General features: G+C 44.8%; 7 protein-coding genes and 3 pseudogenes across 11 annotated transcripts; 5 read left to right on the top strand and 5 right to left on the bottom strand.

The window, feature by feature from the left end:
- The first annotated feature begins 31,319 nt into the window (after window positions 1-31,319).
- Window positions 31,320-40,700, top strand: dll4 (delta-like 4 (Drosophila)). Its single transcript, XM_030110314.1, has 11 exons — window positions 31,320-31,776; window positions 31,943-32,203; window positions 32,598-32,655; window positions 33,323-33,586; window positions 35,785-35,845; window positions 36,932-37,062; window positions 37,318-37,487; window positions 37,581-37,800; window positions 38,273-39,002; window positions 39,201-39,309; window positions 39,785-40,700. The coding sequence occupies exons 1-11, from the start codon at window positions 31,723-31,725 to the stop codon at window positions 39,788-39,790; spliced, it is 2,064 nt and encodes a 687-aa protein (XP_029966174.1). The 5' UTR covers window positions 31,320-31,722; the 3' UTR covers window positions 39,791-40,700.
- Window positions 40,701-44,665: 3,965 nt separating this feature from the next.
- Window positions 44,666-46,079, top strand: chac1 (ChaC, cation transport regulator homolog 1 (E. coli)). The gene is made up of 3 exons (XM_030109860.1): window positions 44,666-45,293; window positions 45,420-45,455; window positions 45,565-46,079. Exons 1-3 carry the CDS (start codon window positions 45,123-45,125, stop codon window positions 45,946-45,948), a joined length of 591 nt encoding a protein of 196 aa, XP_029965720.1. The 5' UTR covers window positions 44,666-45,122; the 3' UTR covers window positions 45,949-46,079.
- Window positions 46,080-48,968: 2,889 nt separating this feature from the next.
- Window positions 48,969-76,846, bottom strand: ino80 (INO80 complex ATPase subunit). 4 transcript variants are annotated; one of them, XM_030109856.1, is made up of 37 exons: window positions 76,700-76,846; window positions 75,609-75,672; window positions 75,192-75,383; window positions 74,761-74,921; window positions 74,561-74,628; window positions 74,218-74,364; window positions 73,996-74,116; window positions 73,696-73,901; window positions 73,524-73,577; window positions 73,222-73,425; window positions 72,907-73,111; window positions 72,742-72,809; window positions 72,440-72,667; window positions 72,194-72,274; window positions 71,576-71,671; window positions 70,800-70,859; window positions 70,569-70,711; window positions 69,887-69,971; window positions 69,656-69,773; window positions 69,326-69,411; window positions 68,337-68,504; window positions 68,015-68,148; window positions 67,604-67,671; window positions 67,367-67,460; window positions 66,958-67,186; window positions 64,464-64,604; window positions 63,755-63,980; window positions 57,243-57,370; window positions 53,355-53,449; window positions 52,871-52,943; window positions 52,590-52,748; window positions 52,344-52,446; window positions 52,156-52,244; window positions 51,679-51,834; window positions 51,233-51,404; window positions 49,969-50,184; window positions 48,969-49,895 (listed from the first exon to the last, which is right to left on the bottom strand). In XM_030109856.1, exons 3-37 carry the CDS (start codon window positions 75,341-75,343, stop codon window positions 49,684-49,686), a joined length of 4,746 nt encoding a protein of 1,581 aa, XP_029965716.1. In that variant the 5' UTR covers window positions 75,344-75,383; window positions 75,609-75,672; window positions 76,700-76,846; the 3' UTR covers window positions 48,969-49,683. The 4 variants fall into 4 exon arrangements, with proteins under 4 accessions (XP_029965716.1, XP_029965718.1, XP_029965719.1 ...); XM_030109858.1 differs by having other exon boundaries at window positions 51,679-51,831; XM_030109859.1 differs by having other exon boundaries at window positions 74,767-74,921.
- A 1,017-nt stretch (window positions 76,847-77,863) lies between these two features.
- LOC115401985 (vacuolar protein sorting-associated protein 18 homolog) lies at window positions 77,864-82,949 on the bottom strand. The gene is given in 12 exon segments (XM_030110390.1): window positions 77,864-78,655; window positions 78,748-78,984; window positions 79,236-79,400; window positions 79,402-79,442; window positions 79,550-79,962; window positions 79,964-80,003; window positions 80,006-80,813; window positions 80,916-81,269; window positions 81,369-81,619; window positions 82,151-82,242; window positions 82,365-82,506; window positions 82,583-82,949. Coding segments are annotated over 12 exon segments (2,943 nt in total). The 5' UTR covers window positions 82,686-82,949; the 3' UTR covers window positions 77,864-78,358.
- Window positions 82,950-83,465: 516 nt separating this feature from the next.
- On the top strand, window positions 83,466-84,727 carry rhov (ras homolog family member V). Its single transcript, XM_030110075.1, has 3 exons — window positions 83,466-83,760; window positions 83,922-83,980; window positions 84,276-84,727. The coding sequence occupies exons 1-3, from the start codon at window positions 83,556-83,558 to the stop codon at window positions 84,720-84,722; spliced, it is 711 nt and encodes a 236-aa protein (XP_029965935.1). The 5' UTR covers window positions 83,466-83,555; the 3' UTR covers window positions 84,723-84,727.
- Window positions 84,728-96,265: 11,538 nt separating this feature from the next.
- On the bottom strand, window positions 96,266-99,356 carry LOC115401884 (phosphatidylinositol N-acetylglucosaminyltransferase subunit H-like). Its single transcript, XM_030110254.1, is given in 5 exon segments — window positions 96,266-97,104; window positions 97,107-97,140; window positions 97,283-97,366; window positions 97,461-97,670; window positions 98,932-99,356. Coding segments are annotated over 5 exon segments (543 nt in total). The 5' UTR covers window positions 99,109-99,356; the 3' UTR covers window positions 96,266-97,066.
- Window positions 99,357-100,383: 1,027 nt separating this feature from the next.
- LOC115401752 (zinc finger FYVE domain-containing protein 1-like) lies at window positions 100,384-104,374 on the top strand (annotated as a pseudogene).
- Window positions 104,375-106,096: 1,722 nt separating this feature from the next.
- On the bottom strand, window positions 106,097-109,846 carry LOC115402334 (DDB1- and CUL4-associated factor 4-like; annotated as a pseudogene).
- Window positions 109,847-110,657: 811 nt separating this feature from the next.
- On the top strand, window positions 110,658-129,818 carry dpf3 (double PHD fingers 3). 2 transcript variants are annotated; one of them, XM_030109784.1, is made up of 12 exons: window positions 110,658-110,773; window positions 118,324-118,484; window positions 120,394-120,501; window positions 123,425-123,558; window positions 123,902-123,997; window positions 124,119-124,191; window positions 124,592-124,633; window positions 125,363-125,500; window positions 125,605-125,733; window positions 128,727-128,839; window positions 129,215-129,296; window positions 129,452-129,818. In XM_030109784.1, exons 1-12 carry the CDS (start codon window positions 110,742-110,744, stop codon window positions 129,517-129,519), a joined length of 1,176 nt encoding a protein of 391 aa, XP_029965644.1. In that variant the 5' UTR covers window positions 110,658-110,741; the 3' UTR covers window positions 129,520-129,818. The 2 variants fall into 2 exon arrangements, with proteins under 2 accessions (XP_029965644.1, XP_029965645.1); XM_030109785.1 differs by lacking the exon at window positions 124,592-124,633.
- Window positions 129,819-133,892: 4,074 nt separating this feature from the next.
- Window positions 133,893-136,211, bottom strand: LOC115401538 (protein LEG1 homolog; annotated as a pseudogene).
- Window positions 136,212-142,297: the final 6,086 nt, after the last annotated feature.

Raw genomic sequence — 142,297 nt, 5'->3', positions numbered from 1 at the left:
TAAAAATACAGTGAAGTTGGTGGAACAGTGTTATGGTGCTTGGCACCTCACAGTAAGAAAAACCCAGGTTCAAGTCCATGTCTGGGTCTGTCAGTGTATATATCTCACAATATCTTACTTGTCTATTGAAAAAAACATCAAGGCAATCACTTTATTCAAGAGAAAAAGACGGGACCCCACCAAAATCAGTTTTCCATCGTTCGCTGCTCTCAAAGGACAAAATATTGTGAAGCAAACAGCATTAAAATGAAATCTAAAACTGAGGGAAAGTAAAACCATGACAGCCGCTTGAAGATGGATCAGAAGCAGCATCAAGTGTTTTCTGTCACTGCAGTAGAGATGAGGAATTTTAAAAGTGCTTTCCATGTTCAACATGTTGAATGAAGACAAACACGATGACTGGTCCTTCTCCAAACTCTGTGACTGCTTGATCTCCGAAGACTTTGGAAACGCAGCTCGTTTAGTTTTTTTTCCCCCTGCTGAGCTTGTTATTTAAGACAGCTTCTGATGCCTGGGTCTCTGCGTCTCTTTTCTGGCCAGGTTGCTCAACAAGCGATGAGAGCTGAACGGCGTGCCGGTGCTTCAAGTTACAGCTCGGCGGGTCAGCCGGGTCGTGCACAGGTAACACTTTCAGGCGCCGAGCGTGCAGTGCGCAGGTCCACGATTCAAGAAGCAGAAATCTGACAGAAAACATATAGGATACCTACAACATTCTAATTAATACAGAAAGAAATCAAACAACAGGATCAAACGTTGTACGTCTCACTCTATAAGCCACCTGAACTGCCCCACGCTGTTCGAATTCCCTCTTTTTTTTCTACAGTGCAAAGAGCTTGCAGGCGCTGGGAAAGCTCTGCATCAATACGCTCCATTATTGTCTGCATATGTCGGCATGGGCAGACAATAATGGAGTCCCCCTGCACTCATTGTGCTCCTGCAGGTTTTAAGACTAATGGTTTAAACAGGCAGAGAGTCACCTGAGCGAGAAGGGAAGGTGTTTCAAACATGCTAAAATGTGAAACAGAGCTCAGTGTTGCACAAAAAAAAAAAAAAAAAAAAATGTCCGCGACAAGCTTATAAAAGTGGGACTTTTATGATGTGCCTACACTGAGAGGATTAATGCACGTCTCAGAGCTACAGCGAATGCCCAATTAGGCAGAAATTTAATCAGCGGTGTCACAGCGTTTGCCAAAGAAAACTAAAGTTTGAACTGAGCTGCCAGCTCAGCTTTGACACAGCAGAACGTCGGCTCGCTTCGCCCCACGCCCCGCTTCCAGATGCTCACCTGTGTCTCCACTGTCTGAGCGTACTGTGCGATCGCCGCCACGCTCAGCTGTATTTACAATAAAGTATTGGAAAAATAAACCCCACTTTGACCTGTCATGCTGTCATCGCCATCAACAAGCCAAGCTTTTCTATCATGTAGAGTGGACACACACACACACACACACACACAAAGATTTCAAGGGCACCCAAAGATCACATTTTATTTCCACTCACTCAGTTTTTTTTTTTTAATTCTCATTGTGCCATGGTGTGTTTGTTCCAGGGGCATGGTGTCAGTAAGATAAGGCCAACAATTCATGAGGGAATGCAAGCGGCCGGGAACAGTTTACGAGAGCGTTTGTAAAATGCGCATGCCATATTTCGATAAGGGACAATGTAAACTATTTGGACTGTTCTCAATAAACACGCATCCATACCACGATTACAACTGGTGGCAGCAATGCTCGCCCCGCGAAAGCAGCACGCACACACTGCATCTTTGAAGGCCTGCGCGGCGTGCCAAAAAGCTTTTCCCTTCTTTCTCCTCAGCCACTGGAAGGCCAGCCGCCAGCGGGAGGAAACGGCGGGCCGAGCGCAAGACTGCGTTTCTGGTCCACGGTGCTGTTCTGTGGTTTGGATGAGAGGTTCGTTAACGTGAAGGCTCACAGCTTCTGCCTCGTCATTAACAAGGCAGGCCGCAGAATGAATATTAAAGCAGACCACACAAGGCAGCCCGGGGCGGCCGCGCTAAAAGGAAATGCCTTATAGTTTTCTCAGAGAATGTGGAATATTTTTGAACAGGGGGGATAATTAGATTCAGTTTTTAAAATTAATGAGTTCATTGTTCTGAGGCACTCAGCGCAGAGTGGCAGTTTGTGTACTCGGCTGTAACACCACTTACTGTCACAGAAGGAAAAGGACATTTGTGATAAGTGCTCTTTTTCCTAGAGGCCATTCATTACCTTATCTTGAAGGAAGAATGCTTCGGCTTTAAGTCACCTAAATGTATCTCATGTGTTTATATTCGACGTTCATTTTTCCAGCAAGGTTTTCACTGTGGTCGTGGAATAAGAAATATACATTTTGAGGGTTCCCCCCCCTTGTTGCTCTTTGGCCTGCTGTGTTTTTCTCTCTCTCTATTCCACTCAAAGCTCAGACCCAGACAATCACCAGGCGAGCTGTCATTCTTCCAGCCTCTGGAATGTCTAAAAACCTCCTCCTGATTTCACGCGTTGAGAAAAAGTGGAGGAAAAAACCGAGGAGAAAGAAGTAGAAACAGCGGAGGCTTGTTTATTACAGCTTTGCCTCGAATCAAACTGAAATGATTTGAAGAAAACAATACCAGACTGCAGTGTGGAATGCTCTGCTTACAAAACAATTAAAAGACAGGTAGATAACTCTGACTTCAGTACTGCAGATCTCAGGAGGTTCTGCTGCTGTGCACTATAGCTACAAACACAAAAAGCCATACACACAATTTAGAATCAACAATGATGGATGGTATTAATTTCATGCTTTCTTTAAGAAGTCTCAAAGGGCACAAGTCTAATAAAACAGAAATCAAATCCGTGCGTGGATTTTATTTATGTTTACAAAGCCACTGGGTTACTCTTTAAATGTAGACTTGAATAAACGACGTAAGAATCGCTCGAGTCAAACCCCGACTTTGCGGATCATGTACTTTATTAAATTCTTCTTTGGAGAAATACCCTCGACTTGACAAAAAATCCCTGCAGCTGTGTTCAGAAAGCGCCTGCTCCAGAGGGCCAGATAAGAATCCTCACAAAACAAGATCGCACACGCATGACAAGAGATAAGGAAAGTGTCCGCACTTCACCGTCAGTGTAGGGCTGTAATGAAGCAAGGGAAAAGGAAAGCACGCTGACATTGATCTATGATCAATTAGATATGAAACACACTGACGTGATCCTCGTTTGAGACGCAGCGCAAGTCAGAGCAGAGCAGCTTCACTGTCAGAGAAGAAAGAACAACAGTGGGGCAGAAGCCAGGATGTCAGGAGACATGGAGCCTTGAATTTCATAGCCGCAAACTGTACAATACTGTCAGTCAAAAGATAAATCACCCCGTCAAATCCAGAGAGCTGAAGTAAAAGGAAAATTTTATGTGCAAATTAAACTTGTAAGACAATCGTTAAATTCAGGTTTTGTGTTTTAGTTTTATAAAGAAGTTAGGGTTAGGGCTAACCCTAAGCCTAACCTCCAAATAAATGCTGTGTTGTGCTGGATCATGTATTTTTATAAAGTTTAGCTCAGTTCAAACAACTTTAGCAAAAGAGAAAATTGGCGAGAGTAGAGGACACAATCAAAGCAGTGATTACCTGCTGGTGGCTAACTCTGCTACATCCTCTCCAGCTGTGTCACATGTGTTTTTAGCCCGGTTAGCTTGCATTGCTAGCTTTAACAGATGTGAGACTGGCGCTTTAACATTCAACCTGAGCCAACAAACTGGCACACTATGGCCTAAAACGTGGTACTATAAGTACTTTTTGGTAGCAGTGAAAGTAGTTACAGTAGAAGGAAAACAGATGTGTCGGGATTTTACAGTTCACAGGTGTCTGTTCGCAGGAACTTACCACACAAATGGTGATCATACTCAATCATGTGCCATTAAGCCGGTCAGCGGTGCGCTGGGGTTCAGAGGCTGGATCAACTGCTGGTCCTAATTAATGAAATACAAACAAAGCTTCCAGCCACAATTTGGTTCAATCCACAGTGGAACTACTGAGCCAAGGCGTTTTATGAAGCACAGGCTATTAGTGAAGCTTTTAGGTGTTAAAGAGATATGTGAAAGACAAGCCAATATACAAAAAGAAACTTTTGTTCTTCAAAAATTAATCAGTAGCCCTCATTTTAATTAAAATGTTCGTTTCACTAATGCAAGCATCCTGTACTCTCTAAATTGCCAAATGATCATGTACAATTTTCATTCAATAGTTTCATTAGCAAACTTAAGCAAACTGTCATCACTAAAAAAAAAACCTTGAACACTGAGACTAGACTTACACTAATTTTGATCTATTGAGAAGAGAAACATGAGTATTATTTAAGAAATACAGCATAAGTTATAACACAGCTTAAGGAGTAAGTAAAGATAAATACTCCAATTGATGCATTGTTAAATTCAAGCCTGTGGACTTCAGATGAGATCACTTTTCTGTTAGAAGCAGCCCAGGCCATTCATGAGGGAAACTGCTCCTCGGTGGCATTACCGCCTCAGACTCTCACAATACGCAGGTTTATTTGATCTCTGCTGACAAGGGTCAGAACCGTGTACAGTATTTGGGCAAACTGCCCACCAGTAATGACAGCGTTAGGTCTCGACAACTCCAAAAGGCTTACCTCCTCCGAACGAACATTTCCCAGAACGCTCAATGGAACCTCAGCATACATAATACTGACATCATGAAAGTTGTGAAATATTTTCTTCTCGCAGCTGGATTGTTTCAAGATAATTGAGCCAATACATCAGCAAATACAGGGTTTCTACTGAAGAACGCCGAGGGCCAACGCTGACGTGCCGTTCGTCTAAGCGAGCTAAATGTCATTGCATTTTCATGTTTCTTTTATTGGTGTTAGAGGAGGTATCCTTTATCCTTTGCAGGTAAGCTGAGAAAGAATTTATTGCCCATTTGCCTGTAATACAGTAACCGTCACAGTTTTAATGATGCCGCAATATGACTTCAATTCCTGAGTGACGTGAGGCGAATTGGGTGTAATTGACGTTTGAATTGCCCAGATGGCCGTGCGTGCATGTGTGGCAAGCGTGTGCATGTGCAGAAAAGGCCATGTGTTCCACTATATGATGTAGTGACTGTGTTTCTCCCACCAAATCCCACTCTGGCCAATGTCACCCTATTGCCTCCGGGTGTAAATATCCCTGGGAACCAAGTCCTCCCCTGATGGAAAAAAAAAAAAAAAAAAAACCCTTCAAAAGCAAATCCACACATGTAAACAAATCCAAAAACCCCTGGGCTGAATGTCCCAGAAAACAATAACACAAAAGCCTGTCCAAAAAAATTGAACAACAAAGACCAGGCACAGACATAACAAAGCATCAGATGCAGAGGTGACCACTGGCAGCAGTAATCAGCTCGCTTTTAAACACACACACACATTCACACACTTTGTTGTCGACCCATGCTGTAAACTGTGTTTTCAGCTCCGGCACACTCAGGATGTAGCGATCACATGGCACTTGGGAGAAACTCGGAGGGTTCATTCACAGAGAGACCATTAGGGGTGCATTCCATTTACAAAACAAATGGCATCAAACCGTCGCCATCCCCAAGGAAATTGCACAAAAATGACCCCCAAGTTAATTAGGCTCATTATTTTTTTTTTTCCCCTTCAGCGTGGGGGTGGGTGGGGCTCCGTGAGAGAAAAGACCGCCTCTAACTGTTAGCCGTGTGAGGCGAGGTCGGAAGAGGAGAAGCTGAAGCACCTGCCTGGTAGCAGCGTGGCTGAATGCTGTCCGAGGTGCCAGACAGCATCTGTGTGCTGTGTTAATGAAGCTGCTCACAATTTGTTTGGATATTTAGTGAGTCTTTGTCTCAAACCAGACAGCACTGAAAACTTCAGCGTCGCCTGAGATATGACAAGGCTCCACTCAGGCTGACCTGAGCGTAGTACCAAATAAACAATATTACAAATAAATTAAATATTATTTCCAACTTTATTTTATTTGTATATAACCTGCAGAACCATATACTCACTGCAGAAAATGCATCCTAGCAGTCTAAACATAGAGCAGCCTCACTAGAAAATGGACCAACTGACCACGAGCAGAAAGCTCTGCCTGCCGTCCTGCTTTTAGAGAACTGAGGAACCTCCAGCCGGCCAGCGCTCTGAGAACCAAGTGTTCCGCTGGGTTCATATGAGACTGACTGCTCTTTAATAGAGCAGTGGAGCCTGGTTGTTTTGTAAGTTAAAAGAAGAATTTTTCATTCTCTTTACAGGAAGCCAATGAATCCAGGTTAATATTAGAGAGAAGTGATCATTTTCCACAAACAATAACAGCATCTATTGATTTTCACTGATAGAGTGAGGTGCAATTTTGAAGGAATGTATTTGTGAGGATTTATATGGGAAAATATTAGTATCTGAAGGGCAGCATTAAATTCAGGGCAACACTGTGTTAGAGTAGTTAGCAAATGGATGTGGGTTTGAATCGAGGCTTTCTGGGTAGAGTTTACATGTTCTTCTTCTTCATTTATTAATTTTCACCAGTGATCCAGCATTCTCCCACTGGTTACCATTAATTTATGCATTTTGCTTGATAAACTTGAGACCAGTGACATAGATACAACACAAGACATAGTTCTCATTGATTGTTGCCACAGCTCTGTATTGAATGGGGCGGTTTTGATTTAGTTAAAAGACCTAATTGAAGCTTGACACACCCAGACGTCTAATTGATTGGAGTTTGAATATATTAAAGTGAAATGAACATTTTTCCTGGTCTCCATTCTCCTGCTTTTAGGCCCCAAATATTCAAATATTAAACACATATGTCTGAATATTTACTTAATTGTTCAGAAAAAAACAGAACTTTTCATTTGTTTTAGTTAATAGGTTCTCTTTATCAGTGGTTGACATCTGTTTCCCTTACAGATCAATAGTTATAAGGGGGCAATACAAACACCAGGAATGTGTCAATATGCTGTAACAATCGTGCACAAGGAATTAGCCTTTACTGACTTTTAAAAGAAGAGACCAGATTGACGGCACTTTAGAGTATTAAAAAAGCACACTGCCGTTCCCACATATAGATCCCACCGCCTAATGACAGGCGCCAGGCCGTCTTTACAGGCGCCGCACCACTGCACCGAGAGCCGGGAGAAAGAGAGGGCACGCAGTGTCACACACAAAAGTAATTGAATCACTTCCTTTAAGCCATATTCAATTACTGCCACTCATAAATGCACTTAGGTTATCTGTCCTGAGGGGCCACTTATCAAGTCAGGATACTTTTAAGGAATAGCTGCAGGTATAATTTAGCAATGGAGGATTGTCAGTGAACAGTTATTGTCCAAAAAAACAACGTCACAGGGGGATTGTATGCACTGAAAGGTGGTAAGGAGGAGGCTTTGTCCTTGTGTGGACAAGGACAAAGGAGAAAAACAGTTATTTCAACCAAATTATTATTACTGCTGATTCCCTCACATGTGCTCCGCCCTCTCTCCTTGTCTGACCTTGACACCGACTCAAGGACAGCCTGTGCGCATAAAAGGAGGATGTGTTTGAAATAACTGACCAGTTGCAAACCCTGCAGAGCAGCTTTATGTCACGACAGTCATTCTCCCAAAGTATGAACAAATCCAAACTCATCATCCGGGCCAAGAGCAACACTGCTGCAGCAGCAAAGGCCGGGAAGGAATGTTAATACATAACTTTGAGAAATTCTAAAATATTAATTCATTGGACAATATAAACAGACTGCATTGTGATCGCTCAATTTCACTTTATTATGGCGCAGATGTCTGGCTTCCTCACTGCCCTTCCTTTAATTCCCTGCAGTGACGGCATGAGGAGTTGTGTCTTTCATTAATTCTTGTTTCTTACGTTGAAACATCTTCGAAAAACTGACATGTCTCATTGCAGTGGGTTCTGTCCTTCTGTTCCTGGTGGCATTGCCTGCACACAAGCACCTGATTGTGGAGGTTGGATAGAGAAGAAGGCGAACAGAAGGAGGTCTGCACAGTGTGTTTGTTGTGTCTGTGCTCCCTCCGTCATCTAATTCCCCAAGTGATGTGTGCAGCGAGGGAGCCGGCCTCGTCCTGGGCTTGGATCAGAGAATACAGTAGGCCGCCTTTGAAGGGATCAAGGAAAAGACCCCCGCTGGTAAACAAACAAGGTTCAAAACCTTTGCTGGCTGGAGGTTAAAAAACAGGGTAGATTTGGTGCAAGGAGGACTAATCTAAAGAACTGCGAGTAGCTTTCATAAAGCAGTATTGATGCAGCACTGAGATGAAAAGAGGAGGAAAAGGAACGGAGAAAAACTGGAAGGCCAGCTTTCAACTACACTTATTATGATTCATATTTGTGAATGGTTCACCGAAAGTTGGACCAATGCAAACAATGTGCACAATAGATCTTCCCACATAGCGGCTATACAGGGGATGTAAATGGCTTAATATGGGAAAAGAGCCAGCAGCAAAGTACGGAGACAAGAATAGGACAAGCGTCATGTTTCCCAAGGCTTCATTTGATGGAGGCTGCAAAGATTTAGTGAAGGTAGGGGTCAGAGGAGTATCTGCTGTGTCTTAAGTGGGTTCAGGATATTAACGACGACTATAAACCTTGTTGGCTGTGTTGCTATCGTTCCATCTCAGCTCAGCTCAGGTCGCTGCAGCAGCAGGAGCCTGAACCAGGTGGTCCAGATGAACCTTTTCCTTCCCTGCCACGTTTTCCAGCCCCGGAGAGCATTCCCGATGCAGCGTGATCTCCTCTGCATGGCCACAGCCACATATCAGCAGGTCACTGCCGAAAGGTCAGATTCCCAAAAGCACCCCGACAGGGTCCTCTTCAAACAGTAGCTCTCCTCTGCTCCCTCCGGGCGCTCAACCTCCTCACCTTATCGGCCCAATCTCTTTCTTAGTGTGAACCCAGTCACCTTCCGGAGGGAAAACACTTCATTCTCATTCCATCCAGGCCTCCAGTGAGAAACGTCTGAAAGTCTCTGTGCTTACAGAACAAAATGAAAATGCGTTTCATTAACAGTCACCGGTCTTTTGGGATAAGAGGCTTGTTTCCTGCAAACAATTAGAAATAATCCAAGGTAGTTTCGAGGTTTCATGGTTTAAAAAAAACACAGAAACACCATCACAAGGTTGATAGCAACACTTTTTAGCTTGAAAATGAAATGTGAGGCATCAAAACACGTTAAATGAAATAACTGCGAAAAAGTGAAACATAAGAGTAAATCTCAAGGGCCACAAAAGTTCCTGGTATTGACTCAATGGTGCTACTGAAGACGGGAACATGTTGTCTATTTCTAATGTGTTTTCATCTCCTCATTTGGGTTTGATGAATCAGTCAAGATCCACAAAGTCTGATCCTGTCATGATAACGTTCACTTCATCTTCTTGAGCAAGTTCAGTTATGATTGCTGATCTTTTATTGACTATCATTTTTAGAAATTCGAAACTGTTTGCTCAAAATAGCCAATCTTCTTTCTGTAAACACTTTCAGATTTCATCTGTTGTTCTAAATGAGAGGCGAGCTCCAGCAGCCAGTCATATCAAACTGAAAGGGCTTCGTCACACTGGTAAATTTAATCTTGTTTTGTTTCAATTTGATTAATTCTGTTCCAAAAAATATGATCCAAAAAAAAAAAAAAAAAAAAAACATTGAAAAAAACTCATATTTGGTAACAGATCAGCCAAGTAGCCTTCAGTATTTGCTCTGGTGCTGTCACTGGATTGCCAGTCGATCACAGAGAGACACAACCACACACTCACATATAGACAATTTAGTGTCACCAGCTCTGGGAGGAAACCAGGAGAAACCCAGGCAGGGAAACACCAACTCCACACAGAGAGACCTGGCTAGTATTTGGACCTTCTTGTTCACTGCAGCACCGTGTGACAACCTTTAAATCAAGTACGTTAAGTTAGTTCATTAAATGTGTAAGTATTCTGTGATGTGGAGGATTGGCTGAATTCTTTTTGTCACCACATTGTTTCATTGACGCAGTGGTTTCCTTCCCAGAGCTTGAATGAACTTAAAGTCCGGGCAGTCCTACGTTCTGCGCTGGAAGAAGCGTGAGGGAGCTAACGGCTCTCTGAAGATCAATGAGCGGCAGCAGAGGAAGAGGAGGGGCTTGTCTCGGCCAATCAGAGCAGGCCGTGGGGAGCAGCATCTGATTCAAACCAGGAAGCCACCTGATGTGAGAGGGGTCAGATAAATGCGACAGAACTGACGGTCGCACAGGACAGGTGCTTCCTTAATGATACACATCACACTCCCAACACACACACACACACACACGCACACACACATATCCAAACACACACACTCACACAGTTGCATACTATATTCGGCCTGTTGCTCATCTCCTCTCTCAGCTGTGTCAGAGGCTTTCCCAGACATCCAGCCCACGCACACAAACACACACAAACACACACACACACACACGCATCCTCAGACAGGAGGGGCGTGGTGTGGAGTGCAAGCAGGCCAAGGAGGACGGAGGACAGGGCACGCACGCAGACGAGCCTGACAACAGGCAGGAAACTCTAGAGAGCAGCCGCTGCTGTTTTCCGTCCTCTTCCTTGCTCTCAATTTGGTCAAAAACAAAAAGCGCAGTGAAAAAGAAAAGCGCTTTGAAGAAATTATTAAAAGGAACTTGAGCACCAAACTAGGAATTCATCCTGTTTTACACACAAGAGGGATTTGCGGCTTATTCTTTCAGGAAGACATTGGACACAGAGTGTGTGACTTCTGCGTGTCAGCTCTGTGCGGTAAACTAACCACCGCACACCGGAGAAGAACCGTCACAAAACAATGGGAGCATCCCAGCTGCGGAGCCCTGAGAGGGGATATCTGGTCATGCCGGGGAGGAGGGAGGACGTCTGAATCCGAGCCTTTAGCGTCCCCCTATTAAAAATGCGCCCAAAGACTTACATAGGGAACGTATTAAACTTGTGACCTGAGCGAAGCTGTAACCAAAGACTTGCCACTGCTCATTCCAGTCTAAACTGGGCCAGACGTCTTCCTGGCTGCACTCGGAGGCTTGTGGCAGGCCCCCAAAAAAGCCCAATGTTGCAATCTTGGAAATCATAGGAAATAACTAATTATATGTGACAACATGAAGTGCATCCTTTTGTCAGTTCAACAGCTTTAATAGTAACTTTCTGGATACAGAAATAGGGACGTGTCATTTACTTTTCAGTCTAAGTAACATCCTCAAAGTTGCTATTACAGCCACTAATTAGGCTCTTTAGTAACTATATATATGGTGCCATAGGGTAAAATAGGCTTGGCAACAAGCCAAAGGGAAAGCGTGATTTAATTTATTCTCATTCACAGTGGTCCAGATATGGTGTTAGAGGTTACGAAAAAAATAAAAAGCACTGAGGCCAGAAATGACTGTTATTGACGAGACATTTAGATCGATTTTAAAACATCATGCTCGGATGCAGGCAGGCTACCAACTGGCTCCTCAGGTCTTATTAGAGTGATATAATGTCAGCTCTCCAAGTGTGAGTTGGGCACAGTGGGATCTTTTTCCCTCTTTGTTTGTTTTCAATGGCCCATAAACAGTTTGAGGGGGGGAAAAAAAAACGCTTTCCTCTTCTCTTTTAATTTCTTTTTTTTTCTTTTTTTTTTTTTTTGCATCTCTCTCACTCAAAGATCCCTCCCTTTGCTTGTTCTGTGGCCTGCATCGCCAAACTTTGTACCAACAAAGCACACTCTGGGATTGTTTTGAGCTGTCTGGAGGAGGAAGGAAAGCAGTGTGAGAAAGTGGCTGTTTTTTTGGAGCGGACAGGAATTGGCCTCACGGCGCACGGTTCCTCTCCTCGCAGCGGGAACAATGCCGTGGCGTCACACCCCTGCGCTGACCCTCGCTGTTTCACATGGAAAAATGTTCCCAGAATTCCGCTCCCAGGCTTGGAGGTATAAGGCCGACAGCGGGGAGGGAGAGAGAGAGAGAGAGAGGAGCGAGGGAAAGAGGGATATCAGAGAAGGTAAGAGGGGAGAGGAAGCCAAACCTGAGCCACCAGTAGCATTTGTACGACTCCTGACGCTAAAGGGGGAGGAGCCCTGCCTTCAAAAACATCCACTCCAGCAGCCACTCATATGATGGAGCTGCTGGAGTGGCCTGGGCCGTCAGTCGCTCAGGTAAACCCGAGTAAAACTACAAATATGCCTTCTTGCGCCGTCACAGCGACGCCCCCTCTGCTCGCTCTACTACATTGTTGTCCCTTCCTGCACTTTTGTACGACAGCGTATCAGACTTATCAGCTACAGCCGCAAGCAAAGATGTGATGTTGGCACGCAAAGTTTCACTTCCATAAGTGCCCTGAATTAGCTTTATTGGGGAAGTAAGGCTGAAAGAGCCACAGGGAAGAAACCGTTTGCTGGTGCGAATGGCTAAATATCTAGAAATTGATCATCGGGTCGCAGTGGGTCAAGAAGACAAAAACTACATCAATACAAACCAACTGGGAGTGACATGAACAGACCTCTCTCTCTCTCTCTGTCTGTTGCTCTCTCTCTCAATGCATTGTTAATGCATTTCACATGATGTCACCTCTCTTAAAACCCGTATCCAGTGAATTGCATCAAGATCTGCACAGATATATGTGTGGGGGAGGTGAAATCGAGTTGCATGCAACATCATAAATGTACAAACACAAACTTTGCGTCAGGTTTTTGGCTACTGGAGAAAAACAAGGAACAATCCATATTTAGATGAAAGCAAGCCAAGACCAGTAAGCCTCATTCTGTGCAAAACAGTGTTTGTGAAAGTTGATTTAAGGCTTGTTTGGAGTCTGGGTTAGAAGAAGCAGATTTCCATTCCTCTCTTTCAAAAACCCCTATTTTATTGAGCTTCCAAGTCAATAACTCAACTCAAGAGAGATTTATAAATCTGCAAAAATAGCGTAAGAATACTTTTGGTTCTATGTTTCAAAAAGTCACTTAAGGTCCCCATATTAATAATATACCGAACGTTAATCTCACCACGATTCAGTTTATATTAAGTCAAATCTATAGTGAAAAACATGTAAATAAAAGCATCGGCGATGGATATCATTCCAACTGTAGGCTGGAAAAAGCTTCTGACAATAATTCATTTGCTGCAGCAACAAAACTATGCATGTTGTGCTGCTTTAATAGCCCTGCCAGTAACAATATATCCCTAGTGCAACATAGGCTGCTCGCTTCACACAATAACTATTTTATATGCCCTCATGAACCTGGTGTGTTTGCATAAAACCCCATTAAAATCACTGCTGATCTTGTAGAACGATCATAAAACATGCAGGGAAAATGTGGCGCTGGGTGTTCATGGCTCTCTCAGGGATGATTTGGCATCTTATTGTGCTTTATAGACAAAGAGAAAATATGATTGGAAGAAATTCAGTGACTTGTGTAGAATAAAGTGTTGTTTTATTTATTTTTTTTACACCCTATGTTACATAATACAGAGGAAAAATGTATTTCTATTGAATATAAGAAGTGGTAGTTTATACTACAGCACTAAATTGTATAAAAATCCCAGTCTATATATGTATATATAATTTTTTTTCCATGTTGACTGTAACTTAAACAACAACTACCGTGAGTTTGGCGCCGATCCCTTCAGAGTTACACGCTTCAGAGACTGACAACGAAACATGCTGATTAGGACAAAAATATGGGCGGTGAGGGTGGCACAGCCTCGAAATGTGAGAAGGTGACTTGGTATTTTGATTTGTTGAATGTTGAATCATTAATTTCAAGGATGACTGGGACTGGAAGGGCAGTTCTGCTGATGCAATAAAACATAATTAGTTCTCAAAGACGCCCGGGTGAGAAGAGGAGGGTAATCGTGAGCAGGACAAGGTGAGAGATGGACGAGGAAACTGGCTGTGAGCAGAGCTCCTTTATCCTTTGTGATCATGCTCTGCTTCAGTAATGCAACACTGAACGGCGTTCTCTTTCTTTTATTGTCTTGCTAAAAGTTTAATGAGAAGATTGATAATGTCTGAATGCTGCTGATTTCATTTGCCTCTTGGTAATTGTAATTTCTCTGGTGTGTCTCCATTTTTTAAGTGACCAATTGAAGAAATAACACTTAAAATTGGCTCGGTCATGGATGGATGGATGGATTTGTGTACAACAGTGTTGCAGCTATCCGAGAGGAAAAAAAACTGTATGTTGTATTATAAAATTTATTCTTTAGTTTTGTATTTACATATGACATTTTATTGAGCAGTATGCTGAAAAAAATGTGTGAATGATAATAGGAGCTAATATATTTCATTGAATTCGTCTATTGATCAATAGTTATAGTGCACATTTGTAGCAGATTACTCTAAAACTCTGCTGTCACATGCTGTGCGGCCGTTTCCTCCCTTCCACAGTTTCGATATACAAAAATACGACAGTGTTTTTACGGAGTCAAAGGTTAAGAGATGGCTTCACACTCTTGATAAGTATAGCTCACCTTGGTTCCCACATCATAAACAACCTTGTGATGTCAAAGATGATCCCGGGGCCAGGATGAGGGCAATAAACAGGAAGTGGCTCAGCAGCAAGCTGCATCCCATAATAATCGCCGCAAAAACACAGACAAACAGTCCCAAAACACAGCAAGACGCAAAGTGAAAGATAACACAAGCGACCCCGAAACCCAACACAAACTTACAGCAAGCCCGAGAAGCGACACGTGAAGGGAAAGGCAAACACGCCACACTCACCCAGAGAGCACGGCAGGCAGAAACAGGGGCATCAAATGCACCATTTCACAGAATCAAAGGCTCCCAAGCCCAAACAATGCACAAAACAGAGAAACAGACACGTAGCGTGCGTGCAAAGAGGAATACAAATCGGTATAAACAGAGGATAGTGTGACAAACACTGAGACAACTGAAAGCCAGCATCCAGTCCGTGACGCTTCAATCCATCATCCTCACTTTATTAGATATATACAGCAGGGGCTGCCTTTGTTTCTCTTTCCACAGCAAAACCTTCTCTCCGGCCATCCGATCTGTGTGAGGGTCACACAAATCCACTCTGAGCGTATCAGTCTGCCTCTAAACAGATGGATCTCAGAGTTTTAAAGCCCTGCGAACACAGAGAGAAGCGACTTTCCTGGAACGATTCCCCAACTTCCTCCACCCTGCAGACGACAGCCACCTGAGTCAAGCCATCTGCACACACTGCTGTTTTTTTGGTTTTTTGGGGGGTTTTTTTTGAGCACTGATGATCACAATAAAGTATTAACATAATTATCAAGTACATAATTTGTAATCTCCACAAAAACAAATCCACACAGGGTTTGAGCTGAAGCTGTTTGGTTCTTTTGCAGGAAATTGACCAAAAACAAACATTGAAACAGTTCAGAACAAAAAGATGAGATGTTAAATCAATTTCTATTTCTAATTGAAATACTTCACAAAGAGCTGAAATATTGCAAACGTGCAACACTGAGTTTGAACAAGAAGACATTTATATCACTTGAAGACGAAATAAAATAAACTTTTCAAATGAAGAACTTACAGTGGTGCCAGGGATTCTGAGAATGAATATCAACACAGAAATGTTTCTATTGCCGTGGTTCAGCAGTGGTTTTTTCAGTGGTTCACATAGTCTGAATGTAAAAAATTTGATCTTTTGCATTGATTTCATCAAGATATTCTGAACAATGTAAATGAACATGGCCCTCTAAAACTGAACAGCTCCTACATTACATTTAAATTTTAATCCAATATAGTTTGTTTAACTTCATAAAAGTTCATCAGTGCATCCTTGAAAGGTGTGAGGTTATATGCTGCTGTGTGGAGGAAACTTTTGCTGGACGGAGATTTGCTTTTTTTCCTTCATCTGTGGCCGACAGATCCCGAAAAACTGTTAATCCAGTCGCCTCACATCTGCAGCGACGGTCCGTGGAGGGAAGGACGACTTAAAAGGTAACCTCAGCGACTGTACTTCACACCTATATCTCTGTTTAACACACAAAGACAGCAGCACACACACACACATACACACACATACAGCTGCCTGGACGCTTAAGATAAGGAGCTTGTGTGTGTACTGGGTGCTCAGACGAAGTATGTGTGTACATGGTACATGTTTGTGTCTGCTTGTGTCTCTGTGTGTTTTCCTACTCTGAAGTCTGGAAGAGAAGGAGGAGGAGGATGAAGAGGAAGGGGTTCCTCTACAGGACGTCCTGAGAACGGGGAGCTTCTCCAGCAGTGCACGGGCAGCGCACCGCGTCAGGCCAAACGCACAGCAGACAGCTCGGAGAGGATTACGGGCTCAATAACAGAACAGCAGCTGATGGGAGTTTCAGGGAAAACGTGTCCCGTCCATCAAAAAGAGTCATCAGATATCGATAAGTTGACGTCGAGGTGATTGTAACAGTAACCTCCAGCTGGCAGATATTCATGAAGGAGTTAATGAGCAGAAAATATGAAACTACAGCTGATGCTCAAACCACGGCAGCCGGTTTGAAAAAAAAAACAAAAAGCAAAACAGTCACAGGAGTTACACAATGTGGAAGAGCTTAAAGATGTCATTAGCAGCAGGAGCTCTCTGATGGAGCAGCTTCTCCGCTCGCCTAACGACTGCACCATAGGAAGACCGGCGAGGACGCCTCACTGCTGATTTCCCTCTTGGGTCTGCATGCATGTGTGTGTGTGTGTGTGTGTGTGTGTGTGTGTGTGTGTGTGTGTGTGTGTGTGCAGGTCTCAGCAGCAGCCTTCCTAATGGGATGTGTTGTATACAGCGATGGAGGGGGGGCTGGCTGGGAAACAACAGTGTAACCAAAGGGAAGAGCAGGGGAAAAACAAGGACCCCTCCCTGTCCGAGTACGGGACAAACATGGTTCAGCAAACACACACACACACACACCCACACACACATCTGGAGGAACCCAACTGTCATTTTTCCTCTCTTCACTGCAGTGTTCTCGGTTTGACTACCTGTGTTTTGACGTTTTATCCGACGCTGCAGCGAAGATCAGCTGATACCTCTGAGAGCGGGATCAAGACGTCGGCCACGTCCATCTCTGCGCACGCTCGCTTTTCATCTTGTTTATCGGGCAACATGGCCTGTGGTTTTCTGACAGCTGCCCGCCAGCGACAAACCCGAGGACGGGAGCTGGCACGGCGCCACCGCCAGAGCAGGTGCAGCCGGAGCGGGAGATAAGGGGAGACACACTGACAGGGCTGCCGATCAATTTAAAGACACTGATTGAGGGAGTTGATGCAGTGAGAGGATGCTGGTGTTTTACAAGACACCCATGTGGGTGTGGGTGGCCCTGTTTGCATGGGATTAGTGTGTGTGTGTGTGTGTGTGTTGACTGCAGTGCCAGGGCTCCTGTGCGACATCGTGGAAAATCCTCCTCAGCAGTTTCCTGTGGGTCTCCATTATCAGGCCTCGTTGATAGAACAGCTTTTCCCCCCTACTTCCTGGCTCTTTTCCTCCCCTTCCTCCCTACTTCCCCTCCCACACTCGTCTCGATCACATGAATCACCACTGCCATGCAGAGGATGGGGGGCCGGACGGCGCTTCCGACTTACGTAAAGTCAAGTGACTCAGTGTGTGTGTGTGTGTGTGTGTGTGTGTGTGTGTGTGTGTGTGTGTGTGTGTGTGTTTTCTACGTGCCGTGAGATAATTCACCCCTTTCTGATGCCATGTAAAGCCACGCCGGTCCGTCACAAGCGTCACATACAATTTTATTCCTTAAGACGAAATGTTGAGTCACTGGAGCGTGAGGTCATTCCTTCTCCTGGATGTGAAACCGAGGAAGATGCCAGTCGGGATGGAGCTCGTCCCGCCCGTACCTCGCTGGCAGCACTTTGCAGCCCAGAGAAAGAGACGTTTGCCAGGATCTTTAAGAGAAGAAAAACAGCCGATGACACAGCTTATCGTGCTTGTCTAAACCGTGCAACCTCAACTCCTGTAATCTATCAGTTTCTTCAGTTTCTCCGGCCCACTTAGGATTCTCCTGTGTTTAAACAACAAGCTTCAGTTTCTTAATTGTTTTCACCGACTGGACAAATCTTGGCATCCCGCGTTGTTACCAGGACAACGTCAAGCAAAACAGTTCTCCTGATGATGCCGAACGATCACTGCTGAGAATTATCTGAAACCGTAACAGTCTTTAAATATTTGCTTTCGCTTTACTGCAAATGAGAGAAAAGAAAGCAAAAGAGTAAGTGCATCTCTAAGTGCCTCTGTGAGTAAGACTTGGCAGTATCAGGGGGTCAGGATGACAGAATTTGCAGGTTAAAGGTTAAAAAAAGTGTGGCTAAACCTGCTGCTTTTTCAAATTTGTCGCATTTATTGCAGGTTTTCAATCAGTCCCGTCCGTGTGGAGGACTGATCTGCGGCAGGGATCATCGCACCTCTCTGTTATTCACTACAGGACGTGACACAGAGCATGTGTGGGGGGCCTGATAGAGAGGCAGAGGCCGATGAGAAAAGGAAAGAAAATAAAGAGAGGGAGGAAAGGGAAGCACTTAGGTGTGCTTGATATCCTATCAGCACCCAATACCCATCTCAGGCATGGAAAAACACCACCAGTGTCATGAATGGGACCCAGAATGCAGTGCAGATGAGAAGCGCTGCAGCAGGCCGGGCGCATTTCGGACTGTGGACGTGGGCTGAGATCAAATGTGGAAGGATAAAAGCTTGGGAACAATACCCAGTTCCCCGTGTGTCCGAGAGCCAAAATTGCAGCGGCAATATGAGTTCCTTTTTGTTCTTGAAAATACTCCTCAGATGTTTGACGCAAGACCGTGAGTGGAGGAGGAGGGGGGGAGGTGGAGGGAGACAAAACAAACAGCAATTAAGGTAGTTTGTGAATCCGTTTGAAAGGCCTTGTGATCCATCCTCTAGGAAACATCTGCCATATTGATGTACGAGTCCAGGAAAAGACAAATTCCTTCTATCCCTGTAAAACAAACCCCAGTCCTAATTATTGCCTATTTATCCATTTGGAACCTGACGGTTGGAGTCCGCGGCTCAGGCGCTCTATATGCACAACAAAAACACACACACACACACACACACACACACACGCACAAGCACAGACACACAGGGCCTGTTTTTTTCGCTACACTCCAAAATATATCCCTTAAAAACATTTATAGTCTAAACACAGATAACACCACCCCTATCACTTTGCTTTCAGCTGGAAATTCCAGACAACCGTCCGATAGGGAGCGAGGATAAGAATGTATGTTTGAAGCAGAAAGCTCTTGCCTTGCTGGAAAAAAAAAAAAAAAAAGAAACATTTTTCATAATCCCCGGCAAATGCTTCTGCATTTATCTTATCCAGATATAACTGGAATGAAATGTTTCAAACATCTCAGCTGTCCGTCCGAATATCCCTGAGAGTCCCTGAGAGGAACCAGACAGAGAAAAATATGAGATTTTGTTTTATGGGTTAGATGAAAAGAAAACACACATGTAGCACTTTCCTGTACACACACACACACACACACACATACACGTACACACACAAACACACATGAAATGACAGTAAAAGCTCAAGTTTGGGAAACACCTCTGTGCTGTTTCCCTCGCGAGTGTTTTCGGGGAAATCGTGCGCGTTGAAAGCAGTGGAACGATTCATCAATCAGTAAATCTGATAAATTACACTGAGTAAGGCCGTTTGGAGAGCAGTTTGGAACAATCGCAAGTTACATGGAAGAGCCCCTCCACCCACACCCACCCACCCACCCACCCCACACACACAACAGCTCCATGCACTGTGTGTGTTTGTGTGGCTTGTGTGCATGTCAGCATGTTTACACTCTATATTAAACAAGTTTGATGCTGAAAACTACAGACAGGGGGGAAAAAACCAATATGGCGGTGGTTGCAGTGAATTGTTGTGCAATAAACAGAGGAGCGGGTGGCAGTGTGCCTTTGTTTTCATGTCAACACGGAGCAGCTCATCCAGAGGACGCACACACGTATTGCTTTCCTCCCCTTTGACCCGCGCCAGCTGCTTCAAACCTGGTCGAACGCTGAAAGAGACGTACTCATTCTGCAGCATTTGGCTTTCTCGTTTAACGTCGTTATGCTCTTCATAAACTCTGCATTTGAAACGGGTTGGCAGATGAGCTTAAAGAAAGAGTCAAACACAAACTTTTTCTTTTCAAAAAACAGTTTGGAAAAAGAAAAGCATGACAGTTACTAAGGGAAGGGAAAAGTTGACGTAAGGAAATGTGTATATATGCATGTATATTCACAATGATTTCAATTTGTGGAGCAATAAGATGTGATGATTTACTTCTGGATCATGCAGTGAAACTAAACATTAAAACAATTAGCATATAGCTAATTTGAAAGACATGAAATTGTATTAGCTTTGTGTGTGAGGTTCGTTTCAGTAGCTGTTCGCTGTTTCTTTCACTCAAACTCAAACGCAGATTCAGCTGCTCTTTGTCCTTTGTTGCGTAGAATCCGAGTCGCCCATTACTATATTTGGGAGAAAGTCACTGCTCTGTGTTTACAGGACTGATCTGATACTGAAGGCCCTCCAGCGTTCAGCAGGCTCGCAGCTTTGGGCAAGAAATGTGTTTCTGTGTAAAACTTTCTCTTCGTCCGTGTGTTTACAGTAACAACTAGCGATCGAGATCCAAGGTCACACATAGCAATAGCTTGGCTGACGTCTCGTATTTAAAAATGTAAACATCGCCAGAAAATCACGAGATAACCCGATAAGAGTAATTTGTTCTCAGACGTCGTGGCCAAGCAGCCATTCAGACCAATTTCCCAAATTTTTTGAAAGTTGGACATTTTTTAAACTAGTAAATTAAAAGAAAAGAAGGATCTAAATGTGGACATCAGGATATGAGACGCCAGAAATCTGCTCCAAGATGTCAAATAAAATGTTTTACTGAGATTAATGTTGACTCATCATGCGAAATTGCATAGCAACACAAGGCAGCGGAGAAACTGTTTATGCGCTTGACACGCAACTCGGTGTTGCTGAAATGTGTAAACTGTGCATTTAATTGCTTTCATTTCTACCTCAGTGGGTGTTTAAAGCTCTCTGCTGGTCGGAGACAAAAGCCAGCTAATTTGCAGGGAAAGATGCAGAGTAATTTGGCCTGCAGCGGGACTGTACAGTGAGAGCAGAAGCCAGACTCCGACAACATTGGCCAAAGCAAAAGATCCATCTGTCTGTTCCTTGCTGAGCGGAGTGCGTGGGGCACAGAGTGCACGCGCACATACGCACACAAAAGCGCGCACGTGCGCACACACACACACACACACCTCCCATCGCCAGCTGGATCGGAGAAAGCAGCACTTGGGGAACAGTTGACACGCTGATCTCTTTTAATGGTTACATCCTCCACACCCAACACCCAAGACACTCAGACACACACGCTTTCATTAGTCCGAACCCACTGACAGAAAAAATACATATTGCAACAGTCCTTCCTCCAGATTTGCAGCAGACAAGCATGCGGCTGCCTCCCCGCTCGCGCACACACCGACGGACACACTATCCTGTTAACCACCCCCACCTCCATGCAATCAGAGGCTCAGAATAGGAAGGAGGGAGAGGAAGCAGCCTTGCATTCACAGGCTGGGAACAAGGAGAAGGAAAAACAGCCGGAACCTGGAATTTACGGAGGAAAAAACAGCAGCCGTCCAAAAATACCCCACAACCATCTCCGCAGATAAACAGAAATATCATTACTCTCATCCTCCAGCGCAGGAGTTTTCCTCACATGCTTCCTCCGTCTCATCCTCTGTTCCTCAACTCAGCTTTTTGGTTACTCAACCTCAATCAAGGAAGCACTCACTGCTAGTGGTAGGGTTGTTTTGTTGTTTGCCCAGTGTGATTGCGCCTCAGATCTCTCTGCCCGGCCTTCCCCGCTCGCTCGGGTCAGGAAAGGCTGGCGGCTAATCAGCATTAAGTGGAGCTGCCGAGTCCCCCTGCTGCAGACCAGACACCTGGATGACGGTTTGTCCCCGCTGGTGGCTGATGAGTCCACTTCATTGGCCCTCTTTTGTATATTTCCCTTTCGTTGGAATAACCCCCAGTGAAGCGAAGTGGTGCGGTTTGATAGCATGGGAGTCAATACACAGCCTGTGTGCCTAAACCGGCCTCCAAGCTTGTCAAAGAAGACAATGCATGTGTCTTTTTTAAAATAGTAACAGAAATAAAGCTATAGATGGATGGATGGGTGCAGACAGAACTCACATACAGACATGACTCAGCATTTCCTTACCTTTATAAATTCTCATATGTCTATAAGATTGTATAATTCCTCATTTTAGGTGATAAAAGCCAAACCATGCCAGGATGAGTGGACAGCACAGAGCCATTCCTGTGCCTGAGAGGTGGAGTTCACCGACCCTGAGGTCATTTCCTCTGACCTCTTCTTCCTGATTGATTCAATTTCCGAGCCATCGGCCCCCTATTAGGATGTTCTAATGCTTCATCTTCAACATCCTTTTCCTTTGTGTCCAAGAAAAGGACACATTTCCACGCTGCCCACACCGGAGAGAGCGCACTTGTGTTCCTAAACCTCGTCATCCTACCAACATGTGACTTCAGTTACATGCGTACTCCCAGTGATTTTGTCCTCAGAAACGCCCGTAACCTTTAAAATTGCAGCGATTAACCTTCGAGCGACAGAGTGAAGTCATCCATTGAACCCGTGCAGAGCGCGGTAGATGTGGGTCTGCAGGACAAAGGGAAACACTGTAAGGTGAGAATGAGTCACTGGTGGCTCACTTGAGTTGTCTGACGACACACGGGGACAGAAAGAACTGTCCTCAATACCTCGAGAAATCTCCACATCTGGATGTGCAACAAACCTCATGGCTCCAACAGATCAAGAATGAAAGAGTGACATCATTTTTGGCATCATGGGTTTTTAGTCAATAAATAATATTGCGGCATAGGTTTCAGTGAAACTATCTTGTGTAATCACATGACTGTTGGATGACTTACCCATCAAAGCGTGTGTCATCGGTATCAGTTCAATGACAGGACCCATGTGACCACTATTTTGCCTCCAGGTGCCTCCTCCTACACTCGGCTCCAGGACGGCTGCCCTTCGTCTGGCCGTGCCACCAAAACTATACTCTGCAGATTTATTTATGTAGCAACTCAGTGGATTTGATGAAAGTACATCACAAATCATCTAAAAAAAATTGTGTTTTTCTTTTTTTTTTTTGTCTCTCATCTCTCTGGCAATTACACTGGATAAAATACCAAAATCAAATGTTTGCTTAGAAACGCTGCACTCACAAACATTTGGATGGCTGTTGAAACAAAAGAATCTGTGATTCGAGGAGGCCACGAGGAGCTGCTGACGCAGCAGTTCCTCTGATTGCGCTGTCCCGCTCCTGCTTTCTCTAAGTGGTGTCTTCATCAGCAGCGGTTTCTGTTTATTAGTTTAAGTGTTTGACGTTTTCCCAACGCAACGTCTTACTCAAACAAGCCTCCTCGGAGCATGCTGCTTTAATCACAAACTCCTCTTTTTAAGGTAAATACGACCGTCAGCTTGTCGTGCAGGCATTTCACAAAAAACTGAGTTTGTATTTGTTAGGTATGGCATGTCATGTGCGAGCGCACGCGCACGCTCGCAAGTGTTTTAGTGTGCGTGTTAGCCCCACTGAGAGCGTTATTACAAAGAGCCAATAGGAGCGAGGGACCACACTCTAGCACATCCTGTTTGACTTGACCTCAGAGGATATTCTCCTTTCCCAAGCAAACAAACCGCCGGCTTTTTGGATCGTACCAACGTCGGAGGGAAGGGGAGGGGACGGGAGCCAGGAGATGTCTCTGGTGGGGAATCAGTGGGCAGAGCTGAGTTTTTGTAGCACTGAGAGGTAAAAAAGTTTACTGCGATGTGGCGAGAGAGCGCCGCAGGTTTGAGCTCAGATAGGCGTGTTATAGTGCACCGCAGGTCACTGACGCTGAAGCGTTTCAGTCTTCCAATCATAATAAACTGCACATCTGAGCATGAAGACAACCCCACCTGAAACAGCTTTTTAGCTTTTTCAGTTGCATCTTCTTGCATGAATCTATTCAGAGCAACAGAAAGAACTCTTAGGGTTTGTTCACACTTCTCATGTCGAAACACAGTCAGACAAGTTTTCTGTGGAAGCCGAAGAAACAAAGTCAGATTGAAAAGGTTAAATCAGCACCGACCAAAAAGCAGTAAGTGGACTGAAGTTTTATGAATCTGTTCTATTTGGTTGCAACAACTACAGATATCTTTTCTTTTGTTTTCTATCATTCTGATGCCTGTTAATAGGGAAATACAGGCCCGGTATAGATGTTTTCTAATTCTGTCTAAGCCTGTTATTTGACAGACCAATGGCCTTCTTTTACATCTTGTTTCTTTATGTACATTTTTTAAAACTGCTGACAGAATTACTAAGGATGAAATAGACCATGAATTATCTCATAACAATGGAATGTGTAAAAAAAAATACACAGAAATAGAAACACAAAGCTGAATATATGTGAAGTATATATGTGAATGAATATATGTGAAATTTTCACCAAACCATCCTCCTCCCTGCTCCATCTGACACCATTGTATCGCTGACACCCTGGCGCTTGTTTTTGCTTTTGCACATTATGCAAAACAACGTCTCCTCCTCTTGCTGTATCTGATTAATCCATTATTTGGTTAAGTCGCGGCGCGGCCCACTCCCTGCCGTCTCCTCTCTCTCTGACGGTGGGCCGGCCTGATGCCGCTGCTGGGAGACTGCTGGGATTAATGCGGCCGACTGACACTAATCTCGTTGCGGTTGCGGCTTTGGGAAGACGGCGTACACCCACTCCGCTGTTACTACCAAACACTCACGTCCGTGGCACCGGTCCGCCGGGACGTTCGTGCCGCCGAGTGTCCTGCACACGGCTGCCGGACTCACGGGTGGCTCGGTTTGATTCAAAACAGCTGATACTTGAGCTCTTTAAAGCTACAGTTAAAACAGGAAGAAACTCAAACACATGTGAATCTCATCAGAGATTATGTTGAAATATCTGAATCGTATAAAACATCCCATCGCTTTTACTTTTATTACTATTATTCCGTGGCAGGGTTTCTGGTCTGCTGTATTCTCTCTGGGTGGTTTGAGGTTTTTCCACTCATCTGAATGATTATTGAAAGCTCTCTCTTCGTTCCTGAATGATAGCCGCTGCTTTTATCAACTTCAGGAGCTGCCGTCACTATATTTAGCCTATATAGCCTGTGTTTCCATGGTTACAACAGCTAAAGAGCAGTGAAGGCAGCAAACCTATACAATCTCTATATCCTGAAAGCCTGTCCCAAATCGCAGTATATGGTTCTCCATGTGAGACCAATTTAATTAACGCAACAAAATATCCTCAACACTTTCCTGCTTGAAGTGTTCCAAAGTGTTTTGAGTCCATTTCAAACCATTTTATTGATTAAAAAAAACAGGATCTTCCATTCAAAACTCACATTTTATTCACTACAGGCACTGTGATCAATAGACTCATTTTGATGTTTTCTGTCATTCAGACGTACCGATGACCCTTGAACTGTACTCGCGACCCTTTCCAAACCTCACAGAGGCGACCTGAGTTCACTCAGAAAGGATTGTTGCGAATACAGCGAAGGCAGCGAGGTTTTCCTCGTATAGGCGCTCGGTTCATGTTGCCAGTGTACTCGTCAAAAGGCCAGGTCAGCGCTGGTACAGCTCTGTTTGCAGTAAACAGCGAAGAGTCAGACAAAGAAAAGAAAGTTCCAAAACAGAGCATGAGGGAGAACATCATCTACGTAGACAGGCAAGCTCGGAGGGGAATTACGCTCCTGGGAGAAGCACCGAGAACATTTGAATAAAATACACTAAAATAAATGAACTGATATTACTTGACTCCGACTGTTGGTTTTCATCAAAGAAAAAAAAACAAAACTTAATGGCTTTGTCTTTGCAGGTCACTTCCTTTACCTGCAGCTGGAGAAAATGAGAAATCCAGAGAGCGCGTTCTTTCATGTGGGTCACAGGCAGCTTCCTTAAAGGAGCCCTTTCAGGTGCAGCCGGGGGGCTGAACCTCCACCTCGGCGGAGCGAGCCGTAAATCTGCCGCTCTCCCCGGCTCCTGACTCCCTCCTCACCGCGGACGTCATTGTCAATCTGCTGCAACATATTGGCCTCCTTTCACTTAAAGCAAGATTTATAATACATTTACGATAAAGCCCAGCTGGACTTCAAACGCGAGCCGCGCCGAGGACGGCGTGCACGGCCGGGGCCTCCTGATCAATATAGCAGCTGGTCCATCAGCCGGCTTAGCGGGGTCAGATGAATACGACCAAACGCTACACGTGTAGCGTAGCGCCGGCTCAGTCCGAGGTCTCAATCTATTTCACCCAGTGTACCTCTGGCCCTGCCGCTTTTCGCTCAAGATGCGTAAAACTGTCACAGCTTTGACCGGCCGCATGTGTTTTCTCGTATTTCACTCTCGTGGCAACCTCAAGTTGAAGACATAAGCACGGTGTCCTTCTGTCCACATGAGAAACGCTTTTAATCTGCGTCGGAAACTTCTTCAAAAACAGGTCGATTGAAAAACGTTAATGGTTTAAGTAAATATAGGCACATTCGGTCAAACAGGATTTGACTGAATGCTTTCAGTTGGAAGAAAACAACGCAAGTGCTTTGAACTTTCGGACAGCTGCGAACGGTACTTCCAATGGAAAAGTTACGATCAGAGGTAAGACAGGCGCCAATAAGACCTGTACTTCACCAAAAAACAAAGCTGAATTAATTCTGCATGGAACCAAAAACATGCAATTTTTTTGTGTTAGTGCGAAAATATACTTTTTTTTTAAGTAATTTCTCAAATGTTGGGCATAATTCGCGTCTTTCACACAATTAGGAATTTCCATAACACTGACCTGGGAGTATTGTGCAACACATTTTTTTGATTTATGTTAGTTTATGTGGTTCCTGTAGGTTTATATGATTCATGGTAATATTTACAGATGCAATCCCGCATCTCTCAATCAGCTTTCACTTTTTTGTTTTCAAACTCACAAGCAGGCCGGAGCTTCGGGGGGGGGGCGGGGGGGCTGGTGGCGTCCGTGTCGGGAACACGGGGGTCCAGACTGGACCAGGCAGTGTCTGTTCTGAAGAAATCAAATGACCTCAAATGAGTTTCTTGAGTCACGGATGCATACAAAGCGTTACATAGAAGTGAAATGTAAATATGCAAATAAAATGCCACTATTGGCTCCAAATGCATGCTGGGTAAAATGCATATTTACCCACGCGGGGGGGGGGGGGGGGGGGCGGCAAAGGCCTCGCAAGTGCGTATTATAAAAGAGCGGCTGACATCAGAGCTGCATTCTTGCTTCATATTTAATATGGCATTCTTCACATTCCTCCGACAACAATAGATATCTCATGTCCGCTCTGACAATCAACCTGTTTACACTTCCTTGTCAGATCATGGTTTATTCATGAAAACGGGTCTGAATGGTGAGAACAGGAACTGCGGTTTATCCACACTGTCCCGTACAGTTTGCAAACAAGTCCTCTGGAAAAGGCGTCCGAGGAGCAAGGCAGCAAGACCAGAAAACCCGCGTCTCCCCTCCCGGTGAGCGGCGATTCGTCCACCCCCCCCCCCCACTGCGAGGGGGAAGCGGAGCAGACATGAGCTTATACGCTTCCCTCCACTTCCACGACACCCACGTATGTCTTCAAAGTCACAGACATGCAAACATCAAGGCTGTCGGATGAAGGCTTGAACTTGAAATTCTCTGGACAGCCCCATCCCCACCCCACCCCCCACCTCCACCGTGTTGCCAGAAAGCACGGCGCTTTGACGCGACGTCTTAATAGACGCAAGGTTCCGAGAACCGAACAGCTCCGGTATGACTGGCACCAATGCGGTTGGCTTGTTTCGGGCTCCGGTTGCTGCCCGGTTGTTGCATAAGAGTGCAGGAAGACAATGCTTTTTCGGCACCGGCGCGTTATAAATAAAGCCGCAGAAAGCATTTTGTCGACAGCGGCTTAACTCACCCTCAGCTCCTCTGCAGGAGAGGTTTGTGACGGTCGACGTGGCGTGACATGTCTCCCGGTCATCGTCCAAACAATGCAATTCCGAACAGCTTTCGACAAAGTAAACTGTTGGCCGTGAGCGGACGAGCCGTTCGGTGTTAAATTAAAAACGTGAAATGTGTGCTCAGCGCGGCCGCAGCAATAAAGCCGGAGATCGCTGACAGTATTATGATAAGGTACATCTGGTGTGTATGATTTCTGCCAGCTGTGGAAAAAAACAGCATCCAGCCCACATGGCATTTTCTTGTCTCCGCAATGACGAGAGCCGCTTGTTATCGGCCGCGCTCACCTGTCCGGTCTCATATAAACTGCAATTGTCGCACTTTTTATTGCCGTTTCATGTCGGCCTGACAGGGGGACATACGGCTATAAACGCAGATAAGCGGGGTGATGTCCGCAATTATTGATTGGACATTTGATGCCGCGATGATGAAGGCGACCCTGGAATCGCGGCTGAGATAAGCCGGCCGGGGCAAAACGCAAACATATAAAGAGCAAATGGACGTGGCACCCGCAAAACACACAGCCGGCGGAATCTGTTCTCAATCGGCTCGTCAAATCACAAAGAACGGCCAACACCGCAATGCCGACAAGTAACAGAGTTAGCAGCTGAAGGCATACAGGCAGAGGAGAGGGCTGCGTGGCGCTCGGCCGGCAGAGCCAGTGCCATTGTGTCTCTGTGGGCCCTTTAGAGACGCAACAGGTGTGTCAATATGACAAGCATTCAGCAGATCCTTTGTGTCTACTTCGTATAAACACTGAATAAATATAGATGTTCTCCGTTTTCACTCTCGGCAGTGCACAGCCACCATATGAAAACAACAGATGAAATGCAAATACTCGGGGATCATGTGGAGTTCAAAGGAGAAGCACAAAGAGAAAGGCATTGGAACTATTTACCGCCGTGGAAAAATAGGCTTCCGTGTCTTTTTTTTTTTTTTTTTGTGCATAAAATCATAGAATTACAGAACTTTTTATGTTGATACAGTATATTTTACAAGTATCTGCATGGCTACTATGAACATAAACATTTGAATAAATCAAAGTAAACTAAATTAACAGTCTTATTGTCTCAATTTAGTGATAAACAGGTGTGGGAGCTTTCATGTGTGGAGTTTGCACATTCTTGCTGTGCATGGGTTTTATCAGAGTACTCCAGTTTCCTTCTCCAGTCCCAGAAACATTAATTTGAGGTCAAGTGAATTGAATTGCCTGTCATGTGTTGTCTCTGTTTCCCATTTGGTGGACTGGGAAACTGTCCAGGGTGTAACCTGCCTTCACCCATAGTCGACTTTGGATTAAAAAAAGTAGAACCTATAGAAGTATGGAGGCTATTTCTACTTTTTTTCCCCTTTATTTGACAGTTTCAGTCAATGTTTGAGGATTCCGTTCGCCAAATTTCAGGTATTTCAGTTGCTGAAGGGTCTGAGAAACTGCTTTTTGTCTCTCATCTTCTCACGTGGCTTAATTTTAAGAAACACGTCGTACTCAATTTGCAAAATCACACATGAAAGGAAAAAGGCAGGAAACTGGAAACAGATTTGTGAATCAGGAATTCATCTGTTCTTCTCTTTCCTCCCTGATAATTGCCAGAGGAGTCCTTAAATCAACCTGAAAGTCCCTGTTTAATACATAGTTAACATGCTGGTAAACCTCAATGTTTCAAAAGTAATCATGTGATAATAAAACACTGAAAGGAAGTAAAAACTACTTATGTCAAGAAAAACTATTATTTTTCTTTTACTAAGGCATAATTTATTGTTTTTATTTTTTGAGTTGCGTTTTTTTTTTTTTTTTTTTTTTTTTTTACATTGTAAAAAAAAAATAACTGTCGGTCCCTTTTTTTTCCCACAAACTCAAAACTAATGCCAGACAGAATGTAGATGAACAGGTTGGAGAAAGTTGGCTTGTCCCCTCCGTGAACAGACGATAGAAAACGGTGCGTCGGTCTGCCAGTCTCCCACCAGATGGTAAATGAGAGAGACACGGGCGATCGAATAACAAATACAACCAGTCAGACGGTCAAAAACAGCCAGGGCATATAGGGGGAAACCGTATGGAAAAGCTCTTTATTTGCCAAGAGACATCACAGGATGCGGTTCTTCAAGCATATTGTCTGAACAGAACTTATTTTATATTGTTTTAAAGAGTAAATATAAATTGTCAGCTTAATTTAACCTTTTTTAATTGTGCGTGTTGTGACTTTATTCTTATAATGTTTATATTTTATTTCTAAAGGAGGTATTAGGGTCCTTTTATTCAGTTTTAAGCCACTAAATTGAATGAAATCTTCCACATCCAGCATGGAAACCTCGGTCGGTGTCACTGCTTTTGGCTCCTTAAGGCCAAGGGTGGAATAAAACAGCATTTACGGGTGCAGGCAGAAAGAGGGATGAGGGGGGAAGGATCATTTGCATACAGCTGAATAGTTATAGCTCCAGTCCCGCACATTACACCCGCATGAGGGCGAGAGTGGGACACGCGCCGCAACAATAGGAGGCACGCTGCCATTAACCGTAAAACGCATGGGTGGCCGTGAAGGGGCACACGCCACCAATGAGATGAGGCACACCCAAGCCAAGATGTTCGATTAAAACCCGAGCTTTGACACAACATATAGACCTCTGCACTCCCTGCAAGTGCCAATTTATCTCTTCTTTTATTCAGCTTATTTCTAAACATAGTGAAAATATATTGTGTGGATGTGTTTGTTGTTTATTATATCAACCAATTAAGAAATAAAAGGTAAATCCAGAAGAAAGTAAAAATCGGATTCATCGGAAATTTAAACAAATGGAAAGATTTCCCCTGTAATTGTATTTCTGGTTTCATTGTTTGTGAAAGGTGCATCCCGGGGGAGACGCGCACATGATCCCGCTGAGAGTGACGCGTCTGAGAGGACAGTGCGCACGGCTCCGACGCACTAGTAAGGCTAATTACGCGTGCAATTGAGTGGAACCGAGGGCAAATGAGCGCACGGAGGAAGACTGTAATTGATTTCCCTTATATTCCTAAAGTTTCGGCCCTCCTTGCATTGTCCCTTTCTCATCGCGCGTGATGTGTGACCGTGCGTCAGGCGCATTGCGCGCTAAAAATAAGTCAACAGATGTTGCGGCTTGTTAATAATCGCCCAGTATCCATGGTGGTCAGTTATCCCAGTGCCAGTGGGTATTAGATCTGGATAATTGTTGTTGGGGTGGAAGAGAAGGTTGAATATGTAAAGTGGGCGTGGCCAGCGGCGTGAGTGACAGTTTATGTAATGAGCGGCGCAGTGGAAGTCTATATATCTGGGAGAAGGCACACTACGGTTCATTCACTAGTAATAAGACGAGTGATGAACATCCGTGGCGCACTGACGCACCGAGTTCAGCATCAAAACAAGCTCTGAGCCGCTCTCACACAGCGGAGTGACCATTGTGGAGTACAGTACCCTGGAAGGAGAGGACGCCTACTGACAGAAAGACGCACGGCTGTGGATTTAGGTCTTCCCTCACCTTTGGATAACTTGGAGATTGGAAACGCTTTCCTCTGGACGCTTTTGACGCACGGGCAACGAGGAGCTACTGGGAACTCCCAGGGAGTGGAGGATTTATGTGTGTTTTCAGAGATTTGATTTTCCGTTTGTTTCTCCTCGGAGTGAATACTTCGGAATAAGAAGGTTTTACTGCCTTATTGGTTGGTGACGCGGCTGCCCTGGAGAATCGAGAAGGATGGCAGCCTGGTTCACCTTTACCATCGCCTTCAGCACCACGTTGTTATCACAGGTATGAAGGAGAATCTGCATCTCCCTGCTGGTCCTCAAACCTCGGTGAAAGCAGATGGAGAATCAGTTATTTTACAGGATTTTTTTTCTTTTTCTTTTTTTCTTTTTTGCATAATGATACATAGCCGCACCACGTCTTCTTTTAAATAATTTCTCTTCTCTTTTAGGTATTCGGATCCGGAGTTTTTGAGCTTGATCTGCACGAATTTAAAAACCACAGAGGGCTGCTCGCGAACGGAAACGCGTGCAAACCCAACTGCAGGACTTATTTCAGAATTTGCTTGAAGAACTATCAGGCCGTGGTGTCTCCAGGTGACTGCATCTTTGGGAGTACAGTGACACCGGTGCTGGGGACAAACTCTTTCAGCGCCAGGGACAGCGGCGCTTTTCCCAGACCGATCCAGATCCCCTTCAACTTTGGCTGGCCGGTAAGGGCGCGCGGCTGAAGGACGCGCACTTTTATTTTGTTTTTATTCCCGGCGGCCGCTGTTCGGTTGTTTACAGGCGGCTGCTATGCATTTTGGGAGCGCACCGGTTATTGGTCAGCGCCTCTAATCCACATCATTAGGTAATACTCAGCCGACAAACAGATCGGGCTGATGCGTTTCAAAATCCAGAAGGCCGTGCAATGATCGGAATATTCTTTGATGCACACGCGTATTTTTGGAACTGCACTTTTCAATGCGTAAAAAAAAAAACTTATTAGATATTGCAGAATAACGTGCGAAATGTTTTACCAACATCCAGAGCTCTCTGCAAAAGCAAAATGCTTTTTAAACCTGATTATTTGTATTAATTGCACGTGTCTTCTTCTCTTCTTAGGGGTCATTTTCGTTAATAATTGAAGCCTGGCATTCACCTTATGGAAATCTACCTGTAGGTAAGTGCAACATTTTTTTACCACAGGAGGGAGCTCTGTCTGTACATTTTACACAGGAGGCTCCAGGCACTTTACCACCCGTGCACTGTCTCTAAAAAAGCACAAAAAAACGGGTAAAATCAGAGATTATAAACGATTCTCAGACACACATCGCTTCCCTCTTCACCTCCCGTTAATTGTTCATACTTTCAGACAATTTTCACGCCTATTCATTCCTTTGTTATGAACTTCAGAACACCTTTTTCATTCTTATACCCAATACAATTGAACTTCCTGGAGTTTATTTTTGGCGTGGGAAAGAGCTGTGGGCTTTGGTGAGAATACGCAGTGCCTGCCAAAACCCCTGACTACATCTTCCTGTATTTTACACCTTACTCTGTTCCGCCCTTTGGAAGAGGGGACTGGGCCTGGGAATGTTTTTGCTGACGGAAAGAAAGAGGAAATTTCAACCTGAGTTTATCTTTCATCTAAACTGTATGGGATTTGATAAGGGATGCAGCTTGCTGCTGGGCAGATTAATACACCAAAAGCGGTTGACTTTTGAACCCATAAGTCATTTATGATACAGTTCTTGACACAATCATCACCGAACATAAGCACTCTAGACTTGCTGCAATAAATCTGACTTCCTCTTCCTTCTTTTTTTTTTTTTTTTTTTTCCCTCCAGACACCAACAACCCAGACTTTCTGATCAGCTCTTTTGCCATCCAACGGCAGCTGGGCGTAGGAGCCGAGTGGTCTCAGTTCACGCAAAACGAAAACCAGACGGAGCTGAAGTATTCCTACAGGTTCATCTGCAACGAAAGCTACTACGGGGAAAGTTGTTCCAAAAAGTGCACGCCGAGGGACGACCGATTTGGCCACTACACCTGCACCCGAGATGGGCAGCTGTCCTGTCTGCCCGGCTGGAAGGGGAAATACTGTGAAGAACGTAAGCGATCGGAAACCAAGCCGTTTTGGCTCATTTTGTGTGTCACACATATTTTCATTGTGAACTGGTGAAGTGGGTTTATTACAGTCCTTACCTGAAGAAAGTTCTCTGAAGTTCTCAAGTCTCTCTGCTTCATTCGTGCCTGAAGAGGGTGATTATTTTTGACAAGCAGAAGTTACAGACACTGAAGCAGCAGCCTAATGATTTCTGGCGAGTGTTCCGGGCAATTTTGGTGCGGATTGCATTTCTCACAAACGTCCGCATCATATAATCTGTACTCATATATTACTGGCTCGTAATTGGCTGTGGTCTTGCAAACATTCGCTGGATATGGGTTTTCGGGGAACAGGCGGCTTAGCATGACAACAGACGCATTATACTTGAGCAAACCCCGCTTGGCCAAACCATAGAGCAACACTTGCATGTTTTGGAAAGCCCTGAATGGGCCTATGAGGAGGCCCGATGCCATTTGGCTTCATAATACCAAGGGCCCCCTTTCACCAAAACAAATTAATCAAAGAGTAGATTGGAGAGTAATCGTTACCATGTGCTCGATATGTGACCACATGGGTGACGGCGGATCTGTCATCCATGTCACTTGGCGGTGAAAGAGAAATTGGCATGTGCTATTTTGACAGTGGCGCCAAATTCTAACCAGATGGGCTCACGTGCTGCAATTACAGACACATCCATCGCCAGTGACTACAGAAAATATACACGAGAAAGACAGATTGAGCATCTTTCAGACGCCGTGATTTCCTCCGCCTTACTCCCAGATATCAGTTTAACCCTTCATAAAACTCCCGTTAGAATACCTGATTAATCGGACGTTTATGTTCCAGCATGCCGTTTCGGTACATTTCAAGACATTCTGGAGCGGTCACACGTTTGCAGAGCTCCAACGCACTGTGGGACTGTGACACGTTCTACGACTGACACAGTTTTCAACTCTCACACATTCCAGAGCTTCTCACACGTTTAAGAACACTGACATATTCTATAACTGACACATTCCTCTCACTCTCGCACATTTTCACACAGTCTAGGACTCTCGGAAAATGCCAAAATTTGAGAATCGCCCATCTCGGTGTTCAAGCCACCTGTGTGAGTTAGGAGGAAATAAGAATGAAATAGTTATTAAATGTGGTTACTTAATTAAGACGAGCTAAATACTTTCTTTGGTGACATTTAAACTGAACAGGTGAGATTATATAGACACATATATAGACTCTTCAAAGGCAAATTGAATTCCAAAAATCAGTATTTTTGTACCTCTGAACCAGCGCGCGTGACCAGTAACTTAATCTGGGGAGGGAGGGGGAGCATTGATAGGAGGAGCTCAAGCGGCTGCACGCGCCAAGGTTAATCGTGGCATTATTATCTGCCACGCGCCATCAATGTTTAGTCCCCTCCATTGTCAGGCACGCAGTAGTGGCAGCTGCAAATATGGTTCTGGCAGACCACAAACAACAATAGTGACAGCTGTCTGCTATTGAGAGCGAGCATCTGTTCCAGACTAAACCGGCCGCTTACTGTCAGTCGGCTGATATGTTGTCCTGTGAATCAGTGTCATGGAAGAACCGGTACACTTAAAACACAGGGCAAGCAAACTCTCAGACATTCTTTTTTTTTTTTTTTTTTACCCCCGCGAGGCAGCTGGGGGTGTGGCGGACAGGTTTAGATCACATGAAGGTTTCAGTGGAAAACTGAGACAGAGTAAGGCCTCATGTACTTCAGCGTACTTGGCTATTTCAATCTGTGCAGCCTTGGTTGTTTCTATCGAGGGAGAAGCGGTTGGCCTCCCTAATGTCGTAGGGATTTACTGAAAACTATATGTGTTAATGTTTAACTTTAAGAATCCGTGTGTAGCTTTAATAGTCTGGCTATATTTCGCTGTGAGGAATTCATGTCTTTTCTGAATGGTGAGGATTCGGGCTGAAGAGCTCTGGTGTAGTTTTAAAAAGAGTCCAGGTGTGGTTTGATGAACTTAGATGCTTTCCTGATGTTTTTGGTCTGGTTTTAAGAAAGTTGAAAGTTTTCCTTAATGCGTCTGTTTCCATTTTAAAGAGTCTGACTAGGATGTTGAAAAGTTGTTTTTTTTTTATGTTAAATGTATTTATTAAATGTGGTTAATGTGTTGATGTGCAAAAGCACTAGAAGAACAACCGACTTATTGTATGTTTGTCTTTTCGCTGTAGCTATCTGTCTGGAGGGCTGCAGCGAGAGGAATGGAAACTGCTCCAAACCCGGCGAGTGTGTGTAAGTATTAATAATTAGGAGGTGTTGAAATGTGTGCTGGCTGTCGCGGAGCAGGGATACTTATGGGAACTGTGTCAGCCCCCTTCACATGGAAGGCCTCTGTTGTGTTTCAACTGCCGATGCACGTACGACTAAATCAGCTCCATCATCTGAAGATTCACATCAGCTCCGTCCGCATGATTCATTAAGAGAGGGTCCAAGATCACGGAGTCAACACGGTCTCAGCCCCTCTGCTGTTTTCCCTGAATCACTCACTGGGCTTTCTGCTTTCCGTGCTCCCTCCCTGTCACTGCCCCGTCTCGTTCACTCACTCACTCACCATTGAGGATAATGCACACATGCACTCTGCTGTGAGAAAATCCTCCCAAATTCTTATTTCGCCGTCTTTTTTAGACACAAATCCATCATTCCCACCACTTAAACAAACCCAAATTGAGGTCAGACCGTCGTGGATACCCGGCACAGTAAAGCTGCCTTCGTGTGTTTGCTCACTAAGCAAAAAAAAAAGGAGCATCTTAAGTCTCATGGTTTGTTCAGGTTGCAGCACACTGTGCGGAGGAATGGATATTCCAGATAAAGTAAAGAAAAGTACTCTGGTCTATGGCTCACAGTCAAAAACTCTTATATTGTCATCATTCATAATTACTGAGCTGCGTAGTCCTGTTTCATCATTTAGACTTAATACTGGCTTGTTCTATTCTAAAGTCACTCTGTTCATGTGATTTGTAATGTAGACGATGTTTGCATTGCTATTTTTTGAAGAACATGTGAATAATTGTATTTAACAGATGATATGTCTTCACCTGATGAGGTTAAAGAAAGCTGCATATTGCAGAAATATCTTAGATTGATTTCTACTTCATTTTTGCAACATATAACCTCCAAATGAACAGTGAACTTCTTAGTTTTTCATATTTCTTTTGATGAATGAATGAGAATTTAAGGATTGTATTCGACTGTTTGCTACGATTCACCCCCGATTTTCTTCTCACTTTTTAAGACTGTCGAATTTAACTTGCGTGCTGCTCACTAACGTTGAAATATTAATTCAGAATATCCTATAAAGGCTTTTTCCTCATCTTTCAGGTGCAGAGATGGTTGGCAGGGCACGTTCTGCGACGAGTGTAAGAAGTACCCGGCCTGCAAGCACGGCACCTGCCAGCTGCCGTGGCAGTGCAACTGCCAGGAGGGCTGGGGAGGCCTATTATGTGACCAAGGTACAGCAGACCACTTGCACCACTGCTGCTGTTCCTTTTTAAAAACGATCATCTCATATTACTTGCTCGCTGTTTTCATTTGAATTAACTTGAAAGCATGGGTGAATTGGGTTTCCTCTGAAGTGTTCTATTCATAGCTTTTTATACACATCCGGGGTAGATGCTATCTTTTTTTTTTTTTTTTTTTTGCTTTTATATTTTTTTAATCCTCCTGCAGGCACCCTGTAAACAAACACTCTCCTGTCTCCCCCACAGACTTGAACTTCTGCACCCATCACCACCCCTGTGTGAACGGCGCCACCTGCATGAACACGGGCCAGGGAAGTTACACCTGCACCTGCCTGCCAGGCTTCACCGGGGTCAACTGCGAGCTGGAGATGCAGGAGTGCGACAGCAACCCGTGCAGGAATGGAGGGATCTGCACAGTAAGTCAGAGACGCCTACATTTACAATTTACACAGGTTTTTTTTTTTGACATGCACACTCATTTTTTTCCCCTCTCTCTCCCTTTTCTCCAGAATCTGGAGAGTGGCTACAAGTGCACATGCCCCCCAAATTTTGAGGGCTCCCACTGCGAGCACAGCCTGCTGACGTGCGCCGACTACCCCTGCTTTCACAGCGGCAAGTGCTGGGAGAAGGACAATGGCCGCAGCTACATGTGCGAGTGTCCCCGCGGCTTCACCGGACTCAACTGCGAGAAGAGAGTGGACAAGTGCACGTCGCTTCCCTGCGCTAATGGTACGCTCTTCCTCTCCTCTCTGCCCCTCCACCTCCCACCTTTCTGAACTTCCCTTCGCTCTTTCTGCTCCAACTACCGCCCCCCCCCCTCCCTTCTTCAAATTCCTGCAACTGGAAGCAGTGTGGAACAACAGGAATTGGTGGGAACTTGGTGTCTATTGTCCTCCGTATAAACACTCGGCAGCTCAGAGCAGCGGCTTGTAAATGTCACCGCAGCTCGCCGCGCTTGTTGATGAAAGGGGACAAATATCCAGCGCAGTTCAATTTCTGCCCTCCTGTAAACACAGAGGGCTTCGGGATTGTTCTGCGTGGAGAGAACAATACGCGGCCGTTCTGCGGTTGTTCTTTGGGTTTGATGAAGATGTGTGAACTCAGAGGGGTTTATAGAGATCGCGCTCTCTGCGAGACGCCTTGATGTTGAAGTGTCGCTCTGTTTGCTGATGCTGACTCTCCTCCTCCTCCTCCTTTGCAGGCGGTCTGTGTCTGATCCACGGCGGCGTGCGCATGTGCAGCTGCCGCGCGGGGTTCACCGGCCAGCGCTGCGAGATCAACATCAACGAATGCGCCGGGAACCCGTGCCTCAACAGCGGCACCTGCCAGGACCGGATCAACGACTACACCTGCGTCTGTCCCGCCGGATACGGCGGCCGCAACTGCGACAAAATCCTGGACGAGTGTTCCCTCCGGCCGTGCCTCAACGGCGGCCTCTGCACCGGCGGTGGCGGGCCGGGCAAGCCCCCGGCGACCTGCGACTGCCCGTCGGGCTTCAACGGACCTCGGTGTGAATTCTTCGCCGCCGTCACGCCGAACGGAGAGAGTCAAGACGGCTTCCAGTGGGCGGCGATCTCGCTGGCGGTGGGGCTGGTGGCGCTGTTGGTGCTCCTGTGCATGGTGGGCCTGGCCTTGAGGCACATCCACAGGCACGCCCAACGGCAGAGGGGAGAAACAGAGACTATGAACAACCTGTCCAGCGTGCAGAGGGATAACCTGATCCCCGCGTCGCAGCTGAAGAACACCAACCAGAAAGTCAGCCTGGAAGTAGACTGTGACTCAGAGAAATCGAACTTTATCCACAGGAACTATCACTTGGACTCATACAGCTCAAAATCAAAAGAGTTCAAGGATGAAAAGTCGCAAGAGGATAAAAGTCTTATTTATGACAAGTGTTTAGAAGATAAAATGCCCTTGAGTAGAATGTACAGGTGAGGAAAAACATTTAACTCCCATTTTTCACAAGTACACTTTTAATTACTGACTTACTTCACAGTTTCAATCGATATGAAAAACAATAGTTTCTATGTACTTAATAATTGCTTGGCTACAAACAACTCTGTCTTCATGCCTCCCCTCCCATGTGCTTCTCGTTCAAAGTTAACAGAAAGTGTGATTTGTGTTTGCAGTGAAAAGCCAGAGTGTAGGATATCCACGATATGTTCCTCAAGAGACTCCATGTACCAGTCGGTATTTGTAATAGCAGAGGAGAGGAGAGAATGCGTCATAGCAACTGAGGTAAGCCAAAAAAAAAAAAATCATATCTTCATCAGCACTTCCTCAGATCCTGCATTTAAAAAGCATTACCTTGTCCCAAGTGCGCCATTCCTTCTGAGCAAACCAACATTTATGACAAGAGACGATGCTATTTGTAGGGAATTGTCGTCAAGGCTGGAGAAAGCCAAATCTTAGGTATTATTAGTTTCTGTGAATTATGCTTGCTGTTCTTTGTCTTGGCCATTCGGTGACGTAAAATGTGAACTTTGAGTGATTCCTCACACATGTTTGGCTGAGCTCGGTCTCAACGGTGCTATGTTTTACTGCTGTGGCATTTAGAGGAATTTTTAGGATGTTTACTTTCAAGCTTTACATATCTGCAACACTGAACCAGTTGGGGTAGAAAAACTCTGAGAGTGATTCGAACCATTTTTGGGAGATGTGATTTTTGTTTTACTTTATTGACATTGAACTAAATGCTTTCTTTCCGTTGCAGGTATAAACTGTGAGGGGTCAAGAAGGCCAGGAAGATTGAGGAAAAAAGACACAATCATGGCAGAATATAATATTCTGGAGTGTTTACAAATGCTGAGAAGAGACTTGAGATCATTTTAGATGTTCACTGCTGCTCTGGGACACTTGAGAACTGGAGAGGGCAGAAAAACCTCTGCTCTACAAAGACACAAAAAAAAAAAAAAAAAACACACGACAAAACGAGAACAGAACTGAGAAACTTTATGCGTCGACCGAGTGTTTGTATGCACAACATGTACAGTGAAGGACCTCTCTCGGCCGTGACAGTGGGACTGGCAGACGGACCGTCTCCACGAGGTGCGAGAAGCCCGCAGAGCATCGGTGGAATGAAAATTCAAAAAAATCTCAGCCATCCTGGACAGTGAACGGAGCTGAACGTGGATCGTCGCCCCTCGTCGCCCCCGACCCGGCCTTGTTGTGATAATCATGAAAACTTTGACAGCCAACCAATCAGTAACAAAAAGGTGCCTAAGATTTGACCAGCCCCCCCCCCCCCCCCCCCCCCCCCCCCCCCCCCCCCCCAACTCACTCCTGCCAGCTTCGCCTGCTATGCAAGACTCAGGGTCGAGATGAATGAACTAACTCACCGTCACAATCCAACCTCACCAACGCTGAAGAGTCTGAATGTCTGAAAAAAAAAAAAAAGATTCTTCAACTGTCAATCACATGGAAAAAGACCGGTTGGACGCGTCAATGCAAGGGTGAAGATTGTATGCAGCCCAAATTTCACTAGAAGCCTTAAAAGAGGGGGTTTGAATGCTAAATTTGTGCCCTTGTCTGTTCTTGGATCATTTGCACTACCAAAAAAAAAAAAGAGGAGAAGAAGAAAAAAAAAAAAAGAAAAACAGCAGGGAGAATACTTTTTAATCATTGGGTATTTGAAGAGAAAAACCACAGGAGCGCAATATTCTGTGCAGTGCCAGATCCAAGAGAAAAACAAAAGTGTGCATAGAAAGTTTTTTTTTTTTTTTATGCAACACAACTGAGAAAAACAAAGAGACTCAAAACAAGGAGAAGAGACTGTCACACCACTGCCTGCCTATAATAAATTTCAAAAGTACAGAACCAATAATGTAATTTTTTTAAAGTGATTATTTCCAGAGTTTAATTTAAATATGACACACTGCTCTTTATATGTTTTATAATATTATTTTGTATATAATGCATATTTATAAGGACCAAACTTCTGAAGAATAAAACTTCTTTGAAAACTGTTTGTCAGTAAATGAAAAAGAAAATTATTTTTTGTGTGTGTTTTGTGATTGTTTGTTGCATACATGTCGTTGTTGCTACTCAGTCAGATTTCATGGAATAACATGTCATGTTTGGGAAAAAAAGCCCCACTTGACTGGAGCATCACTACCTCCAGTAATTCCTGGAAATGCGGTTGGCCCCAGTCACACACACCCCTTGTTTTCTCTCTCTGGCCCTAAATTGGCTTGAAATTCAAATCCGTTTCCACGGATACCACCCCCTCAAGCTGGAAATGGTGAAACAAAGCCAGGCACGCGGGGCAAAGGGGAACGCCCCCAGCTCCCCCAACTCCCCCTTGCACCTCCCAACTCCTCATAATGCTCGCACAAGCATCCGCGCGCGCGCACACACACATACACACACACACACACACACACACACCGCCAAACCAAACAGATGCCGTGGGGGAAGCACAGAGCCAGTCTGCGAGTGCCATAAAAACAGCAGCATATGCCAGGCCTCTCGCCCCATGTACATGACCCACGGAGTGCGCAGGCCTCCTCCCATAAAAACACACTCAGGCGCTCTGCCTGCCTGCCTGCCTCCCCTTCAGGGTTAAGAGCAATATTTCAATGCCCCGGTTCTTTACCACCCACTCCGGCTAACAAAGCTTTGGAGAGGAACTGGCACCGCAGCCCTCGGTGGAGGGGAGAGTGAACCAGATGGGAGCTGCGGATCTGGCTCGAAATCCACATAAATAAAAGGGTTTCCTTTCAAAGTTCCCCTGTCAGAGCAGGCTGATCAATCTTTTTGCCCTTTGGCCTCCTTGTCTTTTGGACATGTGCTACGTTTTAGTGCATTTACACACACACACGTGCGCCGCGATGCATTGATCAGCAATTAAATCTCTTATGTGTGTTTCAAGATTCGTGAAATGTGTCGTCTGCATTATCAAAATATTTCTTGCCTCCAATTAACAGAAATCCTGCAACAGTCAACACCCCGTAATCAGCAGCAATCAACGCTCAGAGAAGAATCTGGCTGGCTTTTCCCTCACACACATCCTGTCAGCCTGTTGACCTAGGCCTCCTCATATAAAGGGCTTGTGTGTGCATGTATGAGGAAAAGAAAAGTTTGGAGCTTCCAGCCAGGCTCAGGAAAAACATACACCTTATCACAGTGATTAATCGTCTGGTTAAAGGCCCTGGTGCTTTGGTCTGTTACCTGACCCAGCCTGACGGCACTTCAGAGTTTCTTCCCACTGCTGTCGGACTCACACCTATACGCAAGACTCACACCCTCGTTCCCACTTGATCGCACATGCTAAGCACTCTGCTCTTTGGCCTCTGGGTGTCCATAACATAGCCAGGCATTTTCATTGTGTTATAATCACAGCATCCTGTTTGTGACCCAGTGACATCAGTTCCTGCTTCCTCCCTGATTAAAAAATGCAGAACATGCCGGCGCAGGCCGAGCGCTTTTCTCACGCATCAAACTCTGCGTTCTGCACTTGTTGGCATGGAGGGCTTCAGTTTTCAGGAAACAACTTCAAAACAAGTGGAGATAAACACGCCAATCAATGCTATTTATTATGATTCTAGGAAGAAGGATGCATTGTGCAAACTTTTTTTGGGGGGGTTTGTTTTTTAAATCCAAACCAAACCTTGATGTTTTTCTCTGCCAGCTGCAGCTCCTGGTCCTCTTTGCAGACAAATCATTTGGCTTGATTGTTAAATGACGGATGCCTTTATGTGCTCAGATAGATCAGACGCTGTTTGTTTCCCAGTAGCCTTTCCTCCTCCCACCCTGCCCTCCACTTGTAGTTGTCTCATTAATTAACACTAGGTGTCAGTAAGCATCTCCAGTCTGGTTGAAAGCTATCTTGCCAAACTGAAACCAATGCTTCCCACCAGTTATTTAAGAGCAGCACATTGTTTAGACATTTACAGAGTGCCCACTCATATTTATATCAAAGGGATTAAAGTCATAAATCAGCATACAGTGTATTAATAACAGCTGTCATAAACCCCGGAAGTCCGTTACATTTTTCTTGGGCTAAAATTAACTTGTTTGGCAGGTATCGCCGCATACAGTAAGCGCTTTCCCATCCTGCAGGATCCACTTTTAGATCTGAACTGTCACACTGATCTGGCCTTGAGCTCCTGACCCACAAGCAAATAGGTTGACCTCAAAAACACTTTACACCTACAGTAGTGATATACATTAAGCAGCCCTGACCCAATTTTTAAACACTTCAGTCACAGTCTGCATGGAGAAAAAGAAAATATGAGCTAAAGTAGCTGGCTATCTAGACTAATTCCACATAAGTTGGTTGGCTTGACTCCAAAAACTACAGAAATGTCATGCATTTGCAGGTCAAAACTTCAAAGACATGCACTGCATTAGTTATTTTATCAGTTACTTGTCATTGAAGGCTTTGGTTCTGTGCTGAATCAAAGCAGATATTAGAAACTACAACAGCAGGCTGGAGAAAATGATGGACATGAAAGGCAGTGATGGAAGTCTGTGCGTGATGCACTGTCGCTCAAAGGCATGGATCATGTGGTGCTTTAGACTTATGAGTAGCGGGTACAGTTGTCTGCCCTCTTATCAAGACTGATAATGCTACCTATTTATAGATAATCTATTTATTGAGCACAGATGAGCCTCTGCTACAGCATCAAACCTATCAAGAGGGATGGGCATTCATGCATTTAAAAATATTTCAGCAGTTCTTTCTGGTAATCTGACTTTGTGCATCTTTGTAGTTGTTCTTTTTCATACATTCCGTAAAACTTCAGAAGTTCTAAAACACTCGGTTGGTCCATGACCATCCCACATTTGGCAGCCCAATGTTTTGTGAGAGTAATGTAAATAAAAGAGCCCTAGTGTTTGTGTTTGCAAAACTGGAATAGCTTCACATGTTTCCTGATTACAACATGCTGACTTGCCGGATCGCTGTGGAAACACACGAAAGTTATCATTTAAAATAAATAAAACAATCCCTGCTTTTTATTTCAGTTTTCAGGCTTATTCCAGCTCCCAGCAGGTCAGCGGTGACCTCTCCCTTTACATCAGATCCCTGAGCTGTGGGATTAAAATTGATGCTTAGGTCAAATGCACCGTGATGATTATCTCGTGCCCAGCTTGATTTCCACTACTACACTGTTAAATATCCTGTCAGAGAAACAGATTTGTATTCTCACTTTCACCTAATATGAATTTATTGATTTACTTTGCTTTATGAAGGATGTGATCAAATCAAATGTATGGCTTCTGTAGGGATCATCTGATGCAACGCCTTGGTATGTTGCTTGGCTGTTGGTCCAGCTCTGAAACGTTGTTAGAAATTGCATCAGCCATCTCCATCCCCACGCACACGACGTGAGTGACAACACCAACAACCAATCAAACATTGAGGTGGACGGACTGACAGTAAAGTGTCCAATAAGGTTGAAAGATGAGAATTCCACTTCGGACCAATAATATGCGAGATTTAGCTTGTAAGTCCCGCCTAATTTGGCGCACCAAAATTTGTTTGGCTGGACTGCGAGGCGGATATTTTCTTCTGGAATCCTATTGGTCCAAAGCGCTCGCTTGGCCCCGCCTACCAGCTCCAGACTGTATAAATAGGAGAGCGTTCGTTCGCCATGTTATCGAGGAAACGCATCTCGGCGGAGGCGCGCCACAGCACGCTGCGACGCGGCTTTTGAAACGGTAACATCACTGAAACCTCGATCTTTCCTATTTATTATACTTTTAAGATATTCTCGGCTGGCGTAGCAGCTGGCCACAGCGTTTTTTAATTTTTTTCCCCCTCCCAACTCGACGGGCCGAATCGGCTGCCATGGATTTTTAAGGCATAATGCGGCACCTGTAATGCAATGGCGATGCATCGTGCAAGGCAAAACACACTGCGAAACTCCATCTTCGCAACTGCAAAGCAGTTGGGCTCAAATACCGTCCGCGGTATCCCCACGAGCCAGCCGGTACCGCTTCTCCTGGACCGGAGGAAGCTAACGCTAGCTAGCTAGTCACCAGAGCTAGTCGACATCCACTGATCCATCATCGATTCATTTGAACGTCGTTAAACACTACCGATCAAAATGAAGCCTCAAGACATCGTCAGCGGAAAGGCCAGCCTGTGGATCTTCGGGTACGGGTCACTGGTGTGGAAGCCCGACTTCAAGTACAAGAGGAGCAAGGTCGGCTACATTCAGGGCTACAAGAGACGCTTCTGGCACGGAGACAACTTCCACCGGGGGAACGACGAATTGGTGAGATTGGATGTTTCTTATTTTACTGTTTTCATGTGGTACCGAGGCCTTGTTATGGTGATGCTGAGCGTGGCTGTTTTAGGCGTTGTCCGTGACGTGACCTATTTTTATTTCCCTTGTCTGCAGCCCGGAAGAGTGGTGACGCTCATCGAGGAGGATGACGTAAGTTGAATGCTCTCTTCTGATTGGCTCTCCGACTCCCTCGGAGTTTCCACACCTGAGGACATTTGTGGTATTTCTGTGCTCACTGGTGATGTTGTCTTCTTCACAGGCGAGCACTTGGGGCGTGGCGTTTGAGGTGACGGGCTCTCAGATGGAGGAGTCTCTGAGCTACCTGAACGTGCGGGAGACGGCCTGCGGCGGCTACATCACCCGGCTGATGGATTTCTTCCCTGACGGGGAGAGCCACGCTCCGGTTCAGGCGCTGGTGTACATCGCCACGTCCGACAACCCCCGCTACCTGGGGCCGGCCAGCCCGGAGGAGATCGGCGCCCAGATCGCCGTGAGCAGGGGCAAGACGGGCCACAACCTCGAGTACCTGCTCCGCCTGGCCGAGTTCATGAGGAGCAGCTGCCCGCACGTGGAAGACCACCACCTGTTTGCCATCGAGGCGGCGGCGCTCACCGTGGTGTCCTATCTGTTAGCGGCTCAGTAGCTCGTACCCATTGTTTCACTCATAAATGAATGCACTACAAATGAGGCTTTTACCTGTCATGTTTTGTGTTCAGTATCTTAAACACTACCATCCAAGGTTTCTATTTACATTCAGTCCAGCTGGAGTGGGCAGAAATAAGAGGAAACATGTTTGTTTTTGGAAACCACCATAATTCGGTAACACGTTTTTACCAAAATGTTATCAATAGGAAAAAAATCTGTGGTATTACTTTTTTTTTTTTTTTTTTTTTTTTTCTAATGCATGACCATGTTTTATTTGCACTGTTTAGATTCCGTCCACCTCACTCAAAAAGGAACGGGAGTCTCTTGTGCTGTTAAAATGTGGTTGCCGGTCATATGGCTGCTGTGACGTGTTCTCAAAGACCAAGACCTGTTTTTGAAAAGTTGTTTGTCACAACTTCTTCATCTACTGTAAAGTGAAATGCCAATAAAAAAAAGGCTAAAGAAGCTGCTTTTGTTCTGTGGTGATTGTGTAACTATAACATGTGGCCAGTAGCTCAGTAAAGGGTTAACTTTAAATCAGATTGATGTACATTCCACACATTTCAACCATATTTGACTTGAGGCGTAAACTCAGGTTTATGCTCGGCAGTGACATCCCCAAAGCTGTTTTCATGCAGCAGGATCCTGGAGTGCACATGTACAAACACACACACACACACACACACACACACAGGACACGCCCAGACTGTGGAAGGAGCAGATTGTACCTTGGATGTTGTTCAAATCAACATCCAATCGAGGTGTGCAGGCTTATATAAGGACGTGCTGGAAGTCCTGTGTTTACAAGTGTGCTGGGGAGGTCATGTCAGACAGCAGCAATGCAAACACACTGCTGAGGCTGCTCCTCCAGCGTGCACGTTCAAGTCAAAATATAAATACATGAAGTATTTATTAAATCTACAAGGAGGGATTGGAGACAGATGTCTGTTTAGCCATTTCTGCTGAGCTAGTCAGTTAATCCAAACTGATTACAAGTGTCTGATAATGATTCACACTTCGAGTATGTCTATGTTGAATTCTAGTGAACAGATGAGGCCTAAAACAAGCACCACCAGTCAAGAAGAAGCTCGAGAAGCTCAAATAAAAACTGTCCACAGCGGCTTCTGTAAATGATCCCAAGAAACAGAGAGTTTGGTTCTGGAAGGAAAACAGTTGATTTTTTTCAAATTTAATTTCAGATGGAAACAGGGACTAGAAATGAAATTAGGAGTGAATGTGACCCGTGGGAGCAGGCAGAGGCTTTAACAAACTAGATTGTGCTTTGGGATGTTGAGAAGTCCACAGTCCGAATGGAGCAGACTGGGGTTGCAATGGGCTCCGTGTGGAGGACTGAAACTGTTCTCAGCTTAAAATATATTCATGGATTCATCAATTTACGATAGTAGAGGTGGAAAATAACATGACAAACTCCTACTTCTGTTGCCACCAGCTTCTCTCAGTACAGCTCAATATGAATGTGTTTTTCGATCGAAAACAGTCTCGCACAGCGTTTGAGGTTATTCTGATTATAGTAATTTAAATTGTAAATCTTCCAACACATCTAAGGTGGAAAACTTAATAATGAAGCCGCCGCCACCGTAATAAAAGGAAAACATTTGTGCGTGCGGGCTCCATTTCCATTTATTTTCATTTGTTTTGTAGTTCTTCACTGACCCCTCACAGGCTGCACCGACACATACAATACACACATCTGCTCTGTTTCTGCTTTATTCAAGCTGGGCTGGCAGGGAGCTGATATCAACTAACTCCGGGCAAAAAGCAGGATGCTCCGAACAGATTATTATTCCAAAAGGATTGGTTAAAATGTAGTTACATGCTCTAAATGCAATATTTAAACGGACTCATTTAGGGACATAAATAGAATGGAAATGCAAAGAGCAGATAAGAAAGGTAAATATACGTGAATATTTGTGATTATTTTTTAAAAAAAGTTAAAAGTAAGAGAAAACAGAGACATAAAAGAGCATTTTTTACAAGACTAAATCTCATAAAATCAAAGTTTATTACTGATATTCAGCTTGCTCTTAAAGTTTATGAAAACCTATTAAACCCAGTTTAATTTTTACCTTCTTTTAACTGCGGAATTATTGCATTACACTCTGTTCTCTAAAAATTTAATTTGCACGAGTGAACCACTGAAAGCTGTGGTTAAAGGAGTGTTGACAGTGGAGGGTGCATGTAAACAATCCTCTTTAACTTTATCACGTTTTGGCATCGTGGAACCTGATAATCAACAGCCTGTGGTCACAGCGACCCCTGAAACCACCTGATCGACATCTTTAATCCGGTTATTGTGCAGAAAAGAAGTTGACTCGTGAACGGCATGACAAGCTATTGAGCCGTTTGCGTGTTTTTGTTGTGGTATAACCTCCAACTCTTGATATTATCTCATGTGTGCGGTCCTCTTGAATAAACCTTTCCCTCCATAGTTTGATGAGAATTCTATTTAAGCAGTTTACTGCTGCCTGTCATTGTTATTTCTGCACTCATAACAGCGTTTTAAACATTTATTTAAACAAAATAAGGAACACATTTCACATGAAACTCGGAGTTGAAACACAAAGGAATCAAACCAAACTCTGATTTAGCACTCTTTTATTCCCAGTTGGCTCTTCCTGTTAGTAAAATGGCAAATGTATTTCTTCATATGTACAAGTGAACTATAAAAATAGACAGGCGAAATGAGGGAAAAGCCAGAGGAATCGTCGCTCTCGTCATTATGTACATCGATATAGAACATCATATTTAAATCTCACTATGAACACAGAAAGAAACCTAGAACAGACGTAGTGCTCAACTCAGGACGCCGATGCAAACCATGTGGGTTTGTTTTTTTTTTGTTTTTTTCTTCTCCTAAAACATCAACGACATCAAAGAGAACCACGGACTTCTCGTCACAGAGAAAAAAAGAACGATGGCTTCAGAAGTCAGTCACATTTTACACGCTTTCACAGGTGAATACAGTTGCAATCGTCGCAAATTGCCCAATTTTTAAAAAAAAAGAAATCAAATAACTTACATAGTAAACGACCAAATCATCCGAGTCAATTCATATTTTTTTCCTGTTTAGCAGCATTGCTGTATCAGCCAGTAACACCCTCTTTTTAAGAATGATCAATTTTCTATTAGTTTCCCCCGTTATGCAAAAAAAAAAAAAAAATATATAAGTGACTTTCATCTGGACTGGGATCGATTTCTGGACAGAATCTTTCCAAAAACATTTACATCTGTCAAGTTGGATTAGTCATTACAAAAATAGGAGCTTTAGTACAAAGACCGTAGACATTGTTTGGTAACGTTGTGGGTTCATGACCAGCTCTGGAATCGATCGCCAACATTTCAAGAACCTTTTTGAACATCGGCAAGGATCCATAACGAAATGAGGGGAAGGGGCGGTAAAGGAAGACATGGCTCAGTGCAGTGGACAGAAACCTTTTCGCGAACACAAGGATTTAAAAAGCCCTTTTCGCTACGCGCGTCCGCTCCGTGTCTCTTTTGAGATACAGCTTCTGGAAAAAAGCACTTGGAAAATTGAAACGCTAAAAGCCGAAAACGGTGGCAGGCGGGAAACGACGCGGGCTGGTCGAGGCTGTCCTCACTTCCCAGGAATACTGAACTCTCGGTGTGTGGGTGTAGGCGTGGGGCTACCACAGTGCACAGCGGCTTGTTCGTATGTGTGTGTGTGTGTGTGTGTGTGTGTGTGTGGAGAGCATCACCGCGCCCCGGGACCACCCGGGCCTTTGCCTTTCCTGGCCGCGGCGTGGCCGCCGTGGTGGTGGTGGCCGTGCGCCAGCTGTTTGTGGGGGCCGGCGGCGGAGGGGCCTCCTCTGGCCTGCGGGGAGGAGCTCCGGCTGGGGTTGAAGGAGGGGGCGGAGCCGGAGCGGCCCAGAGACGGCTGCAGGGGGGCGGACGCCGTCAGGCCGGCTGGGAAGGAGCCACAGGACGTATTTAGACCCTCACATTTACACGTGGAGGCAGTGAGTCGGCGTTCGCTCACCTTTCGAGACGCTGTAGCCGTAGGCGGCGTACGCTGCCGCCGAGGCGGCGGCCGCACCCGCCATGGCCCCCGCCATCGCCGCCGCGCTGCCCGCCGTCGACTTGCGGCCGCGGCCTTTCCCTCCGGATTTGGCGCCGCCTCCCGATCCTTTGGGCCGGCCCCGGCTCCGCCCGGACCTGCCTCTGCCCGCGCTCGTCGTGTCTGAACCCGAGACGCCTGGACATCCAGGAGAACAGAAACAGCAGACATTTCTTCCTTAAATCTGCGGCAGCAGACAGAACAGGAATAACAGCGCTGCCTGAGACCCCTCGTGTTTGTCTTGGCCCGGAATGCGGCCCTTCAAAGCCTCGGTGGTCATTTTACAGCGCCGGAGAATTATTACACATTAATCATTAGTCTTCATTCTCAGAAGTGCGGGCTCAAGCAAAAACTGAAATATTGCTCCGTTTTTCCGTGGTGTTTGCAGAATCAGAGCCAGTGTTTGGCTCAGCGGGAATGTGCCGTGACCCTCGGGTAGCCCCGCCCCCTCCCCCCCCTCATTCGCTTTACATGCCGCACTGTAACCGCTGTGGTATGCAATTCTTTCTTTCTTAAAACACAGATAAGCCTGTTCTGTCACTAACACCAAGACACACAAGTAAAACCCCAAACTTTTACCCCCCATTTCAGATTTGAGCTCAGTTCCTCTCCATCTACCAAGTTGAGCGATCGGTCGTTGATTCAAAGCCTCCGGTTCGTCCTGAAAACCTTTCATTAAAATGTCGTCTGCCTCTAAGAAAGGCACCGGCATCTCCCGGGTTTACAGGGCCCGGTTGTCGGGGGCCCATTAATAATCCCGCTGGCAGCAGCCTCTTAGCAAGGCAGCCAAAATCTCAAATGGGTTTCAGTGGAGCGCGGCGTATTTAGGGGGGATTACCTTATAGCGGCAAATCCAGAGTACAGCCATATAAGCGGAAACAGCGTACATTTTGCCATCTCTATGGATTCCAGAGAGCAGGACGAATTTAAACCCCTCATAAATCTCAGAGCGCGAGATAACGGGGCTACTTGTCACGATGGACGTGCGCCTACGAAAACACGAAGTCATGATAGCGAAGAGCGAACAAAACAAGTCCGGCTTGTCGAAGCGGCCGTGACCTCCGTGTATGTCGCGCCGATTTGTTTTTCTAATCACCCCTGGACGCGATGAGCGCCGTCACACGGACAGATAAAGCGGCGCGGTGTGTGGCGGAGCCTTCGGAGGGGAGGGGGGGGCGGTTCTCACCGTTCATGTTGTCGGAGACCGACCCCGACACGGACGCCGGCGAGTTGGTGGCGCGGGACTGCGGCGCGGAGGAGACGGGGTCGTCCACGATGACCAGCATGTCGCTGCTGCTCTCGTCGGCGTCGGCGTCCGGTGGCAGCGAGCCGGGCTGCAGCTCGCTGCTCAGGGAGATCTGGGCACGGGCGGGGGCACACACAGACACACACACAGGCTGGGGGTCAGGAATACCAGGCCGGCGCGGTGAGGCGGAAGACGGAACTCACGGGGGAAAGAGAAATCAATGATGGACGACAGGAAAAAAGAAGAATAAGAAGGAAGGAGAGGTGAGGAGGGAGTAACCAAAATATTCAGAGAGAATAAATGAAGAGTAAAAGTGGGAGACGGGGTTTGAAATGATCCAAACGATTCTCTGTCTCCTCCGACCGCGCTGGCACAAGCAGCCTCACCTCGCTGAAGGGGCTGGGCATGGCCGAGTCCATCTCCACGCTGATGAACGAGTCGTCTCCGTCCGCCGACAGGTTGGAGTTGTCGGCGGAGGGGGCGTGCGAGATGACCAGGTTCACCTCCTTCTTCCTCTTGTTCTCCGACTCCTCGATCTTCTTCTGGAGGTCGCACACACAGGACAGAGTGCGGAGACGTGAACGACGAGACGCGAGAGCTCAGATCGCTTTAGCCCCCCAACACCTTAAACTGGACACCCTGCAGTAGATGACGAATGGAGCTTTCTCGCCGAGCATTAATCTTTGCAGCTACGGTGACAACTGGACACGGTGTCCAGGAAATCTAGATATTCTTGGCACAGCTCCGGCTGAGGTGCTTCCTCGTGTATTATTTTTGCCTGGCTTCAGGTTTGTTATTCTGTACGTGTCCTTCGAATCCCTCCATTTACACTTCTTTCTCTGGCACAGACGGTCGTATTGTACCTTCTCGGCGTACTTCTCCCTCTTCCTCTTGCGCTCCTTCACTTTGCTGCTCTCCTCCTGTTGCCTCTTCTCCTCCTGTCGCTGACGCACTACAAGAAGAGACGGCACGCTGTTGTCGAAGCCCCGTTCCTCATTTCCCATGACAGGAGTTCATCAGAGTGCAACGGTCTGCACGTGTTCGCACTCACGCTTCTTCTCCAGCTCGTCGTCGTCCAGCAGCAGGCTGACCACCTCTTTGGGCTTCAGAGTGTCCGGTTTGAAGTTGCCTCCCGAGATCACCACCCTTTGAATCTTTGGAGAGAATCACCAAGCGTTAGCCGAATCCTGAACGATGATTCAAATTCTGTTAATGCGATTAAACAACAGAGGTGCAGCTGTTTTCTTTCTTTCATTTTATTTAAAAGACGTGGCACAGCTGGAACGTTGGGACTGACCTCGCTCTTCTCCTTGGCCCGCTGCAGAATCCTCTCCTCGATGGTGCCCTGGCAGATGAGGCGGTAGACGGTGACCTGCTTCGTCTGACCCAGCCTGTGAGCCCTGTCCATGGCCTGCTGGTCCACGGTGGGGTTCCAGTCACTGTCGTAGAAGATCACCTAGAGGAAAATGTGTTTTTTTTTTAATTCACCTGTTCAGACTCTGACTATAAAATGTTACTTCTGGGTAGTTTCTTAAATTTCGCATCCACACAGGTGTTTCCAGCGCGTCTGTGACTCACGGTGTCGGCGGCGGTCAGGTTAATGCCGAGCCCTCCGGCCCTCGTGCTCAGCAGGAACACAAAGATATCCGTCCTGCGAAGAGGCAGAGAGAGGCGCTTACACTCCAGAGTGTACCATCAAATTTCTGAAATGAAGTTAGTTCACATTAGCCTAAACCTGGCATGACAGCACAGTAAAACTTTTTGAGGGATTGCATAAGGAAATGAAATCCCAGTGGAGAAGTCCCACACAATAAAGCCGCTTCCATAAACGTCAAACCCTCTCTTCCTACAGCAAGTCAGTGGAATACCTCTGGCGCCTGAAAGCTATGCGCTAACGCAAACCAGAGCAAATGAACTCACCAGAAAACACACCAACTTGGATATATATCATACATACACACACGATTCACTGATTAGTACAACATACAAAAACACTGATTTTATGTACGTAGACACTGGTATAAAGGTGCATTTTCTACAGTGTGTTGATGTGTTTACTGACCGGCTCTGGAAGTCAGCGACCATGTCTCTGCGCTCAGAAATCTTGGAGGATCCGTCCAGGCGCATGTAGGTGTGTTTGCGATAGACCATGTACTCCTGAAACAGTATGAAAAACCAATGAATGTCCAAACTCAGGAATAATTCAAGGACAAATAATCAGGAAAGTTGTCAGTGGAAGAGTTTTTTTCAACGCATTGAGCCTGAGACCACTTTTTTTTTTTTAACATCTTTAATAGATTTATTCAATTAAATTATCAATATATGAAAATAAAGTAATTTAAAAAAATCTGAAAATTGCCCTACTGAACCCTCCTGGCTTCAGCAACAATACACTGAATTTAATAAGTTCTCAAATATGCAGTTGTTTCTCCAAGGAGCAGAAGAAAGAAAACACTGCAGGGCTACTAACTAAGCCCCAAAGGGTTTAGAAATATTCATCTTTAAAGTAGAATTTCATCTTGACAGCAACTTTGAGTCCAAAATATCAAACTCCCACACTACTAACGTGCATCTGCTGGAGCTAAAACCTCAATCCCGGCGCAGCGGGACGTTGAGAAATACGGAAATTGATATTCTATTACCCCCAAAGTCTGCTAAGCTCCTCTGTGTGCGTGTGTGTGCGTGTGTGTGTTTGTGTGTGTCTCAGAGGTCAGAGCGGCGGCGGTGGCGATGAGGAGATTCGCTGATCTCCATTAAAGCTCTTCCCTGAACCCTCGACCTCTCTAAATGAACGGTGTCAGAACCCCGAAGCGATGAGGCGTCGGCGCACATCACACCGCCTCGCTCGTCATTACCGACGATATCAATGATCTGACACCATGTTTTCAGTGACCCTTCCTGAACCTGAACCCCCCCCCCCCCCTCCAGTCGTGACACCGGGGCCTCGGTCCCAGCAGGGTCTGGGCCTGGCTCCGTTCCCAACCGCCCCATCTGCTCGGAGTGAGCACTGCATTAGCGGCCATTAGCCCCGCTCCTGCCAAAACGCTGCGAAACCTCGAATTAGGGTTTAATATCTCGCCGGCGTGACGCTGCAGATGTTGCTGCTCTGATCGAAGACGGCGTTCGTCCTCGCAGGACTGCGTCTGATTAGAGAAAGGTCACGCCGGGGGTGGTGGGGGGGGGGGTCGCTGTCTGTGTGACCTTCCGTGTTGCTTGTCCAAACCGGCAGGGATCAGCAGCGCGCCGGTGGTTTTCCAACGCGGTGACAGCCGCACTGTAACCTAAACCTGAACAGCTGGCCGTGCGCCCTCGTGTCCAGTTTCAGTCCGGGGTAACCAGAGGTGACAGGCTGATACTTCTGCACGTTTTACACTCGTTTTTTTTTTTTTTTTTTTTTTTTTTTGTCGAGTGTGATAAATCAGAGAGGTATCCATTCAGGTCAACCTGACTGTTTACACTATCGACCGGCCCGGACTGTCAGCAGCTCGTTATAAAGCATATTTACCAAAGGGAGGGGAAGAAAAATAAAAAGCCCCAGTTAGCTGGTCACAGCCACTGAGTCACGTATGGGAGGAGAAACATGGGAAAAAACACACATATGCTTAAAAGAAGGATCAAATTTCCTATTTGCTGCCCAATACTTCAGTCTCTACTTGATTTTGGAATTGCGATCTGCCTGCCAGGTTGGTCTCAAAATGACAAACAGTGGGGAGTCTCTGATTTGAGAGGGCAGGCTGACAAATGCACAGATTTGCAGTTTGGTTGCTGATGAGGGAAACGCGGTGAGTGATCAAAGTCCGTCTGAAATACAATAACTACAATAAATGGTTTTTTTATTTTATTTTTTTAGGTTGTGAACAGTGGATATTGTCAACACTGACTTTCACTTTAAATCCACAAATGTCTTTAATGCTGTTATAAATAAAAAAGGAACGAGATCTGGAAAAGCTAAAGCCAAGAAAAAGGAGCACTTCACGAATTTTAAAAGTCAAATTGTTTACAGAATTTGTGGGAAAAGTACTATGTGACTTTTTTTTTTTTTCCTAAATCCTTCTGGGGCTTCTGAGGAAGCTTAACAAAGGTTGATGAATTACCTGAAGTCACTCAAACATGGAGGTGTGGGATCGGGAGATCAGCTTACCAACCCTCTGATGGAGCTTTCATTACGTCTGCTTGAAGCAGGAGCCTCAAAACCACAACATTCCCAGAGCTTAATCATTAACCAAGGTACTCACTGAGTATGTGTCTTATCACTGTTGATCAGAAGCTAAAGGTTATCGAGTATTTGCACTCATACTGAGGCAGAAAAATAACAAAATACCATCCCGGTGTTGCAAAGCTGCCTGCTTTGTACTGAATGATTGCTTTATCTACTTCCATGCTGGCTCTCAGAGAACAGGAGGAGCTGACAGGAACATTTAATCCCTTAATTCCTCCGTTTAAGAAAACATATGATTTCCTTCAGTTCTGCAATCTGAGCCGCATACTTGCAGTGCGGTAAAGCGCCGTCTAAGCAGCCGCAGACGCGCAACTCGAAGGAGGAGGGCCGCGATTTGGCGGTCCCGTCCCACAGTCCACCGCTGCCAGCCAAAGCAGAGCGTGTTATTTTTCCTCCAGGCCACCCGGACCTCGGCGATCCATCACCCGGCAGCGCGGTGTCACTGGAAGAACCGGCAGCCGACCGGCGACGAAAACAATGCGGCTAATGACGGAGATTAGCATCAGCCTCCGCTTCGCTCGCTCTCTCCCTTACTCAGAGCTGCGTTTGCTGGAAATCAATTCCATCTGCGGGATCTTTCCCTTTATTTTAATCCCCCCCCCCCCACCTCAAATGAGAAAGATAATGCAGTGGAGAAAAACTGAAGCCAGACTGGGAGAACGTATGATTTCACTGTCTTCAGCGCTTCAGCCAGAAATGCTGACACACACACACCCATCCTTCATTAGGTTATGAGGTCACCTACAAACAATGCCTTCTGTAATACACACGGCGAAACGCCGCATTACCTCAACGGAGCAGGAAAACTCTGCGAGGAGGCACAACTAGTTAGAGAGGGTTAGAAGGACACGGAGTCTGTCCGTGGCCTTGAACGCCACTCATTGTCATTGTTGCCCAGACACGCAGGAAGCCGGTCATCAAGCACCTGGGCCAGGTCCATCTGCCGTCAAAGAATCTGGCCGTGGAAACGCCTTTCGCGGCGTGTGAATGGGGAAGGAATTCCCAATGACTTGGTGCCAGAGGCTCTTGGCTCCACGGTGATGTTTGCAACAAATACGGAGGGAACAATAGAGCGCCGCGCTCAAGGGCTGTCGACGCACGTCAGGGCTGCAGCAAAATGTTTCACTCAGAGCCCGACAGCTCCAGACCTCCAGTCAACACGAAGCAAACCGAAGAGGCTTGGAAACAAAGAATCCTCCTATACGCCACAGATATGAATCGATTTCAAGTAAGAAGAATTTCACTGCTGCTTCATGTAAATGTTGCATTTAAACATCTCTGACCAGTCTTTGTCTTTACTTTAATGCATTGGTTCTTCCTCCTTGCCACTCCCATCTCCCTGGTTTTCCCTCGACCTTCCCCCCCCCCTCTTTTCTCCTCACTACTTGTAGTCCTCTCTCCCATCTGGCTGCTTCCCCTGCAGATGAGTCCCCTCTAATTAGTCGTGACCTGTTAATTAGCCGTCTAATGAGAGCGCTAACAAGGGACAGGCAGGCTGATTAGAGGCACAGGAGCTCGATACCTCGCCTGTGGAAGGCGGCCAGATAAACTAGTGGAACAGCACGACTGAGGCGGATCCATACAGATGCAGCTCGATTTCAAGTTATGTGTCATCGTGATGTTTTAGCGGGGTTTAAAGGCATAAATCATTCATGTAAAGGCAGGTTCGTGCAGGAGTGATTGGAACAGCTGGAGGAAGGAGGACGGTTCGGTGCGTCGGTGCGTTCATACCTCCAACAAGTCTATCATGCGCGTCATCTGGGAGTAGATGAGGACTCGGTGTCCCTGGGCCTTCAGCCGACTCAACAGGATATCCAAGGTGTGGAGTTTGCCGCTTTCGGTGATCAGGCTTTCCTTATCTGGAAAAAAAAAAAAAAAAGAACAAAAAACAAAGATCAGCTACTTTACTCTCTTGAGTGACTTACAACTTCGTGTTCTTTTCATTTCAAACAGTTATAAACAGTCAGCAGATAATCCAAAAATAACATTATCAAGGTTATGTTACATCCCTCCTAAAGTTTTTGCAAAAAAAAAATGGGAGTATTGTGTGAATAGAGGACTCCCCAGAGTGGATCAGCCAGAGGATCAATCCTCCTAAATCTGTCTCTGATCCGCCGGTTGTTTGAATAAAGCCTGTGCCCGTATTGACGGATGAGAGCCGGAGAGAATGAACAAGCAGGAGAGAACAAGACCGAGAGAGAAATTGTGAGAAAATTCCCAATTTCACACAATGGCACAAAGGGTGGACACGCGGGGCCGGCAGTTGGCCGTGGTCACGTTCCTGCCGACACCGCGTCAGGTGTTCGCCGGCCTTCAAAAGACCGGCCGATGGGACGAATCTGGAGGCCAATCTGACCCTGTGTTTGTAGCTGGAGTGGCGCCCTCGGAGTCCAGCTGATGAGGAATTAACGTCATTTGCCACAATGGCAGAATGAGGAAATGGTAGAATGACCATCGACCCGGTGACAGGCACACTATGGTGTTTGACCCGCGGGGTCACGGCCCTGAGAGGGGAGAGCCTAAGACCGGGTCCCGGGTCAGCTGACGGGGTCAAACCAGGGTTACAAGAGAGTCCCTTAGGGAGAGTCAGACTTGGCCGTCTCGCACTCAAGTTGTTCCACTTGTTCCCAAGCTCCTTTGTGCAGCGAAAACCGGGGCTTATAAATATTTCCCAGTCTTATTTCCTTGCTTTGTCAACGTAACGTAACCATCAGCGTTAAAATCACGTTCCATTAATTCAAAACACATGGCTCAGAATCTGAACTGAGGCTGCAGCGATAAAGCCATAGAACGTCCTGCCTTATTTTTTTTTTTCTTTCCAAATATGCTTCATTATATTTGGTGGCCCCACAAGATCAACAAATCCGAGGGGATCTTTTTCAACTTTTGAGGAGCACAGGCCTATGCTAATTTGTACTCAGGCTGAACCCCGAACTCTGACCCTTTCGTAAAGCCCCCTCCCGAAAAAAGGTCAGGCCCTGTCGAGGTGTTAAAGAGGAACTAATAGAACAGATGAACAGGCAAAATGCTGAGGGGAGAGCTGGAACGCAGGTCACCGCCGAGTGACGTCAACCTGTCAGAAAGACTCAGCTCCGGTGACAATCAGACTCTGGGCTGAAGGCAGAGCGACGACTTCATCGACTCTGGATCAAACTGAACGTTAACTTCGCCCGGTTCTCCTCTGGATGGCTCATGAAGAGCTGGATGACCTACAACTGGCCTTAAAAAGAGAGCAAAATGAACTGAAAAGTAAAAGTAGCCAGGAGTCAGGCAGAGCTGCAAGATTACATACTGGAGGAGAAAAGGATCCAGACGGCGAGCGAGAGGGGTCTGTGGTGGCTCCGGCTGTAGTCAGAAGGCATTAGCCTCGCGGTGGTGTTGCGGTTTCCATCAGACGGGGGCCTCCTCACCACAGGTGCCAGTCTAACTAGCCCCTCTGCTCAGTCAAGGGCATCAGCTAGCGCTGGCGTGTCGACCACGCAGACGCAAACCGCCACTTGGCAAAGATGCAAATCCTAATATAAGGCACCGCTGCCCAGCCTCTCCGCCATTGATCTGTTTCTGCTTAGCAGATTACATTTAGGCTTCCAGGCTCCGATGTTCTGCTTGAAGATGGGCTAAAGCCCTGATTTGACAATTTTTGAGGCCAAATGGGACTAAATGTCGCATGTATTTAAACAAATTCTTAAGGGGGCATAAAACTGTCAGTCTGAAAATCCCATATTAAGCAGCTGGATGCTATTATTTCTGTTTGTAGATACGAGCCATTCAGGGTAATCCTTTTGTTTATGCCTGGATTATGAGCTGTACCATTAAATGTGAAGCTGCTTTGCCTCTTAAGGAAGAAAACCGTCTGACGTTTGACTACATCGGTCACAGGTCCTAATATCTGACCTGTTCGTACTGGCTCAAGAGATGAGCTGATCGCCAACATCTTTAATGCACAGCGGCGTTAAACCTTCAGGGGAATAATCAGTGCAGAACGAAATGTTAAATATATTCAAAGGAAAGCAGATTGACATAGATTTCCTTGCAACCGTCTAAACATCCTAAAACCGAGCGACGTGGCTTACAGGGAGGTGGTGGAGTTCAGAACATTTAGTGCTGCGTACAGAAAATCCCACTTTCTAAATATTGCCGCCATGCCATATAAAGGGAAGCCAAGAAATTGAATAATTGCGATTTGGGAGGGCTTTGGTGGTATGCTGTCCCATTCCAGTGTAACACTTGGGGCTTACAATATAAGCTACATGTGACTCCAGTGAAATGCCTGACCAGCGGTCATAAATGTGAGCAAACTGGATGTACGAGCCACACATGGAACATAAATTATGGAGGGTTTAGACAGATTAAAATTATTATGTCTATACATGCAACAAATCCACTGCAACGGCCTTTTAGGCTTAAGAGTTTACAAGGTGATCATGTTATGGCTTTAGATCACCTCATACAAGAGCAACACAGAGAGACGGTTCGCGTAAAATATTTAAAATGCACCAAAAAAGAACAGAAATAACTTTCAAATCATGAACTGGCGAGATGATGCCTGTGTTAAGACCACTCCCCAAAAACACGAGCAAATCCCATGTGGTATCACACTACTCTGCTGTTGCTATGGAGACACATATCAAGCTTCACCACCTGCCTGTCCCCCCCTCCGTACGTCCCTCTCGCTTCAATCCAATCCCGTCTAAAAGTGGTATTCACCCGGCCAGCACGTCCCCGTCTCCTCCTACCCCTACCGCCTGCTGGCAGATTAGGCTACACTCCACCGGCACCCCCCCCACCCCCCCTCTTTCTGATCCATACACAACAACCTCCATCACCCTCGCCATCCTCTCCTCCTCGCGCTACTACTGTAAACTCCCCCCTTACCCCAAACCCGCAACTTCACACAGCCGCTCTCCCTCCCCTCCACTCTGTCCCCCTGACGTTGTAATCCAATCCCTGTAGGGCCAGAGCCAGGGGCCTGACATGGTCCTGACCCAATTAGAGGCCTGCTGCCAGCTAATTAACCCCGGCCCAGCCCTGATGCCTGGCGCCTGATACTCCCAAACCAACTACGCCGCTAATTTCATTAATATGCTACGGCAATCTTCTGTCCCATCCTGTCCCCCCCACCCCCACCTTCCCTTCTGCGCCCAACGCAGAAGAAGAGAATCGGGCCAGGGGTGAGGAGGAAAGAGGAACGGCGAGTCCGAGGAGTAAGAGTTGGTAAAGGAAGATGGATGGAGGGTTATGTGAGAAAGAGAGACAGATGGGGGGCCAGGGAACAGGTCGAATGAACGATCGAACCCCAGCACCAGCCCCTCACTGTATAATGATACATTACACTGGGCAATCAATAAGTCAATGAGCAACACTTGTTCAGCACTGCTGATGATGGAAATATTAGCCTGACAGCGGTTCGCTGCTTCTGCACATATTGGCAAAATGTGACTTAAACCTAATTTCCCCTCGCAGAGACGGCATCAGCGCGGCTAAGAGCCAGATGCCAGTGGGAGGGTTCGCCCTGCACCGACTGGCACAAAACAGCAGAAACCAGCTTCCGCTTCCATCTTGGTGAAGTTGTACTGCTGCTACTCCCAAATCTCTCCATATCAAGAGAAGATTATCTGCAGTCTGGAGCCCTGGAAGGAAGCCAAATCCAAAAATGCACATTCCCACAAAGCCAGCGTGTTTTCTGGGTGACTAAGTGTGACTGAAATTGACTGATGAACTGCATCGATGTATGTTTATATATGCATGTGTGTGTGTATGTGTGTGTGTTCACCCACACAGGCAACAGGACTGGTTTTCCAGAGAGACAGGCAGTCTGATGAGGACCCGGGGTTTTTCAGGGGGGAACCTCACCACAGCACAGCACAGCGGCCCGCTGTGAACTCTATCATTAAGATAGATTACCGCCGGGTACTCTTGAGCCGGCCGCAGTCTGAGACACGCTGCAGATGAAAGCTCGCAGGATGAGGAACAGGGCGAACAAGATACCGCTTGGCGTCCACGGCTAAAGATCTGATCACAAAGGAATAATGTGGCTAATGTCTCCCCCTTCAGTCTGCTGTGGAAGTTTAAGGAAGACCTTTTTTTTTTTTTTTTTCCTTTTCCTCCTTCTTGTGGATACATTAATAGCCATAATTTGGATGGGGAAATCTCCATGTCTGTACACACTTGGCTGGATGTTTTGTTTTTCTTTGCTGGGGGAAAAAAAAAAAAAATGTGCAGACGGCCAGCGGTGCCAGTTTAATGCAGATGGAGAGGGGCAGAGTCAGACAGCGGTGTGGCGGGGCTGGCCGTCTGTGTTGTTTTGAGCCTGTCTATCAGAGGGCCGGGGAGGCTTCCTGCCATTTTGCTGGAGAGTAGAGTTTCTTTGAAGAGGCAGGAAGGCAGAACTGCATTTCCCACAGTCTAATGTGAGCCACCGGGGCTCGGGCTCACTTACCCTTCTCTCTCATAGACTGCGAGGCACACGTGCACACCATATACCCCCAAAAAAGGCTGAGCACTGACGTGTAAATATCGAGTTCTTTAACCGTCGCCCCTCGTTGCAGTGACAGACAATTGTCAGTCCACAATGAAGCTGGAAAAAGACGCTGCTATAGTGAGAAGCCTGTCATTTTGTGGACGGCTTCCTTCTAATTAGCTTAAGTGAGACAGGAGCCACACCGACGGCGAGGAAAGTTATTTCTGAGTCACGCTGGAATGCTCCGCCAGTGATCATACGGCATGCAAAGAGGAGAACTATGTATTTTGGAGACTCCGATTTTGAAAATAAAGGTTCCCAGGAGCAGTCGTGTGAAAAGCCGATCAGATCTCCAGCTATGCTCCCTCTGTGACGACCACAGACGTCAGATATTAGAGAAGTGCAGCAGCAGCATCATCTGAATGTTAATTCTGCTTTGAATGAAAAACATCTTTCTCCCCCAGGGAAAATGCTTCCATCACAATCGGGTTTAAAAAAGGCCCGACATGTTAGAGCCTCGATTGTTTTGTTCCTCCCCTGGGCCTGAATCCTAATAAGTCGTCTGATTAGATTCTTCCATCGATATCAGTGGGCAGCCGTACTCACGCCATGGTGCTCAAAACAAACACTTATTCAGCGTTGCCATTTGTTCTAAAGGTGCGGGGCTGGGAGCGCGGAGGAGAGCGAGGGTGGGAAACTTCAGCCGGGCTACTGTACATATCTGAGCCTTGATGTGGCAACAATGTGTTCAGTGGAGGACGGGTGCCGGAGTGCTGGGTCACTTCCTTCCTACCGAGGCTGAGAAAGAAGTGGCAGACCAGACGGGGAGAGCGGCCGCGGCCAGATAGTGACTTCACGGCGGCGCTCGCGCTACTGTCTGTCAGGCGGAGAGAGACGGAGGTGAAGCCTGTCCTCGGGCTGGGTGTGAGGAAAGGCAGCGTGGGAGAGTGTGTGCGGGGAGGTGAGAAACACCTCGGGGCCCGTGTGAGCGCGGCGCACAGCCCTGAATGGGCTCGACTGTACACAAACAACACACACGCACACACACACACACACTCTCACTCGCACACAGACGGACCATCTATTAGTGTTACCTAACTAAGCACTTGAACAATGACCAGTAGCTAAACTTCCTCGCTTTGTCTGCCTCCATGCAACTTCACAAGAGCTTTCAAACTGTTCTCACACAGACACACAAATACTTGTTTTGTTTCTCACTTTTAAACACAAACAATCTCACAAGCACATGTATACACAGATGGGCTCAAGTAAAAAAAATAAATAATAATAATCTAGCATGGTAACACAGCAAACTGTCTTGTCTAAAAGGAAGAACTCCAGATTTTTTAGAAAATTCAATCATTGTAAATGTCTGTAAAGTAAATCTTTACATACTTAAAGTAATAACATTCAAGGTTTATCAAGCAAAGACAAATGCATTAATATTCTTTGCCTGATTAAACAAGAAATCCATGACTTGGAGGGTTTATCAGAGCTACAGGCGGTCAGGCAGGTCAGTGAGAACGGACGTGTTGTGTGTAGAAAGGTAGTGGCCTCTGTCAGCTTGGAAATCCATCAGTCTCCTGAACCCTGGAAACTAAAACACCCTCCTCACTGCTGCTGCTGCTGGGCCGACGCTTAACAAGGCCGCAGCCTTTCTGCTGCGAGTCCGAAACATCCCGACAAACTCACAGAATCGAGGAGGCTCAAGCCTCCGCTAAAAATGTGTTTCGGTCCTTGATGTTCACCTCACAGCACGCTCGCACCGACGTGTGTCCCTTACCTGGTATCCGTATGAAGGACCATCCGTGGCGGGGGTAGAGGGCCATCACGCCGCCGGGGCGCGGCGGGCGAAAGGCGGTGGCTCGCGTGTCCCAGTCCGAGGCCAGTTCAGGTGAACCGTACAGGAAGCACTTCCTGAAGATGGCGCCCCCTCCGCTGCGCGTCACCCGCCACTCGTACTCGGCGCTGCGGTCGTCGCAATAACGCTCCATGGGGAGCGCCGTCACCTAGGAGACCAGGAGATAGTACTGCGTGATGGAATTTGACACGGGCGAACGTTTGCTTTGCAGGTGGCTTTCAAAAACACGACCACTGATCGGTTTATGGCAGAACAATCGATGCTGCAGATGGACGTTCACTGCATGATTAGGCTGAATCAGCAGGTTCTGTGTGTGTGTGTGTGTGTGTGTGTGTGTGTGTGTGTGCGCAGGAGGATGCTTGACAACTGGTGAATAGCCTGAGTAAAGAGCCCTTTTTTTAAGCGGCTGTTTGTTTTAGATGCAGCTGGAAGGCACTGATGTCAACCCCACACACACACACAAACACACACACACACACTCTCTTCAGAGATAAGAGTCTCTTTGTTGGGGGTCCACAGAGGCATCGTCCACAGCGCTTCCTACTTCCACGACCACCCAGACTCTTCACTGTCCTCCATGTCCTGCAAACTGGCTCAAAGCTTTCACTCGAGAGCGATTTGCTCTACGTACCCTGGGCGTGGCCGCCAGCAGGAACTTGGGTGGCAGCGTGGGCTGGCAGGGCCGAACCACGGTGGCGGCAGAGCTTCTGCTGTGGATCACCACGTCTGTGTGTCCCACCATGCCGGGCCTGGAGGCCGTGAACACCAAGTCCTGGAAAAAAAAAAAAAACGAAAAAACCCATAGCCACACACGTACACATTAACATTGCTATCTTGATCCACTGGGGGGACGGACTGTGTAAATTGTAAGTGGTGAAATGCCTTAAAAAGCAAAAAATGTCCATAAACACCACGACTGTCATTACAGCGATTTCCTGGACGCATTCTTACTTTGAACTGCCGCGACATCGGGAAACAAAAGAAAACTAAAAAAAACCCACAAATTATAGGCGATGCAGAGCAGAAGCACACAAATTGGAGCATGTAGAGGTTATTGAGTCCGCCGCTCATGGGTTCAGTATGTTCAAATTTAACTTGCTGTGTTTCTCAGACGTTATATAACATTTCAGCTAAATGCTAAAACTATTATGTAAAATGTATGATTAATCCAGCTTTTATGAAATTTTAATTGCATATGTCACAGGATGAACTGGTTGCCTTATCGTGTAATCACACATTTGGGCACAAGACATGGTGTGGAAATGCAAATGTGAGCATGCACATGACGGACAGCTTCAATATAGCAGGGAGAGAGGCTTTAAAGGAGTGTAGAGATGTGCTGTGCATGAGTGTAGTGCCACAATGCCACCTAATGGCAAGTGGAGCGAAATAACTTCGACACAGAAAGTAGAAATTTCTCTTTTTCACTCAAAAACTGAAGGAAAAAAAAAAAGGGTTCCTGGAAGATATTAACTTTTCAAAACAATGAAAGGCCAAATATTTCAGGGAGTGAAGCAACAAATACTCTCATAACCGCTGTGGATACACCAAAGAACAACAACACACAGTGTGTGTGAGGAAAAACGAATGGGAAGTCCTTTCAGAGTGTCTCCATAAATCAAAAATGGTTAGATTGTTGCGTGGAAGCCAGAAAATAATTGATGAATGTACATCAATGTTTTAAATGCACCATGTTTACCAGGTACACAGCATATAATCAATTTATACAACCACTATACACCTGCCTGTCTTGTGATACGTGGGTGGGATTCAGGGCGTAGCAGGAGGTGTTCAGTGCTTCTGTTTGTCTCGATCCTTCAGCGGGACCAGCAGGAAGGCTGAAAGCAATACTGACCGCTCTCTCTCTCTCTCTCTCTCTCTCAAAGCGCAGAGCCAGAACGAGACGAGCCAAGCAAAGAGAAGTGGCACGCTGTGCCAGCTCCACGCAGCTTCAGGAAGAAAAACGAGGAGCTGAAAGAAGTTTGCAAAAACTGTGGGAGTCTGGAGATCAGCACGAGCTCCCCAGGTGTCAGAAAGTTTCTGCCTCTCGCTCATATCTCAACTTGTTTCTTATATTTTTTTCTGCTTGCTCCTTCAAGCCGCTCTGGAGGGGGTCGAGGGGGGGGCTAACATCTGAGACGTCTGCATGAGGAGGCCAAGACAGGAGGAAGAGGATGGAATTACCCCGTCAGCATTTACTTCTGAGCATTTTCCACCCAGAAAGGTAGGAACAACGAAAGCTGGAAATGTGACACTGATGCATATCACGGCTGAAATCATTGATCGATGTGTTTCTAACCCTTCTGAAAAGAAGACTCCAACAGTCCTGCAGCTGTTCCTCAGTGAAGAATATGCAGACGTGTGCTCTATATGTTTGAACTGGCCCATACACACAAGTACACACATCTTTTTTAGAACTTAACAATTCCTATATTGCAAAATGAAAAAAATAACAGTCGATGAAATATGTATCCTTGCAGCACTCGGCTGCAGAATCCAACACTTAAGAAGCCAGAGGAGTGCTGCAAAAAACAGAACAAACTTCTCAAACTGCTGAAATACCAGGATATTTTGATGGATCAAGACCAATTCACCACCTTTTTCCAAATCCCTCGAATAACATCGAGCAGCGCACACTGGTGCCATGTACCAATCCAACTCCTGTTACCAAAACTCCCCAGAGCCAGGACTCGAGTCTGTGCTGAAGGAACAGCAGACGCTCAAACTGTTTCCATTGGACGGCGTGATGGAGAGACACGGCGTGTCACTCAAAGAGTCTGCTCAACCGCAAGACGGTTCCAAATCATGTTGATACAAAACAACTGATCTATATAAACAAATCTATTAAAAAATGGTCGACCGCGTGCATATATGGAGCAGAATGATTCTGTGAAACAATTTAGAGTTTTAAATGGTCTTATCTTAACTGTCAACGCAGGATTTGCTTTAGTGCTTTTAGACCTGACTGCAGTGAACCACACTATTCTGCTTTCTTTTCTTGGAAACTAAAGCACAGTTCTGAGATTTTTCAAGTCATATCTGACGGATAGAAGCTTCTCTGTTCACCGCTTCAGCTCCGTCACGGCTTCTGTTGTGCACAGAGTGAGCGTCCAAACATTTCTCACCTGCAGGACAGGGCTGGTGTGAACGTTGGGGAAGGCGACGGGTCTGTTTATCCACAGAATCAAATCCCTGCGAGACAGGCGGTTCGTCCGGGGCTGCGGCTTTCCTCCGACCTCCTCATTCGTTCCGCCTCGACTCGTCTCAGATTCCTGACCTTCTTCTTCAAGGTCAAACAGGCGCTGATGGTGGAGCCGGTACGCGGCTTTCAAGGACAGAAAAAGTGCTAACCATCTGTGGAAGAGGATCACATAAGAGAAACAGCTAAAGCTGGTCACTGTTACTAAATCAACAACCGCTAGTGGGTTTTTATTTACAAAATAGTTTGGATCTTTTATATATTGGCTACATCTTAACCCAAAACCTTCATCTTGATCAGTTTCAACAGATCTGCTCATGGAAAGTGACACCCACCTCACCAGGGTGCCTTGGAGCATCTGATTGGACATTTCAGCTGGCGACACGTCGATGAAGCGCAGGAAGGAGAAACAGCTGCCTTTGTCGTCGCCTGAACCGGTAAAAAACACACAGTTTAGAAACCCTGAATAAAGTAGCAATAATCTGTGGAAATAAAACGAAATGGTGGGGCGATTCAAAGGGGTAAACAGGAAGCCGATGGTTTTATGAAGAATTGTATGCCTTCATGCTCACCTTTCCTGTGAAAAAGAGACTGCTGGATGTGATTTGGGGAGAAGGGAGACAGCAGCACTTGAAGCAATCTGCGGAGGACGCGAGGAGAAAAACCAGGTTACACCACGCAGCGTGACGAGCGGCAGGGCAGACCGGTCTGGTCCCAGTCCAACCCACAGAGTTCCTACGACTGCAGCCGTAATTGAGGTAATTGCCTTTTCTGAGTCGCAAATCAGCAAAAAGTCCTCAAGGACAAACAATTTGTCGGGAAACAGACGTATCACCCCTGCCAGTGTTTACATTGTAACTTTATAAAGAAACTCAACCTCACTCGAAACTGTCAGAAGAACTTTTAATGGATGTGTTTGCTGAGGATTTGGTGCATATTAGTGGATATCGAGTGTGTCTGTGGACGTCTCTGAAGGAACTCACTTGTTCTTGGCCTGGTTGTGTGCGTGGATGAGGCCCTGGCGGTAGAGGAACTTGGACATGATGTAGGGCTTAAGGGACATGTGGAAAGGAGAGCGCGTCTCCTGACGCTCAAACAAGTCGGGGTGGTTGCACACCTACACAAACACACACACACACACGCAGCTGGAGTGAGTAAACCATGCAAAGGAAGCGGTACTCCATGCTTTAACTGCCAATTCTATGTTCAACCATTAAGACCTCATGTTTTCTCTCTTATTTCTGCGGAATGTAGGAAAAAACCATAACTGATGAACTATAAAAAATAAAACTGTGTTTCTTGTACCTTCCTGAACTGCATGACCAGGTTCATGAGGGAGGAGGTGGTGCTGTGGGCCTGCTGGGCCGTGCCCATGGACGACTGCAGCAGATCCTCGATGGAAATCTTGTTTCTCAGAGCCTGGTAGAGCAGCCTCTGCCGAGACGTCAGCTGGCAGTAGGTCAGGATCTCGATCTGCAACAGGAGCGCGATTAAAACGCTGCACCTTGCAGCAAACCTTCCCGAGAAAAGAGCATTATGTTCTCACAATGATCTGCTTTCTCATGTTTGAGAGAGGAGATAGAAACTCACAGAAAGCGCTTTCCTATTTGTTATACGGTCCTCTGAGAAAACACAATGTTTTCTCAAGGACTGAACCCAGTATTAATTTATGGTTACAGACTCCGTGCCCAGTCTGCCAAACATTCTTAAAATAAACATCAACATGTTGGGTTGTTATCAAGTATCGTGTTTCAGTAAAAGCAGTGAAAATGAACAACAACGAAACACACGACCCCACACTGAACCTCGTCGGTTGGGGTTTGCTTCAGCTCACTGGCCAAAACAAGAGAAACCAGAGGGAAGAGCAGAGGAAGCGGGCTGGCAGGGCTTCATGTGGGTGCAAAGGAAAGTGAAAAAGACAGATGTGGGGGAGTGGTGAACTCTGCCATTCCTCCGGCTCGGTGTGCGGAGACTCCCACAGTGGATGAGTGAGTGTGTGTGCGCCGCCTGTGACAGCTGGAGAACCCGGGTCCAGCATCTGTCGAGAGGATCTGCCAGCACAAGCATTGCTCAGAGACTTATGACGACGCTTCCCGTGTCACTGAGGCGGAGGCTGGCGTGGACGGAGGAAGCATTAACCAGGAGAGGAGGAGAGTGAGAAGACCTGAAGAAAGAACTGGTACTGTTTGAAACTGGTCTTCGCCACTTCTTTTCGGATCCTCATTTTGCAATCCCGATCTCCCAAATATATGATCAGACCATCTCTTTCACCAGCTGCTCACACTCCCGCTTACCTTGTCTGAGAGCTCGTTCTCCACATCCTTCTTGATCCTGCGCAGCATGAAGGGCTTGAGGATCATGTGTAATCGGGACAGCTGATCTGAAAAATATGCCCTAAATGTCATCGCACTCATTCTTCTGTGCAAACAAACTGAGAAATATTCTAATATGATTGAAGATTTTCCAAAAGATGTCCTTTCTGCAGTGCGACAAAGTGTTGTAAAATGAAAATTATGAAACGTTTCACAAGAGAAAAGTCAATAACTGAATGATTTAAAACCATCAGAACAGAGAAAACAATCGACGGGCAGTTGAGAGGGGCTCCTTTTTTTGTCTGTACTCACTCTCGTCGATGGCGGACTTGTTTTCGGCGTGGCTCTCGATGTCCTTGGAGAACCACTCGTTGAACTCTTCGTGGGAATCGAACAATGTCGGCATGATGAAGTGCAGCAGGGCCCACAGCTGAGGGACAGTAAAAACACGCGGCGGTTAACGGGTTGTGATTTTCTCACACTGACTCACAAGAGCGCACGGCTCCCAGCGCACGCACACACACACACACACGCACTGTTCACCTCGGCCATTGTGTTCTGGATTGGCGTCCCGGTCAGCAGCAGTCTGTTTCGGCACTGGAACTGGAGGAGGATTTTCCACCGAACGCTGTGAACGCACAGAAACAAGAGACTGTGGTCTCCTCTCTCCCGGCCGCGGACATTCATCATCTTCATGCGTTTTTATTCCAAAATAATCACCCCATCTACTTTCACTGGGAAAGGATCACAGAGCGCCTGAGATTGAACGTTTTGAGGACGTTTTCTGAGCGGACTTGTGGATTTTGGCCGATCTCCAATAGCGGCCAAAAAGCGACGCACGCAGCATCGCTGTGGCTCTACGGGCTGATAGAGATACTTTTCCAGAATTTTATGTTGATTGTAGAAATGATTTAAAGACTTGTGACACTATTCTGCATATTTCTAACTAATCGATGACAAACTTCTTCCACTTAACATTCCTGAAAGCAAGCTCTTCCAAACATGCAGCTGCAGGAAAAACTTAAACACAACGGAGTTATAACAGTGTGGTTATAAAATTGTTGTTTTTTTCTGAATGGGTCATTTATCCGATGAGGACCACAGCTGGATTGTAGGTCAGAAAATTTGATCGTTTATCTTTAAATTTGTGACAAATATTCGAGGCCTGAGACGCGAAAGGTTTTGGCATGTCAACCAAATTCTACATTTTGGTGCTTCAGTGTACCTGGTGCTGCTTTTTAGAGCCTGGGCCTCGTCCAGGACCATGTACTGCCACTTGACTCTCTGGAAGTACTTCACGTCTTGGACCACCAGCTGGTAGCTGGTGATCACCACATGGAAGGGCGCGTTCTGCGTGTACAAGGTTTTCTATGGAAGATGAGAGGATGGAAAAAAAAGACGATAGATTAGAACATGTGTTGGTTTATCGTTGAACATTTTGAATTTTCATCTTTACCTGGCTCCAAAATTTCCGGATCACTTTGCGATCGTGTGGATTTCCCCAATATGGCAGCACCTGTTGGATAAAACATAACAGTTAAGGAGAAAAGAAATGTCTTCTGCAAAAGCTGCACGACTATCGTGACCAACGCAAGAAAAGCAGAGATGTTCTCAGAGGAAAGAGCTCAGCATAACATCACGTCCGAATCACTTGTTGATGTGCAATGTAATGTGAAAAATTTACAAATCATTACATCGCTCGACACATGTTGGCATTCTATTGTTTTCAGTCGCTCTTGCTTTGAGAGTTCAGGAAGCTTATCTTCAAATCGTGTAATGGGGTCTTTTCACACCTCATTAGCAAAACAAACTGGAATTGATTTATTTCCAAACTAGCTGAGAAAACGGGAATGGCCGAGCGCTGAGCACAACAAAGAGCTATGCGAGCGACATTGTCAGGATGTGTGTGTGTGTGTGTGTGTGTGTGTGTGTGTGTGTGTGTGTGTGTGCGTGTGTGTGTGTGAACTCCAGCACGGCTGACATATTGATGGGCTTGATAAATGATTTTAGCCTCCACACAGTCTGTCAAACACCAGCTGAGGCATGCAACAAAGATTTTTAGATGTTTAGGAACTGGATGAAAGTAGGGGGGAAAAAAAAGATCCTCCAACATAACGAGACAACACTGCCCCCTAATGGAACATTTACAGCATGAATCTTTCTTCTCAGCATGCTTGAGGAGGAGGAAAAGAAAAACAGCAGAGAAACAAACCCCTCAGCCAGCAGTCTCACCTTGAATTTCGGCACAAAGCGGGTGAACTCCTGGTGCCAGTTGTTGAGTGTGGATGCTGGAGAGATGATTAGGAAGGGACCCCAGATGTTATCTCTCTGTGTGGGGAAAAACAAAAAACAGCAAACACTGTAAAGTTGCTGCATCAGCTGGATCACAGGTGGAGCTGCATCCAACCGCCAGGAACACCGGAGGAATCTTCTCATCTGTAATATCTGACTGAAACTACTGTGGAGCTCTGAGTTATTTTAATCAAATTTGACTTAGTCATATAAAACAACAGGCAACGATTCAATTCCTTACGTTGACAAAGCACCTTATTGTTTCACTTCAATTAATGCAGTTAGTCTAAATATGAATGTAACTGTTTTTCGTATCTACCTGCATCACATATTATTGGAATTGTTTTGTATTTCACTTTTCATCCCACAAATGCACGTTCCTTCTGTTCGCTCTCAAACTGGTAAGTCTCATCAGGCACTTTTTTTGTAACTAGAAAAGGATGCAGGTCCACATGGAAGCTTGTTTGATAAATGTTGTCACAAGCCAAAAATAAGAGAAGATGCTGGAATGCTCTGCGGTTGGTTAATGAAGCATTTATAGATGTTAACCTCTCCTACCTCTGCGAGGTGAGCCAACAGGGCAATACTCTGAACGGTCTTCCCCAGTCCCATTTCGTCTGCCAGGATTCCGTTGATGCCCTGCAAAAGAAAAAAAACAACACGAATTAGCCAATGTAGATGAAAAATCAGCTCCCTATTCAAACATCTAGTGCTAAAAGTGCAGTCTAATATCATTCAAAGTAAATGAACGAAGACAACATCTGGTCTCTGGGGTCAGAAAGGTCTCTGATCGCCGCCAGGTACCTGCTCGTAGAGGTTGGCCAGCCAGTTCATGCCTTTGAGCTGGTAACCTTTGAGTTTCCCATTGAAGATAGTCGGCTGAGGAATTTCTTCGCCTGCGTGGATGGAAGGATTCGAGAGGCTGTAGCTTTCTCCGAAACCGGAAGCGCTACCTCCACCCGACAGCAGGCCGGCAGCTGCGTGTAGAGAAGCACTGCGGCTGTCTTTGGCCTCCTCGTCAAACATTCGGGTCTACGATGGAGGAAGATTCAGAGATGAGCCTCAGTGTGGACTAGGAAGTGTGTCTGATAACTGCTTTAACTTACCCTCTCTTGGTGAATCTGGTAGGCCTCTGTGGCATTCCTCAAGGCCTTGGATTTGTAATATTCACTATCTACAACGACAAACCATGAAGCTCATCAGCAGGTCACCATGGGATCATTCAAAATATTGCACCAGTAACACATTGAACTTGACTGAACCACTCGTACCGTAGTCCTCCTGCCCCATGTTGACCATCACTCCCCCTCCGATGTCGATCTGTCGCTGGGCTGCAGTGTCTTCAAGCTTTCTCAGGATTTCCTCCTGAGCCGAATCTCCCCCCGGACCCCCGACGCTGGCTTTCCCACTCATGAAGTGAGCATAGAGCTCCGTCTGAGTGATGAGGAAATTCAGCTTACGCTGCTGGCGCTTGGCCTGCAGGAGTCAAAGAGAAACCAAACTGACTGCACGATCTCTTGTGGCAACCCCGGAACCCCGAGACAACCCGAAAAGTCCAAATCTCCAGTCGCTTCCACGCCACTGACCTCTCTCATCTCCTCGTCCAGCTTCCGTTGTTCCAGAGCTTCCTTCTCGGCCCTCTTCCTGTGCTCCTTTTCCACCTTGTCGTATTTCTTCCAGTAGAGCATCATCTCTTTGGTAAGGCGCCGTGCACGGGGTAGCGTCTCCTTGCAGTTCTTCTGAGCCTGGATGGCCGCACGCCGGACTTCTCGCATGCACTGATGAGCCAACTGAGGCAAAACATTACAAGGAGTTAGATGTTTGGCAATAAAAAGACCAACATTCACACAGAAACACGGAGGACAGCAAGAACGGTTCAGTTTCTTACTTTTTTAGCATTGGTGAGCACAAGGTTCTTCGCAGAGGTCTTCTGCTTGAAGGACTGTGAAAGGAACAATCAGGATATCAGAAAATGATAATGAACATCAAAATAACCCACAAACACAAAACTGTGAGAAAAAAAAACAATGAGTCCGACCTTTCCCTTCCCACATACTGACCTTGGGGATCTCTTTTTTGGCGATGGTGAGCCAGACCTTCCGTCGACGTGCGTTCAGCTGCTCCGCCGTCAGATGTTTCTTCTTTACCACGGGCAGCGGAGCATCATGGGAAAACTTCGCAAAAATCTTAGTGATATAAGGTCGCTCATCGTCCAAAAACTCTCCCTCTCCCCGTTTTTTCTTTTTCTTCACTTTTTTCAGTTTGGCTGCAAGAAAACAAAGTGAATCATCTGTCAAATGTGGATTTCTCTTAGCTAAACTCAGGTGATCAAACTCATATCTTTTTTTTTTTTTTCTTACCTTTAAATTTCTTCTCATCTTTGATTTTCTTTTTCTTTGGGCCCAGTAGATGACGCTGTTGCTCGTAAAAGGGGTCATGAGTGGACAGAAGTCCGGTGCTGTAGTGCTGATATTGGTGAAGCTGCAGGAAACAACATACAAAAAGATGTTTAAAATGCTCACCGTGGTCACTCTGATCAGCTGTAGACATCGGATTGTGTTTGTTTTTGTGTGTCTTTGTACCTCCCGATCAGAGTAGAACTTGCTCTGATGCTGCCTGGTGTAACGGTGCAGCCTCAGCATGTCGTGCAGCTCCTCCCGAGACAAACTGAAGTCAGCGTCATCGGAGTCCGTATCCGAGTCGGTGGTGTCGTCGCTCAACAGGATACTCTGCAGGACACGAAGGACGTTAAAGGAAGCAGAGGATGTTGTGTGTTAGCGTGTGGGAAAACAACTCGGCCACACAATCAAAGTGGTATAGACAACACAATTATAACAGAGCAGCTACTATTAATCAATGCGTCATTTGTTTGTGTTGTTTAATAAAGCATGAAGAAGGATGCAGAGGAATACTCTGTGTAAAGACCTTGAGCCATTTCCTGTTCTTCTTAAGCTTGGAAAAATTGTACAGGCTTGTTTTGTCTGTCTTTTGATCTATAAGACAAAAAGAGAGAAAGAACCACTATATAAATACACAACATCTTTCAAGGTGAGATAAACAATGCAACTGAGGGTGTAGGAATATGTGAAGGACATAAATATGAGTGTTTCCATGTTGTATCTTACCTTTACCCTGCAGGAGTATTCCATTTAGGGGCTTGCTGTCTGTCAAACTATCCCCTTGCTCACATGATTCACTCTTCACCGTCAAGGCAGCATGCTGAGCGGAGGAGTCCAGAGATAACCCCGTCCCCAGCGCACCATCACTGTCATCGCTATCATCGCTGCTACAGGAGAAAGATGGAGCTGTCAGCTCATCAATGTTACCATCAAAATGTTTCTCTAGGCATTTGTGGAGATATAAAAATTCAGAAAGACATTATTGTAAGCAATGCTGGACGTAATGTAAAGCGAATGTAAAGGAGATGACATATATACATTTGTAAAACTCAAAGATAATACATTTACATTTCCTTTTCTGTCGATGATGACTCAGGACTACATCTGAGTCACACAGAAAATGTGTACGCTGCCTTTAAAGTGTCCTCTGTGTGTACCTGGTTATGTCAGTGTTGAAGACAGTGGCCGTCTGGCGCAGAAAACTGTCCAACTTCAGGGATCTTTCCAAGCGCTGCAGGTAGAGAGGCTTGGCCAGGCCAGAGGTCCCCGATGCCCCAACCTCCGGCCGGCCGCCCTGCCCTGACGCCATGCAGCCCAGACACCTCTGCCCAACAGGGCAGCACCTTTCACTTCAAAGTTAGAGAAGAAGGATAAGAAATTGTAATAGCAAATTGGAGTACTTTTCCAGTTTTAAGGTTATTGAGGTAAATGAAAGCATTGTGCAACTTATGCGAAATCCCAAGAGTGGTTTTAAAATCCATTAACACCACCTGTATCTCAAACTTTATGTTAACAGGGTGGCTGAGAGACAGTGTGGTGACATAACTTCTATAAAATGATAATATATAACCTACCTTCTCAGTAAGAGGTGACATGGTTCTTCATTACAAGATTAATGATCACACAAAGATGGAAACCCTATAAAAGAAGATACTCAGTAAGGCACCACTGTTTTATTAAAAATATTGAACATTTTAGGAGTGCAAAGTGATTTTTAGAAAATATTATTTAAAGGATTTAGTTTATATTACTGTGTTTAGACTTATATGCATGTTATATTCTTATTTACCTTTATTACCTTATCTATGTGTTTACCTTACCTATATGTGCGTACATAGTCATATAATCGTGTATTTTTTATATGTTTAGATGCATTAATCGATAACTTAGCTGTTGTGTACATTAGAGACTGATTTTTTTTCCATATAATTTACACATATCGACTTATTGGACTTGACTTTCTATTAGTTCACTTTCTCGAGCATGGAAAGGGGCCAGCAACTCAAATCCTATAACTTTTTTTTTTTTATTAAGAAATGATGAGAATCTTCATTTAGTTTGATTTTTGTGTTTATTGTCATCTCATCGTTAATGTTTGATCTGCTAGCTCGTGCTGCTTGGCTAACCTTCACACTGCACTGTAGCCTGCAGGCTAACGACCGTTAGCTGCTTCCTCTGATCGGGGATGTTAAAGGGTCAAGGAGCCGCTGCTTATTCCCTGCTTTGGTGTTTACCACATCGAGCGCATCGCAATTTATGGCCTTCTCCATTACAGTCCAGCTTTTACTGCCGGACAAGCACCCCCTTGATGATCGTACACGTTAGCTGGCTAGCTTTGTGCACCCGGGCGTCCTGACACAGACGTCCTCTCACACCATTAATATGAAGTATTCAAATCGGCTCTGTCTCTTTAAGGCCGCCACCTCCCTGCCTAAACAATGTATTAAGATATGATATCTGTTTAATGGACATTCTTAAAGTTGTGTCTTGTCCCAGTGCAGCGACTGCAAGGCCCCGCGCCCGCGCCTTTCGTAGCCTCACCGCGGACACGAGCCGAGGCTCGGCTGCCTGGCCAGCGTATGATCCCCATCTTTTAATTCTTTCTCCCTCCCGGCCATCTTCCCCATTGCTCCTTCGCCATAACAACCACCACAGAGTCTCTCACCTCGGCCCCGTGTCCCCCTCTCAGTCTCTCTCGTCGCTGCTGCCGACTCTCGGTTCTCTGACTCCAAAATGGCGGTTTGAGGCGCCGAGCGAGTCTGTGAGCTTTGAGTCGGCAGCAACAGCGGAGAGGCGGCCACTTTCTGTTACTGAGAGAGCAGAGACACGACGCCATGGCGAGGGTACAGCAAGGAGCAGGCCTTTCAATCAAACGCCGAGAGCGGGACGCTCACCCTGCGATATTGTTTTAACACATAACAGAAGAAATTCACCCTGGCTGATTATTTTTGCAAAAAAGTTAGGTAAACTCTCACAACTGAGGCCATTTGGGCACGTTTGTATATAAATACTAAAAACACATCGATGAATTTCCGATGTTGATTGATTGCGCCTGGCCTCTGCGAAGATTACCGAGCTACGTGTTACGTCACTAAAAGGGACTCTGTTTTAGGTAAAGTGAGGCAGCCACACACCTACTCACAAAATGTCACAATTTAAATTCTACTCTCCAGATTTTAGGGATTTTCTAACAATTATTACAAAAACTATGCCCCAGAGAACTTTAAATATTCATCAGCAGGACAGTGGAAAAGTCTGACTTGTTTTCATGGCTTGAGACTCAAAACTGTAAGTGATCCAAATGGACTCACTTTGTATGTTACAATTGACACATTCTTCTTTAGTTTCTCCTGACTCAGTGGGTAGAATGGTCATCTCTCAGTCGGAAGGTTGCAGGTGCGATTCTCCATCTCCTCTTGTCCACATGTTGAAGTGTCCTTCAGCAAGACAGTAAACCCCAAATTGTTCTCAATGGATGGATTGAGTGCCTTGCATGGCAGCCACCTCCAATGGTGTGTGTGCAGATCATTAACAGTGTTTAGAGACTGCTCAATCATTAGAAAAAGGTAAATTATAGTGAACTATTTACAATTTTTTGGTAGTCCTCTAGACATCTGAATCCAAAGTAAGCTTAACCTAGATTCCCCTTATAAATGTTTTAAAAAGCTGACTCCCAGCTATCCATGTCCCAAAGCCGAACAGGGCAAACCCAGACAGCGACACACACGCTGTCAATCTGTAGGGGATTTTATGGTCATCGATTATGTTTTTAAACTGGTGGAGCTATACAGCTATCACACTCTCAGTAGACAGAAAAAACAGAAGAATGTCAAAACTGATAAGCTTTAATTGTTCACATTTCAACTGTAAAACATTGCATTTTAAGAAATAATCCAACTTTCCATCTTAAATCAGGCCAAACGACAAAAGCACAAAATGATTCGAGCTCAGATTGAACTGATTATTATTAAGTGTACATGTAATGTTTTTAATCATCCAAAGAAGAGCAGATACATAATGAAATTTGTTTAGTGCAGTTCTATTCTATCGGGCCCATGTATGGTGTATGAAGAGTCCTGACTTGACTACATGCCCAAAGATTATTGCCCAATGTCAATTCCTACTTAAAGTGCAATTACCTTCCCATACATTTAAAACACAAACACAAAACGAGTAGTTTGTGAAGATGAGAATGTGTACAACAGTAGGCACTCTACCAACAGACAAACAGATGTCTGTATCCACTGGATTCGCACACTTTTAACATGTAGATAGCAGGCAGTTGTTTGTCTTCATTTCCTACAGACATGAGAAAAGTCACTGTTCATAGCCAGCTGGATTTCTCCTCCTCAAACTTCTGTGGATCGATGAAAGGCTTGTCGATGGATTTGATCATCAGTTCGCCACAGTACACGCACTCGGATGCGATGATGTCGTCAATGTCAGACTTTATTTGTTCGCGGCTCGTTCCTGCGCTGCCTTTTCCCAAGCTTGAAGTGTCCCCTTCGTCTTTTGGTGCCGGGCGGTGGCGTGATTTGGATGACTGTGCCGTCGCAGCCAGCTTCTTCTGGAGCTCCTCCAGACGCCCCTGCTTGTAGGCTGACAAATGAGGGGTCACCTCCTGGACGTTGGGAGACGAAATAAGAATGGACAGTTATTAAAGCAATAACGCTGACATGAAAGAGCAGTGTGGGTGCGCTCCTATTTAATTACCTGGAACAAGCAGTCATAGTGAAACATGTGCCCACACAGGAACAGATAGAATGGCCTGTTGAGCAAGGGGAAGTCACAAGCGGCGCACTTTTCCTGAGAATCCACAACTCCATACTTGTTCCTCATTTCTTGAATGTCCTCTCTGATGCGTTTAGCACTCTCTGTGGCCTCCTCCATTTCCTGCTTCAGTTCTTCAATGTGCTGGTTATACTCTTCTAGAGAGCCGCAGATGGCTTCCTGTGAAAGCAAAAGACAGTTAAACTGCATTCATTTGGGGAGAGGTGGTGAAGAAGTGTGTAGTTGCTCTGTGTGTGAGTTTTCATGTTCTTCTTGTGACCCATAATTGAAATGTGTGTAAATATTTATACACAACAAAAATGATGTATTTCAAATGTTCTCAATGACTGATTCTAATTCCCATTCAAAGAAATATGCAGCCATTTTGATACATGATCTGTTATTCACAATAGGAACAAGCTTTTACACACCTTAAAGTGATCAATGGTGACAAAATCTGGAAAGAAGGGCAGGATGTCTTCGATTTTGAGCAGGTTGCAGCTGGACAAACAGTTCATGGCTTTCTTCACATCTTTTTCCTCCTGTACCACATGCCTCGCAATCTTCAGCCAGAGCTTTTCCTCATCTCCTCATCATCTCAGGCAGATCAGCGCATACCTTGGCCAGATCAACATCCACTACAATTGATAGAACACACACCATTAGTGGCACTTGGTAAAAAATGGTTAAAATTCAATCTGAACATGTATTTCTGTGCACCACCGACCCTAAAACCCGATATAACTTACCCGAAGGGCAAGATCCACTGCTTCTTCATATAGTTCCATAATCCTGTAAACAAGGACGCAGGCTCTGAGGTAGCCGTGCTCTGCACACAACCTGAGGGCGTACTTCAAGTCATAATGGATCTCTGATGCGTGTGTACCGGCCTGCTCCAGATACCACAGGAGAGAGTCGGGTTTGTATTTGGCATAAAGTGACAGGAGGTAGTTATGGATGGCCTCTTCTGTCACAGTCAGCTCGTACACACAGAACTCCATGTAGCGGATGGTTTCGTTGATTTGCTGGGTGCTGCCCATTTGACTGTAGTTCATCAGAGCTGGAATGAGCTTCTTCGGGTCCAGCCGTTTGCCCATTTGGATCCACGCGTCGACTACTTTCTTGGGAATGTGCTGCATTAAGACTGGGAGAACTTGTAAAGAGTTTTTCATCACAGTGCTTGGCGAGGACGTCCAGGCGGCGCTGTAATCGTCGTGCTGACAGTAGTGGGATATCACCCTCTCATAGTCCTGCATGACGACTGAGAAGTAAACCATGTCTTCCACGTTGCCGTGGCTGGCCAGCAAGTCATAGATGGTGCTGCGATTGTTGAACAGACACTCCTTGTTCTTGGAGCTGCTCATAAACTGGCGGAACTCATCGCGGGTCTCCTGGAAGATGACGCTGTTGCCGTCACTCTCCAGCTGACCGAGGCGGTTCAGGTAGAGCTCGGTGAGCCAGGTGACCAGCAGAGTGATCTGCGTTCTCTCACTCTGCTTGAGATTGTTTAATTTCTTCAATAAGAACTCCTTCAAGGCTTCCTCTTGTTTGGCTTCGATGAACTTCAGTGCTATCTCTTCAAAATAGTTCTGGGTCAGAGCAGTAGCACTTGGCACTTCAAGGTATCGCTTGTTCTGGAAGCAGTGCTCGGCCTCCTTGGCCAGCACCATGTCCATGCATTCGGGCCGGTCCCGGCAGTACTCCTTGGCCAGGTCAAATTTATTCATACTCATGTACATCTGCCACACATCTCTGGACTCACGCTGGATGTGATACCGAAAAACTGCCTTTTCAGTGTAGATCCAGACCAAGCCGCCGGCTGGATCTTTGATCATCCTCTTAAGGGTGCCAAATTTGTCTGGGAACACGTCCTCATATACAACCTGTCCATTCAGAGTGCAGATGGCCTTGACTCTGTCATGAAGCAGCAGCAGGAAGTGGAACTGTGTCAGCACGATGGAAATGGGCTTGTTGAGACTGAGGTCTACATCCGGAGTGTACTCCCATACCTGTTGGTTTGTGAAAAAGGAGAGATGAACTGAGTATGTCACACATGAACTGAACAACAACAGTGTTAGTGAACATAGGAAAAAAAAAAAAAAAGAACTCACCTGCACGTCGCTCAGCAGAGAATCAGGTCTGACGTAGTCCAGCTGACCATACAGAACTCCATTACCCATCATCCACGCGAACGCCTTAGGAGAATTTCGTAGCTTTGAGGTGTAGAAGGTGATCTCACTGTATCCCATGTTGGCTGGGAACTCCTGGAAGCTTGGCAGCAGATCCTGGTTCTGGTTGAAGATGGAGCTGAAGCCTTGCTGTTCTGATCCCTCGGCCACCTTGCCAACAAACTGGAACAGACGCTTTCTGGTGGTGGCTATGATGAAGTACTTGTTTTCCAGGCCGCGCTCTATCTCCAAGCAGCACACCGGTGCAGGCCTGCCATCCTCCTCCACAGAGTGGACCTACCACAGAAAGCAATACTGTTATGGTTCTGTTCAAAGCCGAGAGACAATAATAAAATGATTGCGCATCAATTTAGTGATCACTGAGCTTTATCTGACCTGTCTAAAGTACTGATCTGGATTGGTGTTGAACAGGCTGCCCTCTGTTGCAGAGATCTCCGCCTCAAAGATGATGCCTTGGCTGGTTCCCACCAGAATTGGTCCTGTGTTGGTCTCATTGCCCAGCAGCTTGTTCCAGCCCACACTCTCGATGAGGTGGCCCCTCCAGCGGGACAGGCTGCGAACCTTCTGGGTGTTTCTGTTAAGGTAGAGACACTCACTGGTGCTCAGGCTGATCAGCAGATGGGAGCCTGCAGAGGGAAAACACGGAGGAGGTCAGAGCTGCTGTTGTTGATATCATAGTCTTGGCACTGCTACAACCATCTACAGTTATCAATCTTTTCCATGTGCCTGATATTCTTAATTCAAGGATTTTAAAAAAATCACAAAGGGGAACAATAGAGTGTAAAAAAAATCAAATTGAATCTGTTCAGAACCGTAAGATGTGTTAATTCCCCATATGGATGAGTAAGGTGTCTGTCTGTCTGTTCATCATTATCTATCATTGTAAGGAGTAAACTAAATGCATATATCACCATGTGTCTATCAGGCAAATCAGCAGTGAGAACAGTCAATCCTGCTGTTTTACAGACAGCAGGTTCTCTCTGCAATTTGCATGGTAGATGTGACTAGTTTTTACAGTTGACAGCTGTCCTGCTGCAACCAGGGTAAAGTACACATTTTTGAATTACAAACCAATAATATGATAACAGATGGACTATAATCATATAGTTTATGAGAGACAGTTTTGAAGAATATACAACTACTGTGGCTGCTCTCACCTGTAGGGTCCAAGAATAATTTGTGCACTTTGCTGTCATCTTTCCTTCCTAAATCAGTCTGGTTGGGTTGATCTGGTTTGGCTAAATCAATCCTGCATCAAGGAGAACAATAAAAAATCAACTTTAGTATGTTATAATAACTGCAAAATCAAGACAAACAATGCTCATGGTGACTCTAACATGAACAGTGAATAACAGAGTGACTGATATTTGCCTAAGCAGGGTATCTTTTCCCAGACTCATGCACAGCTGGTTGTTGCAGACCGCCAGGTGGTTTATCTTCTCTGGTGGTGTGAAGTCGATCCTCTGCTTGTTGAATATCGGCTTCTCTTCCTCAAGTCTCACATTGACGAAGCCTTATGAGAAGATATGAGAAAGTCTGTTGAAACCACAGGAGGCACAGTGATGTGCGCGGGGAGGAGGCAGACCTACCTGAGTGCGTTATCCCGATGGTGGATGCCAGGCGGCTGTGCTGCTGCGCGCTCGGCCTGCTGATCTGGGAGTCCTCGTACTCATCCAGGATCGAAGCCATCATTAAATGCACAGTCGGCTACTTACTTTATCAGTTGTAAAGAAATGAGATTTTTCCAAAAGCCCTCGACGATTCAGTGCTAGAGCGGCATGACGAACAAGCTAGTAGCTACTTATCTCATGAACGTTTCTCCTTCCAAAGTGTAGAAAAACAAAAAAAAAACGCCAGTGGATATATATTCTGCCGCATAAACTCAATAGTGAATGAAATTTCAATCATTCGTGCCAAGTCATAGCGGATAGCTTAGCTTCCTTGTACACAGCATAGGGTGTACCCTCACAGTCAGGTGACACGTGGGTCACGTGACTTCCTCGGGTGTCGTTCTGTATTCACCGGCAGGGGGCGCAGTTCGTCCACAATCACATTGAGCGGCAGCAGACAAACAATAACCGTAACCATTTCTTATAATTTTCTGAAAGTACAGAATACTTTTTTAATCCATTGAAATCTATCTCTTTGTCTACAGTGTAATTACTGTTGTGAACACTTTATTATTATTATTATTATTATTATTATTATTATTAATAATAATAATAATAATAATAATAATAATAATAAATGTAAAAAAAGATACAATACTGTCTACGTTTCTATAGCTGGGTAAAATTGATAGTGGATGCACTATCGATGATATATTTCATTAAGCAAAATCCAAATAAACAAACTGAAGTGTCGTTCTGTGGGAGTGTTTATGTAAATGTAAACCTGTTGGAGCCGAGTTGTCCCGCCCCGCACGTGTGCCGTCGGTGCGGGACGCTCTTTCCCGCAGTATGTGAAAGACGGACAGAGAGAGAGAAGCATCCACCTCCCGTCTGCCTCTCGGCATTGACTCCCAGAGAGTTTTTCAGGCGCGGCTTTAATGTTTTGCTCGACATGCCACCTCACATGGATTACTTTTACCACGAGTCCCGAGTCCCCTCCGCGTGCGCGCTGACCCGGGAGGATGAGCTGGACCCCGGGGTCATCAGCTGCATGCTGGTCGGAGACGGAGCCGTGGGGAAGACCAGCATGGTGATCAGCTACACCACCAACGGATACCCCACAGAGTACCAGCAGACCGGCTTCGATGTCTTCTCTGGTGGGTCACCTCAGCCTGTTTTTAATTCATTGAAAAGTTGTCCAAGATTCTTTAGGCGCATCAATTATCTTGCAGTTTGTGTGTAAAAAAAAAAAAAAAAAAAAAAATTATATATAGACAGATTTTAATGTGTTTTGACCCTTGATGATGTTTTGAAACAGGTCAGGTCCAAGTAGAGGGATCTCCAGTCAAAGTTCAGCTGGTGGACACTGCCGGACAGGTTTGTGTTTTTCACCTGAAATCCAAAAAGATTATTCTGTTGTAGAATCCCAGACTTGATCCTTGTATTTCAGATTTGACATGTCAAATCCATCATTGTTGTTCCAGTTTTTGACATTATGGAGTTTGAAAGTACAAGTCATCACATTGCTCAATCATATAGTGACTCAGTAGCAGGATTATAGCATGAATGTGAATGGGTGAATGTTCCTTGACAGCTCAGTGAGTCACTGTCTTTCTCCCATTCTTCAACCGTGAATTTGATTGACACTGACTCTGGTTTTGTCGTCATGCAGGAAGAGTTTGATGAATTCAGAGCCCTGTCCTATTCCCACGCCGACGTCTTCCTCCTGTGCTTCAGTATGGTCAACCCCACCTCCTTCCACAACATCACCAAGAAGTGGGTTCCGGAGATCCGGGCGTCGAACCCGTCCGCTCCCATCGTCCTGGTTGGGACTCAGTTGGACTTGATGCTGGATGTGAACGTCCTCATTAATCTGGACCGATCGAATGTCAAGCCGGTCCTGAGCTCGCGGGCCCGCAGCATGGCGGAGAAGATCAGGGCATCGGACTACATAGAGTGTTCCTCGCTCACACAGAAGAACTTGAAGGAGGCCTTCGACGCCGCCATCTTCGCCGCCATTAAGAACAAAACACGCAAGAACAAGAAGAGGAGGTTTTCAGACCGACGTACCAAAGCGTTCTCCAGATGCAGCTGGAAGAAATTCTTTTGCTTTATCTGAACACGGACTGTAACCCTGTGGGTTGAACTTTTTAATTTATTAAACTACTGATTCCCTTCACTGTCAGCACATATCAAATCCGTGTTTGCATTAACGTGTTTGTCTACTGGCCCAATCTACAAAGGGAAACAAAGAGGCGAAAAACAGTGAGCGGTGGGAAGTTACAGAGAGGATTCTGCATCTGATTTCACACTCGGTCAGACTTACTCACGACTGCAGTTTTGTGTTTACACTACATTCAAATATTTGAATAGTCCAGAGTAACCTGAGACAATCCGGTCAATATACTGTGTGTATGCTTCGAGTTTCACGCATCACTGACGTGAGACTTCAGGGACGGGAGCAACGAGAAGAGGTATCAAAAGTAGGTGAACCTATCCTGGGAGCAGCTGCAGAAAGGAGAAGCCACCTCCACGTTGCAAAACTCCACATTTGCATGCTTGGTGTTGCCATCAACCGCTGCTCGTATTGTGAGGTGAGGAGAAACAGAAAGGCTGTGTTTGAGTGGATGGGCGTTAGCCGCTTGCTTCACTGTTGCGCTGCTGCTGTCTGGGTGCCATCGCTCTATTATATCCAACAGCCGCACGTCCAGGTTGCAATGCAAGGTGCTGCTGCATTCTTACCTGCATGTCAAGGCTTCCCGGGCTGGTTTGGTTGGGTAGTTTGTGGAGTAAACCCCATGACGCTTACGTGAACAATTCTGTCATGTTAAAATCGTGATTTTTATCGCCGCAGTGGAAAATGTGTTTGTGACCAATGAGAAAAACAACTTTAAAACCGCTCTTGTCTGAGGTGGAAAGTTGCAGCCGAGTGGTAACCTTCGGCTTTTTGTTCCTGTTTCTCATCAATCTGCATCTGTAAAGCAAGCTCTACAGGAGTCTTGACTTCCACACGGCTGGTCCTCCCACCTCCACCGACTCACTCTTTTCTTTGTTTTTGAGTTCAATATGCTCCCAATCACCTCCGGAGTCCTTTGTGTGCGTGTTTGTGAGAGGATAACGAACAGCCTTCCTGTGAATGAACAATGCCTTGACAACTTTGCGTACGTCATATTTTTTTTTGCACTCCAGTGTTTTATGATCTGGCTGTTCTACAACCAAGGCTTTTCTATGCTTCTTGTGGAAGTGAACTTAAATTCTGTTGTTAAACAGTTTATTGTCAGATGGATGCTTATGAAAGACCATTAAAGAACTACAAAATAGGCTGTGTTGCATTTTTATTGTTACAAATCAGCCTTCTTCTGTTGCAGAAATTGCAAAGATCGAAGAAAAACTTGAAACAGCACACGGAGAGCGTCAACACACCAGGCCCATTTCCTAAAGCGCTGTTCACCAGTCGCCCTCGGCCTCCCGCGGTTCTTTGGGAGGACCAGTTCTAATGCGGTCCACATGTCTGCTGATGGCGTTGGGCCCATGCTGTGACTGATTACTGACTGCAATTGTGAGCGGAGACACAGGACGTTGGCATTCCCAGCAGGATGCTTGAAACAAACTGATAGACAATCAGCTGAATTGGTGGATTTGTTTATCTGTGCCAGAGAGCGTGGATTCAATAACCTGGTGAACTTGGCGGGGGAAGACAAGCGGCAGACCTGACAGCTCACCAGTGCATTTGTTTAAAGCAGGGCGGTTGAGTCATGGATGAACGAGGAGATCAGAAACACAAGCGTCACCCCGATTCATCAGAAAATCTGTTTGCCATTAGTCATTGTGTCAGGGCCCGGCTTGACCGTCTGTTATCAGGAGCTCAAAGCGGGACGCGCTCTGTCTCTGTAAGCTGACCCTGAATGAAGAGGTCACATTAGGCCGGGGGTGTTTTGTCATTTGACACCTCGACACAGGTGGACGCATGATCGACTCTGATTTAGCTTTCGGGGACCAGTTGCTACTAGCCATGACCTTTGGGAGCAGATGTTAGCCCGGCATTCTTGGAAGGCACCAAAATACTCCGAACACATTACTGTAACATGATCGTTCCAGACCTGTTGACTCTTTGCTACATAGTCCATCGGTACCTTCTGTAAGATACAGTAGCGCTTACAAACACTTCAAATTAGACAGGTGGGCAGTGTTAAATTAAAAAGCCTCAACACTGCTGCTGATAAACTGGCGTTCTATTCTGTGACCTTCATTTACAGGAATAATTTTGTTTTTGCAGTTTGTTGAGAGGGTTGTAGGGAAAGACTTATCTGAAATGTGATTATCATCTTAATTCAGAGGTGATGTTTTTTGGTTTTCAAGCACCCTGTTCAGAGAAACGAGCTTGTATAGTGCAAACTCTTTTAAGTTAATAGAATAAATTGTAAATAACTTTTTCTGTTTATTTACAGTGAGGTTTCAGCATTTAAAGTCAGTGAAATTATCAAGGTTATAATTTCTACATTTCTTGAGAACAATGCTGACTGTACCTTGACTTCATGGATTACTGACCGCCTCACCAACAGACCATGCTGGGGTTTCACAGCTGTATATCAGATGAGGTAGTCGGAAGAACATCGATTTCCACCACCACTCAGACAGCTGCAATCTCCAGAGGGTCTCTGATAATACAGTTATTGTTGATTGTGTAGGAGGTTAAGAATATGGTCACCTCCTTTGTTGACTAGTGTGATCAGAATGTTCTTCAGATCAGTGATATTACGGAGCGAGAGACTTCCCCAGGAAACAACACTCCTCCACAACTTTGAACGTCCAGGGTTTAGATGTTGAGACAGTGGACTTATGGCTCAGTTGGTAGAGAGGCTCGTCTCACAATCAGAGGGTTGCAGCTGCATTACTGTGCACCAAGCTCTTGGGGTTTTCTATATTCTCCAGGCTGCTTTTACCTTCAATTACACATAAAGAATTGACGTGGAAAAAACAATTATCCCGCTCATAGCCAGTCTGATCATGTGTTTGTTGCTCCAGCAGACTGGCTGCAGCGCTGTGAGCGTGTTCCCAGATTCCCAGGGTGCCCTGCCGTCCTCATTGATATTTTTTTTTTGTGCGAAATGAGATCAATATGACCTCAAAGCTGTGATTAACTAAAACCATCTACAAACTCACATGCAATTCTTATGTCGAGCAGTTTTTGAAAGAGTGGTAGGAGTCTTTTAAAATCTAATCAGACGTTTCAGGTTAGTTTAATCTGCAGCATCTCTTTTCAGTTTGTGTCAGTACCAAATCGCAAAACACAGTCACCTGCAGGTTGTGCAGTCACGCTCTAATTGAGCAATTTTGCAGGCCATGCTGGACAGGTTTTATGTTCCCAGGAACTGAGTGAGCTGTTGCTCCTCCTCTCTTTTCCTTCTCATGGTTAGTCATCTATTTTTCTGAGGGCTGGTCCTCCTCCCAGGGTCCCCTGCTCCTCGCGACTGTGTCAGGAGCTGTCATCCAGCTCTTCCTCTGGCTCCGGGCCAGTTTCACTCCTGCCAGGTTTCACTGTTGTCGAAAGGCTGGCAGGGAGGCCTGGGAATCAGCAGGTGCACCGACAGGTCCGCCTGGCCCAGGACAAAGCCGATTGGCTCACGGCTGCTCCTTCTCGGCCATCCAAATTGGCAGTTTGAACAGTTGTGCTTTGGGGGAAGACTTGGCAGAACTCGCAGCGACTTTTTCACACAGACAAAAAAAAAAACCTGGCTGTTTTGATTTTTGTTCTCCTGTTTTGTTGATGTTTTTGAAGTCACTATTCTTCTGATATTCACATAGGTGTGTGTGTGTGTGTGTTTGAGTGTGAGAGTGTGTATGTGCAGCAAAGCTGCTTCATAAGTAAACATTACACTTAAGTATAGATATGACATTACACTTTATTTAACCAAACAAAATTGAAACACAGTAATATCACATATGAATACAGTTTCTTTACATGTGCTCTATTAAAATCATAGTCTGTTATTCGCGTTAGCTGTGCAGATCTATGGACAAAAAACAAAAACATCTGTCAGTTCTCTCAAAGTAAACTGTCAGTTTCGACATCAAGCAAAGCCAGCATGAATTGTCCCTGTTCCCGACAGTGGCTCTGCCTGGAGGCGACAACGCTTGCTCCTCTCTCACAGTCAACAGAGAGCAAAGTTTGCTCCATAAATCTGCTGATCTTTTCATACACACAAAAAGAAAACAAAAGGGAGTCTGAGATGAAAGCAGGAAATTTAACCACCAACTGCAGCGAAGCAGTTTTGCTTAATTTGCATGACTGGGCATGGCAGTTATTGATCCATCCAGCTATTTATCAGATGCTAATTTCTGCTGAGGTCACTTTTGACCTGAATCCACATTCATCAGTGAAGAAATGACGACTTCAGAAAGACAATCAGTGATCACAAATACCTGAATCAGTGATAACCTACAGAACTCCCGGCTTCCGAGATTAGACTTGCAAAGCAGGATTGACATACAAACCTTGTTTCAAGGGTTTTCACGAAGCTGATAACAGAAGTCTGCCTTGACGTCGTCGGAGCTGGGCACCAAAGATAGTGAAGCAGTAGAGAGACGACGGTGAATTAAACCGTGTTTTTGGAGCAACATACAACTGTGTAATGTGTTGACGTGTTGCTGTGTTTATGGGCTTTCAATAATTAAAACAAATACAGAGACATTAATGCTGAAAACATCAGTACCAAGGTGCCAGTGGGGAAACTCACAGGCATGATGAATAAATACAACAAATAAACTGTGGCCTCGAATTCTTAAGTTATTCAAGTAGATCTTTCAAAAATGTCTCTTCAAAAGGTTTGTGATCCCTGGTTTCACGTCACGTCACGTCACGTCACGTCACGTCACGTCACGTCACGTCACGTCACTAACTAACTAACTAACTAACTAACTAACTAACTAACTAACTAACTAACTAACTAACACCAGCCATATAATATCAAAAGAGGATGCATAAAACAAACATCCACTAGTAGCAAGAAAACTGTTCATCCTTATGGATATAATATTATATGAACTAATTAATAATTAAAAGCAGCGCCCTTTTCTTTAATTTCCAGACAATTTGAACATTTCAAAAAGCTTGTTTTTCTCATTATTTGTGACTGATCATTTATATGTAGGTATGTTAGTTTATGTGCTGTAAGACCTCATCCTAATTATTGCTTGTTTTGGCAATCCATGATGTGTTTAAGTGAAAACACAGGTCGTCGTCGTTAAGTCTGCATTTCGGTTTATTCATCAAAGGCGAGGGTCTGTATTATCTTTCTAAAACAGTGAACGGAGGACGTCGTCAGACGTTATGGAAATCAGAGCTCTGTGTCTTGTACTACGTCTCCGACTCGCTATCAAGCGCGAGACACTGATTGTGGCTTTGAACAGCCGGGACCATCACTGCCGTTAGAAACAAAGGTCCTTTGAAATGATTTTCTGGAGAAGAAAGGCAAGTGGTTGATAGTGGACGTGAGTTTCTCCAAGAGTAAAGTGAGATCAGAATGAACAGAGGACTTCTTATCAATTTTGACCATGTTGCAGTTTTTTTTTTTTCTTTTTAAATTCTGACAGTTACCCGTGATTCGGAGGGAAAACTGGCTGTCTTTGCATATGGAAAGTGTGTGCTGTGATTGGATCTGGGTTTGTATATTGGGTGTGTTCATGTCTGGGAATCAAGTGGGTGAGGTGTTCTCACAGAGGCGCTGGGGGGTGAGAAACGGAGGGAGGCTGGGGGTGTTGTAACATCCACACAACACATGTGGCGGCGAAGAAGCAACCCTTTAATGTCCCGAGCACCCTCACGCACGCGCGCATACAAATACGCAACTACACAAAAAGAAAGAAAACAAACAGTAAGAGGTAAGGGTACACCAGTTACGCTTAGAAAGACAGAAATCAATCGACCAAAACACGATCAAGTCTGAACGGCCGATGACAATAGATATTGTAAGTTTCAGTCGCCTTTCTGGGAGAGCAGTAATCTGTGTCTAAACTTGTTCGGCAGAGAGTGACTGGATGACATCTGATTACTCACAGCCGAGTCTGAAGCGGCTTACTCAGCCTGCTTGTGTCACCACCATTACAGGAGAGAGCCTACGTGGCCACGGAATAAAAAAGAGATTAAAAAAGGCTCTTATAAGATTCAGGGTTTGGGATCGCCAGCATATTTCTCGGTACCTGCAGTAAGTAATCCGATTAAAGTCACACACGTCATGTAAACACGTCTATCTGACTGGATTCACTCTATCTGATTGAAATCACAGCCGTGTCTGTGGAGGTGGTTGAACCCTGTTTATGACTCCATCGGATTACATGTAAACAACACATCGGGTTGCATCCTTCTGTCGAAACTTTGCTCGTATGGCTGTTAAGCAACATCGCTGCAGGACTTTTCATGCATGTTATTTTGAGATGCTGCATTTAATCATTTTCTCCTTTCTTGCTACTCTGACTCTTAAACGTTTCTTTAATGTTGCAGGTTCACAATAAATGCAAAATGTGTGTGTGTGTGTGTGTGTGTGTGTGTGTGTGTGTGTGTGTGTGTGTGTGTGTGTGTGTGTGTGTGTGTGTGTGTGTGTGTGTGCATGTTTCAAATGACCATCATCAGAGTACAAAGCATTATGCGACTGAAGTGGTTCATATTCTTGGTGCATATGAACCATATGAACCCACACATCAATCTGATCATTTTATTTTGTGCTTATTTAAACAGGATCACCTGATTGCTCAATCAGAATGAATTAAAAAACACAGTGACAAAAAGAAAATGGCTTCTACAATTCAAAGAAATTTGTGCTTGCTATACGGTTGCTATAAAATTGCCTGAATGTGTTTATCTGTCTGTGTTGGCCATGGCTCAGCTCCACAAAGTTGATGTCAACAATGGAGGAACATGTGAATCCTCCCACTGAATGACGCACTGCATATTAAAAAGGCGCTGGGCCTACGTTCAACACGTGAAACAGCAATGATGCCAAATCAAATGTGGTAAACAGATTAATACCTCAAGTCTTCCTAAACAGAAAACAATCCAAGATAAACAACACAGGTAGGCTATTCAAGAAACAGTAGCTTTGGTTTGATCCTGAACATTAACAGGACTGTTTCATAATGAGGTTAACTTGTTCCACTGTCAACTACTATTTCCACAAACAACAGGAGGAGAAATGTAGGGGAAAAAATTCTCTCTCACTGTTTTAAGCTGTTTAGCCATAATTAAGATCTGAATGTTAAATTTGACAAGCTTATTAACTCTTGAGAGCAAAAGCCACTGAGGCGCTGGGCCCCTCTGTTTTGTATAAACTAGTGTTTTGGGTTACAGGTCTGGATGTGATGCAACAGAAACCCGCTGCAGGGCTTTTCAAACACAAGCTTGAACAGACTGTCTGTACTCTGGATATTTTCACTGATGATTAAACATCTTTATATTTTAAACAAGAAGAAATTGACACCAGACGTTACATTTGCTGCTAAATGAATATATAAGTCCACTGACTCTTTTTGAATCAATCTGGATTGCAAAAAAAAAAGAAATCTTATCTCATCTATCATCTTCACTGTATGTTTAACGCTCTCACCCGCACATCCTGTCTATTGTCTCCTCGGTGGCGTCATTTTGCGTGTGTGCTTGCGCCATGTGGTCACCTTTGGGGGTACAGGTGACACAACATCTTCATAATTTGCATCTTAGAAACATCTGATTACAGAGCAGCCTTCTTCCTCCCTCACACACGTACAGTATCGGTGCATGTCTGTGTTTCATCACCTATGGAGCGCCGAGGTCTGTCATTATGGCTGTTTTGGTGTTGGAGTGATTCACAGTCAGTATCAACCAAACATTTGGAGACGAGGAGTCGTGTAGATCGTTCAGAAGAAACGAATAAACGGTATTGTTGTGATTGAGCAACATGGTCGGATTGCTTGAAGCAACGCCTCATTGTAGAGCCACACTTATGGATATGAGTTGTCCTACTTTAAGTTATTGCTCATTTGCAAGAAACTATAATCACAGACAGAGCGGCACCAGAGACACTACAGAAACTGGGAAGCTGTCATCAAACAGTAGTTATGATTTACATGGGAGAAATGTTCAATTCGGACAATCACAAAGCAAATTGTGTGAAAATGAGCCCATCATAGTCTGAATGGGGCTGTTAAGGCCAGCGTTTCCACACACACACCAAACACATGCCCATACACACCAGTGACAGGGGTTTAACTCTATTCAAAAGAGGACAAACAGACATAAACGGATGTGTGTTTGCAGGCAGCTGGCTGCCGTCTGCTGGCCTGACAGACCTGTAGAGCAGGCTCCTTCCTCTTATCGGCAGCCGGCTGGTTTGGCTGGTCGTTTGCCTCACTTCCCTCACATTGGCCAGGTGACGCTGCAGCGGAGGAGTGGCCTGGAAGAGTCAAGTTCATCCGATTCCTAGAACTTCTTTTTATATTATTTGCATTCAAAATGTGAGGTAGATTAGAGGATGAATTGGGATTGTTACTGTGTAAAAAGGTTTAATACTGACTCATGATGACAGTAATATTAAGCCTTGGGTACTTGATAAATACTTGAGACACCAGAGTGCCAATATAGTATGTACTGTTATTGAACACTTGTATTTTACCATCTGTGGCTGTAATTGGTTAAAGCATGAATCAGAGCTTCACTGAGAGAAGATGTGTTATTGATTATCGATTTACTATTAAAAGCTGGAGAGAACCAGGAAAAAAGGGAGGTTACCAAATATGGTCACTTTAACCTGTTTAAAAAAACAAAACAAAGACTGAGTCTTAAAGCAGACTGAGCTGACATACACTTGGGTAAATACATTTTTAAATCCCCATTCAAAGCCAAACAATGGACAGAAAGCAGCTCTGGACTTTCCCGTCAAAGTGAGAGAAAACATTGCATCATTTTGGAGAAGATGTTCACTAAACACCTTTAGTTTGCTAAAAATGACTTTACACAATTATAATTATGGGTTAAAGAGAGCAGAGTACCGTACGTCACTGCCAGTGAGCCTTTTTAGTCTCCATTCACATTTCGGATGAGGACAAACCTGAGTGGAGACACGCCCGCTTAATTCATTCACAGTGAGCTGCAGCTGCATCTTTCCAACAAGCTTTCAGTCCACTTTTGTGTCAAGCTGCAAGGATTATAAAATCAGGAATGATAAATGATGAATGGAGTTCAGAGAAAGGTTTGAAAACAATATCATACCACAAACCAGAGTTTTCCACAAATTTTCTGTCTCTTTGAACGACGTGAACCAGTGAGTTAAATAAGGCGTTTTGATCAGACAAGAGTTATGAACCAGTCTGTCAACCAGAGATTATTTCCTGTGATGAAAAGGAAAATGCAAATGTCCTTTCTCACAGAAAAATAAACTTCTACAACATTTGATAACGTCTGAAAGAAGTGACCGGTAAAACTCTCCCCTGTCTTTCCTGTTTTGTTTTGTGGTTTTTTTTTTTCTTCTCTCTCTTCTAGATTCAAATCCAAACAGCTCTCATGTTACTTCTGCCTGTTTAAACTAGTAGGCAAAGAGGATAAACTGATGCATTTCAAACAATACCATCACGGTTTCTTCCCTCACCACCTGTCAGCCTGGAACCCAACACACCGAAATAACAAAGGAAGAAAAACAACGTCACCTTGAAGAAAGGCGTCGCGTGTGTCACATGACACACCTGTACATTACTGAAGCACGAAGCTTTATGGTTATATTTTGCTTTTAAAGTTCATTTTGCTGAAATCAAGGGTCTCCATTGCAATACCTCTGTATGCATTTAGTCTGAATGTGAATTGTGTTTCACTGCATTTGATCTGTGACGAACTCTGCCTTCACCAACTCTCTTTTACCTCAATGAAAACGAACCTGTTTGTGCTGCTGTCAGCTCAATTGCAGTTTAGTCTTTCCAGACAATGGGCACGGTGTTTATGCCAAATTAATAAATTATGATTATTTTTCTTGCTTGAGGTTTCAGACAGACTCTCGGGATTAAATTATTGTTTGACCTTAACTTAAAATCTAAGCCATCGGAGCTCTGTGAGAAAGCAAATAAATTCTAGCAGCAGTTAATTAGCATCCTATACTCTTAAAACCTTCAATGATGAGGACTATACATTTAAGGATTCATTGTTTTAAGATTTTGAAGCTACACCAAAAAACAAGTATTGGCTAGCAGTAGCTCTTTGGTAAAAAGTGATTATTTCTAGTAAAATAGTTGGTTGTTTTTGAATGTTGGTTGGAAGTTTTTTAAAAGTTTACTTGAGTCAGAAGTGCAAAATCTCAATAAAAGACTGTAGACTTATCGACAGACCTAAGAGTGTGGAAGCTGTAGACTTGCGAGACAGTGGCAATTTCCTAATGAAATTGTACTTTTGTTTTTATTGAAATGTACTTTGAAGACGCCTCGCCGCCTCTCGGTCTGTCACGATGATGTAAGATCGAATGTGTGTTTGCTCCACAGGTGGTAAGGAGTGACTCCCCTTCTCGCGGGGTCGACTCTCCCACCTCTTCCCATAAACACAAGGTTCCCGCCAGATAGAAAAACACAATAACCTCTCCTGATTGCATGTAAAACATTTATTTGATTGAAACAAATTCGACTTTTATTCAAAGCACCATCACTGCTTCCTAATGTGGTGTTTTTAGGTCACATAAGAAAAGTAGGAAATAAACCACATTCATGGATAATTACATCCTTATTTCAAACAGTGGTGGTTAAAAGTCCACACCTCTGACTGAAGGGAGCCCTGCTGTGCTTTCACACTGACAGACTCAAACCTACCTGTGGGGGTTTGCAGCCACTGTTTTATGAGGCCTATACAGAGACTGTCAGGAGGCCCTCCACACCACTCCCCTGCACCCCCTCGGGCCCACTAATGGCCGTTTCACACCTCCAGGAAGGACTATTATCCTGTCAGAGAACTCTTCTTCACAGCAGTGGAAGCTTTGCTCCTGAAAATCACACCCTTCTGCTTGTTTTGTTGACCTGTGGAGTTCACACACAGGTCTGAGCGGAGGGGATGGAAAGGAACGAGGTCGGGGGAGAGAACAGGGTGGTGGTAAACCTGAGAATTAATACGGTGTTAGGTTGTCATTACACACATAGTCACGCTGGAAAATCCGGTCATCATGTGTATCTGAGGCTGGAACAGTCTATTAGTTCAGACAACTTGTGTACCGAGGAGGTCACTCTGAAACCGACTCTTCACTCCATGAGATCATTACCCTCGGACTGTGAGGTAACGCTGAAGGCATTCCTGAAAACAGGTCTGCTGCATCCACAATCCAGATATACTAAGAAGTGAAGGTTCAGATATGAGGAAGTTGAAACATACTGAAGGCAGAAGACGTTCCTCTGAAGTGTCTATATCCATTGATAAGCTCTACAATAGACTTGCAAAAGTTCCATGAGAATATTTAGAAACAGGCATGCCTAACAGAACAGTTCAGTTCAGATTGTTCTTCATAATCTCAACTGATTTTTGGATTCAGTTTTGCAACAGCTTTATGAGGTGTGCTGCCCCCTGCTGATCGAAATAAGTACAACTCATCACACCTGAAGGAACGACACAGCCAGCCTCCATCCACCATGGACAGGTGAAAAAGTAAAAATGTTGATATTCGCTTTTGTCTGATACTTTTTAATAAAATACAGTACAGATTTCCCTCCCAAATAGAAACAACACATTTACTTGAAAATACAATGACATACAAATAAGTTATAATGGCACATTTTCTTAAATGTTTCAGATTTGGTTACATTTTTGTGGGATTTTACAGGTAATCTAACACCAGAGCTCAGATTTAAGTAGCTACACAACTAAATATATTTTATTATGCTTGGTCCTTATTAAAATACATCAATTTTTAATAAATACAAAACACTGTTGTTGGTTTTTCAAAAAATAATGTTTTCCATACAATTGTGTGTCTCACCATTAAGTACTGCCAGGAGAAAGCAGTTTGTAATGCTACATGCTACACTGTATATCACCTACTGAGATGCCCACATGTCGGAAAGGTAAAGACATTTTTCTTTTGGTTCTCTATAGATGACTTGTAAGAAATGAAATAAATGACTGAACAGTTTAATTGAGGACTGTAATTAAACCTTTTGTACATCGATTTATCCAATATGTCATGTGGGACTGGACAGGGGGATGGTGGTTCCCAGATGAAACACACATATGTTGAGAAAGGCTAAAAAAACGACTATACTTAGGAACACTAAGCACTACACCACTCTGTCATCCAAATAACTTTAATTAAGTTACTACATTTGTTACAACTAGTTGTGTTCACACAACACCGGTAATCATAAAAGTGTAAAAAGAAAGACTATAACTGAAAACTATAAACAGAAAAGAAGACATTAGGTGATTTAAAACATCCAGTGTTACAGGAATGAAAGCTTGTTCAAGACTTGCGAGTGTCATTGGCACTTCGACAGAATCTCCTGACAGCTTTGGATACTTTCACCAAGCAGTTGAGCCTCGGCTTGGAACTCTGGAAAAGAAAAAAAAAAGATACGATGTTCATTAGATTCAGGTTTCTGTGAATGACAGTGGTTGTGTTGCTAGCGGTGTCTGAGAGGAAACAAGCAAAAATTTGCCCATCGTATCCGTGACATGAAGTCATGGATCCTCACCTGAAACAACGGCACAACACTGGACACTGCATTCAGTTCTGATGGGTCCTTCAAGAGTACGCAAAGGTAGTAGATGATTTGATGCTTGAAGGGAAAAAAAAAGACAAGGCATTATTCAAAAATAACATGCAATCAACAAATCAGCTGTAGAGTTACGACAAGACCACTACTCACGTACCATGTAAATAGCTTCATTGATGACAATATCTTTGATCTTGCTCATCTCAATGAAGGTGGTGACTTCACGCCCTGAAGCGTAACTTGAGGAAACCTGGATGCCTAAAGAGCCGATAATCAGGAGGGACTCATGGTCCACCTTCACAAAGTGGATGTACAGCATCATGCCCAAGAGGGTGACGACTATAGCACCGGACAGGACAGCCGTGTTCTGGAAAGAAAAAGAGGAAAAAATTCATCAGTGAGTCCTGATATGACATACATGCTTGCATCTTTCATTCTTTTTAACACAAGAACAAATTATTTCAAAAACAACTCTGAAAATAGCCATTACAAGCTGTCAAGGTTTATCAAAGAATGAAATGTAACAAAAAAAAAATGTCAGAGTCATGTGTGTGACTACTGTGCTTTAGAAATCATCAGATGAAGCCCTTAATCATTCAGGATCACAGATGCATGAACATCATCATTCTAGTCAATAATCTACCCTGCAGTAATAGAAATTAAACACAAAAAGCAAGGAAAATTAGGTTTGGTAGATTATTTATTTAAAAAAAAAAGCTATTTTCACACTTCGTAAATCATTCTTTCTAGGATGTCAGTGTTCACAGTAGGAAAAACTGTTGGCTATTTTGAAATACAAACAAAATTAAATATATAAATTACATTTAAAAAGAAATACCGGTAATTACACTGCTTTCCCAAGCACCACTTATTTCTACAGGTGCTGTAAAACCAAAGATTAAAACAGAACATATAATATTTTTTAATAACATTGTAATGTCCAAAACTGAATGCAAAAAGTCAAGTCTTAAATACTGATAGTGTGCTTCATGATGACAGCAGGGATGGGCAACTAATTTACCCAAAGGATCACATGAAATAAAGCACTATTATTGAGGATGGAGACATAAACTGACTTCAGTTTAGTTCAATATTAATTATCTGTTGATAGAAAGCATTTTATGATAGAATTTTTATGAGATACATTTGCGTGGCGTCACTTTCTCAGTCTTCATCTGGAAATCATTATTACAGTTTTTCAGTTTTCACCTTTTTTTGAAATCTATAACCTTTATACATTATCAGAACTTCTATTTTGAATTTCATATTCCTGAAATGATTTAGCTGGATGCATAAAACTCCACTAAGCCCAATGAGACAGGTGTTGATCCTGAGAGAGTAAGTATAAGGTCAAAAGAGTCAAAACCATAGGAATGACAAGATCACGCATATGCTCAAGTTGGTCTCTATTATAACGTCAGGTTTAGCATAAATAGTGGCGATCTTTGAAATCGATAAGACATTTCTCTTTTTTTTTACATTTATATATCTTTTCAACAGTTCTGTCACAGTGACTGTGATTATTAATGTCACGATGAGTGAATAACGTAACATGTTATGGAATGACGATGAAACAACAAAATGTTAGTAACTATTGACTTGCAATAATAAAGGAAACTGCGTCTCACCTGTGTGAAGAAGAACACGACGTAAGCCAACAGCCACACGCAGCAGGTGTACACCAGCACCTTACCGATGGAGACTTTAGGGGAGCTCACAGTGAACTCACTGCAGAAGCTGGAGTGTTTCTGGCAGTCCAGAGAGATGGTTTTACCACTGATGTCAGTGTATTTCTCGTCCTCCATTGTGCGTGCGGCAAAAACGACGTGAAAGGAGAAGAAAGGCGAGCATGTAGACTACAGTTAGCCTTGAGCTAACGTAGGTTATCAACTCCAGCAGAGGTCAGCAGCTTGTAATAATAATATTTAGAAAAAAATACAAAGTCGCCGTAAAAGGTGGGATGATAAATACATATCCGGGTTACAAAACAAATAAAAAAGCATATAACGGCGAAACTTTTAATACTTGCAATATAACAACGCTCCACATTCCCTTCGGCTGGTTGGTTAGTTAGTGACACCAGAGTGTCCCGGTTGGACGGAGTTTCTGTAAGTGCTTCTGACTCAGTATCGGTCAAGTTTGTTAGACGTGTCAACAAGATGAGAAAATCACAGCAATAGTGACTGATTAGCAGTGTGTGACACTTAAATAAATTCAACAGGCAGTGTGTCTATACAGGCTGTCTCCCCCTCAGCTGTGATTTCGGTGTACGCCGGTGAAACATTCAAGCATATCTGAAGCAGCTGGAAAGGACAAAGCATTATGGGTAATGGCTGTGGTTATTTCATGTTTGTTAATTCCTTTTCAAATATTATTTAGAAAAGATTGTCTTCAAAATTGAACCAGTCATATTTTATAAATACTTAAAAAATATATATAGACAGTATGCGCATCTTAAATACATAAAAACGACTCGTCTTGGTGGAGAGGATGATACGTAAGAACTTTATTTCCCAGAATGCACCGCCGTTCGAAATGACCTTTGACCCCTGGATAAAAACAAGCCGATCAGCTGATGTAAAAGCAACAAAATCTTCAGGGGTCCGACACAAAATACCCCAGATAACTTTACCAGCATCGGCAGCTATTTGTACGGTTGTACAGTACAGTCTCGTTTAGATCGTGTCGAGGCGGCGCTTAGTGTAGTCGTCGTTCGCCGGACTGGTAGCATCTGCTAGTAGGTCAGTGGACTGAAATGAAGGTTGTTTGTTTCTTCAGGAGTGTGTCTCTTTGTGTAGCTGCTGTGAGCTAACTGCAGGTTATTATCGAGCTACTTGTAAGTGGAAACTTACTTATTCAAGCTAACTTACTATAATTACAAATATAGCAGTGGAAGCTAATGTTCGGTAGCGAGATCTTGTAACAAAACAAACTACCGGCAACGTTTGAAGTTACAACTTGAGCCTGTTTACTTGACATCTTTAGTGTTTGGTTTGCTTTTGAGAAACGGTTTTACCATTCTGACACAAAGTAGTAATAAGGTGCTCAGTTGATGCGATATCGCAGCTTTGTGCTTGAGTGAAATTGAGTGAAAGGGGTTAAATGACATCTGGTCATAGATATTTACCTCGCCGTGCCATAACTTGGTGTCCAGCCTTGCACTTATTTCGCAATCCCCACTTCGGTTCTGCAACTCTTCGGAAGCAGGTGTTTTGTTGTCAGGTCTGACATGAGTGGTCAGGGTTCAGCTGTAGATAAAGGCATGAACACAGTCCTCGTCTGCCAGGAGAGCTACGCCTGTGGGGGGTTCAGATGAGGCCGCGTTTGAGTGCGATGAATGTGGCAGTCTGCAGTGTGGTCGCTGTGAACTGGAGCTGCATCGGCAGGAGCGGATGAGGAATCACGACCGGGTTCGGATCGCACCGGGCCACGTTTCCTTTCTGTGACTCGTGTAAGGTGACAGCAGCTGCTCTGTCAGGCTCAGAGCGGTTCGTGCGCTGCCAGGGTTGTAAGATAAACCTGTGTTTGGATTGCCAGAAACGCACCCATGGTGGAGTCAACAAGAGGAAGCACCCACTGACACTTTATCCCCCCGCCAAAGCTCCTCAGGAGAACAGTGTTAGTGCTGGGGAGAGCGAGATGGAGATCCTTAAAGCCAAGCTGGAGAAAGTGTGCAGCTTCCTGTTAGTGGATGAGAAGGAGGAGATGCAGGTATGTGCCAGAGAAAACACATCAGCATTCCAGACCTAACTTCTTCATTCTAGTCTGCTTGTATTTCAAGATGAGAATGAAGGGTAGCATGGCTTGCAGAAGAATTTAAGACATGTTGTAATGATTTCGATGATATCGTGTGTGGATTCTCAGGTGAAGGATGAGGAGGACTTTGTCAACAGATTGGGCTGCAGACCAGATGAACTCCTGAAGGTGGTCTCCATCTTTGAAACACCGGGGAGGGAAAGTCCCACAACCCTCAACCACACCTTCTTTCTCGGAAGAGAAGTTTTCAAGACCTCCCCCACTCAAGAGTCCTGTACTGTAGGAGTTTGGGCAGCTATGGACCCTCTTCACTGGGTTGTAGTCATCGACACAGAGGGCCTGCTTGGAGCTGGTAGGTGACAAGCCATTCTCCCTTTTTTTTTAATGTTTTAATTAAGATTCCTTTTTGTTAATATAAATAACCATCTTTTCTTCTCCCAGGAGCCAATCAGGGTCAGCGTACCCGCCTGCTCCTCAAGGTCCTGGCTATTTCTGATGTTGTCATCTATCGAACACACGCTGACCGTCTCCATGATGATCTCTTCAAGTTTCTCGGTGATGCATCAGATGCCTACATCAAACATTTTGCCAGGGAGTTGAAGGCGACCACCACCCGCTGTGGCCTGGATGTCCCGTTGTCCACTCTTGGCCCTGCTGTGATTATCTTCCATGAAACGGTTCACACCAAGCTGCTTGGCTCAGGTACACCAAAGAAGTCCATTTTTGCTTTGAACTGTACTTTTTTGTTTTGTTTTTTTAGGGATTTTCTAGTTTTGTTGAATTATCCTCATGTAATCATATTGTTCATTGTGTTTGTCCTGGCTGCCGCGTGTTCTCAAAATGAAGACAAACCATCGGAGTCAGCCGACCGTCTGCTCCAGGAGCGTTTCAGAAAGCTGGGACTGTTTCCTGAAGCGTTCAGCTCCATTCAGTACCGTGGGACACGGACCTACAACCCTCCTACAGACTTCAGCGGTTGCTGCGCAGTCTGGAGCAGCAGCTGGACAACAATACCACTCGCTCACCACGATCTGCCAGCGTCATCTTCAAAGCCCTACAGGTTCCTATGTGTAACACATGTGTATGGATTACTTTGTAAATGAACATTTTGGAATGTTATTCATCTCTTCTCAAATCTCCTTCGTTCAGGCCCTGAGTGAACGCTTTAGTGGGGATATTTCAGATGAGCACATGACGAGCAACTCCTTTTTTCCCGATGAGTACTTTACCTGCTCCAGCATCTGCCTCAGCTGTGGGTATGTATCTACATGCAGAAAATAAAGTAGCCTAAAACTAAATTGTAGATGGTATAGTGACCGTCTTACATGGAAAAAGGGTGATGTATTCCATTGTCAGATTCTCTCGGGCTTATTAATCTTGTTCATGTTACATATTCACACAGTAAGTCTGTCCTTTGCCTCTGAGCTGGTGTGCTCCCTCTTTCAGGTCAGGCTGTAAGAGAAGCATGAATCACTTGAAGGAAGGACTTGACCACGAAGCCAAACATCGCTGCCGCTACTCCGCGCAGTATGACAACCGCATCTATACCTGCAAGGCGAGTGCAAACACTCTGCGCGTTGTGCGGCGTGTCTGTTTGACGGTGGTTCTGAGTGTCTGCGTTGAACTCCACAGGCCTGCTACGAGGGAGGAAAGGAGGTAATCGTGGTTCCCAAAACGACGGCCTCGTCTGACTCACCGTGGTTTGGCTTGGCCATCTACGCCTGGTCCGGGTGAGTCCAGCTTCTGCTGCCTCAAGAAATTCAATACTCCCCCATTAAGTGGGATGAAAACTAGGCCACAATACGAGATGTGATCCACTGTCTGTCCATGTGACCTCTTGTTTTTGCTGAAACTGCGATCTTTTTGTCTTTGTACAGATACGTTATTGAGTGTCCCAACTGTGCAGTGATCTCAGAAGCAGACAGTACTGGTATGGAAACCAGGATCCAGTGGAAACCGTGGTCAGAACTGAGATCCAGCACATCTGGCCAGGGGTACAAGATAAATAGATTCTTCTTGAATAAATTAAAGACATTGGAAGCAAGGGTTTTTTTTAAGTCAAAAGAATCAGTCACATTTAAAATATAGTGCAGTTTGTTCTCAAAGTAAACAAGCATGCTGATCAGTGTTGTGCGCCAACGTTTTAATGCTAAATGAAAATTTCCATAGATGATGCTACTGCACATTCGTAACAGTGAAAACAGGAAGTTATTATATATTATCATGAACCACTTCTCTGTAGTTTATCTTAACTCTGTTGTCCTCTCTGTGTCTTTTCATAGTCTGACGGCTTTTTGAAGGACAACAACAATGCTGCACAGAGGTTGTTGGACGGAGTTAAATACATTTCTCAGTCCGTTTCCGAACCTGAGCGTCAAGCCTGCCAAAGCTGTAACCTCCTGGCTCACAGACCAGATTGCTCCTGCCTACTGGAACCCAACCCCTCATTCTGGTACAAGACTTCAGTAGGAGTGCAGAATAACTGAAGCACATAAAGCACAGAGAGTGGTATCTCGCCTATATATGTACTTCGTTAAAGTAAATCCAGGTTCCTCTGTTTGTAGAAATGCTATAAGTGTGGCGAGGAGTTCCAGCCGAATGACACGAAGCCACCACTGTCGTGCCTGCGGGGAGGGCTTCTGTGACGCCTGCTCCTCCAAATCGCGGCCAGTCCCCGAGCGGGGCTGGGGCCTCGCTCCAGTGAGAGTCTGCGACGCTGTTTCCACAACAGAGAAATCCCAGCCGGTACGCAATTATGTGAATTTACCACCCAGCAGCAATCCCTGTTAACCTTCACAAGGGTTATTTTGTCAGCAAACTGTGATGTCTGGTTTGATCGGTGTGTGTTTCCCTGTTGTAGAGTTGCTGGATGCCGCCCTGGAGGAGGAGGGAGGCACCCTGATAGCCAGGAAAGTTGGAGAGGCCGTTCAGAACAACATAGGCGCTGTCGTCGGCGCCATCGACATACCGCTTGGTGAGCCTGCGAGCTCTCTCGTTTTGGAAAAGATAGAATTTGTACAATACAGAACGCTGTCTCTTTCCGTCCAGGCCTGGTGAAGGACGCAGCCCGCCCGGCCTACTGGGTCCCAGACCAGGACATCCACTCCTGCTGCGCGTGCCAAGGGAGTTCAGCCCGCGCCTCTCCATCCATCACTGCCGTGCCTGTGGACAGGGCGTGTGCGACGACTGCTCCCAGGAGCGCCGCCCCGTGCCGTCCCGCGGCTGGGACCACCCCGTGAGGGTCTGCAGCGGCTGCAATCAGAAGTCCGGGGAGCTCTAGCAGCAGCAGGAGGCGGAGGAGAAGGAGGAGAAGCGTTTGGATGGTTTAATCACCTCGATAAAACTGGAAGTGAACGTTTTAGTCTGGCTTAAAGAGGCTTAACTAAGAGTTTTCTTGCCGGCAGGATTGACATTCTTTTTTTTTTGATTTTTTTTTGTTTTAACGCTGGTCTTGTATCACTTCAGTCCTTTATTCTATTTCACTTCAATATGTGTGTAATTGACACTGTGAAGAGACCAGTCAGAGTGAGACTTGAATATCTACAAGACGAAACAGCAGCGATGATGAAAGTGACAGCGGCTGCATAACAGCTGAGCACAGGTAATTCTATATGCCCCCCCCCCCCCCCCCCCCCCCTTGAATATACCACTGCACAGAAACCCCCCCACCCCCCAACCTCACACTCCTCCCAGATGGTGACATACTTATATTACATGCACCTGTTATGTCTGGGTTGGGGTACACATCAAAACCGTTTTTTTTTAAAAATGGAAGTACTGACTGATTTTATACTGAAGCGGTATCAGGGAACGATAACCCCTCCCCCTCCCACACACCCTCTCCTAAATTACCCACAATTAATTCTGATCCATGTTTAAATGGTTCTTAGTCATGTTCTTCCTACTCAGTATTGATTGTGCTCGTTGGCTTCAAGAAGAAAATACTAGAACAATCGGAAGCCGTTCAGTAGCATTGAGATGCATTCCAACTTATATACTTAGTAATTACTACTTACATAAGCCCTGGATCCTTTGTGGTTGTGTGTGTGTGTGTGTGTGTGTGTGTGTGTGTGTGTGTGCTGAATGGGCAGATGTTAGAAGAACAGCCTAAATAATGCTGTCCAGAGTAAGTGTTTCGATTTTATTCAGAATATACATATACAGTAATAATACATATATGGGGGAAAAGTTACTTTATAGGGAAATTTTTAAATTGCCTCATTTTGTCTTGAAATGTCAAACTACTATATATTAGCAGGAATAGCGTGACTGAAGTAAGTAGGACTCATTGCGACAGCTTTTCTAGAGTGGCTGGCTCACAGTAGCTAAAGATTTCAAACCATCTTTGAGGCTGGCCCCTCAAAACAGGAGCTAATTACACAAGTTTATTTTATTTTTTCTTTCTTTTTTCTGTCAATTCAAAACTGCAAAGCTTTGAATGAGCTGCAGCATCAGGTCAGTCGCGTTAGGCTGCTCGTATTGAAACAGTAGTCACATTTTCTGTTGACTGTTTTAAGATTTGACTTGATTTAGTATCAGACTTGACTTGAGTCAGAACAATCTCATCACTGCTTCTGTCTGGTCGAACGAATATAAATCTGTCATGAACCCAGTCACTATCTTCTGTTTATATACGCTCATACGACATGTATTAACTCCAAAAAAAAAAACAACACAAGAAACTGGGTGTATGTGTCATTCAAGAAAAAAAACGCATGAATCAGTTTATAAATCTTCAACGTCGGGATTGAACAGGAATTAGAAAAAGTGGTGATTTACAAAGAAAACAGCACTGCACTTTGAAAAAGCAAGTCAGCAATTTCTCGTGATTATTAAGAAATCAGAGTAAGTGCACTTCTGTTCAAAAGGGAAGCAGATTTGGAAAATAAAAGCATGAACAAAAAAAATATTCCCCTGAGAATAAAGGCAGCATATTTCTGAGCTCTGAGTAGAACTTCCTGTAAAACATAAATCCTGGCTGATGGGTTAAAACCACTTTGTTGGAGAAGTTTTAATCGTTGCCCTCGGCGCCGGCTCTCAGCTCTCCTCCTCCTGGTAGTCGGTGTTGTACGGGAAGTAGTAGAGGTCGTGCTTGACGGCCATGAGCAGGCCGGGGAAGCCCCCGGCAGCCGCCAGGTTGGAGGAGAACACCACGCTGGGGATGGAGTCGTTAGCGGCCTGGTGGGGGGACGGGATGGTTCGCAGGAGGTGGCGTCCTTCAAGCTCCATAATCTCGTGTAGCAATCTTGACCCACTGCGGGGGAGAAAGAGAGGGATGCGGTCTGACTTTAGCGTAGAGAAGCTTTTTGATGGTTCTTACGACCTTTGATCTTGATCGTCCGGGTACCTGCCAACAGGAGGCCCTCACGCTCGTTGACGTGGACGGGGAGGTAGGCGTGCTCGTTGTGATGACCCCTGGTACTCCTGCACTGGCTTTGACACTCGCACATCCCACAGCTTGATCTGCACACACACAAAAAAAAGAAAACATGCGGATTAAGTACTGCTAATTTCCCGAACATTAACTTAGCAAAACAAATAAGAAAGCGCCTGACCTGGCCCAGCATGTCAGCAGCCACCAGGTAGTTCTCGTCCTGCAGGACGCGTACGGAAGTGATGGCCGACTCCTGATGGAAGCGGTTGGCCTTCCAGCTCTGGTCCCGGCGGCCGCGCTGCCGCAGGTCCATGCTGAAGATCTCCCCGGATCTGCAGCCGTTGAACAGGACGGGGACCTGGAGGAGTTACAGCGGCTTCAGCCTTTGTGCTCCTCTTTATGACAGGATGCCTCTGAGGTGAAGATCAACTCACCCTGTGGGCAAACTGCTGAGCCAAGACATCACTGCCGACGCTGTACGTCTGCGTTCGGCCCGTCTCTGCGTCCTTATGATGACCCTGCGAGAGAGAGGCCTGTCCACACACACACACACACACACACACACACACACGCATAAAGACAGTCATTTTAGAGCGGTGAACTGAGGAGGAGTTATTGTTACTGATCAGAATAAAACTGAATTAAACTGACCAGTGCTGAAGGTTTTGTCAACTGAGGGTTGAGACACCAGGCACACGACCAAGCCGTGGAGATCTTGAAGCTGCAGAGCATCCCAGGCTGATCTGAGGAGAGACGGTGACCAAATACAAGGGTAAGTGTTGAAATGAGAAGGTACAAAGCAATTAATCCTTTTTTAATTAGAGTCTGCCAACACATGAGAACACTACCAACCCAGTGATGGCTCAGCAGTTAAAGAGAATCATGCTCATTCTGATAAAGCTGTTTCAAAATCAGTTTAAAAACTGAAGTGTTCTGAGGATTTTCAGCAGTAACAAAACAAAACCTTTGAAATTATGTTGCTATCGTGACATGAAGCAGTAATACAATGCGTAATAGAAGCAGTGTGATGAGCTGGACAGACCTGGGTTGGAGTTGCTAAAAAGGGAAGCAGGAAGCAAACTGACGCAGCCGGGAGTGTCTGCCACTCCCACCAGACAGAGCCTGACAGTCACTCCAGTCAAGGGACAAACAAGGGAGCACTTGTCAAAACAAAACCCAAAAAATCTGAACAGTCAAAACTGTTGGAGTCTTTTTAAAAACAACTGCAAATCCTTAATTTACTGTCAGCTGTGATTTCCAGCTCTCAAAAGCTGAGGAAGGATACAACACATGAGAATCGGGATAGTTGACTGAGGCCCAGCAGATGGGAATTCACCTAGAAAAACATTGAATCAGAGTGAAGATGTTCATAACAAGAACATGGACTCATATTTGGATATTCTCAACGCAACGCACAAAATGAAGGGACAGCCACCTTGCGATTGGTGAAATACAGGTTGTCGCACATTTCCACAGACAGGGAGCCTCGGCTGCTGCTGCTGAAGTTCATGATGCCGTATTTGCAGCCGCCGTGGTAGACGTCGTTCACGGTGAACACTCGCTCACACGCGAATCTCCCTAAAATAGCAGAGCAAGTCAGAAAAGAAGTAAACAAACAGGGATGCAGATGTTTTAAACTGCACTTAAATTAAAATGTGTGAGTTTTAAGTGATGTGTGTGTGTCAATATGTGTTTGTTCTCACCACTATGAGTCTGAAGTTGTCGGTGTTCGGGCTGCTGTTGTCTGTGCTCTGGATCTCCAGTTTGTGGCGTCTCATCCCGCTGACCTTCACCTCATGGATGAGCCTGAAAAACAACATGAGTGCTCATCCAGGAAACAACGCACTACATATAAGCTGTTTCTTGAGATGCCTGGACAGCTGTGGGTATTGAAGTGAAGAGTAAGGATATAAGATGAAGATGAAGATGAATGCATTTTGCATAAGATAAACAATTTTAATGTACACGTGCATACAGTACCTGCAGTAGGAGTTCTCGGTAACAGGCCAAGGTGCCGTTTTTGCAGCAGCAGTGAGGTGTTTAGTCCTGTCCGTGGGGCTTTCTAGACCAGAAGAGGACACATGTTCTAGCATCAGAAAACTAGATCTGAATTTAATGGAGAAAAACCTTTTCTTTTGATCGTCTCAGAAATGCACGATGTGAAGCTACTACATTTGCCTCCACACCCAAAATGATTTAAGAGCTGGGAAAGCACGTTTGACTGAAGACCATTCCTTTATATTGATAACATCAACCATTCCGACAGTGCAGTAACTATACAAATTGAGTTTCTATAGTGTGCACATGTACAAAATGAAGCACATTATTATAAATAAAGCTTGGCAGCAAAAAAAAAAAAACAAAAAAACTTACTTTTCTTGACTTTTCATCCTCTTCTAGCAGCTTGCTTCTCGTTTTTTCCCTTTCCTTCTCCTGCAGCTGCTCTCTGGTCAGTGGGTTACAGTTTGTATGTCCAGGCAAAAGGCGAAAGTACCGGTTTTCTCAGGGTCGAAGTAAAGCCCGGCAGCTCTGGAATGACGCAAAATTTAGCCCATGGAACTGGTCTAAATTTGAACTGCAATCATTTTTGTCAGTGTGTTCATAATGAATTCCAAATTGCCTTCAGTGTATTCATATAGCTGTTGCAAAGACAATGAATTTATGTTCAGCTCCTGTATCGGTAATTAGAGGTGGGAGAATGTTATCAGACATACTGCTCAGAAGTTAGCTGCTGGAGGAGCACTGGTGTCTCATACTGACCTGGTGCAGGACTGCTTGCTTTAGAATCAGACGAGGAAGATGAGGCATGTGAGGAAGACGGTGAAGATGAGGGCGGAGGGGGAAGTGATGCCGCGGAAGACGGGTTATGGTGTCTCCTCTGAGGTGTTCTGTAGGACGGCCCTGCATCATCGTGTCCATACCTGTGATGAGTGATATCTATTAGCAACACAAACACTCTTCCTTCAATAAGATCAGACTGCAGAGGACTGTCTAACATCATCAGTATCCAACATTTCTGACTTGACTGACAGACACATCCTGTGACTGACATTTTTATACCACACTTGAGTGTGTACATATGTTTATATGATGATCATGTCTTAAATATGCTTACCACTGTGAAAAAGTAGGGCTGCTAAAATGTGTTTCGTTGCTTCTAAAGCAATGACAACAAAGACCTTCCTCTTCAAAGAACAGACAAAATCCACCCAAACTGGAATGTGTGTTGGGCACACTTTGCTAATCCACTCTGACTTATGCTAAATACATTTCTAGATGAGTTTGAAGACCTCTGCTACAGAATAATCTGGTTGTAATACTTGATGGTTGCTTTCAGTACCATCTGTGTCAGTACTTGTTGAACGTACCACTGGTCGTCCTGTGCTGATCTCTGCCTGGAGCCTCTGAACCATCCCTGGCGTTGGCCAGCACCCTGTCGCCTGCGCGGTCGTTGTCCTTCTCGCCAGTTCCACTTCCTCATACCTTACTTGTGGGTTTTTAGGTCCGGATCACGCTGTCTTTCTGTCTTTCATCCACTTTCTTTCGGTGTGTTTACGTCTCGGCTAACTTAGCAACTTAGCTTTAGCACTCTGAAGCTAATATCAGCGACACATGTTGAGGGAAATCTGTTCTGTGTATGTCTTCCACTTAACACGAGTAGCGAAACTAAGGCTCAAAGAACCAAAATCCTCCTAACAAACTTTATTTTCGACTTATACTAAGGACTGGAGTAAAGTTAGAAATATCCAAACACCATGAGCTACCTACTGTACTGTTGCTGCTCTGTAGTCCCGCCTTACACGCCGGTCATTGGTCAAATCTGAACCTCATTGCGTGACGTGTCAGATGTTGATTGGCTGGTTTATTGACGAGTGACGTAAGACATTTGTGTAAATATTGGCAAATGATTTATTGAGAATATAAATTTACCGCAAAAATGTCAATGAGTTTAGAACCTGGCGTTTATCAAGAAAAACAAATTATTTACTATCGGATTCAATCTATATATAAATTAAAACGCAAAACAAAACAATTTATAGAACGACCTCACCATTATATGATGCACTCTGCGCTGATTATAATGAAAGAAATTAGACCAAATTAGGTCTGTGTGTATTAGGATCACAGTCTGGGGTCTGGGAAGGTAATTTTGACAGATTTATCTGAGGCCACGCCTAATGTCTCCATGCTGGTGTTGTATTGGTAGGCAGCTCGGTGCACAGGAGCGCATTGGCTGTTGTGTTTTTTTCATAGGGGTCTCAAAACTACACCGAGATTTGGAATATTACGTTACAGTCCGGCTGGAAAATGGCGACTGTCATTCATAATCCATTAAAATCGTAAGTACATTCCTTTTGTGTAATTTTACCGTGGTGTCTGTTTGATTTTGCCAATGCGAATCAAGTACACGTGGAGTTGAACGCGCTTTTGGATGAGAAACACTAATCAAACACCTTTCAGTTGCGCTTGGACACTGTATCTTCAGGTATCGCCACCCTTTCGCTGTTGTTTAGTAATGTAATTAAAGCGCTGGAAGCGCGCACGCCGTGCAGGGAAAACATCTCCATCTCCGCGCGTAAAATCGCCACATCCACGTTTGTGCGTTCTGGGTTTCGCTCATCCAGAAAAGTTGTCAACAATCTTATTTCTGGAATGCGCCTGATAGAAGTTCGCACGCGGGGCTCTTTGTCGGTTTTGACCCCGTCGATTTGCATGGACGTTTTCATGCAAGCGGTGCCACAAAGCGCGCATTGAGCGCGCGCTGCTGCGCGTCTGTCAGATTCATATATACAATGCACAGCGGGTTATTGTGTGTTGGGTTATAGAATCATCTCCCGTTTATGCAAATAGGTGTAACGTATGGATACATTTCTACTTTAAATGTGTACTATATTGGTGACTGAGCTGTAAGATCGATACATAAATACCCAGTTACGTAGCTTCTTTACAGCTTTTAATGCAGCAGTGTGATCTAAACAGAATATTGGTGGGATTACTTGGTTAAACTTTTATTCCAGAACATATTTCTGGATGTTTGTTTGTTTTCATGCTGCTGACAGCAGCTTTTATCTCTGGCTGTGTGAAATGGACCACACAGTTATTCAAGGAATGGACTGCGCAAAATGCCATGCTTTTATTATGAGGATATTCATCTTACGCATCAGACTGACAAATAAGGCAAATAGCACTTGATTTGTCGAATTGCTATGATTTGCAGTCTGTTTCTCTCTCTCTCTGTACAGTTCATGTATTATTTAAGCTCACATCGAGCGCTGTCATCAGCAGAGCAGTCATGATATTGACTTTCGTGATTAGAAACAGTACTTCAGCATTAAAATTTAGAGGTTTTCCTTCAGTCCACAGTGTATTAAATCCCCTATTTTGTGAAAATCTTTGTTGATTGCAAAAAAAAAAAAAATGTAACTGTACAACTGCACTTGATGGGGAAAGGGATTTAAGCTGCTGCATATCAAAACAGATTAGACTGGAGAGAATGTAGGTGTATGTGTTTTGCCTTTGTGTGTCCACTGTGCATGTAGAGCAGCAGATTATGAGTGTCCCAGTATTTTTCCCGGGTCCATCTGTTAAGAGAGAGGTGCATATAAAGAAAAGCAGAGTGATGCTGGGGCGAGAGGGAGGGATAGAAGGAGTCCCATCTGCCCTTCACGTGCAGCAGGGGCTTTCTCAGTCAGGCCCCCCTCTCATATCTACAGAAAGAGAAAACAATGTGCATGTGTGTCAACTGAATGCAAAGACCCCACTCTCCAAAACAGGCATGAACCCAGAGCAAAAAGAAAGAAAGAGCGAGAGAGGACTGTAATGAAAACTGTATGATAAAATTCTGTAGGAATGCAAGAGCCAATATCATGTAACAGATGACTTGCAGCCATGGGAATAAGTGTTGTGGTTTACTTTCCACTCGGCTCAGTGGTTTGAATCCACTTTGTTTGAAACAATGGGCCTGACTTCTCATCTGTCCTCAGGATGTGGCCGGTAAATCATATGCACTCAATAAGGACATGGTAATAATCTAACCCTTGCTCTGCTGCCAGTGCTCAGCTCTGAAAGATGAATTATAACCATCAGCACCTGGCAGCAAGTACGCTTTGCTTTCTGAACCGCTTCCAGGGATATTTACTTGAATGATTTAAAACTCTCATTTTTACAAAGACTTCTTTGTGATTGAAACCGGGAGGCCTTGTGGGACGGGACTTAATGAGAGGCTGACATGAGAGGTATTCAAATAAGCGTTGCAATTCGTATGCAGAGATGTGCATAATATGTTACACACCCACTTGTCTTTCTTATCATTAGGTAAATAATGAATAATGAGAATAATGAATATGAGAGCTCAGGTGGGAAGTGGTTTGCTTGTGTTTGCACAAGGATCAAGAAGACGTGGGCTGAGATTACGGGGAATGTAAAGGAGATGTGGAGAAAGAAGGAGGGGGGGTTGCTATTGATGTATTTGAGGTTGTGTGTTTCAATCATGTGTTTTGTTGCAGACGTGCGTAGACGTGCACCCCTCCCCCAGTTTGTGTGTCAGTGAGCGTGAGTGAATGATGGAAGTGGGTTGGGGGGGGGGGGGGGGCGAAGGAGGAGTGTCTGTCTGGCTGCTTCTAGGCCGACTGCATACGTTTATGCTCCAGCCTCGGCACAGCAGCGAACCCTGGCCTTTGTCTGTCTCAGCTCGAAGAATGGGAATGTCCGGGAATGGTTTCCAGGCATGGGGAATTAAATGGCCGGGAACGTTTTTTTTTTTTTTTTTTCAACAGAAAGCTCCATGCAGGGATCAATCTTATTTTCCATTCTGCACATGCAAGTGGCACAGTGTTCTGCTTACTGATGCTGATGTGCACTCCTTGCATTTGGCACATAGATAGCAAGCATATATAGCATCATCTATAAAACATGATCTTTTGGAGGGTTTTTTTTTTTCTTTTTTGCTGTTCTTTACTGACTTGAAATGAGTTATTGCCTAGCCCCCGGTCTGCAGTTTTTCCTCCTTCCCCCCCCCCCCCCCCCCACCCCCCCAGTCCATGGTTCAACAACAGCAAGAGCATCTGAATCAGGGTTTCCCCTCTTGCAACACCCTTTCCTCTTCAGCTCACGCTCTGCCTCTCTCCTTCCCCCCTTGTCTTTTGGGCTGCACTCTGCACCTTTCACTTTTACACCCTTTGTGTGTCTGTTTGTGCACATACAAGGGTGCGTGTGCGGGTGCGCCCGTGCGTACACACACCCGTGTGTTTGAGAGAAAATGAGTGTGACAGGGTTTGAAAGGGAACACGTGTGCCCCAGGACATATCGAACCCCCCCCCCCTTTCTCCGCTGCCCTCCCATTCTGCCTCCTGGGCCCCTCCTCCTCCTCCTCCTCCTCCTCCTCCTCCTCCTCCTCTCTCCTTCTCCGTCTAACCCCGCTCTGCTTCATGCTCTGCCTACAAAGTGCCACAAGACACCGATCAGTACCCACACGCTGTTACCCTTCCCCGCGCTTCCTCTCAGGCCCCTTTCTTAATCCGAGCCAAAGCCGAGCAGCATCTCTCTTTTCAATCTTACGTCAAATATCTGATTAAACCCCATAATTCTCTGACACTGAGTTTCCTTCAGAGATGTATGTATTTGCAGTTGGCTTATCTACAGAAAAAGAAAAAAAAAAATCAGTGGGAAGTCCTGCACGTCCTCCTGATTGCTACTTGGAGAAAGACCGACTTGTTTATACTGTTTTCCATTACTTGGTGCTCAGTGGTCTCAATGAGGTCATGCAGTCAACATCAAAACAGGCGGTCGAACTGTTGCAGTTAATATGTAGACTCCAGGAAACTCTTCTCAATTCGATATGAACTGTATATTTCTGCAACAACCTCATGGTTTAACGTTCTCGTCTCAAAGCGAAGGCTCTCCAGTTTTCGTCCAGCTTTTTGTGTGGATTTTGTGTGTTTTCCCAGTGTGCATTGAGTTTTCTCCAGGTACTTCACTCACCAAATATTGAATAGAATTTACTACAATATGCTGATATGATTTGTATTTTAAGAGCATTCCACTGTATTGCACAAAATGTTTAAACTGAACAATGATTTGAAATACATTATTGAGCCCTTATGTTTAAAAAAAGACAGGAAAGGAGAAAGTGCACCGTGTACAGTGTCTCAAAACGCTTCATGATAGTTTTACCATGTGGTGTTATATTTTTTACTGTGGAAAAGTGCCAGTAATTGCAGCAACAGAGTAAAATGTAACACTGACTTAGTTATGCTCCACACTCACTAACCCCGGAGTCTGCACATGCATGCGAACATGCCCCCAGACACACACTCAGTCTGTACTGAAAGCCAAGTTATTCCAATTAGTGGCATCACTTTGTGGTAGACCATATGAGACTAAATTACACGTTGGGTTTCTGTGCACCTAAAACATTGTGGTTCATTTCCATGTAGCAGGTATAATCCAATTTGAATTCCTAAAACACTCACCATATTAACAGTTTGAACAGAGCCTAATTTAAAGGTTTCTCTTCTAAAATAATGTACAGGTTGTAGAGTCCCTGCTTTTATTTGTGGTTGTGTAGTTTGTGCATCTGCGAGGCAAATTGTGGCAAGTGGTGTTTATGCATTAGATGCTGGATTTTTGCCGATCTATTCTTTTATCTGAGTTTTTTCCTGTGAGACAGAATATCTTTACATGATTTGTGTGTTGCTTTATACGTCCCGTGGCAGAGTGTGTTTAATATCCGATGAACTTCCTGTGATGTTCTCAGAAGAGGCCTCACCTCTGCATTTAGCTGATAAAGAAAAATGAAAAACATGTGTTTTTCAGATGAGGAGGACATAACAGACAGGGATTTTCTTTTATCTGGTTTTATTTAACACAAAGAATACAAATAAACATGATGGAGGTGGCTTGTGTGAGGAAGAGGAGACCGAGAGAGGAGGCAGGAGATGACTGATCGGCTTCAGAAAGGGTAAAATGCCTAAAGACCGCCTGTCAGCAAAAAAAGTCTCAGACAGGAACTGAATATGACATTATGATCGCTTTGTTGTGATAAACAATCACACAAACAAAGAAAAGTGTTGATTCTGTATGTCTGAGAAGACATTACTTTTGGAAAGTTTATGCTTGAAAAAGGACTGAAATAATTTTGGTCAGTTGTCTTGAACCTGTTTCTCTTGTCAAAATTAACTTTTTTAGGCCGCAAAGAAAAAAGATAGAGTTGAGAGATTTAAAATAATGCTGATTTATGCTTCTACTTGTGGGCCCTATTAGTGATGAATTATTCTCCTGGGTGAAGAGGAAGAAGACGGGCTGTGAATCACACAGTGTGGACCTGATGGGTTATGGATTCATCATATAATGATGAACTTAATGTAAGCTTGAATATTCATGATTTTTTTTTAGACTAGATGGAAGTACTTCAAGTTCAAAGCAAATGAAGTTGTCCTTTTCAGCTGGTGAATGGGGTTTTCTTTTAATAAATGATTCATGGACACCTGCTTGAGTAGTAAAATAAACAGGGTAAAGCGGTGGGACTGAAATGCAGAGAAGGGCCTGTCCTTCCCTCATCTCCTCTCCCCTCTTTTTAACCAACACTTAGCCCATCAGAGCTTCTGTGTTTTGCGCTCCACAGATTAACAATTGTACACAAAGCTTCTCTGTATTCGTATGGGAGCAATTCAGACAAATCATAGTGGTACACACACACACACACACACCACACACACACACACACACACGCACACACGCACACACACGGCAACTGCAGATTCCATCAGTATCCAGGAAGCTGTTGTCCAACAGGAATGCGTTCCCCTTGCCCGACTTGCAACGCTCAACTTATGTAAGCTCCATCAATGGGATCAGAAGTACAGTCAACTAATGGGTCCAAACGGGAGCGCAGCACCGTTTCCTATGGTCGCCTCCGTGGCTTTGTCGGTGCTGAAGACTCTCTCGCCATGCTCCGATGGTCTTCCAGACACTCGTGCCAACTGTTCCTTTACTCTCACATAATGAATATTGTGCACGGACAAATGCACGGCAAACAGGCATGCACAAACACGCACTTATGTAAGAGTTTATGAAGCCGCCCGGGGACGTTACGCAGACGCTTTGTTGTTGGAAATGGGACAGACGCATACATGCGATACAGGATGACACAGGGACGGGAAGAAAATGAGGGAAGAAGGATGAGGACAAATGCCCGCAGATCTGCACACGCACACATGTACGTGTACACACACTCCAGTCCAGCCAACAGATAGTGACAGCAGAGATGGGACTCTACCTCTGGGAATGTGAGTTACGTGACAGGAAGTCTCTTCTGGAGATTCAGTTTTGGCCGGATTAATGCGACTCCTGGTCTGTGAAAACACGCGTTGCCGAAAAGCACCAGCTGCATTCTTCATTTCTGTGGGTCTCCCGGCGGAGACCTCGGCTCGCACCGCCACATGCGTTTAAGCCCAGACGTCATACATGTGGCCCTAAAGGTGCACACGGAGGCAGGAGTTACTGCTGCCGTTGCAGCTCAGTTCTAACCGCCGTGAGGATTGGAAAGCCAGGTTGTATATCACGGAATAAAATGCCTTTAAATGTTTGTTTTTTAATCCAGATGCTGTGACTTTCAGGAATCACATCTGGTTGTCGTTTCATTTGAAGAGGTGACCCTCTCTGACATCAGTCTGCAGTTGTTTGTGCTCAAGTGTACAACAGAATAAAGCTGCAGAGTCTAGAAAATGATGCTATTATGCTTTATATGACTAATCACAAATTACTGGGGGATAGAAGCACTCATTAATGTGTAAAATGTACATGTTGATTGTACCCTTGGCGTTTTTATCTTTCAATGACTCCTCAGAGGGAGTTTCATTCATTTCCTGTTGCATTGAGCCCCGTTTAAGAGTTAACTTACAATCCTGAGTAAGAGTCGAGCTATCAGGTGAGTCTGAGAACAGAGAAAACCACCGAAGTCTTGAAATGTAAAGCAGCTGTCAGACGGAGAACTTAAACTCCTGTCTATAGTTTCCCTTTCTATTCATCTTATTCATTGTTATATTTCATTCTTCATGCCTCTCCTCTTATGTAACCCTCCACCCCTTTCCCTCCTCTCCCCGTACCTGTCTCACCTCCCCCTCCCCTCCCCCCAAACACTTATAATACTTCATCCACTCTCCGCTCCCTCCGTCTCCAAACACTGCACATCTTTGTGAGATTCAGTGTGACCAGAGTGCTGGTCTTTGTCCAGCTTGGCATTCTTTACATATCTGTGCAGAGTATCTGCAGACCGCCCGGCCGGGGGGAGAGCGACGGCTGACGGGCCGGGAGACACATAAACAGAGCAGGAGACGTTATCCTGCGGCTCTGGAGGAACTGTGGCCCTTCTGGTGTCATTTAAAAAGAAGTAAAGCATGTTTGACCTCTTCGTCACTGAAACATTCCTCCGCGAGAAGAAAGCCTCCTTTAAAATGTGGCTCCTTTGCCAAGGCTTTTAATCTTCTGTAAAAGTGAGCTAATCCGGGTTTGTTTTGACGGCTTCTAACGATCTAAGCTGCAAAACCCCTGCCTCCAGTCCAGACCGAGGCCGCTGAGATTATCGATGGCTCGCCTCCTGATTTATGCCGCCTTGTCGGTTGGCAGTGTGTGTGTTTGTGTGTGTGTGCGTCTGTGTGCCTGCGCCCATCGATCAGTTTGATAGGATGAAGCAGGATTCGCAGGATTCATCATCGTTTCCTGTAGGCTTGCCCACATTGTTCTCATCTTGTGTTGGCATTTCTCTTTAGCTCCTCAGCTTTCATGCTGCTTTTGATTTATGCAGTGGTTGCCAGATGATCGGGGGCCAGAACGTGGAGAGTTTGCGTTTTACTGAGTGCAAGATGGTTTCCCTTCCTCTACCTGTGCTCAGGCTCGGCGATCAGTTCTACAAGGAGGCCATCGAACACTGCCGGAACTACAATGCCCGGCTCTGCGCCGAACGCAGCGTGCGCATGCCCTTCCTGGACTCGCAGACCGGCGTGGCACAGAACAACTGCTACATCTGGATGGAGAAGCGCCACCGTCAGCCAGGTGAGGAAGACCGCAGAGGCTGAGAAGCATCAGTAACGCGCAGAAAACACACATCTGCGTTTTAAGAGTCGATGGCTCTTTACATTCTGCCTCATCCTTCGCCATAATGGGGAAGACTGTTTTTTTTTTCAGTTCTTTTGGATTATACATTTTCTCTTTGACATTTTGTGGGCAGATGAGAGGCTGTGCTGCTCTGAGCGTCTGTGGCAAGCTGCTGGAGCATTTATTCCATATCCTTAAATGCTGAAACGGCTTCTCACGAGCCTCCAGCGTCTGCTCTGCGTTTGCCAGTGCAGTGGAGCAAGGCAACAAAGTACCATTGTTTTCTGTGCCGAGTTCCAGTCACTTTAAATACTTAATGAACAATTAAACGAGACATTTTCATGAATTTACTTGGAAAAAAAAACCCCTGTTTGTGTCGGACAGTATGTGAAAAGAGGACATGTCAGGGGAAAGAGAGCGTTTAGTCAACATACTGCTTCCCAACCTCGAAGTTAGCATCGCCTTGGTTCCTTTGACATGTTTTTTCATTGGATTTATTTTATATAAAAATGCTGGCGTGTTTTATCCTTTCTGCTAGCTGAAGAGCAATTTCAGGATTATTAAAAGTCAGGAACTGCTCCGTTTCTGAAACGCTGCTGTAGGTGGAAACAACAGAAAGATGTGGTTAAAAAATGAATAAAGCAAAACAAACACGACATAATTGCAGCTCGTAAAAACTGGAATTGCAAATCCCAATGCACAAAGCAATTAACATCACGCGCTCAGGTGTTTATTTATTCATTGCACATCAAATTGTGATCCTCAACATATTGCGTCTCACAGGTTTAACTGATATCACGTGGTTCTGTTACTGAGTCCTTAATGATCATACATGTTATTATTAGAAGCAGCGAGACGCGCAATAATGAAAATCACATCAGTTTATGAACAGAGGGGCAAAACTTTTCATTATGCCTCTAATTTTAGCCGGTTCACCACTTCCTTTGACAAGGGCCTCCGCTGTCAGTCGTTGCAACTTCCACTGTAAATGTGGCAGCTTTTTCAGCCAGATGCTCTTCCTGCCGCAACTGGAATTCAAACTGTGGTCGGCCACAATCTGACAAGGTTGACAAGGTCAAGAAATAACCCAATGCACTTGCGAGGAGGGGCGATTATCAGCCACTCTGAATTTCACTAAGTGACGTCTTGTATAAACTGCTGGTTGAAAAATATTTAGTGGTTTTATAGAAGTTGTTCAACTGAGCCTGGTGGGAAATCAGAGTTGACTCCAGAAAGCCACCTTGTGATATGTTATTATATGCAGTACGTGGACCAGAGAGTGGTATTGATAGTAAAAATCAAAAAGTAAAAAACAGTTCAGAATATTGTTGCCAGCATACATTAAGGTATGAAGGACAATTCTCTGAATCTCCTTCCTCAATAACAAAAAAATCCCGTCATCCCTTCCTCTGGATGTTTTATGAGCTCCCACTTGCTGATTTATCCTGAAACAGGCAGTCAGAATGCGTTATGCACATCTGGTTTGTCTGTACAGCCGGAGGGAACAATCCGCTCTTTACCGAGAGCCGGACACAAATAGCCTGCGCTCCATCTTGTATGCAAAGCCCTTCAGGCCACACCCTATACTTTGTGGCAGACCTAGCACACATTATATGCATTTATTCTGGGCTTATCCCTGCCCCTCCCTGTTTAGATTTTTTTTTCTCTCTCTCTCTCTGCTCATGCAGACATAAAAACTGTCCTTTCCCCTCATCTCTGTCTTCTAATGATGGAGTATGATTAAAGGCCACAGCACACGTTAAACAAAGTCAATGTATGCTTTGTTTGTGGTTTGTTAAATAATCACCATGCATGGTTGATAAAAATCTTCGTGTGTTGTGTTATACACACCTGCGTGTGTGTCCAGGTCAGGCAGCAGGACAGATGTATACCTACCCTGCTCGATGCTGGAGGAAGAAGAGGCGACTCCACCCTCCCCTGGATCCACAGCTCCGCCTGTGCGAGCTTCGCCTCGGTGAGACAAGCAACACACACACACACACACACACATGCAGAAAAGCATCTCAATCACAGCGGACACAGCAGTACCGATCCACAGTTGCACAATAAAAGTCAGTGCAGCCACTGCATGTTGTTGTTTTAGGGTTAAGTTTCCAGCTGCGACCCTGATCTATGTATTTTGTTTGGGACTGTTGTGGAGCCGAAACGCTCGCTATCTGGCCATCTGGCTCTGGTTAGCCAGTCGCTCTCGCCAGGTCTCCAGGTTCATTCTCCTCCTTGAATCAATGCCCCTTCTCACTGTTCTGTGGCTGTAGAGACGCACACACACACACACACACACACACACACACACGTACACATGACTCTTGCTCCCCGCTGCAGCAGGAGCACCCTGACTGGGCCTCTATAATCATTTGTCCATGAGGCATTACAATGTAAGTGAGTCTTATGAGGTGGAAGTGTGTGTGTTTTTTTATGTGCATCCATGCACGCATACAGTATGTGTTTGGGGGGGGGGGGGGGGGGGGGGGTTTTGGGAAGGAATGCCCCAGGAACCCGATAAGGGTGGAAGTAAAGGCCGGTCTTTGTTTCTGCTTTTCGACTCCATTGTTTCCTTTTCGCTGTCTTCCAGATGTAATATAATACTGCAGAGTTTTCCTGCTCAGACAGATTCTGCTTTAAGCAGAGGGGATGGGGTCTCTGGAAAAATAAGCAACGGAACAACCATTCAGTCTACTGAACAACGTGAAGGGGTAAAATAAAAATCGAGAGCTGCACTAAAGTTGAAAAGGCTGAAAGCAAAAGAGAAAAACTCCTCAACTTTGTTTTTCAGACACCCAATTGTGCAGTTTGGCCTAGATATCTATCAAAACATGACAGAGGAATGTAAATTCTGCCCTCCCTGGCTTCAGCAAATGCTTTATGTTTATTTAATGCTTCCTGAAAAGAGAGGATTGTCTCCGTGTGGATACATGCAGGCCGTGCCACAAGGTTACACCGAAAGAATCTTTAATTCCTTGTTTTCAGATCCCTCTCTCACTTTTTTGTTTTCTCCATGCTCCAGTTCACTTCAGAATCTGCTTCTATGAAGCCATTTTGCTTTAGTCAGTTTGTTAAATCTGCTTGTTTTAAGACGTGTTTAAAAAGTCATCTAACTTTGCTCTTGTTGAACAAGTAGGAGGTAAAAGACTCACAATAAACATTCTGAAAATAATTAATAAGGAGCTTAGTCATGATTCTACATTTAAATATGAAGAAAAAGTTGTTTCTCTCAGAGGTGAACTTTCAAACTACAGATTCTTAGCTTAAATGTGAGTTATTATTGTGAATATTAAACCCTAAACTGAGAAGATTCATCCTGCTCTCTAGGCTTTATCCAAAAGGCAGGTTTTAAGTCTGATCTTCAAAGTAAAAAACCATGTTCGACCTGTAAATTGAAAGGAGGAGCTGGTTCCTTATGAAAGGAGCTTGATAGCTGAAAGCTCCAATAAGCAGCACTTGACACAACAATGAGACAAACATCTCCTGGTTTGGTAACGGCGTGGTTGTTATAAGCTTAAAAGAAGAATTTTAAAGTCTAGACTTGAGGAACAAAGAAGAGAAATCGATATGAGAGAAACACTCTGCTCATGTGAAAAAAAAGAAAAGAAAAAAACAGCGACCTGCTAGATGAAAACTCCAAGTCGGTTCAGATCAATAGGGTTTGCATAAGCGCTGGCGTTCCTTTATAAGAAGCTTTTTTGCTGATGGAGGTAAAACAAAAAAAAAAAACCCTGTCAAAGAAAACATGAGGCGTCTCACGGGCATGAAAGGAAAGGATACAAAGAGGAGCAAAGGAAATCAAGGTGGGATTCGGTGTACGGAGCAAAAAGACTGACAAGGCGCAGAAGTCAAACCCACAAAGAAATGAGAGGAGGAGGAGGAGGAGGAAGATGCTGCTCTGCATTCAGTCAGCTTCCTCTGTTGTCTGCAGACGTGCCGCCGCACGCTGCCTCTCTTATCTCATCTGCGCCTTCATTGTGTTTTCATCCTGGTATTAGAGTTCAAAGGAGAGAGTCGGTGCTGCAGCGAGTTCATCTCCACGGAAATGAAAAGAGGTAAAAGAAGTATGAAGCGACAGGAAAGAAAGCAAAATGACAAGTCAAAAAATTAAACAAAAATATATGAATCTAAAAGTATATAACGCTGCACACCTGACATGTTTGCTTCAGGTTGACGTTGAGTCTTTTTTTTTTTTCCCACTTTACAGTTTTTCCAAAACGGCCATGGAGGGGAAACATTTATACAATGTCCACACTGTTACTGATAACTTGGCTCTGCGTTGCCTGCTTTGGCAGAGTGGAATTATGGTAATTATGTCTAAATTACTGAGCCGCTCGCAAGAAACCGAGCCTCGGGAAAGTGCTTTCTAGATAGAATAACTGCAAAAAGCCGTACGCTCAGAGCTTTAGCAGTAAAAGTGGACTGAACTGTTACGAGCCTGGCCTGACGCGGAATCGCCACTTCCCGCCTCTTTGTTTTCTGCAGGGTTTTAAAATCACGTGTTTTATTTATGAGGTAGCATTTAAGCATTTAGCATGGACATGCGTGTTGAATTCACTCTGTCAGCAGCAGGATGACACACAAAACGGCATGGAAAGTAGAGCAGCTCGATTAAAAAATAATGCAGAGTCATATAAATATTTCGACACGAGGTCTGGGCGTGATTGTGGCTCATGCAGGACACGTCTTCACATTTCTGAAGTGTATGAAAGAACAACTTCCCCAGCTTGGTGTCGGTCTGAAAACGGTGAAGCTGAACGATTTCCTGAAACGGACGTTTTTATGAAGAAAAGCTGTGAATCCACAGTTCGTAACACACTCGGCTGGCGATGCGATGCAGATACACACACCTCAATCGCTCTTTTCTGTTACTTTCTCCTGTTTCCTCTCTTTAGAAGCAGAGCTGGCCCCCAAGCGCGAGGGACCGCCGGGGGAGGCCACGGCCTTGGAGGCCCTCCTGAGGGGCGACAGTCTGCTGGAGAAAAAAAACAGCATCACGAAGGAAGAGGAGACGTTGCTGGAAATACAGGTATACGAGCAAATCAGCTTTATCGAAACGATCTCACAAAAACAGTATTTTTTTCACTGTTTTTTTAAAGCCGAACTTGTTGAAAAGTTGCACAGCTGCAACATTCAAAATCAAAGTGGCTCTTTTTGGAAATGTCTTCAGAATGCACAGGCCTCTGTCTTCAGGGTAAATGCAACATTTTTGAAATAACTAGTACTGTACACGGGCGATATGTTTCTGTCAATAGTGTCAGTCTAATCCAAGCCCAGAATTGAGCCTTGGAGATTCCTACTGTGAGGCAAGCGTGTCAGCCACTCCATCACCGCTCCGCCTGACACCTTCACATAATTCTATTTTTCTGCAGAGAGTCCTGGAGGCAGAAGAAAACGGGGACAGCTACCACGACGACGACGATTTTGAAATAGACACTCCGAAGAGAAAGAACAGAAACAGAGGCAAAGTGAGTGTCAAACACTAAAGCTGGTGCTTATATATTTTTTTATATGATAGAGGAAAAAAATCTATTGAAAATAATTGAAAAGTATGATTTCAGACATATTATCTGCTGTGTTTGCTTCCAGAACAGAGGATCAAGTCGCAGAAGGACAGAGCCTGCGAACACGGACGACCAGGATAAACCTTACGTCTGTGACAGTAAGGAAAAACTAAATTTGCTCCGTTTACAGCGCCATCCTGTGATCGGCGCCATTAGTTTGTACGTTACCTGCTTTTCCTGAAAGCGACAGAGCTCCTTAGTTTTAACGGTTAGGGGAGGATAAAGTGTTTTCCCTTCATCTTCTGGTGACAGCCCTCTCTCTGTCTGTTCCTCTGCAGTCCTCTGCAGCATGAAGAAAAAGAGTTTGCTGTTATCTCAGCCCTGACTAGCATGCCACTTATGTACCTGGACAGAGTCCAGGAAAGAATGGATTGCCATGGGGATGTGATAGAGACGCTACTATATGACCGAGCCAAACAAACCGATCTCATCCTCATTTTTGTGTCTTGATCTGTCTTTTCCGTTATTGTTTTGCTTTTTGTGTCTCCTCTGTTCCAGATAGATACAAACAAAAGTTTAACTCAAAAAAGGCTGAAGAAGGTATCTGCACCTGTCGCCATCTTGTCTTTTTATTTAGGGGGAAATACATCAAAAGGGGCGCCTGTTGTGGGAATGGCTGGCTGAATGCTAATTTCTTCGCACCGCTGCATTGCTTTACAAACGCTTTTACGCTAGTCCAGGCTGCTCCGACAAAAGCACTGCATGACACTAACGCTAACGCCGCGCGCCCCCATGCTTGCTCTCGTCGCAAAGCATGCGCCGGACGACGCTCGGGCGGCGGTTCAGCTGACGCGGCGGGGAGACGTGCATGTGGCGTGACTCTCATGGGTAGCCATTGCAGAAGTGTTCACACTGAGAGGGTCTGGGGAGTATAACTGGACGCATTTTGAATCGAAACAATGAGGCTAATGAAAAGCGACAGCTACAGGAGCGTGCTGGTGAGCTGCGAGATGAAGAACTTCTATAATGGCTACGGCTCCATGTGCTCACTGAAAAAACAAAATACTTAGATGAAACCTTGACAAGCCAGCGTGTCATAGGTAGTCAAAATAGTTTTGTCCAATCAAATGCCTGATTTTACATTCGCTGTGTGTCTCTTGTGTCATCTTTATCAGTTATATTTTAACTCATTCTCACTTCGCTGTCGGATTTGAAGGAGATTATTAAACCTACAGTCGTATTTTTGCTTCCCAACAAGAAAATCCATGATTCCTGTGTACACTCCTGCATGATTCTGATGGTACCTGTGCCGCTTTTTTTTATCTGTAGTCTGTGGAAAGCGCTACAAGAACCGGCCTGGCCTGAGCTACCACTACACCCACACCCACCTGGCGGAGGAGGAGGGCGAGGAAGAGAAGGAGACGGAGATGGCTCCGTCTCCTCCGCACAGCTCCGACAACCACAAACGTAAGACCTCTGCTGGAATTTAATCAAATCAATCAATTTGATATTATAATGCATAAAGTATTTATTTATTTTTTATTTGTACATGTTCATATTCTCGCTCGCAGCCCAGAAGGGCCCAGACGGCGCCATTATCCCCAACGACTACTGTGACTTCTGCCTGGGAGACCAGGACTCCAACAGGAAGACGGGGCAGGCCGAGGAGCTGGTGTCCTGCTCCGACTGCGGCCGCTCTGGTGAGTGCTCCGTCTGCTTTCCAGTCGAGAAGACACTTAGAAAAGACAATAAAATGGACGTGATCGTCGTATGTTTATTCGCTTTTCGACACCGGTCATTTGGATTGTCACGGCATAACTGAGTACATGAGTTTGCCAGCCAAATTAGTTGGCCCCACAATTGCATTATATTGAGTGTGTTGTGTGAAGTTGATGGAGAAGGGTGCAAATGTCACCAGACCTTAACCTGTATTTCTGTCGACAAGGTAAGTGGTATCTTACATCAACTTTGAGGTTTCCTCACAAACCTTTGGTAACAAGATTCTATTAAAAACAGATGGCAAAATCTGCTGGAACACTCTACTTTTGTCTGCTATTCATCTCATTTTTGTTTTTCTTTACTTCTTTTTCTCCACAGCCTTGTTTGTGTGTTCTTTGCTTTCTTGCGCTGTTTCTCTTTTCTTTGTCAATTTTTTTTACCATGTTTCTGAAGTGGTTTATAAATGTAATGCAGTAATGCATCACAAAATAATCAAACAATTTTTTTCGGAGAGGATTCTTTGGAATTATCAAAAATTGTGCAGCATCTAAGACCTTTAAAGTCCTGATATGAGCCAAATGTGAAACTTACCCGTTGCTGTGTGTTCATGTCAGGTTTTGGTGTTCAGTGAAGAAATCATCCAGCTTGCCTCAACGTCTTTTCAATGGGTTTTCAATGAGCCTCACAGATCGTCAGACTTCCAGAGTTTTCATGTGAATCTCTCAGGATCTGCTGCTGTCCATCTTGCATGCTCCTCCATGTCTGCCTCGCCCATCCGTCAGGACTTCTGCTTTCAGACGACATGCCTTCACTCCTTTGTTACTCGGTTTCCATGCATCACCCTACGGCCCCTTTTCTTCTCCCAACACTTGCCCAGAAGACGCATCGCTGGGAAATCTCAGCAAGTCCGTTTTCTTGAATCCGCCGCAGTCCGATCACAGAGTGTTGGGTTGAGCGCGATGTTTTGGATTGACGTTTGTGGCCTGTGTCTGTGTTGCTCTGACGCTGATGTTTTCATGGTAGCTGGAAGAGGAGGAGTGAAGAAGGATGGGAGGAAGCCGAGCGCTCTTGAGGAGTTGTTCGGCAGCGCGTCCGACAGCGAGGCCTCCACGTTTCATGGCTTCGAAGACGCAGAGGCGGAAGACATTTGGTTGTCAGACGGCTGAAGACGGGGCGTCCTCACGGAGAGATTCTCTGATTAAAGGTTACGATTGAGGGAACAATGGAAAACTGAAGACTCGTCATGGACTCCAGAGACTCGTCCTGAAGACATTTCTGAAAAGTCAAGGGACTATTTTAAACCTCTGGAAGAGTTGTTTTTGTTTATACATGAAGCTTCTTCTGGGAAGATTTTTTTTTCTCTTGGATACAGTGATTTATCTTTTTATTGGATTCAAATTCTTATCTCAATAACAAACTGTAATATTCTGCTTGCATTAGATAATCAAGCTCACAGGAGAGATTATAGAAAATAAGAAGCAACTATCAAAACCTTTTCACAACAAATAAAGACGTAGCAGGGGAAGGGATGCACACGGACTCGTGAGTCACCCCAAAGACAGCAGGGAGATGAGAGGTAAGAGCCAGTCACCACCCCATCGCGCCTCGCTGTCTGTCTGGATGACTTTTATCTGTAGATGCTGACGAGAAGCGCTCATGGTGTCGCCTGCTGTCGGCGAACGTCAGTTAAAGTTAATCCGTTCAAACGGCCACAACCGTTTCCTGTCCACAAGCAGCAGCTCGACCGTCTCACCGCATTAACTCTGCTCCACTGTCATTTGTTTTTTTTTTGTTTTTTTTTTCACTCATTAGAGGCTGATCAGTGTCTTTGGCATCTTTCCAGACATGAATCGAGGATTGTGGTTCATTCACGGCTCATTGACTTCCCATTGACATCGACACTGTGATCACTATGGTGACAGCATTGTGTTGCTGTCGGACACACGAAATCCAACAAGTCGTAGATACTTTACCTCAATATACCAAGTTTATGTGTTGATACAGTTTTAGTTTTATTTGAAGTTAAACAAAATAGATCTTGACTGTTCTTGCATGATTTTCCCTTTTCTTATTTGCTTATTTACTTTCTTTATGTGTGTGGTGTGTGTGTGTGTGTGTGTGTGTCAGTTTGCCTATGCATATGATTGATTGTGTTTGAGATTTGGAAAAGCTCCACAGATTTGTGTGTGTAATTCATGCTAGTTCTCACATTTGTATTTACACTGCAAAATCTTTCTGTTCAGTTAGATCAGTGTGTATCTGATACAATCCCACACTCCAAATATGTTTGAGACCAGTAGTTTCTCTCTCTCTTTCTCTCTTTCTCTCTGTCTCTCTCTCTCTCTCCTCACCTCCTGAGCTAAAGCCTTCATAACACTGAGTAGAACGATCGTTAGAAATGTCTTTGTGATGTTCAGTGTAACATGAAGCCTGGTTAGATCCTGGTTCAACAAAAAGTAGCTCACACAGACCGCAGAGTGTCTACCTGCGTGTCTGGAAGGGAAGGCAGAGACGTTTACAGGTGGTTGATGGCACACAACACACACACACGAATCACACACACGAATCACACACACCAAACACATGTCAAAGCAGTATCATGCACGATGGATGAAAATACACACCGTTCAGCTCTGAACACTGGTGCAGGCGCCATACACCAACGAACATCCTCGCAGACACGCAAATGTCGTTGTGCACAAAGAAATATACATTTACATATACAAATTGAGACGCACGCACATGCATAGCTTGGTCCTTTGAAAAGGAGAAATTTGAATGCAGGGTGAAAAGGGTATTATTGGGGAATAAAGGATTCTTGTCAAGTGGTGATATTTATGAAAAAATAGTTCTTGAGAAAAAACAAAATGAGATTGCAGAGTTTTAATCTGCTGCAGTTAAATGATCATATTCCTTTCACACGTCTTGAAACCCGCTCTTTCTCCCTTTCCTTTGTTATCTCGTGCCGTCGCAGGACACCCGACCTGCCTGCAGTTCACAGACAACATGATGCAGGCGGTGAGGACGTACCAGTGGCAGTGCATCGAGTGCAAGTCCTGCAGCCTGTGTGGCACCTCGGAGAACGATGTACGTATCGGATAAGGAGGTCTCGTCCAATCATTATCATCCCCACAAACGTCAGTTCTCACTTTGGACTAGCGAAACCGGTTTGTTTTTTGTTCGGTTTTCACACGCGAGCTTCTTCTTTGAGACTTTCACTGAGACTGAAAATAGACATCTGCATAGAACTCAGCAAAAACAAGCAAGCTAAACATAAAATGTTTGCAATGAATTCATATCTCGTTAATGCCTACAAAGTATAAAAAATAAGCCACAGAGTCAGTCTTTTGAACAGCTCTTGATTATAGGCTGTGAGTATTGTGATGAACTGTTTTTTCATGCTTTACCGAGTTGTTCAGGCACGTCTTAACAAACTCCTGCTTTTCTGCACTTCTCCTGCAGGACCAGCTGCTGTTCTGCGACGACTGCGACAGAGGATACCACATGTACTGCCTGAAGCCGCCGATGACCCAGCCTCCCGAAGGTACCGCAGCACAGAGCCGCTCTCGGGGCTTTCACTAAACACCGCCGCAGCGATACTATACACACATGTCGCGCTCTGCATGCGTGAGGATGACTACAGACGAAGGCTATATATGGAAGAAGCACCGATTTGAGCCTCTGTCTTTCTCTCTGCAGGGAGCTGGAGCTGCCACTTGTGTCTGGACTTGTTGAAAGACAAAGCCTCGGCCTACGGAGAGGCCTAATAAAGCCCTGGAAAGACCTACACACACACACACACACACATATATGTTTCTAACATTAACTCTCTGAGACCGTCAAACACTCACACACACACACGTTCAGCCATGCTCCAGTGCATTAGCAGGCTCAGGGCACAGACGTCCACTACCTCTCATGTCGCCACGCGGACACTCGACACATGCGGACGCCATCAGTGTGAAGTCTTGACGGCGAGTCAGCGAACAGCAGCTTTGCCATTATTCAGTCATTTCTCTACCTCACCATTTAGCGGACGGCAGAAAAAAAAAAAAAAAAAAAAAAGCCAAAGCGAGACTGACGTCGGCCGACACTGTGTGATGCACGTCTTTGTTTTCGAACACACCCACGATTTTGAAGTTGCGTCGCTTTCTTTCTTGGGCTCTGGAAGGTTTCCCGTGAGGAGCAGCGAGCGAGTTTGACTGATGTTTGTTTGAGCTCCTGCTCCTGCTCCTCTCCCGTGTTTAGACCTTACAGTGACGTTCCTTGTTTTATATCTGGACAGACTCTTGTGTTTAGTTATGCCATCTCTCAAAGGTTTTGTCAAGCCCCATGAAATTTATAGAGGCTGTTACGGGGAAACGGGGCCATAAAGTCGGCCGGCGATCAGTCCTTTTTGTAGCATGGTGAATTATGTCCTCCGTGCCGGTGTATTTTTCCATATCTCAGTCAGGATTGGGGTAGATCCTCTCATCTGGTCCACAATAATCCCCTCTGCTGAGTTACCTCACCAGCAGACCCGTCCAAAATACACTTAAAATAAATGTCTTCAAGTCAGACTCACACCTCTCGCTTTTCTCCAGGCAGAAACTGAAATCTTTAGCGTTTCTGTTTGTACATTTTGTTTCGACTCTATTCCTCCATTATATTTATTACATACCATTTTCTTATAACATGAAGTTGTAAATCGTTGTCTTTCTCTTTTCATTTCTTTTCTCAAAGTGTTTTTATTTGCTCCCCTTGTGTATCTGTCTAAAAACATCCCATCTTCTGACTTCTTCACAAGTCAAACCATAATCCTAATAATTCAGCTTGACAGTATGGCAAAAATGAAAAAGAAACACTTCTTCATGATTTTACTTGTCAGTATTACCATCCACATTTATCAGTGCTGGAAAATCAGTGATTCCCAAATATTGTGCCTAAATTCTCCATAAAAAAAAAATCTGCATCAGTAGTGAAGTAAAGAAGAACAAAGAAACCCATGTAAAACTTTTTTTTTTTGAAGATATGAAGTATAAGCACGACATGCCCGTTACTAAATGACTGAAGTTAAAACTAGAAGTTACAATGACATGAAATTAATATTTTCTTGGTTCTCATTTAAACATTTACAATCCTGAACAGATTTCGACATTTAAGTTCTCAAGACACTTGATTATGTAGTCGTGGAGTCTGATAGCGACCATCATCTGAATTCTTATTGTGCAGATCAATTACTTTAAAATGATCTCCTCTGTTTTTGGTGTCGAGAGGGAGAGAAAGAAACGGACACATCCTAATCCTTTGTTTATCAAACACCAGTTCCGATCTTTTGAAATCGCTTCACTTCCTATGATTTCTTTATATTTTCCATTTTTTCCTTGAATGTGTACCTCGGCAGTCCCAGAGAGGGCCTCAGACCACAGTTTGGGAACCACTGTTCTCAATCCTCCATGCATTTACTCTTTGGTACAGACCGGAGGAAGCGGTGTTGTTATTCCTGTGTTTCCTCTGAGGGTTTCTTTATGAACTTATAGCTATGAGACAGAAGTTGGTTTGTTTGAGTGACTTGGCTGAAAACCAAATTCTAAAACCTTTGAAAATACTTTTTTTTTTTGTTTACTTTGGATAATTTGTTTCTTACAGACTTTATAAAGTGGTTCGATCCTAAAATAAACTCTATAGAGAACACCGTCGGCTACACGCGTGTATCCATTCTGCATTTATGTTTTGTTGTTGTGAATTTGTATTTGATATTGCTTTTTCATGGACAATCATTCTGCCTGTAGCATAGACACATTCTGTAAATAACACACACAAGGGTTTTGTTGTGCTTTTTTTTTTCTATGGTGGGTATAATGGCTCTGCGTCTTCCTTTGGAATCGATGTCTTTTTATTATTATTATTATTATTATTATTGATGCCAGTTGTGTGTTGTATTTGTTAAAGTAAATGTTACAATATATGTTTGAATAAAAACATGTCCTTAATTCTTGCCTCTCTGTATTTAATACAAAAAAACAAGAAGTTTTTGAGTCATCGCTGTTTTTCACATTCTTATTACGGTCAAAATCGGAAGAAAACAGCGATTATGGCAAAACTGTAGTTGAATTTTCAGTGTATTACACCATATCACCACTAGAGAGCGCTGTACGACTGAAATAGCTTCTGATCATTTTCTGTACCAAAGTAAAAGTGAGTCAGCAGCTCAGAAAACAGCTTCTAGGAAACTGAGCATGATTCATTACAGCAATTAAACAACAAAAAAATCCAGTAAGTCATACAGTTTGTAAAATCTATAATTGTCACTATGGTGACAAGTTTAAACAATTTGTATTCAGTAACAAAACTGCCATTAAAGATGAATTCTTAACTCCATGATGTATAATCACTAAACTGCAGGACAATTACAGAATTGTTTTTCTTCAGCTGTATTTGGACAAAGAGTCCAGGAGAAAACACAACATGTGTTTCTCATTACTGAGATCAGCAACATCACCATCAAGTAAGTAAAGTCCAACCAGACTTCACGAGATAAAACCTAAATGTTTTGCAAAATACCTGCTATCTGTAGAAAAAGGGGAGACACAATTGTCTTAAAAAAAAAAAAAAAAAGTTCAGCTGATCATTTGCTCAGGGGTTATGTAGATTGGGGTAACGACAATGCCGCTGATGTATAAAGTAAATACTCAAGAAGTGGATGTACAATGACCTGGATGTTATTACAGTTATTTGTTTCTGCTGCATAAACCCATCAGCTGTGACTGTAAAGGACCAGAGTTTCACTGTGCAGCCTGGCAAGAAAAAAAAAAAATCTTATTGCATGAAAGAAAATTGCTTTGCATGATTTGTTTTCCCAAAATCAACAGTGAGCCATTTGGAAAATTATTGCTTAAAATCTTAATTTTCTTTTTCATTTTCATATATGGACAATCTGCATGTCTTTTTTTCGTCCACTTCATTAACATGAGCTTATTAGCAACAATTAATCATTGTCAATATGACACTGAGGTGGAACTGTATTAGTGATCAATAGAACAGTTCTCCTCCCTCTTTAAACTGAAAAAGTCATATGAATTGTGTGTGTGTAACAACAATCGTGGAGTGAACTGACGAAACAAGTCATAACTGTGTGGCACAGTGTTATTCTGCAGGGTTTTTTTATTAACAACAATAATGGTTATTATTATGTGTATTTTGATTGTTGTGATTATTGTGGGCACTTGAATAAACCTTTAAAAAGTCTTCTGAATATAACTGTTTTAAATTGGCCAATATAAAGAAAACATTTTTAAAAGTCAAATTGCTTATTCAGATGAAGATTTACAGCTTTATATAATCATTGTATATTTCAAGGCGTTCCTTTGCAAACATCCTGTTTTCTGAAGTGAAGCATAATGTAAAAACCGTGCAAGTCTCTGATGGTCCCTGATTGACAGTTCAATTTGTCACTGTCCAATCAGATAGAGGTGTAAAGAAAACAAATTTGAGACAACATGCAGTTTTTATGATTTGCATCTTGGAACAAGATGTTTGCAGCAAAGGATGACATATATTTTTTACAAATGCAAACCTTTTTTGCAAATGTGCAAATTGCAATTCAAAATGTGCTTCCCTGGATCACTGCTCTGTAAAAATGTGTATGCTATGAGCTGCAGTTAGCTCACTGGATCAGCCTTCGTCTCCTTCTTAGGAGATCCTGGTTCAAGACCCAACCATGAAGAAACATTTTTAGAGCAACACAGCTTGAGTAGGTACGGTCCATTTTCTTGTAATTATCTAGTGTGGTGTCTCTCGTGCTGTTCGTCAAGTAGTGTTGGACCTCAAGTTATTTCTTCATGGAGGAAGACATTTTCACCACAGTTGTTAGTGGGACCTTGTAGATTTTGTGCGGTCACGTTGCCTGAGGGGGAAGTCCACATTGCAGATGCTACAGTTTGAGCTTCCCAGACAGTGGGATTTTTTTTCTTTTCAAACTTTATTTTAATGGAACAGAATTGCATAAGACAAGGTGAAAAGACGCATGGAAAACAAGCAGGTGTACTCTTGAACCTACATCCATTTTGAACAATGTGGCCTGACAGAAACGTGCAAAAGAGAGAAAGTGGCAGCCGCTGCGTGAAAAGAGACGCCATCCTTCTGTTGATCAGTGTTTCTCTCAGCAGTTTATTACCATCTCAGTGATGATGGACACAAAAGTGTTTGTGGCGAATGCAGGGTTCAGCATGAGCTGCGACATCATGTCTCTGCCCTTCTCTCTGGTGCTCACGGAGCACATGGCACGGTGCCATAAATTCACCAGCGTCCCACCTGGGAGATAATACGATTGACAATTAATGATCACATTCTGGAGAATGGTATTGTACGAAGATTAATGTGAGTGTGTGTGACTTACCAAGTGCATTGTTGATGCTATTGATCCAGGAGAAGGTAGTTAGTGTGGTTCTCCTCTGTAGTAAGATCAGCAATATCAGGTGGATTATCGCCCTCCTAACATGAACAAAGAAGACCGATGAGAGGAATTCCAAAATTAGACAGGTTGTAGAAATGCGACTCATAATTTAGAAACATGTATTTATCTATTTTTTTTTACCTTTAAAAGTCGAGTTGGCATGGGAGCAGCAAACATGACGGCATTATCCAGTTGAAATGGAAACGCGCTCCGGCTACATACTCAGCTGAAACCATCCAGTTGTTGGCGAAAGAAGTCTCCACAGGGGAGTACGAGCTCTGCCTGAAGGAAGGAGAAAAGATACAGATTAAACAGACAGTTCAGCACGACAGGAATCATCTATGTATATATTTTCAGTTACTGCAAAGAAATCTTCTGAAATCCAACACACTGATCCTTTAAGTCAAGAAGTCAACTCCTTACTTGGCTTTGCACACTGCAGCAGTACGCATTGAGGTCATTTGGCCGTCCCAGAAGAGACCAAGGAGTGCGTCTTTCTTCTCGTTGTCAGGAAGGGTCGAGTCAACCGAAGCCTTGAGACCCTTCAATCACAGCAGTAACAGCTTTAAGAGTTTTAACATTATTTTGAGTTGTAGTTTCACAAAGATGTGAAGGATTAGGAGGAGACTGACTGAGGTAGAGGCTGAAATATCCTTACTCACATCTAACTAGGTTTCAAACCCTCATATAAGTCAAACAATGATAAAAGTAATTTAAATAATGCATTTGTAAAGCATTAAACAATACGAATCAAGTCTCTGGAAGTCTTCAGAGTGATCTGATCTGGAGTACAGTTTCACATACTGGTTCATTCATGAAGTGAGCACACAGAAAAGTTTGAAATTGCACTAAATACGGCAAAAACTACCAACGACAGACAGAAAACATTGGATTTTGATGTGTTTTGAAGCAGGTAAAAAATTCTAATGATTTTTTTGGGATCATTTTCTGAAAAGATCTAATGAAATGTACATGATGTACATGGAAAAATGCTGGGAAAATCAGTGCCATGGAAAACAATCATCTGACCCTGAATAATCAATTAAATTCTCTTTGTAAAACTGTGTTTGTTTGGTTTTCAAATACCTGATAGAAGGCATCCCACTTAGCTACAACCTCAGGGTACTTAGCTGAGCAGTCAGCATAGGTAGTACAGTACTCCTCAAAACCATCGGGATTCTCCATCTGAACCTGGAAGATTCAACATTGAAGACGCCATCATCGTCAGTAAAAAATATTAATTCCCATATACTTTTTCTCAAAAAAGTCTCAATTTAATGCAGCTGACCACATACCGTCACTCCTGCTCCCAGCATGCCCTGCTCTGCGGCACACAGAAATGGAATTGCAGAGACAAAGTAGTTCTGGCCTGGAGACGAGAGAAATATGTTAATTTATTTTTTTATTTATTTGATTTTTGTTTATGGGTGTTGTATGTGCATGTATGTTTATGTTGATTCGTCATACTTACAGGCCCACCAGCTGTTAGGAGAAATGCACATGCGGTCCTCTGTTTCTACCCCACAAGTGGTTTGACCAGTTGGATCAGCCAGACGTCCTACAGAAACATATTGTCAGCTGATGCCGAGATCCTTTGCTTACAATATTTTTTACCCTCCACATTTACAGATGATTTTTATTCATTAGGGAGAAAAGAAATATTTAAAAAAGTAGAAAGAATCCTACCTGAATTCAGTAGCCATGAAAGCTGCATTGGCAATCCCCACATGCAACCGTCGGATGGATTTGGTCCCATGCTTCCCATGAAGGGAGCTGTAGAGGCTATCATCAGACGGTTCATGCTCATGCGGTGAAGATAATGCCACGGGTTCACAACCACCGTTTCACCCTGCTTTGGAAATTCATTCAAATCGCCGGCTGTTTGTGCGAAAAGGAGGAGACGGTTTGCTCTGGGACCACAGCAGAGCTGCAGAGGGTGGCTGCACATGCCAGGAGAAGGCCGAGGACTGCCGGTCGCAGCATGGCTGAGGCAATGGATCTGCAGAGAGCAACTGAGCCAAGTCAGCACTGGACCGATGGAGTGTGTTGGACTGGTATACATCCTGCTCACACCCACCCACCCACACACACACACACACACATGCGCACACACTAGTAAATGTGACCTTCGATTTATTGAACCGTCTTTGACAGGTTGACAGGGGTTCACTAGGTTTTATGTTCAGGGGGTGCTTAGCCCCCAGGAGATGCACAGGACGAGCGTGAAACTCCACAAACAAAGACTGAGAAATTATTCATTATAATTTCAGTTTTTTTTTTTTTTTGATACAGCACAACTACATATAAAGGTTTCAGAGTAACAGTGTGTTTACAGCTGCAGTTCTACTTCGTGTGGTGCTTAGCCCACCTACGGGCTTCGCTATTGGTACCCTCCTTTGGCGCCAGCCAGACACTGAGACAGATCAAAAAAGTTGCCACACCAATCATGCCCGTGCGCTGGCACACGCCCCGCCCCGCTCCCAAGCGGATATAATCCAGGAGGCCTGAAGCGCTCCCTTCTTCTTTCTCAGCCTGAGACAAGACAAAGACAAAGAGAAGATTACGAAGATGGACAAGCCGGCCTGATCTGAGTCGCCTTCCGGCATCGGGCCCTTCTACTGCGCAGATGCGACACACCGCTGCTGGAACAAGACCGGCATGGCCGCTGCTTCTGAGGTAAGCCTCTAGCTCAGCGTGCTTCCTGGTCAACCTGCCTTCTTCTTCCCGCTGGAAGAAGTGGAGCGCCAAGCTGCCTTCATGGAAGCGGCATGGCTGTTCAGACTGAAGTCGCATGGCAAAAGATCAGATACGTATCGGATTTAGGACCACATATCCAAGTGGCCTGAGTCGCATTTGAAAAAATCGGATCTGTGTCATTCAGACTGTCATGAAAAGATCCGATACAGGTCGCATAGGGGCAAAAAAATCAGATTTGGGTCACTTCAGCCTGCAGTGTGAACATAGCGTTGGAGTCAGTTGTCAGTTGTTCCTGCTGTTGGTTAGATAGTGGGGCACTCGTTTCTGTTTGTGGCTCTCAGTTCTGTGTTTTGGTTTTAGGAATCCTTTGTTGTATTATCTCTATTTTTAATTACCTTTTGGCTTTGTGTTTTTGGTTTCATAACTCTAGAGTCTCTTTTTGTTCTCGTTTATTCTTACTTTTTGTCAATAAACAACTTGAATTTCCACGTTACCATCTGTGGTCTTTATGTTACTGCCTTTCCCCATCTCCTTAACGAGCTGGTCGTAACATAAGTGGGGGCTCATCCGGGAAATGAACCCGGGACCTCTCACACCCGAAGTGAGAATCATACTCCTAGACCAGGGATGGGCAACTGGCGGCCCACATACGGCCACACACCCTCCCTTATGGCCCCCTCAATTAATTTTTTGAAAAGAAAAAGATGTGTTTTGCTGCACACATTCAGTAGCAGTGACATACTTTGGCCAACAGATGGCACGCCCTCCGTGTCTCGCTGGACTTTGCATCAAAGCAGTCACAGGTCTAGGAGGTCTCCTTCCATATGCTGCAAAGGCTGTTTTTCAGAATTGTCTCACGGAGGTGGTCCCATTTCTCAGAGGCGGATTAACGCGATTGTTCTGCAGAGGCATTCTCCAGAGATTTTGGCAAATTCTTCAATTTTTTCTGGGCACTGCATCTTGGTTGTGGCTTCTCCTTCTGCTTGATGTGGTGGAGTTTCCGGGGTTGAAGCCTCAGGTTGCAGCACACTAGCGAGTGGTCAGTGTCGCAGTCCACACTGTGATATGTGCGAGTGATGAGCAAGAACGTGAGACTTGCACATCTGACAATGGCCATATCCAGCTGGTGCCAGTTCTTCGAGCAAGGTGGTCTCCATGATACTCTGTGTTGTGGCTTTGTCTGGAAATAGGTGATGGCCACGCAGAGGCCATGATGCAAACAAAGCTCCAGCAGGCGTTGCCCATTTTGTTCATCTGTCCAACTCCAAACTGTCCAAGGCAGGAAGGCCAGGAGCCATGGTCAGCACCAACTTGGGAGTTAAAGCTCGTGTCCGGAGTTTCTGTTTGTTTCCAATGTATGTATTTTTTAACAGAGCTTAAATGTGTTAGTCTGGTTTGATACTATAATACAATATTAGCATAAAGTAGGGCTGTCAAATGATTAAAATGTTTAATCAGATTAATCACAGCTTGCAAATTAATTAATCATGATTAATCACAAATAATCGCAATTTCCAACTATGTCTGAAATATACCCTTTTTTTCCTGTATTGCATTAACAAAAAACACGACAGGATATGATTATATATATTAACACGTGATGTGTTTTTTATTTAAGGCTCCAAATAAAATAAATAGTCAAAAAAACTAAAACATGCACACCAAAACATAATGTCTTTGTGTGTGCAGTGCTCCCTTTGCAGTCCCTCTAAAGTTGCATTTTCAGGTCTGTAACAAATGTAGCACCACAAGAAAAGTTCAACTAAGAAATACCACACTCATGCCGCACTGCTCCGCGCTCTGCACGCCGCTCAACACCCCCCCACCCCAGGCAAAGCTGTCAGCTGGCCGGCTTGTCATGTTGCGCATGCGTTAAACTGCATTAAAAATTTTAATGAGATTGATTACATAAATTCATTAACGCCATTAACGCGTTATTTTTGACAGCCCTAGCATAAAGCAATATAAAAATGTATTTATGAGCTCCGACTTCTCATAGACCCCCATGTTATCCGAAAAAGCACCGGTCAGCTTCAGCCAATAGATTTTGAGCTTCCGCCTTGTCGTGCTGTCAATCAACGTGTGCACGCAGCCAGAGAGCACACGCACTCGCCCAGGCAGAGGTGAGTTAGCTACACAGCAGCCGCCCCGCTTACCTCGATATATCCATGGTCTGCTGAACATCCACCGTAAACAGCTAAACATGGAAGATGCTGCGGACCCAGAGGCTCTCATTTTCACCCGACGGATAATGCGTGTGCGCAATTAAAGAGCGTGGCTTGGTCGCTCCCGAAAGCAGGGAGGGCAGAACCTCGAGACGTTGGATTACAAAAAAACTCATTCTTTCAAAACTCCGGACACGAGCTTTAAGGTCACCAAGCAGGACAAGATGTTCTCTAGTGAGGACATTCTGAATGATGTCGTTCAGGTTGGCATAGAACTCATCCTTTGTCTCTGACCTCGATGTCAGGGCAGAAGTGCAGGCACTGACGAGGGTGACTGGACCGTCAGAGGTATGGAGTCGGGCAGTCAGCAGACGTTCAGATCCCACATCTCCTGGTTCAACCATTCTCAGCAGGGAGTTCCTCACTGCAAATCCTACTCCACGCTCTTTGTGTTCCTCGGCACTCTTTCCTTGCCAGAAGAAAGTGTAGTCTTTTTCTCGGAGTGTGCCTGCAAGGCGTGTTTCTGTCAGAGTCACAATGTCTACCTGTAATCGCAGCAGGTCATCGTTAATCACGGCCGTCTTCCTTGCATCGCTAATCAATAGAAGATCAGACAATAGTGTAAAGACTAACAAGCAGACTTCTCCAAGATTCTGTCTGCAGTGGGGAACCAGACAGGGTTGTCCACTCTCTCCCTCACTGTTTGCCATGTTTATTGAACCTCTGGCAGCTGCTACAAGACACAATAAAGGCATCAGAGGGATACTGGCCAACAACAACATAGAACACAAAATAAATCTTTATGTGGATGATGTATTACTTTTCCTGCAGAATTCTCAAACCTCTATCTCCCAGACAATCACACTTATTGGCAAATTCTCACTAATATCTGATAATTCTATCAACTGGTCTAAGACTACAGCGATGCCTATAAACTGTGACTTACAAAGCATACCCAATGCTACAATACAGTCTGGAAACATAAGATATTTAGGTATAAATATTTTCCCAGGATATCAGAATTTTTAAAATTAAATTATGTTCCATTACTGAAATCAATAGAAGATGACCTCTTACAGTGGAGACGCTTACCTGTATCTCTTATTTGGAGGGTTGCCACCATTAAAATTATGATTTTACCTAAAATTAACTATCTATTCCTAATGATACCAACCAAACCATCTTCCGGTTGGTTCATAGAATACAGGACAAAGCATGTTCAAGATGGGTCTTTTACAATCTGATATCTGCTCATATTCCAACGATAACATGACTGACAGCTGCCTCCATGCCTTGTGGTCCTGCACACCAGTGCAGAGATTCTGGCTTCAGGTGTGTGAAGACGTGTCAACATGGTTTTCATGCAGTATTCCTGCAACTCTCACACTGTGCCTAATAGGTGATCTTGGTGAAATTAAAGCGACACTAAGGAACTTTCAGTTTTTGTTGATTTTGACGGCGCCAGTGGACAAAAGCAGTAGTGTTTTGCCTGAACGAATACCACAGTTCCCATGAGGACTAGCGCGTGGTGTCGTAAAAGGCTGCTCCCGGTCGCATGCCGTTGGACTGAACTCGCCTACATCCAGTGGCTGTGTGAAGGATGGATAGCAACGAGGTAATGAATCTAATGGTGGCTAAACAATGTTATATCATGATGATGAAAATAAACGTTTAACTTTGGTAAACGTGACTTTTTTTTTTGTACCGCTTTTCCCCCCTCGGAGACCGTGCCGTAAAGCAGTTGGCACATTTGGAGTTTTTTAGTGTGCAGGGTTCCTACCACCCTCCTCACAGTTGCTTAGTCCAAGTAAAAGCAATACTGACGTCCTCAGGCCGTGACAGGGGTCATTCAACTAGTTGTAAGTCGATGTATCATCACAAAAGATATTAAAATTTTTTTAAGGTTGAAAAGTTATCAAGTTTCGCTTTAACATGTCAATAAACTCTGTCTACATGGTTCTCACTATCTTGTGCATTGCGAAGAAAACTGGAAATCCAGAAAAAAATCTGAGCAATAGGCAGTTTAAGAATCTTTTATTAGATTACATTAGCTTGGAAACAATGTCTGTCTGTTCAAAGGATCAATCAGCCGAATCTGGTTCCCTCTGGTGCCCTGTGATCAGCCCCATCACTTAATGTAAGGGGAAGATGAGGGCCTCTCCACTTTGGAGGTCGGTTGTAGGAGTGGGGGGAGCCTGATGGCTGCGGGCGGTGGGTGCCGTCTTGGGGTCGGGGTTTCGGCTGATTCACTGGGGGGGTGTCTTTGGTCACGTGTTTGGTTTGGAATGGGGTGGGGGGGCCGCCGCTTGTTGAGGCTGCCTGGCAGCGGCGGGGCGGGGACTCCACTCGTATCTGGATGGCCGGGGGTTCGGGGGTTCTGGGGTGGTGTGGCTGGGGGTCCTGGTGCCTGGCCCCTTCAATGAGGGTGGGGGGCCGGCCTGGCTTAGGGGGCCAGTTGGCTCGGGAGTGCGGGTTAATGAGTGGATGGGTGGTGGGGGGCGGGGGGGGTGGTAAGGGGGGGGGGTGGGCACAGGGGGGCTGTGGGGGTTAGAGGCTGGGGGTTGTGGGCGGTATGACTGAGGTGTGTGTGCATGTGTGTGTGTGTGTGTGTGTATATGTGTGTGGGTGTGCGTGTGTGTCTGTGTTTATGTGTGTGGGTGTGTATGTGTGAGAATGTGTGGGGTGTGTATGTGTGAGTATGTGTGTACGTGTGTGTGTGTTGGTGTGTGTGTGTGTTGTGTGTGTGTGTGTGTGTGTGTGTGAGGGAGATGGAGTGGTGTATCTCTCGGAGTCCCAGATCGCGATCAGCGGAGCTGCTCCCTGGAAGGAGCAACGGGAAGAGAGAGAGATGGAGTGAGAGAGAAAGAAATCCAGACACTCTGAGCACCCAGGGGGACAAACACCTGCCAGGGGCAGACACATCCTTTCCCCAACATGGCCCCCCAGACACAACTACGACAGAACAACCAACAGACATGGATTACAACTCCTGCAGGTCTGTCGCTCGCTGGGCCTCTACATAGCCAGTGGTCGAGTAAGAGGGGACTCCTATGGTAGGTATATGTACAGCTCGTCTCTGAGTGACAGTACAGTAGATTATTTCATCACTGACCTCAGCCTAACGTCCATCAGAGGGTTCACAGTAAGCAGACTAACCCCCCTTTCAGACCACAGCAAAACTGCACTATACCTTAAAAGACCAAAATTCAACGTAGGCACCACAGCAATCCAAACTACACCCAATAAAAA

Source organism: Salarias fasciatus, chromosome 15 (genome assembly GCF_902148845.1).
Source record: "Salarias fasciatus chromosome 15, fSalaFa1.1, whole genome shotgun sequence".
Classification (NCBI taxonomy): Eukaryota; Metazoa; Chordata; class Actinopteri; order Blenniiformes; family Blenniidae; genus Salarias; species Salarias fasciatus.
This window is presented reverse-complemented; position numbering and strand designations above follow the sequence as displayed.

What these genes read in the sequence shown, in the direction of transcription:
- dll4 (XM_030110314.1), top strand. Translation starts at nt 31,723, where the DNA reads ATGGCAGCCTGGTTCACCTTTACCATCGCCTTCAGCACCACGTTGTTA. An exon ending in GGAATGGAGGGATCTGCACA is followed by an intron (nt 37,488 to 37,580) that starts GTAAGTCAGAGA and finishes CCTTTTCTCCAG; the next exon opens with AATCTGGAGAGTGGCTACAA. An exon ending in CCCTTGAGTAGAATGTACAG is followed by an intron (nt 39,003 to 39,200) that starts GTGAGGAAAAAC and finishes TTGTGTTTGCAG; the next exon opens with TGAAAAGCCAGAGTGTAGGA.
- ino80 (XM_030109856.1), bottom strand. Translation starts at nt 75,343, where the DNA reads ATGGCGTCAGGGCAGGGCGGCCGGCCGGAGGTTGGGGCATCGGGGACC. An exon ending in TTCAACACTGACATAACCAG is followed by an intron (nt 74,922 to 75,191) that starts GTACACACAGAG and finishes TTTCTCCTGTAG; the next exon opens with CAGCGATGATAGCGATGACA. An exon ending in TCCGGAAATTTTGGAGCCAG is followed by an intron (nt 70,712 to 70,799) that starts GTAAAGATGAAA and finishes CATCTTCCATAG; the next exon opens with AAAACCTTGTACACGCAGAA.
- chac1 (XM_030109860.1), top strand. Translation starts at nt 45,123, where the DNA reads ATGAAGCCTCAAGACATCGTCAGCGGAAAGGCCAGCCTGTGGATCTTC. An exon ending in ACCGGGGGAACGACGAATTG is followed by an intron (nt 45,294 to 45,419) that starts GTGAGATTGGAT and finishes CCTTGTCTGCAG; the next exon opens with CCCGGAAGAGTGGTGACGCT. An exon ending in CGCTCATCGAGGAGGATGAC is followed by an intron (nt 45,456 to 45,564) that starts GTAAGTTGAATG and finishes TCTTCTTCACAG; the next exon opens with GCGAGCACTTGGGGCGTGGC.
- dpf3 (XM_030109784.1), top strand. Translation starts at nt 110,742, where the DNA reads ATGGCGACTGTCATTCATAATCCATTAAAATC. An exon ending in TAAACCTTACGTCTGTGACA is followed by an intron (nt 124,192 to 124,591) that starts GTAAGGAAAAAC and finishes CCTCTGTTCCAG; the next exon opens with ATAGATACAAACAAAAGTTT. An exon ending in CTCAAAAAAGGCTGAAGAAG is followed by an intron (nt 124,634 to 125,362) that starts GTATCTGCACCT and finishes TTTTATCTGTAG; the next exon opens with TCTGTGGAAAGCGCTACAAG.
- rhov (XM_030110075.1), top strand. Translation starts at nt 83,556, where the DNA reads ATGCCACCTCACATGGATTACTTTTACCACGAGTCCCGAGTCCCCTCC. An exon ending in CGGCTTCGATGTCTTCTCTG is followed by an intron (nt 83,761 to 83,921) that starts GTGGGTCACCTC and finishes GTTTTGAAACAG; the next exon opens with GTCAGGTCCAAGTAGAGGGA. An exon ending in TGGTGGACACTGCCGGACAG is followed by an intron (nt 83,981 to 84,275) that starts GTTTGTGTTTTT and finishes GTCGTCATGCAG; the next exon opens with GAAGAGTTTGATGAATTCAG.